Source organism: Fundulus heteroclitus, chromosome 8, assembly GCF_011125445.2.
Source record: "Fundulus heteroclitus isolate FHET01 chromosome 8, MU-UCD_Fhet_4.1, whole genome shotgun sequence".
NCBI classification, from domain to species: Eukaryota; Metazoa; Chordata; class Actinopteri; order Cyprinodontiformes; family Fundulidae; genus Fundulus; species Fundulus heteroclitus.
Window position 1 is genome coordinate 15,295,606 of NC_046368.1, and position 144,179 is coordinate 15,439,784.

Consider the following 144,179-nt stretch of genomic DNA (forward strand, 5'->3'; position numbering starts at 1 on the left):
CAAAGAAAAATAAGCGCCAGAGGGGTGTAATATGAGGCATGTTTGAAACAGGCCGGGGATCCCTCTGTTTAAGCGAAACCTAAACACCGAATCTGAGATTATCTTTATGCTTGGTTACAGATGGTGGTTATCAGCTTTTTTTTTGCTACATGCTTTGTTGAAATCTCAGGGGGAGGCCTCCAAAGGGGAGCTTTCATGCATCATTTGATGCTGCGCCTGCACAAAATATGTATTACTGTTAATGCTCGCTTCAGCCTGTGGAAACAGTTTTCACTTCAAGTTTGTAAGGAGCAAATAATAAACACAGTGGCTGCTGCATATTAATAAGAAAGACAGACGGAGGTAGAAAAACCGACGTTATTTACAGCACTTTCCCAAAGTATTTTGCATTACAATGGCAAACTTTTAAATAGTTTGACAGGATGTTATTACCTAGCAAAACACTTAGCAGAGCATAATTCTGAAGCGGATGTGAAAGAGATTTTTTTTTTTTGTTTCTATTTTTTTTTTAAGAATAACAAACAAAAAGTTATGTGTTTTATTGAAATATATTTAACCTTAGATATAACTTTGTATTTTGGGGGGTATTTCTCCAGCAGGTTTACACACCTAGATGTTAATTTATTGCCCATTCTTTTTTGTAACAAATACTTAAAGCTTAGTCAGATAAAATAGAGAGCATCTGTGAAGGCCAGTTTCAGTTCTGGTCATAGATTCTCGTTTGGATTTAAGTCTGGACTTTGACTGGACCACTCCAACACAAATATGTTCTGATCTTAATCCTTTTATTGTAACTCCTGCAATATGTTTAGGCTCCTGTCCTTTAAATCTTCCTCCCCAGTATCAAGTCTTTTTTCTGCCTTTAACAGATGTTACTTATTGTAATACCATGTATTTAGCTCCATCCATCAACTTCTGATCATCTTTCCAGAAGAAAAGCCTCAAAGCATCATAATGCTGCCACTACAAAGTTTCACTGTCAGGATAATGTTTTAACTGCGATGTGCAGTGTTCATTGTTTTTGCTACACACAAGGTTTCACATGTGGAATGTTTGAATTTGCCACAGAAAAAAAAAACATTGTTTTGTTTCTCTCGAGGATCTTCTTCCACATGTTGGCTGTGTCCCTAACATCTGGCAAACTGAAAACAGGATCTCTTACATTGTTTTAAACAATGACTTTCTTCTGCCTCCATGAAGTCCTGATTTGTGAAGTTCCTGGCTAATAATAGTTGTTCGATTAACATATTTTCCTAAAGTTTTTTTTTAAAAATCTCTGCAACTCCTCCAGAGTCATCATGGCACTGATTAGTAATCATCTTGACTGGCCTGTGAGCATAGGTGAAAGACTATTTTATGGTAAGTTTGCAGTTGTGCTGTACCTCTTCCATGGATGGATGAAGGATGGATTGAACAGTACTCTTGGACGTGTTAACAGTTTGAATTTCCGATACAATCCCATATGATAAAACTGCTCTATTACAACTTTATTTATGTTATGGAATTGGTCGCGCTACATTTCATTTAGGGGTATCAGGGAAAAGGAGGTGAAACACAAATGCCCTTTCAACTTGTCAGATTTTCATTGACGAGATGAACTGAAAACCATCATTCATGTTCTTTTCTTTTCAAAACGATGTACACCTTTACGTCGATTATTCATGTAAAATCTGAATCGGAATGCATTGAAATTTGCACTTGTGACATGGAGAAATGTATAACAGTTAAAAAGGGGTGTGCATACTTTTGCAAGGCAGTTGAGAACAGTAATATTTAGCAAGTGGTAGATTTACATTGTTGACGCATTTGTTCCAGCCGGTGCTATAATGAAGGAGAAATAGTAAGATATGGGCCATGTGGGCAGATTCCGAGGGCAGCATTGGAGAGATGAAAACCAGAAAAGAAAAACATAATTTGTCTTTCAGTTATGTCTTTAATAGATTTCTATTGCTTTTACCTATTTGCACACAACGGGGAGTTGTTGATAGGCAGTCACTGCTTGCTGGTGAGATTAGGGAGATTATTTTAAGTGATTTTTGCCAGACTGCACTGCATTTTATCCTAGATTCCCAGATAATTTGTCGTGTTTCAGCCGATTGGAGGCGATGTAACGAGCAGCACTTGCAGGGCTTCATTTCTACAAGAACTGCCTGGAAATCAGTTCTTGGCCAAATTAGTGAGCTTCACCAAATAATTTGCTCGTGTTGTTTTTAAACAAACATACCTCTTTTTTCCCCTGGTGTCTGCTGGGTCATTGCAGTGCTGTTAACTTAGCTGCATATCAGAGATAAGCTCATGCCCTCTGGAAATGAGATCCTGAATTGCAAATGTGTCCAGTTTAAAAAAATTCTTCCTATCTCCAAAAAAAAAGTGTTAAGCCATTTTAGGCTAGCTGCAGTTGGTGGCTTTTATATAAATGCATTTTTTACATAATTTTTTAAAGCTGTGACTATGTCCTGACGGTACAATATGAGACTGATAATCTGTGAAGAAAAATGAACTCATCTGGCTCCTCCCAGTGGTCCTACTGCCATTTGCAGAAATACACCGCTACTGTTTCTATTTGTATGGCAATAAAAATACTGTACTTTACATTCTACTGTCATATATGCGAGTCTTAGGAATTGTGCCAAAATGTGCAGCCGCAGCATGGCGATAACGTTTAGACTCTCAGCAAACAGTAATCACAAGCACCAACAGCTAACCAGCTGCTTGTGCTCAGTAACCTAGCATTAGCCATCATGCTCCTAACTACTCAACTCCTAACTATTCTGTAAAATGTCATTACGTCAGTTTGACCTCAAATGTCAACAACCGGCTGTAGTTATACAGCTATGATGAAAGTGAGCCAAGTGGACCTTCCCAATCCCATGGCTTCCCACTCAGTCAGCGTTGTGGACAGACATTCAAGCACTGCAGAGACTTGCCTCTCATTCACTTACGCTCCTCTCCCGGTGACGCTGTTTCAGCACTTCCCCCCACAATTTGTGAATTTGTGTCCTAAGCAGTGAAGATGCTCTAGTCTCAGAAATTAGAGCTGTAATCACTGCTAGTACTGCTGAAGCCATTTCAATTGTTTACATAAATCGCTGCTGCATCTTTATCCTGAAACTTGCTGCAATTAACAGATTTTTTTTCAAGCTGTATGCCAACAAAATTTCATTCTGCACACACTTTGTGCATACAAAATGACAATAAAGTTGTCTAAGTCTAAGACTAATACTTTGGGATCACAGCTTTGACATTCATACTCACATAAAGACAATCCTAACCTGCACAATTTCTCAGACTCCCGTATATGACAGCAGAATTTCATGTACAGTATTTTTACTGATATGCAAACATGAACAGGAATTGTTAGAATCGAGATCACATCGACAGTATTTGACAGCCGTCTTACTCCATAAGAAACAACCTACTTTACAGCAAAACTGCCAATTTCTTGAGTGACACCTAGTCAGAAAACGAAGGCAGGTCAACATCGGAGCAGCACGGCAGGCTCCGCTGTGGCGTAGGAGCTGTGGAGGGTAGGCTGTGGTGCACTAGAGAGCAAGGAGGAAGGACCTGGAAGGTGTGCTTGTTCCAATTTTTAGGCTAAATCCATGCTTTTCTCAAAACTCCTACTGCAGCTTTAAGGTTTGGGGCTTTGTGAAGCAGTCCAGAGTGTTAAAATTGTATACACAATACGTGTTATACAGGGGGAGTGGTGGCATGGTGGTTAGAGAGTAGGGGGATTGTGCGCTAGAGAGGCTGGAAGGTTTTGGGTTCTAAGGCCTCAGACTGCTACGCTGGGTCCCTGAGCAGGACCCTTGGCCCCAGAACGGTCCCTGGGTGCTGCTCAGTGGCAACCCAGTGCTCACTTAGGGATGGTTTAAATGCAGAGGACAGGTTTCATCGGAATAATACAGTTTATTATTGTGATGTTTCAGGCTCATATGTGGAGCGATGTGAGTTGAGATTGATGTTAAACATTGAGGCGACCATTTTCGGTTTCTCTGTTGAACGTCTGCTGTGACGCAAAAGCATGAAGAAGTTCAGCGTTGACTCAAAAAGCAATTTTCCTCTGTAGACTGCACAGTATGTTTTTGTTTTGTTCTGTAAAAACCGATAATGTACATTGTGCATGATTGATGATTGAATAAATTTGGAAGTCGCCTGACAAAATTACCCAGATGCAGTTGATGCTTCCGTGATTGCATGACTTGGCTGGCGAGGGAGCTTTTGCGTACCTTGTCATGGTCCGAGAAGGAACGACCCAACTTCACTCGGCACAAAAGCCGTGCATGTCTATCATTGAGGGTGGGCTGCTGCATCACTCATTAGAGAGTCAACATGTGGATATTAGCATGGTTTATAATTGGTGGATTTATTCAGTAAATGTCTGACTGCGTGTGCCCTGAATCCACTTGCATGTTTACTGGCGTGTGTCTGTCTGTGCTTGTGGTGAGTCCTCCTTCTAATCTGCCAGGCAGTGGTTGTATATGACGTGCCGCTGATGTCTGAGACTATTAGGTCTTTGTGGGGAGAGTTGGCTGTCCTCTTCTGTTCCACGCAGCTCATTTAGATCTCCATCCTACTGGGGGGATTAAACGTCCTCTCTTTGGGAAGGATTCTGTGGCTCCACTTGGGCTTCTATTTAAGAAAGTCCAATGAGTGAAGAGCATGTAAAGAACCCATTTAGTAGAAGAAAACAGAGAACCGCAGTGGGTTTGCATGTGCAAAATATGTATCAGGCCTCACACGGCACACAGTACCACATATGTGGTCCGCACCCCCACCCCCAATCCATCTGGTAATCTACTTTTAGAGTTTACAGATGTCAGGTATGCACATATCTGAAAAATAGTCTCCCAAGTTATCACAATCACTGAACGATTTTTCAAAGTCACAACAGTGTGGTAATACTTCATTCGTGGTAATGACTTCAATATTGTGGAGTTTATTGGAAGTAAGCCATTTGGAGACAGTATTTGGATTCACTGGAGGTTTTTCAGTTTTTTTTGTAAAATGCCTGTGAAACCTCCTCAGGAGAGAAAATTGTCAAGGAGTTAAGATGTTATGTCGGTACATGCAACCTTTGGGTTTAGGGGTTTGGATTAACACACAATTTTACTGAAACGAAAGCTAAATGTTTCCTTCATAATGCTAAACAAAACATTGCCTTCATTTGAGATTTCATTTGTTTTTTTTTGTTTTTTTTGCTTTTTGTCTCAAATATTTCAGTTCAACAGACAAATATAAATATAAGACAAAAATGAGCCGAGAAAATGGAAGGGAATACAGCCCATTCACTGCCTTCCTGAAGTACTAAAAGACTTGCTGAGGATTAGTATTTTTACTACAAAACGGTGATCCTACATCGCCTCTCTTATCGTGGATTTGGTCAAGTTTAATTGAGTGGCCGTTGCCTTGCAGCCATTTCCTGACTGATGAAGATCCACGCACATCTGCTTTATTTGAATGCTATGTTCTTATATGCTTTCACCTCTCATTGCCAAGATATATTTATTCCCCATTTGGTAATGTCATGTTTTAAAAAATTAGGAAGAATTTTTATTTTCTAATACAGCTAAGCAGATGCAAGATATTGACTATGGATTCTATTTTCAATAATAGTCCATACAGCACGGTGTTACCAATTCCTGCCTGTATAAAACTAGAAATTTGAGCATGGACGCTGAATACCACACAGTTATTTGGAGCTAACATGCAGACCTCAAAATGCTGCAAGCAGATGGTGAGAAGGTGGGTACTGGTGAGTAGGGGATGATACAGATCTCCCCAAATACACAAAAATGACTCATACTGTGAAAAAAAAAAAACTAATAACAAACAGAGCTGCCCTGGAGCTCTAAAACCCTCTGAGACCCCTAAAATGGTTCTGAGAAATTAATTCAGATATGCAAACAAAGGCATTACAGATCCCCGTCTATAAGGTGAAGAAATCTGACCACAAACTGTACCACTCTCATGCTCTGCAGCAAGCCGTAACACACCCCAGCAGCTTCAGGGCAGCGTACTGTGACAGGTTAGAGGGGCTGTGGCTGACAGTAACAGAACTGAAGGCTTTCACTGAGTGAAAAGCAGGTATGCTGGTTGGCTACAAATGCCTCAGAGCAAAGTAACTCTATCTTCAGAGGTGATATCTTGATCTGATCCTCTTCAAATTCAAACTGTGTAGGCTTGTTCCTTCGCACCAAACATTCACACTTGCAAAACTTCAAGGTTTCATTCCAGGACTTCCTTTTTTATATAAATATATATATATTTTATCTATATTTGTTCATTTTTCTTAATGTGACAATCTTATTTTTTTTAAATATTATATTTTTCAGTCTATACTCTATCCTATCTTTTAAACTATATGCAGAGTTTTGAAATATATACACATGCTAAGTTTTCCTCAAACTTTGTGGTCAGTGACTACGCAAATGATGGCTTACCATTCAACTTTTTTAAACTGACAGGCCAGGCAAGGGGATTTTTAATCAGTGAAGTAGCCAAGAGGCCATTGATAGCTCTAGAGGAGCTGCAGAGATCCAGAGCTCAGGTGGGTGAATCTGATAAAAGGATGGCCATTATTTGTGCACTTAACAAATCTGAGTGGCAGAAAGAAAAACAGCGTTCAGTATTATATTAAGATGGGATCAAAATAAAACAGTTTGGCCTGTCTCTATAAAGCTATGCATGTCAGGAAACTAACTGTTCTCATTACCCTTAAAGGGGGACATATCATGTTTTTAATGCCTTCCTATTCACAATGAAATTGTTCAGTTGCTGTCTATATAAAGGGGAACTGCAATGCTTTGGTCTGAATTTCTCATTATTGTTGCCCCACAGTTCCTCTTCTGCCTCTGTTCTGAGGTGTGTCTGAGAACAACCCGTTTTGGTGCTGTCTCTTTAAATCTAAAGGTGGCACTTCACACCCTCCCCCTCCAGGTCCCAGAGGATGCCACTCCACCCTGTTCGGCCATTTTTACAGTATGATGTGGGCTTGGACAACAAAATTATGGTGGAAAAAATAAAAATGGCGGATTCGCTAAATTGGTCAGCTGGAAGTCCACAATCTCATTTAGCAACGTGAATACTGAGACATTATTATTCAAAAAACATAACAGAATAAAAAAAAACTGAATGGATTGAAAAATGTTACCTAAACAGAATATAAAGTACACATAGACACAAAATTTTAAATTTCTGCACTCCTTGAGACTCCAAGTATGCAACAAAATGTATTTAAGGGCTAAAAAAAAGGATTTTGCATAATGTGTCCCCTTTAACATACCATCACCACATCAAAACATGGTGGTGGTGGCATCATGCTGCGGGAATAGTTTTCATTAGCAAGGATAGGGAAGCTGGTCAGAGGTAATTGGGAAGCTGGATAGAACTAAACATATGGCATTCTTGAAAGAAAATGTATTCGAGGCTGCAGAGGATTTAACACTAGGATTGGGTTTTAAATCTCCTCCTGCAGGAGACTGATCACAACATACAACCCGGGCTACACTCGAATGGTTTAGAGAAAACCCCATCATTGTGTTACAATGGCCCAGTCAAAATCCAGACATAAATCCAGTTCATAAACTATGGCAAGACATAGTTTAAAACGAAAAAGTCAAAATAAAAATAACATTCAGACTAGTTTGAGCTATTATGCAAAGTTGAAAGTGCAAAATCTCCTGTTTCCGAATGTGTCGACTGACACACCCCAAAAGACTTGTGGCTGTGTTTGCAGTGATATGATTATCCATGAATTACTGAATTTTAAGGTTGGACTACAAATGCATGCTATACTTGTGCTTGCAAAGTAAAAACATATGAAAAAGTAAAAGAAATGTAATAACTTTTCATGGCACTATACTGTCTTAAGCAGGAAATGGAGATTATCGAAGCGTCAGGGAAGTCAGTGGCATTCAGAACCATCTGCTCTGGAGAAAGGACTCCAGTAGATTCCAGAAATAATATCCGGGAAAGTACAATCCTATGAACATTTAAGAGACCCTGTATAACTCTTTTGCTCTAGGATCTCTGGTAGAGAACCAGAGCTTAAAGGGAGAGCGCTCAGACTACGCTTTGAGCGTGGACTTTTTAAAAAGCAAAAATAAATTTTTATGTTCATGACCAAAAATAAGACCTATTTTGAACTGGCAACCACTCCATTCACCCATTGACTAAGCTTTACTTTCTGTTGGTAACAGGTTGAAGACTGGCATGATCCTACAAAATAGCATTAAAATCTTTTTTTGAAACTGCAATTGTAATGTATGTTGGTTTTGGGCTAAGTTTGAATCTCTGCTAGCGTAAGACTTAAATGCAAACCTACTTCTAGCCCCTGTCCCCAAATCACTGATTACCCAAAGGACAAAGACAGTGAGTGTGGTTCAAGTCGACCCGTCATGGTTATGCCTCAATTCAATTCAATCCAATTTTATTTATATACCGCCAATTCATGATACACGTCATCTCAAGGCACTTTACAAAGTCAAACTCATTCAAATTATACAGACTGGACAAAAAGTTTCCTATCTAAGGAAATCCAGTAGATTGCATCAAGTTTTGACAAGCAGGATTCACTCCTCCTGAAAGAGCGTAGAGCCACAGTGGACAGTCGTCTGCATTGTCCATGGCTTTGCAGCAATCACTCATACTGAGCAAGCATGAAGCGACAGTGGAGAGGAAAACTCCCCTTTAACGGGAAGGAAAAACCTCCAGCAAAACCAGAATCAGGCTCAGTATGAACGGTCATCTGCCTCGACCGACTGGGGGTTAGAGAAGACAGAGCAGAGACACAACAAGAGAGACAAAAAAGCACAGAAGCACACATTGATCCAGGAATCCTTTCTACGTTGTATGGTAATAGCGGATGATCTGTCTCCCCTGGATGATGTCACACAGCTAACAGAACGCCAGACCAGTTGTACCTACTATAAAGGAAAAAAAAAATGACAGAGAACAAAAAGGTAAAATTAAATAACAAGCAATGCAAATTGGAGAACAGTAGGAGAACTCAACAGAGTGAGAAAAATAGACCCTGATGTCCTCCAGCAGCCTACGACTATAGCAACATAACTATAGAGATAGCTCTGCGTGAGCTTAGCCACTCTAACTATAAGCTTTGTCAAAATGGACACCTACCTTGCATTTGAGCCATGATGCAAGGTAGGTGCCATAAATGTGAATTTATGGACAACACTATGTGTCATTTGATATGCATTTGATAAATCAGCTTAAATTACAAGGGAAAAGAACAATCATTGGGGTTCGGTTAACGATAGTGTACAGACAAATGTCTCTAGCAAGAGGTTTTAAAACAAAAATAGCTCTGTTTTTTTTAAGGCGTGTCACATGCCTCCGATATGCTGAATTCTTTCAAACAGTCAACGTCTGACACATTTCCTGCCCTCAGAATTAGCCTAGCTGAAATTCAATGTCATGCATTCATGACACCCAACACTGGCACAGGACGTGGCCAACATTATGGGTGATTGATGTCTGAACTGTTACAGAAAAAGGCCTGTTTTTTCCAAGCTGAGTTAAATTAGATATCATGATCCTAGCTTGTTTCGTTGCTTGACTGTGTTCCCTCTCTCTTACTCCTCCCATCTGTGTAGCATCTCTGATACCTGTTACCTGTTTATTGCGTAGTTCTAACAAACGGCCTAAGCTTTTACGTCAGAGCTTTTTAAAGGTAACGCCTTCGGGTAACAATCAGAACAGGGACCTTAACAAATACTACACGCTACCAAAAAGGTTATGATGCAAGTATAGAGAATATCTGTCAAGGTCATATTTAACATCAGGTGGTTAAAACATGTTTAAAACATTCCTGATGAAGGGAGCAGCCTTTAAATGTTGTTGGCGATGAGCTGAATATGAGCAGAAAAATAGCATATCCTTGCTAGGGTCAGTACTTCTTTGAGGCTTATTCCTCACAAATGACTCATCATTACATCCTCAGGTAATCAATTCAGCCCTAAAAACCTTGCAACCAAGGCTTCAAGCTGAGCTTCAACATTTTTGTAGTAAAAGCCTGAGTAGATTTTTCAGGAAAAGTGTGAGCAGAGATTCATCATTTTTACATCTACAGGATTTGTTGAGGATAAAAACTTGAGGCCTTCTAAACTTTTGCAGCACACCGTGTTGTAATTTCATACAGTCTCATTTCTCTGCCAGTATTAAATTAGAGTCTTTGGTCTGCAAACACAAATTATTTGGTTTGGCAAATTTAGACTTAGAGCTATTTTCATTCAACCAAAAAGTTTGTCCCTGAAAGGAAATAAAGCAGACATCTCTCAAAGGAGAATAAAATGACATAAAGGATGATTTTTGAAAAACAAAATATCTATTTTATCAAAAGATAGTATTTATAAATGTATCTATACCCTCTTTTATAATCTGTGGTGACTCTTTATTGGCCTTTCAGCAATCAATTCCTTACTATAATTGCTGACCAGAGTTTTGCATGTTTCCACTGGCATTTTGACAATTATCTTCGGTGATGAGCACCAGGTCTTTGAGGTTGGTGGGCCTCTTTGCCATCACCCTAATCCTTAGCTCCCTCCACAGATTATCTATCAGATTCAAATCGGGACTCTGGCTGGACCACTCCAACATGTTAATTTTACCACAAGTGTAATATTGCAGTGAGTAAAATGGTTTTATCCTCTACTGTATTTACTTTCAAACAATAGATGACATTAAAAATTCCTAGCTTGCATAACTGGTATTTGTAACATAGTTATTTAATCTGAAAGTGCAGAAATAACATTCTGCACTTTTATTCTGCTTCTCAGCAGAAGCAAAGTAAATTTGTATATGAAAAGTGCTTTATACATAAAGTTGCCTTGTCTTGACTTAACAACAAACTGGTAACTAGGGTTTTTTTAATAGCTGGATGACAGTTTAAGCGTACCACCTCACATTCCACATTTACTGTAGCAAAGTATTTTCCCTCCCCTGTGATGGATGCTTCCTGTATGTCAATCTAAGCTTAACCTGGTAATTATTTTCATTATAAATAATCTTTATCCATTAGTCCGAATCCTCCTATGGTAAACCAGATTTTATCAGAAATTTTCCCAAACATCACATTCTCTGAAATGCTGAAAGCACAAATAAAAGTTATTTTTAAAAAAACTATAAAAATTATTAAAACAAAACTCTAAAAATTTCTTTCAGCATTTTAAGTACTTTTTTTAAAACTGTTTTAAACGGTCTCTAATTTGAACTAAAAACCTCTGGCATTTGCATTTGTATTGTGCGTTCAAACTCTATTTTCTTTTTTCCTAAACATCCCTTTCCTAATGGTCTTTTACAATATTGTAACATTCTGGATGTATACAGAAAATGTTGTGTATCTATGCTCACAGGACTTAAGGAAACATTACAGTACTGGACAGAATATAATAATAATAATAATAATAATAATAATAATAATAATAATAATAATAATAATAATAATAATAATAATAATAATAATAACTATTATTATTATTATTATAAATAACTTTTATGATAATTATTTCAGTGAAAATGTTAACTTTAAGTACGTAGATGTGATTTTTTTTACTTGATTTGTTTATTTCATTTATCTGAGAAAAACAGCTTCTCCTGACCTTAATTGTTGAGCGTTCGTAAGGGAGATTATTTACCCGCGCCCAACCGGAAATGTAGTGATGTTTATTGGACACTAGAGTGCGCTACAGGCACGTTAAAGTGTACACTGGCTTGCAGCACACAAAGCTGCAGAACAGACAGAAGGAAGAAAAAGCACTGATGCAACCACTTGTTGGAAGGAATCTATTATTGGTGCTTCTGATTATTTATTTTTTATTTATTCAATAGTCTGCTCAGATCTCTGAGCTCCTCCCATTTATCATCTGTGTTGTGATGCTGCAAAACATAGATTGCACTAATTGAGTTCATGCTTCTCATTTAATCCCTGATATGAAAATGTAAGTTCCACACCCTATTCAGACTGAAATCCATTAACCTGAGGATTTAACTATTTTTTTAAATAAAACTACACATTTTGTTCAATGTATTTTATTAAACATGAAACACATTTTAAATATGTACGAGGAAGACATCTCATCTTGTTCTACATATGATCAAATGAATTTGTGCATCATACTTGTCATACAAGACTTATTTAAACTCACAATTATGACCATTATTTTTAATGAGAGCGAGGGAATCCTTTTAATGTTTTATTTTTTGAATCAAAGGCGGTGCCGGCATAAACAGAAGCAAACCCCATTCCTTTCTTGTGTGCGCTTTGTAAGGTGAAAATTGTCCCCTGGCATTATGATGAACTTACTTTTCCTGTTGGACGACAGCAAGATATAAGAGCAGCTCATGCCTGAGTGGCAGCTGAACAAACATCATTCAAGTGCTTGTAACCAAATGAAGATGAAAAAAATGAACTCTAGTCACACTTTGAATCCTTTTTTTAAACTTGTTTGTATAACCACAGCAACGATAGTTAACCCAAGTGTTGCGAAAAGCATAAAATCATCCCGGACTACAGGGGTAAACCCGGACCACATTATTACAATTGAAGATCACCACATAAAATCCCCATTGAACATAAAAATAAATATGAGCTTGCACAACAAAAAGCCAAAAAAACTGCATTAATAAAAGAGACCCAGATTGATCAACAATCAGTGCAACTTTTATGTGCTGAGGTAAGTTATTCCGGAAGCTGGGGGGGGTCACCGAAGAGACTCGTCATTTCTTTTGACACAATTATGTCTGAACGTCATGAGGATATGGCGATGATGACATCATCACCATGCTCCCTCTGCATCTTGGTCACCCAACTGCATCAGGGGGAGGGCATCAAGGACAGTCAAAGTCCTTCCGGTAGGCCGAGTGTTATGGAGAGCTGCAGAAAGTGAAAGCAAACCACTTGAAACCAAATAGATGGAAAATGTGATAGTCAAAGCAGCCGTTTGTGACATCAGCATTGCACACGTTGCTAATGCAAGGACATTGATTCGGCATAATTTGCTGCTATACACACTGTCATACTACTAACCCCATTCAATGAGTTCAGTCTGCACACTGGTGCAACATGCACGCTGCTTATTTGTAGCATATGACTTTCCTGTAATGTTAATTATAAGTGTAATAAATTATTCTAAAAAAAAAACCATCCATACTGATTGTTAATGGGCATTCAATAAAAGGTTTGAAGAGGGGGAAACGGTTCTGTTTGAGGACTACCTTCCCCAAACCATGAAGATGCCTCTCTGCTTAAGTCACTGCAACTGGATAAAGTAGGAACTCACACGCAACCTAAAATAATACATTTAACAATTTTTGAGGAGCAGTTAGGAAGTCAAGCAATTTTTTTTTTTTCCTCTGCTTAAAGTTGCAGCTCAGTGTTTCAAAAACTGAGGTATTGAAGCATTTTTTGGAAGGCCTCTTATTTTAGAAAAAGCTAATGTCCCATTTTATTAGCTGAAAATGTCCTACTTTCAGGTAGTGAGGAACTGGGCATTTAATGTTAGTGACAACTTTAGTGTGTTCATGTCGCACAGATTCTGTCAGACCTAACTATCTGATTTTGAATCTCAGGGGGTAATACGATGATCACTGAGGTGACCACGTTTAGGATAGAACTCCATTTGGTCTTTAATGTTATACAAATCTGCTGGAATAGATAAAAAAAAGAGAGGTGTGTCCAAAATAAGGTCCAGGGTCCATGTGCTAACCTGGACTGATTTTATGTGGCGGCTAAGGACAATTAAAGAATTGCTGCATATTTGGCCTCCCACCACAGACAATTCACGCAGGTGTAGACTTTTTTTTCTTTTTCAAATTAAAGCGAAATTGTTTCTGGTATTGTAATCTTAAAGGGGAAAATGTTAGGAAGCATCACAAAGTATTTGTTTTTTTCATTAATGCTTTTTGCTTTCTTTTTAATTTCATATTTAAGATGGCATCATAACATCAGGCACGTTTCACTCAAAAGCAGACCTGGGTGCATCCAAGTCTGCATCAAACTGATTTATTTACTTGGCTAAACATAGCAAATGTTTTCAAAGACAGATTGACCCAAGTCCCAATATTTTCTCTAAAAGGTAAGAAAATGGAGCTCAGTCAATAGAAGGTTGCAATTAACGTTTGAGCAGTTAGAAAAATACAGTTTTCCGGCTTTTTAACTTGCCAAAAAAATTACTTTTTTTTATTGTGGCCTAGCAAGTATTTGAAGATGGGTGATTTGGATCCATGTGGCAAAAAGCGGTTCTACTTTAAGGCAAAATCGACCAGTTACAGATTACAGTGGGCTGGTTTTAAGCAAGTGACAAAAACAAACAGAATGGATGGATCCTAGACGTTTTTAAATTCCATTCAGCAGAGTGATGGATGGACACATAAGTAGGTGACAGACATTTGGAAGTCTGGAAATGCCAGATCTTCCCTAATACCGTATGTCCAGACCTGGAAAATTCACAAATCAGAATTCCTACTTTCCCAGATTTTCTTTTCTAGACCACGTGAGAACCCTGAGAAGAGGAGCAGGTTCGTTACCTTTTTCTTTTTTTTTTTTTTGTTTTGTTATACTGCCACTAGGTATTGCAGCTGCCCCTTCACACTAACGCAACATTTCGAAAAGGATGGCCACTTCAACAAAATAAATCAACAAATGAAGCCACTCCAGCAGACGCTGTCCTCCACAACAGGAGCTGTTATAATCTCGAGGAGGAAAAGCTTTATTTAAAAAATAAATTATAATTTGAGACAGATCCAGCCTTGATAAGCACTATAGTAACTTATGTTTGTTCGTTTATTTATGCACACAGAAAGGGGGAAAATGGAATGTTTTATTTTTATTTATTATTAAAGTCCTTGTTTTAAATCCTAAGTGCCTGTGATCCAAAATGTATGATTAGGCCATTGAACTCACATACACGATAAGCAGCCACATTAACTTTATTCCAATGTGTTTGCGGGCCGTTTCAGAGTCATTTAAGCGTTTCTTTATTAGTCATTAACAAACATAATAGAGGCTGCAATAGACCTGTGACCGAGTCAAATATCCTTATCACCCGGTCCTTGCCTCCTCAGCGAGCTCTCATCCTTGTCCTTTGGTCTGCTGAGCTCTGTCCGCCGCGGCGGCCGCTAGGGGGCGTCGCGATTTACAGACGCATTGTCGCCTTCCGTGCAATAAAATGGAAGATACGCTCAAGCAAGGCGCCAGGTGAGCAATAAGACGGACCAATTCAGACGGTTCGTATCGCGTTTACACCTACCCATCCGCGCCAGACCCACTACACATTAACCAGCCGATACACAAATAAAGATATGCTGTTGATAAACTCATGACTGGAAGGTGCAATAGAAGAAGAGCAATCAGGGATAGTCTTTTTTTTTTTTTTTACTGCTGTCATAATGTAATAGCTTCTCCAGAATAAGATGACACCTTCTCAGTAGAGCCTTTTTTTATGCTGTCGTTTTCCGGCAAAAGCAGCATTGATTTTTAATTTCATTACATTTCAAGAGAGGAAAAAAAATCCGATTCCATCTTGGACAGCATTTCCACCCTCATTGCATCGTGTTCGATGGAGTTGCAGCGTTTCCCCGCAGTGATAATAAGTGCCATCTTTAATTTTCATATCTAATGTCCTGCCTTAAGAAACGCCAAAACAAAACACTGATGCGTTAAGTTAGGGTAGGTTAGATTTTTTTCAAGGATTTTAAAAGACATCTCAAAACGATCCTTTAAAATCAACCCTGGTGTTGGTTTAAAATTAGTTTACACTTTTTTAACGCCAAAAGCAGCAACACCATATAGCGTTTGGTGGTTCAAACAGGATCGCGTTGTGCGTTTTAACTAATAAATAGCTGCCATTTAAGTCCGTTGTTTCTTTCTTTAGAGAAAAGCGGGGTGCACGCACTGACAACAGCATTTCAATATTTTTTTTTATTGAAACTTTCAAGAACACAATGTCGATGATGTAAACTAGACATAACTCCGATACAACGAAACCCACAGACAACGTAAGTAACACAAAAAAGACAGAGAGAAAAACCTTCATATTTTTCCGATTACGCGGCACTTAAAAAAAAAGAGATCAGATTTTTTTTAAACAAAACAGGAAAAAAAAAATAAATTCACTTTTGTCACACTTCAACGACACTTCTCGAAAAGCAAAAAAAGAGAGGAAAAAAATAAAGAAGAAAATGTGTATTTTTTTTCTTTCATTTTCAAGCCATTGGGTGCAGTGCGTTGTCGCTTTTTCCATTCGCTTAAAACAGTAGCACTTCACACACAAGGACAGGTGAAAATACAATGGCACATGAGTGTGAATAACTATCTCTCTGTGTGGATGTTGCTTTATGGGGATTGGGGCATGAAGTCCGTGTTTTAAAGGGAAATATAAATGCAGATGGGGTAATAGTCCACAAACCATCTTTACACAGGTATATCAACAATAAATTAAGAACAGATCCCTAGAAATGAACTACTCCGTTGTATTTACACGCAATAACAATATCAAATAATTACATAAATATTTTTATATATCCCTATTTACATCAATGATCAATACTACCATTCGTCTTTTTTTTTTTTCCAATATTTCCTTTAAATTTCTGCTTCCCTTAATTCCGCATGCTTGCGCCTTAGTTTTGTCCCGGAGCACCATTCTTTCAGTAGACCTTTCCCAAAAACAATATTCGGAAAAACTCATTTTTAATTCTTAATCTAATTAAAATATGGAAAGGTAAGGGAAAATGTTATTTATTAATAATAACAATAATAATAATAAAAAAACAACCAAAACAAAAAAAACTCGGACTAATTTTCGAGGGCATGCAACAATTGCTCAATCCATGAATTCATAGCGTACGAGAAAATACAGCAGTTTTTTTTAATTATTATTTAAAAAATAAAAACAAAAACAAAAAGGTAGGTCAAAACGGTAGTGAATAAAGTCAGTTCAATTCAGAGTGCATATGTTTAGAGTTACAGGAGAAAGGACACAGCAGCAACTTCTCCGTAACCTGTCTAATTCACACCCATGCCAGCGTTTCAGTTTCAATACTTGTACGGTATTCAAATGACAGGAAACATAAGTGTGATTTAAATTAATAAAAAAAATAAAAAAAAACTGGGAGGAAAAAAGCCGAGGAGGAGATAGAAATATACATTTTAGATGTGTAATAAACAAAGTGCATTTCAGAAACTAAAAGTTTTTAGTCTTGTTTTTTTATTTTTATTTATTTTTTATTAAAAACCTGCATGAGTCTTCATCCCCGTTCAATTTTCCTGACACCAGGTGTTTTAGGGCGGGCAGCGGGGCGGGGGGGTGCGTTAAGGGGATCCGCTCCTGGGCCCGGAGTCCTGACTGGACTCCAGTCCGCTCACCAAGCGCTGGATGCTCTGCAGCTCGTTGGCCGCTTCCTTCTCCGCGCACGTCTTCGGGGACGCCGAGGTTATCCCCGAGGAGTGGCTGGTCACCTCCGAGGTGGAGTCCAGGGTGATCGCGGGGCTGGCCGGGACCAGCCCGTCCGCTTTCAGCTCGGAGCCCCCGCCGCCGCCGCCGCCGCCGCCGCTGGGCATGGGGGGCATGGCGGTGGTGAGCAGCGTGCTGTCCGGCACCGTCATGGGGAGGGAGTAGGGGCTGTACCTGAGGCGGGGGCGCACCGCGTTCAGAAACGGGTGTCGGTGCACCGAGGAAGAGGCGGCGGAGGAGGCGGCGGCCGCTGCGGCCATGTAGGTGTAGGGGTACGGGAACAAACTGCCGAACGGAGACATGGCGAGGCCCTGCGGATAAACAGAGAAACCAGGTGTCAAAGCAGGAATGGGGGAAACCCAAAGAGAATCATCCGAACCAACGAGAATATTAATTATTCAAAGTTGCCGAGAACGAAACAGAACCCTGCAGCGAATCTTTACTTTCGCCTGTTTGCTTCTGGGATTTAAAACGCAAAAGGTAACGACGAAAACTCTCGACCTCCCGTGGCGTGAATCCCGCGGAGTTGCAGCTATCGCGATTGTTTTGACAAGGAATCGGAGGAAGACACATTTATTACCCTTTAAAACATGATGTTGTTTCAGGTCATTTGACAGCTCTAAAATGCTGACTTAATCGGCACGTAGTAAAAAAAAAAAAAAAAAAAAAAAACTGTTTCAGTATTTTTTTCAAAAACAAATTGTTTCTATAATACAAAATAAAAATAGAGAATTCAGAAGAATACTGTCAAAAGAAATCAGCCGGTCAAGCAGTAAGAGTCTCAAACTAAGTTACCCCTATATATATATATATATATATATATATATATATATATATATATATATATATATATATATATATATATATATATATATATATATATAGTATAGGCACATAGTATGGTGGATCTGGTTGCCTTGCAGAGGGATTGGCAAAATTGCTAGCTGAGCCATGAGATTTTCCACCTGTTGCACGGCTGACTTTATTCAAATGAGTAATTTAACAATAAATCAGTACAATAGAATTCATGTAATCAAGTTCTGAAATTATTTGTACAAATGTTGGGGAAAATTATCAAAGTTTATAATAATAATAATAATAATAATAATCCTTCTCAGCCAAAGAAAGTCGTTTTTACCTGCGATGCCAAGACGTGCTGCTGCAAATGAAAGGGCAGGCCCGGTGCGCCCGTCAAGCTCTGCGGAGGCGATGCCATGCTGGTCGTGTCCATGGTGCTCACCCCTCCCGAGGACACCGCTGCTAGTAAGGGTCCCATTCCAGCGGCCATGTTCGAGAACGCGCCCCCCATGTTGAACTGACCGGGGTGCAAGAGGAACGGATGCGCGCTCCCAAGGTGATTGAAAAACTGCTGTCCTGTCAGGCCCGGCGGAAATCCAAAGTTATGCAAGTGGTTGTGGCCCATGTGCGCGCTGTCAGTTTGAACAGTCAAAGGCATGAAGCTGTCCTTGCTTATTGACCTACATTCGTCCGTTTTGGACTGGTCCAGGTTCGGGCTCTTGAGATCTTCCGCCGAACGCGTGGTGCTGGAGATGACGGTGATGGGACTCTGCCGGGAGTCCGCCTGGCTTTTCTCAGTCCTCCTGCCTGTGGAGTCGCTGCTACTGAAGGGGTGTCCCTTAGCCGGACTGGCCTCGTGATCCTTCCCGTCCCCCGTGGTGGTGGAGATCTTGCTGGAGTCCGGACCATCTTTGTGGTTGCCATCCTTGCTCTCGTCATCGCTGTCCTCCTCGCTGTCACAGAAATCTGCCGGAGAAGGAGCAGAATGTTACACTGCTGCTGACCCTGCAAAGGGCAACGCGGACGAGGACACTTCCTGGATGTTTATGAAGGATGACCACTGATCATCATCGGGGTAGCACGCCAAAGTCAAAGGCCAGCACAGAATTTCAGGAGTTCTATTGGGTATGTTATGCCCTTCTACAGCAAAACGTGGAAGTTTGGGTACGACGATAAAAAGGTTTTATCATCGCCATCCGTCGAGTTTCTGTAAACAATCTACTTTAGTTCATGCAGTTGTCTTGAGCACTGTTAGTTAATGTTTAACATCCTTATAAAGCAAAAAAAAGCTGATGATTTGATGTCAGCAAGTGCCTTTTATTAAATTAGAATTTTAAATGTAATTTTAGTAATTTCAAAACACAAACAATCCCCTTATTATTTTTTTTATTTTTACCTTCAGACGCAACATCCTTGCAATTATTTCACCATTTAATATAGGCTCTTTCAATCAACCTAAACTGTTTAATCGCAAAATTTTGTAAAAGAAATTTCGCCAACATACCTAGTTTTTCTAAGCCGACGTTACACACAAGAGAGTGATTCATACTGAATGACATGCAATGACAAATACAATAACACTAAATAAAGAAACAAATAAATAGACATTGGGACTAGAAATGTATCATTAAGTCCATTACAGATTTCAGGTTTCTTTTAAAAAACTGACCTCCGGACCCGCTGATCCTGATGTAGACTAGCTATTCTCCAAAGGACCAAAACACGTAAAGGAGCAGCCTCTCAGATAAAGGTAGAAGTTTTCGAACCGTAAAACAAAGCGATAACAGGAATTTCCCCCCTTTTTAAGCATCGAAGCGTATGTCCCTAAGCTTTATCAGATTTTGTTAATAAACTCAACACATCAAAGTACATTCTGTTTGTTGGCTGATACGGTTTTAGAGGAGAAAATGGTGGGAGTCCCCAGTTTTGATGCGTTTAATGGTAAGCGGGGAAACATTTTCTCTATTTGAGATGTAATTTGTTGATCAGATTATGATCTATGGACAAATGATCAGAAATTCCTCTCCTTACTTTATTCCGTCATCGTCCCACTATGGGGAAATTCAGGCATATGTAATTGCAACTTACGATTCCTCTCTTTAAGCCGTAGTCATAAAAAACACTGTACACACTTAGGATTGTCTGACCCCCCCCCCCCCCCCCCGCCCCCCCAAGAAAAAGAAAGTCCTATAAGAGTTACTCATTATCAAGCACACACCAATATTATACGCTAAGTTAAGTGTTGTTTCTAACAACGTTACATAGGGGTCTTAATGGATTTTTTGCAGATTAGTCTAAAGCCAATTGAAGCACGCTGGTGTCTGAACGCATTACTGTCATCATTCACTGTGGATTTAATTTTTTTCTAATGATCATTGCAAATTTCCATTAAACAGACAGAATCTTATCAATTTTCCAAGCACAAACCAGCTAAATGGGAATTATGATCAGCTGATGGTGACTAATTAAGGACATTCATAAGGACTTTGTTGCCAGTATAAATCTTTCCCATACTGCTAATTTTATGACTTGCGATGAGAGCTGTGAGTAACGGTGGGGCCTACCTTTCAGGTGTGGGGGGCCCACTGTGGACACGGCGGGGGACGAGGCCTGGCCGAAGCACTTAAAGGAAGCCTGCTCGCCGGAGGAGTCGTCTGAAGCGCCGTTTTCCTTTTTCTGCTGCTCCTCGTAGGATCGCATGGACTGCAGAGCCAGCTGTTTCCTGCACACGAGTGTCCAGGTTATTACAGGTGGCGCCGGTCACATGGCTCCCAGAAAACAGCATCAGGATAAGCCCAACAGATCCAGAGGAAACGTGTTCGGGCAAATATTACTTTCCCGGTGTTACAAAGGTTAAGACTTTCAGAGTTGGTGTTTAAAATGAAAGTGAGACAAGACGGGGGCTCCCCGGGGGGTTAATATGGAAGCTTAGACGCACGGTTTAATCCACCATGATCCCCCTCTCTCTTTCCATGTAAGACATCCTCTACTTTTTTCCTCTCTTTTTGATTAATGCACATTTGCCATCCTGCCTTACCTCTTTTCCCGTCTCCCATTGCCGGTATCACGGAATCCTTTGGCAAACGGGTTATGGTCGATCTTTAGCTGGGTGATCTGAAAGAAGCAAAGTTGTGTCTTCGTGTTAACATAGGAACCAAAATGATCCCTTTCAGAACAAAACCTGACAAATACCCACGGTTGGCCCAGGCACAAGTGAGCTGCTCGGAGTCCCCTATTTGCATGGGCTCCCCACCCCCTTCCCCAGGACAAACTGAATTCACACATGACTTGTTGACAAATGGACCATTTACTCCGAAAAACCTTTGTGGCTTTAGTTGTATTAGGAGAGTCATCATTTACAGATACTTTCACAGTGTCTGCTGATTGTGTCGGAGCTGGGAAAACATTTTATGCACAATTTAACAGCTTGTAAATAGATCAGCGAGATAAAAGGCTTGCTTTTTTTTCCCCCGCGAGTTTTTCAAACGTTGCCTCCTAAGATGCAATGTGGAATCCAAAAATATTGAATAAATAAATAAGTGATCAAACGTGATTAATATCGGTGCGTGGTGTCCCACACAAATATCACAGTGCTTATAGGGCCTCATACAACCTTTACCCGCCTCTGCAAAAACCCAAAGCATTTGGGGGCAAACCTGCGTAAAGACGCACAGAAACGCACGGGTTTGTATTCTTTCTCAACCCTTTCCGTGTGTTTGTAAATCTTGTGGAGGAAAAAAAAATTATCCCCTTACAGCTTTTGCATAGAATAGATCATACATGCGGCGCCAAAAGGGGTTTCCAGCGATTTCACAATACTTCTGAAATCATCTGTTTGTATTTTTGTTTTGCGCGTATTTTTGAGAATACAATGTAACCAGTGCAGCACGTTCTGTCCAAAGAGCCTCTCCCTTTTCTTCTCCTCCACAGACGTCTCTCCCCTCTCTTCTTTTCGTCATTTTCAACCCCCTGCCCTGTTAGCTCTGCACACACACACACATACACCCACACACACACACACACACTCGCTTAAATACGCCAACAGAGCGAGAAAAAGCCTGAGCCAGTGCCAAATCCTTTCCACGTGATTAAATAAATGAAAGGTAACCTGCATATTACATTCCTCAGAATTATTACTCTTCTACCACGGGCTGCAGCATCACCCCCCCTCCCTTCTTTCTACGACAACTAAAGCCCAGCCTCAAACAAATATGACGTCTTTCATATTTTATGACAACAAAGCGACGCAGAGCGTGAAAGCAAGCGCGCCTGACAAGACAGGATAAAGGAGGGGGGGACACACACTGGTCATGCTTTAAGAGTCTGATCGAGAGGGGGGAGAGCCCTTCTGATTTTACCTTGTCATTTTGATAAGCAGTCACGGCTATGAAGTCCGTTTCGGGGAAAACGTAGGTCCTGAAGGTGCTGTACGGGAGCTTGAGGATGTCGTTGGCCCTCACGATGTGAAAGCGAGGCTGGTATTTGTGCATGGAATTAAGAATGGTCTGCAAAACCAAAAAACAGCGTGCAAACACACACACACACACACACACACCCACACACACACACACACATACACACATACACACACAGTCAAGAAAAACTGCGCACAATATTCAAACTGACAAAAATCTCAATTTTGCAAAAGAAAAGCATCAACGCAGTCGGCTTTTTTTTTAGAAGCTTGACATAATCAGAGAAATTCCATATGTATTTTACAAAAAAAAAAAAAAAAAAAAAATCAACCAAATTATTTAAAACATGGAGGATATATTTGAAAAATCAGTTTATTGCTCAAAAGGCGTAAAACTAAAATAGTTGAATCAAATACAAATTCTCTAACATGCGCGCGTTCGCTAAAAGAGAAAATTGATAAATAGTAAAAAAAATTTGACATACATTAGTTGAACTTACAAATCCATGCTTGTCGGAGATGTTGTTTGTCAGCTTGAGCTTGTGGAAATTCACCACTTTCGACATCCACTGTTCACCCGTGGCGGGGCTGTCCGGGTGAATGTACATCCTCTTTGGCATCTCGGGGTCGGCCTTCCCCGCCACCATCCAGCGGGAGTTGTGGAACTTGTACCTGCAGTCGTCGGCGGCGACGATGTCCATCAGGAGAATATACTTGGCTTTCTTGTCTAGACCGGTGCACCTCACTTTGAAGGGAGGAAACATCCGCCTGGAAATAAATAAAACGTGAAGAGAAATTTTAGGATAAAAAATATCCAATTATAGAAGCGAGTGGTTTTGTTTACAGCATTAAAGCACTGACGTTGGCGCGACTTCTCTTGATTTTCAAATTTTTTGTGCAAGCCTGATTTAAAATTTGTTTTTATCTGCGTAAAAAAGTCATTTGCTGCCCTAACTTCTAACAAAGGCATCCTTTATGCACAGACGACAACGTACCCACAACAAGAAGACATGCTGAAGGAACGCTGCTTTGATTTTTATTGCCTCCTAAGGCCTACACACACACACGTAAAAACACAGACCTTGGCGTGCTGTCACGCCACGATGACGAAGAAAATTCTGCCAGGGTTTGACGCACAAAAAAATAAATAAATAAAAGGCATTTAATATTAGAAGCATGCCAGAAACGTTGCAGGCAAGACGTTTATATTATTTTATTTTTTTTTCAGAAATGCAAGCTGAAAGTTTGCTCCTTTTAGTAAGACATTTAGGGTGCTAACTAAAAAAAAAAAAGGCAAAAATAAAAAACCAAAACACTTCATTCATCAATTCTATGACTGTTTCATTGGAGAGCAACGCAAATGTTAAAGGTTATCGCCTGGAAACTTAATTGCTTGACTTTATAGTGAAAACATAATCTAAAGGTCGTGATTGCATGTCATTTGCGGTGTAAGTTGACGAGTTTGAGTGCTGCAATTTAGATTTAAGATTATAGAGCGCTGCGTTGGGGGAATTAGAGATAACATATGAGCTATCATGGGAAAAACAAAACAAGAAGAATAGTTCACCTTCCGGATTTCGTGATCACCATCTCCGTGCCTTTTTTGTGGAAGAGTTCCCAGAGCTCCTTGGCTTCCAGGTGAACTTTGGGGTCGTCCTCCACCTCCTCCTCGGGTTCCAGAGTTTTCAGAGGCCTCAGGTGCGCGGCAGCAGCCTGGTGCCCGAGCGAGGAGAAATGCAGGCCGGTGTCCGCGGCTCCCATCAGCTGGTCCATAATCGGCTTCCCCAGAGCGCCCGGCAGAGACAGGGAGCCGCTGGGAGGGAGCGCCAGGGCCGGGAAGAAAGGTGGCTGGTGACCCAGCATTGCGCTCATGGCAAATTCCGGACCCCGGTGAGGTATAAACGGATGATATGCCATACTTGATCCTTGTATGACTGGATCTCTCATCAGGAAGTTCATCCAAGTGCAGGCAACAGATGTAGGGTTGGGAACGGTGATATTTCTGGAAATATTGGACTCTGCGTCAAAGGGGCAGCAAGTTGAGTCAAAATATAAAGACAAAAAAAAAAAAAAAGAGAGCAAAGAAAACAAGTAAGAAATCAGAACTCCTCCTTCAGCGCGACACCAACAAAACATCCACTATTTGTGACGAGTTTCGGGCAAATCTCTGCTGTCCTTTGTTAAGTTTTGATCAGAAGTCCGACAAGCAAAACAGCAAAAATGATCTCCATTAATCTTCAGGAGCGCTGCGACGCCGATTTTCACTGGGGGCTGACGCGCATCGGCACACCTCTCTGCTCCTTTTCGGACATTAAGTTCGAATCAAACCAACAGGGGCGAGTCTCTTAATTGACCGCGGCGCATTCTTTCTCCTTTCTCCCTCCGCTGCTGTTTACAATATCGGCATTCCTGTTAAAACGGGCTCCTTCTTATTGGCTTCAGTCCTGCAGCGAGAGCGCGACGTGTTGAAATATTTCGATAGCGCCGAATAATCCCCCCCTCTCTGCCTTCACTCGCTCCGGACATGCAGCCTTACGCACACACGCACGCAAACACACACGCTTTATTCCTGCGCTCTCCTTTGACGCGCACACACTTTTCAGGAGGGGGAAAGACGTGTGCAGAGAGACAAGGAGTCCGACGGAGAGAGAGAGAGAGAGAGCGAGAGAGAGAGGAGGTAAGGTCCCAGCTCCGTGATTTTCCTAGCGCCTCTGTGGCCCATAGGGCTTCATACGGCGTGGATGTGTTGCGCCTTACAACCAGCAGCGCTCCGTTTGATTGGCTCTTTGACGCTTTCGGACCAATTGGGTGGCTGCGTGGGCGTGGTTTTGACAGGTCGGGTGGAGGGGACAGACTTTCAGACTTATAAGAGGTGTTTGGAAACTCGGGGGAAAAAAAGAGGGGCTTCGCCGTGAAAACGCCAACCCCCCGGCTCGGCTCGGGTGTTGTGTGAAGCTGTCAACATCGTTAGCTGCAGGAGCTGCGCGATCGGCCGGTCTTGTGAGAGCCAAGCCCGGGAGAGCGGCTCTCTGAGGCGGGGAGATGTTACCGATCTGCTGGCGTCCCAGACTCCCGTTCTCCGTCCCGTTCCCTTGCGCTTTAAACAACAAGAAAACGGCTCAGTCTTTATTTTTGCGAGCTTTGGTGGTCTACGTGAAAATCTCCAGCAGTGTCATCCTCCTGAAATCAGACACGAATGCGCCATTTGTGTTTAGTTTATAAATAAAATATCAGAAAGACGCGTCTTGCACTTATCGCAGTGGTTTGTTCTCGTTTATTTTCAATGTGCGCACTTTAGTATTTTTATTTAAATATCCTCTGCTTGATTGATCCCCCCCTCCTATTTAAATGCTTCATGAATAATTTTGCAATTTATTTGCCTATATGAAGATCTGATGAATTCCCCAAGTTTTTATTTTCATTTTCTAACGTTAAAGTACAATATTTTTTGTTCCTTTTGCAGAATTTGTTAAAGTACGCACGTAATCCTCAATCGGAGCGGAGTTCAGCACGGATTATGTGTTTACTTGTGTCTCCAGATCATCAGTTATTCTATAAAAAACGTAATTTTTCCTGATTTGCTCCAATATATCGAGTGGTTAAATGTAGCCTCGCTTTCTGGTTAGTTAGGACTGTCTTTCAGGCGCACAATTTCAGGGTCTTTGTGTGACACTCGGATGGGGGATTTTTTTCCATTTCTGTTCAGAAGTATCTGTCATAATCTGTTTTTCATCCACTATAATGTTTAATCCTATCACCATCTGGATTGCAGTCAGTCCTTTTTTTTTGGCCATGGATACGGACTAAGCGGACATAATCACTATAATAAGAAGGACGCATCTTATTGCTATCATTAGTCCATGAAAAAATATTGCCCCTCACTGCACGGCAGCTATCTCCCAGTGCTTTCCTAAAATGCAATTTTACCACAAAATCACAGGCAAACTAGAATGCAGCAGCCGGAGAGCCACCGCGGATAAACATTGACCATCAATTCTCAGTCTGTTGTCTGTCTCCGTGGGTCCAGGCGTGGGTCTCAAAGTCCTCAGCGGGTGTTGAAGGTGGGTGAGAGTGGGTCTTCAGGAGAGAGAAAAAAAAACTGCAAATGAATAACGAGAGCCTCCTTCTGTGTTGCGCATCCCTTCTCACATTCCTGCTAATAAAACGTGCAAGCAACTTGTTGCACATAAAAACGAAGCCCGTATTGTTTTCAAGTTTAGGGTTTGAACATGTCAGTTGGAGCCTCGGGGCTTATTTGGCGCGGCAATTAAAATATAACTTCAGCCGATGTATACTCGAGTTCTGCAGGTTTGCGTCAATTCAAGTTCAGCCTGAGTCTGTTGAAATGAAGTGTTACCGTGCCTTATTTGGCGCAGACGCGGTGCGTGCGTGCGTGCGTGCGCATGTGCGTGGGAAGCGGAGCGCCTTGCACGCACGTACAGTATCCCCCAAGGCGGACCAGGGTGGGGTGGCAAGGGGATCCGCCATGTGCTGCGTGCTATTGATTTGTTACGCAAAAACAAACGCAACACTGTTGAAAAGCTGCAGCAGCATCACACTAAATGAAAAAATCTCCCCCCGAGGTGCAGCAGCCAGAGAGCCAGTAAACCTTCACATGGCACCAGCCCCAACCCTAACCCTTCCCTTTAGGTGAGTGGGGTCAGGGTTGTGTCAAATAGTGGGCTTCGCTCTTCTTTAAACACTCGGCCCCATTAGAAGCACATTTCAATTTAGTGGAAGGTGTCATCAAATAGGAAGCTGTGTTGACACTCGGGCTCTCCGAGCGTCCAAGCCGGCTTCATTAGCTAAGCAAGTAGGAGATGGTCAATACACTATATAAACTTTTACAAGGGTTAGGGCTCCCAGGGACTTTGGAGAGGCTATTAAAAGGTCCTAGCTGACATGACTGATTGATGAAGCCGACTTTGTCAGCGCTTCCCTTTTTTATACATCCACTCCGATCATGCAAATCAAAATCAAAGAGGACGGGAGTGGATTTGACTGGACAAGCTCGGAAATTTTCTCACTCCGTGTGCGTGGGTGATTTCTGGAGGTACGGAATTGGCAGCTTGTATTTCAAATCTGCCCCGTCCGGACAACTTATCTTTGGTTGTGCGTTGATATGCTGCATGTTACAGGAACTTAGGCGGGAAAAGCAACAATATTTTCTAGTTCAAACAACCTATGTGTGTTTGTGTTACTGTGGTATTGTTTCAGCATATAACAGAGCTAGAAATTAAGAAAGAAAACTGCATTGAGGTCTTTGGCTGTGCGACTTTCATGCCCTGCCTGCACACAACAGCCACACTGTGTAGGTTCATTAAGCAAAGCTTCAAAGACATTCCTGGAATTGATCATGGAGCTGCAAGTGATGTAATGTATGCTGTCCTGTTTATTTGCAGATTGTTAATGATAAGCAAGGACAGACTTGGTGGCACCACTCCTGAATGGAGGAGATTGTCTGGTGAAACTCGTCAGCCCTAACGGGACGTGATAGGGAAAGGAAACATCACCAGATTAGTATATTCAGTGACTGTAATGACTCCAAACTTCGTTATGCACATCCCGACGCGCAGCGCGGGTGAGGGGAGGATGTCCAATTGACAGCGTAATGACTTTCTAAACGCAAACCGTTTGCCTCAAAGATGTAGGTGGACCAGCGGTTGATGTGCCGAGACAACGCAGCCCCAAAACAATATGTAACATAAACTGCACTTTGCAGAATCAGGCCCATTTCAGTCAATCGGCTTCAGGAAGAATCAACTCCTTACCTGTCTGTGAAACGTCTCCGTCAGGCCTTTGTAAGTCAATTCAACCCTTGCGCCCATCAATTCCTGCACTGGCCAGTTATGGCTATTGACGGAATACTATTTTAGTTAATTAGGGGATGTGCCTTATTGACGGCAGTGGATTGAATGGAGACGGACAGGGAAAATGGAGCCGTGCTCGAGAGACGTTGGCTCCGCTGGTCACAGTTGTTGAGGCATGATTTTAGTTTTGTCTTTGACCATATCAACAAGAACAGAAAATTAGGATGAAGACATGATCGTCTATCTAAAATGACTCAGAAGTATTAATATTAAACATATATTTGCATTCACAACGCCTTGAGAAAGTATTCAAGCCCATTTAATTTTCAATAAAAAGTTTTTTGTAGTCACGTTATAATTTTTTAGACCACATTTTGTTGGTAATTTATAAGAACGAGCAGCTCACACCAATAAAAACCTAAAAACTCTGGCATGTGTTTGTAGACAGCTCCTCTGAGTGAATATGTTGTAGGACCAGCTTTTGCTGCAAGCAGAGCTGAAAAGCTTTTTGGGCTACGTTCTGAGCAGCTTTGCACATCTAGAGACTGAAATACGGGCTAATTCTCTCTTGCAAATAACCTGAGGCTCAGTCACGCTGGATTTAGGCTTTCTGTGAACATCACTTTTATTCTAACACGTGAATATGCTCTGATCCAAACCATTCCACCACAGCTCTGGCTTTTTTTTGCTCAGGGTTGCTATCCCGCTGCAAGGTGAACCTCCACCTCAGTCTCAACTCTTTTGCAGCCGCTAGAATATTTTTTTTTTCCTGGAATGTATGTGCAATTGGCTCAATGTAGCTTTCAAAAAGCTCTTGCTGCACTATCCTTGCTGTAGAAAAGAACCCCCACAGCATGATGCTGCCACCACCATGTTTCACAGTGGGGATGGTGTTTTAAGGTTGTTGTGTAGTGTTCGTTTTCCACCACATGCAGCCTTTTGTATGTGCACCAAAATCGTCCGTTTCTGTTTCACCAGACCAGAGCACATCCTTTTATGTCCCCAATGGTTTTCGGAAAACGGGATTCCCCGTTGTTTTCGTTAAGCCATGTCCGTCTTCTTGCTGCTCGTCCACAAAGGCCAGATTTTTGGAGCGCAAGACTTCTCCAACCCAGAGTATTATTCTTTTTGCTTTTTGGTTGAAGGCAGCTGTTTGGACTAGATTTAATTTAGGGATATCAGAGAAAAGGTGCCACTCTTTTAAGGTTTTCAATCGGTAATACATTTTAGAAAACCATTCGTTTCCTTCCACTGTTAATTTATGCCGCCCGTCAAACAAGAGAACGCCGATGAAATTCATTGATGTTTTTGGTCGCGACGTCACAAAAATGGAATCGCCCCTTTTGCGAGGCAACGCGGATATTTCAGACAATCACGGTTAGTCATAAATTCCAAGTTTAGGTTAGAAAGAATAACCGGTTGTCATTGCTCACTTCTGCAGCGGATAGCTCCAACAGCTGCACTGTTTTAACAAACCAGTCCAGTGGCATGCATCACCTGTAGAGCATAATGCGAGGGATTTGCCTGCTCAATCCAATAAACAGCCGTTAGGCTTTCTCTGCAGCTATACAAGCAGTGCGATCAAGATACTCATGACAAAAGCCTCAGATGTGGACCATGTGTCAGAAGCTTTCTGCTTGCCTTACGTGCCCCTGCTCGCCAACATGGGAGATAACAATCTCCCCCCACCACCCCCCTCACCCCCCCACCCTCCTTGTATTCGCAGAGCCGATGAATCGGACTGGAACTAGTTTTGCATGCTAAAAAGCAAACAATAGCAAATGGGAACCAGAAGAATCCTCGGGTTATTTGTCATCAAGTTAGCGCAGCATAAATACGTCCCTGCAATGTTCTTGAGAGGCATCTGTGAGGGGACTATTTTGAGTTTGAATCAAAAGTGTTTTGGTTTGCACTGTGCAGCGAGCAGAGAGGTGCCCTGATGTGGGTTTCTGCTGTCCCCCACCATTGGCATCAGCTCCTTTTGCGCCGCTCCAGCTTCGCAACCGCACAAAGTTCTAAGGTTTTGCCACTAAGTCCGACCTCACGATGCAGAGCTTTTAAGAGCGGAGCAGCCGAAAAGCAGCGCATTCCTTCAATGAGAGGAATCTTGGACTAAAGGGGTTAGGGTGGCTTCTCTCTGGAGGTTAAGTGGGATAAGTGTGTGGCTCATGTCAACCTCGCTACCCCCCAATAGTTTCTGGAAAATTTGCAATGGGGTCAGATTGGATTACTGTGTTTTGGTCTTTACATGGAGACACAGGGCTTTGAAATGGAAAACCATAGGCGGAAAAGCAAGTGCCACGCAGTCTGGACAGTTTGGTAAAAGAAATCAGCGCTCATTTCCACTGACAGGATGGTGGAATATGCGTCTTTTATGTGTGTCGTGCAGCACAACCAGGCACTCTGTGTCACGGGATGATGATTGAGGTAAACGGATCAAGTGCAATGCATACCCTTAAATTAAATCCATGGCAAGAACTGCGATAGACATTTAATAGGAAATGAGGAGGTTTCAGGCAACGTGCTCACAGATCGACCACATCATAGCTCTGTCTTTAGCTTTCAGCTCCTTAAGCGCACACTTAAGGAATTTTGCACCACAGCTATACTACACACATGACAGTACACCACATCCCTAGATGACCTTGCGAAAGCTAAAGGTGTCAGCTTCCCGCCAGGTAAAGCCAGGTCTACCTGGATCTGTGCCTCAGGTGGTGTGTCATTTTTCCTGTTGGACCTCATTGCAGATCTGCTGGGATAAGTTTTCAGGGTTATTTGGGGAAAGATTTTCTGCCGACCACTCCCTGCAGGTGCTGTGTGCAGGCTTGAGCCCATAATCCACCTTTTCAGTTTAGATTTGGCTTCACTCCAGCAAAGTTGATCTTTCATTTGTTTTACCCCATGTAGGCAGTCAGTGAGAAGAATACACAGAATTGTTTTTTTTGGAGGCAGTATTTAGGGTCGTTTAATGTTCTTTTTAAGTGTACATCAAACTAGACGCCTACCTAAAATAAACTGGATGGCTATTTTTCAGTCTACTTTCTTAAAACAGAATACAAATATGGAAAACTTCTTTGGGATTTTATCAGTAATGTTTCATCTGCCTTTCAATTCTTAAAGAAATGACAAAAACATGTATAATGTTTATACATTTAAAAAAGCTCATTTCACACTGACAGAGCTTGCTCAAATTTTATGAGGCCCAAAGAGCTGCCATAGCACCAATAATATCTGAAATAAATGATCCAAACCTGAGTTTCTGGATGCACATTGAACATATTTCAGAATCTGTTTGGCTTGGCCTTCGAATTATTCACTCCAAATTGTTCATTGAATGACAGCAAATACATGTAGGAGTAAATAGGATTTCCCCAACACAATGATTTGATCTTGAAGTAGTTTCTGGAGTAACGTGTTTCAGTGCAGACTGAAGTCAAGGAGGTCCAGGCCAGCTCAGTTTGTAGCGTTAATGAGCATGCCTGGCAAAACGTTACTTGTTGATTAATTTGCCATTATTCCGTGCATTAAAAATGTGACTACTGCGTTAATCTGATAAGTAGAAACGATTAAACCAGAGAAACTAAATCTTCTGACTGCTAAACTGTAAAACAAAATCCTTTTGTTTTACAGTTTTTAAAACTAGTTAATTTGTCAGTGAAAAGAACCCAGCTAAAATAAATGTGCATTTAAATTTCTAAAAACAGTCCCAAATTCAGTCATTTGGAAGCAAATTTAAAACTAGAGTTGTTCTTGATAAACACAACTGCAGCTTTAAAATTTGGGTATCTAGATTCTTTGTGGCAAGTCAAAACCCTCTTGGGGGCCCCCTGCTGGCCCGGGGGGGCCTGCACAAAGCAGTTTTCTTCACTTATGTCTTGGTGCCTTGGCTCTGCGTTATTGACGGAGGTTCTCTTTCTCATCTCAGCCGCCTCGCCCGTCCCACGTTCCTCAACTGTTTTTTTTTCTTTTCTTTTTATCCACCCCGTTTTCCTTTCTTCATCTTTGCTGGAAGTTGACCTTCCCGTTTCCGGGTGAATTCACGGTTTTGTCAGGAGCGAGAACAACAATTTTAAGAGTTACGGTGCGAGCCAGAGCGGCGGCAAAGTTGAGTGCGGTCAATTGAGCCCCCCCCCCCTCCCTCCCTCCCCCCTCCTCCTCCTCCTCCTCCTCCTCCTCCCACCACCACCTCGCCACCCCTCTCTCCCCCACATGCGTCTCCGTAAGCGGTGGACTCAGTCCGTCACAAATCTTTGCAAAAATATGTAATTACACGTTTGTTTGCGTTTGAGAAATACCTGTCAACAGTTACAATATTTTTTAAATGACGCCCATGTCGTCATATGCACATTTCTCATATTTAATAGATTTTTTTTTTTTAAGATCTGGAATCAGAACAAGAAAATCTCAAAAATCGCAGCAAAAACTCAATCTGATATCCAATAGTGAACAGCATTTTTTTTTTTTTGCAGGGACATTAAGCCTATCTGCCAATTGTTTGGTTAAGGTGAATACAGATAAGGTTGAGCTTTTTGCTTTGTGGCGCTGTAGCCGCCGGTGTTATGCGTCATCAGGCTTAAACACACGGTCCTCGGATTTAAATGTCCTAATCGGGTTTATTTACCAGTTATTCTAAGCGTGTGTAAGGACATATATTTACCCTTTCAACCTAAGGAAATAAACTAGGATTAAAGGGAAACTTTCTCTTTTTCTATTAAGTGTTTTAAATGTGACCCGACTCAGACAGCTTCAGAGCCACTTTTCTCCACTTTTGTGTCTCCCTCTTTTTTTCTCCTCTTTTTTTTTTTTTTTTACAATCTATTTGCCCTTGCTGCTTTTTATCATGTTCAGATTGCAAGGGTATACTTGTGACATTTGAAATACGAGACTGCCCGTATTTAAAGTCAAACAATACACCAGAAGCCACATCAGAATCAAAATGAGTAGGATGCGGTTTGGAGCCGCGCTTTTCATTTATTGAACTCCCTACAGATGTTTTGCATAAAGACGTTTTTTTGGGGGGGTAATGAGGGGGAGTATTTGAACGCAAGATGAACCTGGGCGGCTTTAACTTATAGGATAGCCTCTATTAAGTTCGGAGGAGACTGGATTCTTGCGACTGTTGCGAAGAGGGGAAATAAATATATATTTGCGGGGTAGAAAATATGGCTTTTTGCTTCTCTTTAGTGGGTCTGAATGCTAGATTGATGATCCTTTGTGGTTATGTCCGCTTTCAGATATATTTTGCACTATTGTACATTACAGGTTAAAAGAAATAAAATGGTTACAGATGTATGCATGCTCACAGTGGTAATTTACTGATAAAACAAATAGTCAGAATTTAAGTAATAGCACGTTTCTGACAATTTCCGCACATTTTACTTGGCCAGATTTTAATCCATGTTTCCCAGTATAGACAGTAGTTTAACAGCTGGAAAACAGTTTTTCTTCACTAAATTTGTTAGTCTTTATGACTTTACTGAGCTGATTTGTACTAATATTAAAAAGAAAAGAATATAAGATGTTGCTGAAATTAAACTCTGAACTAACAGCATTGCATGTTAAACTATTCATCAACCAAACTGACCTTAGCACTTGGCCCAGAAGAAATTCACCCTTGTAAGACACAGAATTATATCTTATATTTTGGGCTCTTTGCAACAATTTCCTCAGAGTGATCAAGTTTATCTTGCTAGATAGTTTGACTTGAGTATTAGCATTGCCATTTAAACCCTTTGCCTGCACAAGCTGCAGCTAAGGCAATTCTTTCTGGGAGCAACGGCCTCAGAATTAGGACATTTAGGGTCCTAGCAAGCTTGACTGTAGCATTAGACAAATTAATTAAAGCAGGATGCAAACAAGATTCCATATAAGTCTTTTACCTAACAGCCAAGACGTGCCGTTCACTGAAAACATCCTCCTCCGAGTAAGGAGGTTTAGCTCGCTGGCAAGTGCGACTTTAGCATTAACGTTGTTGCCAAGCTAGACGCTAGATGCTAATTTTTCAACAATGTGGCATGTTAAACTTTTCTAAAACAACCACGGCTAAGATTTGCAGCTCAAATTAGCACTTTAGATTGCTAGCAAGGCTGACTTTAGCGTCAGCGCTGTCGCTAAGCTAGTTAATAACTCGGAACATGACAAATCAAGCAGACATTTTCTTGTGATGCTTTTTACATTTTATAAAGTTGATATTTATTCATTCTACTTCCCTTATACATCAGCCTTCCCTTCGCTTCATATGACCAATGAGATTAACGGGTGACTAAACCAAAATTTTCTGCTAAACCACAATTAAAAATGGTTTTCGATCGGAATTGTTACCAGCATGAAGTGGGTAATGCTGTGACCATATTTGCAAGCTAAAATACTCTGTAACTTTTAATGGGCTAACATCATATAAGTTATTTTTCATAGCGTACCTATAAAAACACTTAACGGCACTGTTTGAGTTTTCTGCTTTCTGTAAAGTCATCCTTTCCTAGCATGTGCACGCTTTTCATTTTTGCAAATCCACGCTGAAACACAAACACCAGATTCATCCCACTGGGTGCCCATGAGGACACCGGCCAGCCAAGCAACCAACCAATTAAAATCCGATTAGAAAACATCTTAGTTTTCCAAGGGAGGGCAGTGAAAAAGCCTGTGACCTTTCCTCGCTGGGGTTATTCACCTAATAAGATCCATTGCCTATAGTAAAGCCGCAGACCTTCACAAATGTTCCTGGCGACCGAGTCTGGCCCCAGAGACCCCTGGCATACATGGGGGTTTAATTGGTCACTGTATTTACGAATGAGGTGGGATTCCAGTTAATTAGTGGCGAAGTGAATACAGCCGAACATTATATGATTCGCTCCTGCTCCCCCGGTTTGTTAGCACGGATTTGGGGTGGATCAGCTTTTGTGTTCGACAAATGAGAAGTGAGTAGCGTGGTGCCGATGCACAGTGTCGTTTTGTGGACTGGCGACAGTCTCCTTTCATGGGAAAAACTTAAAGGAGGCCCGCGCTATCACAGGACCTCATTATCTCATGTCTGCCACCATCTTTTGGGAACAAGCCCTAATCAAGAATGGCACAGACCTACTTTGGGGAACTTTGGGATATAATAGCCCCCCCTTTGCTACCCCTATCTCTCTCTCGTTCTTTCCCCCGGAAACACGCACACACTCATGCAAACACCTATGCTCACACTTTGCGTGAGTTACGTTGAAAGACAATGTGGCAATGTGACCCTGACATTCAGAGATCACCTTTGGGTATCAGAGCATGTAGAATAACTGGGCACAGGAGTAGCCTACATATAACTCAAAAAAAGCTATTGAATGTAGCCAAAAATACAACTTGTTTAACTGTGACATTAACAGGAATATTTAACCTTTAAATGCACTAAGTCATTTATTAGGTAAAGTTGGACTGAAGCGAATCGGCAACAGATGTACTCACAAAAAGTTTATTAAATGGTGAACACTTCTCAACTGCTAGAAATGTCTTCTTCGATGTAGAAAATATAATCAAGATGTTATAGGAGCTATACCAGGCCTGTATCTATCAATACATACATAAATAAACAAAGTTGTAACTCATTAATATATGTCCTGGTAAATTAGGATTCCTAAAAAAAACTCATCTGCATGCAACACTGTGTGGCTAGCAAATGAGTTTTTATTTAATTTAATTTAATTTCTTTTGAAAATGTGTGATGTGGCTCACCGACCAGAGGGCCATGGTCCCCTGTGGTGCCTAACACAACCAAAAAGATGAAAAAACATTACGTGCTCCAAACTATTTTTTATTTCTAATTTGTATATTCAGTCATGGAAAAAGGGTGCTAGCCTTACACAATGTAAGGATTGTAAACAATGATGATTACATAAGACAACCAAAAGGCAAAAGTTGGTATCTCAGTCAGTTTAATGTACTTTTTTATTAGAAAATATGTTCATTTTTCACATTTTTAATTTTTGTCTGAGGGGTGGTGGGGCTTTCAGATGGAAGGGCACATGCCCAGGGTAACATTCATGCCACTACTGGCTCCTGGAGCCCAGCGAAAATATCCCCCATTTTGGTCAACCTGTTATGCCATTGTTTGGCATGCAGGGGAGTTGAATGCAATTGCTCTCAATTCTTATTTGGGGAAAAGTTGCCTTCATGTTAATTATATAAAAAAAAATTAGAAAGAAATAATGGTGAAACATCCTGCAAAATATTGCAATTATGTGGACTCTAAGGAGCTTTTAATTGCCTCTGAGCATCGCAGGCAGCATTGGCCAACCTCTCCGCACACCTTAGTGCATGACAATGCTGACATATCCTCCCCGGGGCTGTTCTCTCTCTGTATTTGCACAAGCCCGCAAAACGAGAGAGGGGGGTGGTTCATTCACTTGGTCATAAACCATTTATTTACCTCCAGGTGAGTGTCGCGCAGAGTGCAGAGTAAAGATCGCAAGAGAGATTTACACCTGCCTCCGTGCTCAAATAGAGAAGCATGTAGCCTACAGAGATGGCCGCTGGAGCCAGCTTGTCTGGGGTTGTGCTAGACAACCCCCCCTCACCTCCTCTCCTCTCCTCTCCCCACCCCTCCCTTTCTTTTTTTCCTCCCTCTGTGGATTAAACAACATCATAAAAAATGACCATCAGCGCGCACACTGCAAACAGATTACCCTCTCCTCGGCGCCCGGCGCGCAAGCTGCACGCTTTAAAAAGGCGGAGACGCGTTCGGCGGGGCGACCCGTGCGCTGCTCTGGCTGGAGCGCTTGGGCGTCATTCCGCACGTCGTTTCCCCGCACTTTTCCGGAACCTTTCCGGTCATGTAAATACTGATCAGCATTTGATGTCGCTCGGCTGCGGGCTGGAGAGACTCCTTGGAGGCTGCTGATGGACATTAGTAACCAGATAAGGAGCCGTTTCGCCACGACGCGAGAGCTTTTTTTTTTTTTTTGAATATAAGACAATATGTTTTAAGCTGGTATTTGCAAATATTTATTGCAGGACGCGCTCGTTGTAAGGGAGGTAAGGTGGAAAACAGGACTGGAGATGAGATGACAGACTAATGCATACACACCCAGTTGTTATTAACCTTTTTTTTTATTACCTGTTGCTGCGTTCCTCATCTTAACTGATGAGGGACGTCACCATACATACCGAGAAAAGTGAACCAAGACAGTTTTCAACTTTATGTAATATATAATTTCCAGTTAACACATCAAAAAGATGTTTGGTGGGTTAAATTATATACATTTTTTGTAAATATTACACAGTTGTTTGCTGTGAATCCAACAAACACCTGTTTGACGTGTTAACTACAAATTAAATGCTGACAAAGAGTGGTGAACAACTGCCCCCAGTTCACTTTTTAAAATCAGATAGTCACCGCCTTCAGTAAAACTACTTTAAATTAGCTTTGAAGATTTTTAAGTAAAAGTTCATTCTAAAACTGAAATGTATGTTAAGTTTTATAAATATGTATTTAATACCAAAACGTAGGGTACACAAATAATATTATAAAAACATCCATGTAATCAGAATGTTGTACATTTACACAGGAAAGCATTCACAATGATAATCGTGAATTCCATGGAATATCAGTTTACTTACAACCCACCCAGATACACACTTGCAAGCGTATTCATATCTTGAACTTCATCACATTTTGCCACCACAATCTTCAATGTATTGGGATTTTATGGGATACACCAACACGAAGCAGTCCATAACTGTGAAGTGAAAGAAAAAGGATACATGGTTTTTAAAATGTCATTCGAATAAAAGGAAAGAAGAAGATGTCTTTTTGAGCTTTGCTCATCTAGAAGCTAAAATGCTTTCTCCACTTCTTTGCAAAATAGCTCAAGCGCCATTGAATTGATGGATTCTGTCTGTGAAGATCAGTTTTCAATACTTGCCACGATTCTCAAATTAATTTATTACATGGCTTTGGTTTCAGTATTTTAACAAATTAACATGCTTTGATTTAAATCTTTTTATTATAACTTTGGCTGCACTGCTCAGTGTTTCCCAGCTGGTCAAACTCTGTCCCACTCTCAAGTCCTTTGCAGTCTCTGACAGGATTTCACTCATAATCAACCTGTCTTTTGCTCCATCCATCCTCCCAATACCTCTGACCGGCTTCCCCTTGAAGAAAACCTTCCCCTCAGCATGATGCTGCCAGCACCGTGTTTTGGAGTTTTCCATTTTCCGCTAATGGATTGAGCAAATCTCTATTAAAGGTCCAAAGCTTTGGAAATTGTTTTATAGCCTAACCCTGCTGTATACTTCTTCCAAACATCCAAATTTTCTAATTTCTTAAAGGTAAAACTGTTGCCAAGCATCATTTACCTTACAACTTTATGTTGATCTGTCAAATTAAATCCCAGTAAAACAATTTGAAGTTTGACACTGTATTGTGAGCTAAATTTTAAAGGTTGAAAAGGTGAATACTTTTACAAGGGCCCATGTCTCTGAAGTTAAATGTGGTAAAGTAAGAACAAGACTACTCTGCTGCAACCAGTGGAGTTTAAGTAAATAAACTAGTGTACAAAAGTATGTACTTAGTTGCATTCCACCAAAGGATGGGCCGAGACTCTGCTTGTCTGCTCCTATACGTCCCTATAGGTTTATTTTCATTATCTGAAGGTGCGTCAGTAGGTTTTCTTGTAACCCTTTGAACTTGGTGAAACACATTTATCACCTCCAAGCCAAATATGTGTCATCGTTAGTGTCATTAGTTCATCACTCTGCTTTAATCAGATCTACAGTTTTCTCATCCCTTTTCTAGGCTTTTTACTCAGTGCTTTGAGTTACATTATAACGTTAACGGCCAGCGCGTATGTCCTGCAAATCAAAATCCCAGATAACATCAGTTAAGCTTTGCAGGAGGTCATTTACAGAGTGAGAGATTGTGTAATCGCAAGGTCCTAAACTTCGATTCAAAAGAGAAAGGGGTTTAGTCACATATTTTGACCATAAAAAAAGAAAAGAAAACATAACCATTCATCTTTCATTTCAAATAAACGAATATATGCCAAGCGGTCACCCTGTTTGTGTTTTCTTTGACCTTTTTGAGCTGGAAAAGAATTTTGCTCTGGGCGCGATCAGCAGTCATAAACATTGTTAAGCCACCTGCTGGCAGTACCGCACACCTATCAAAATGCGACCATGGACACAGCTACTGTAAGAGCCAGTAGACCGACCAGCAATGCCTCGCAGTTAGGTGACAGCTCGGTGTGGTTAAAGACCAACCCGATTTACAAGGTTAGGGTTGCTTAACCTCTTTCTTTTCACTCCCCTGCTGAACGTTGCTGACTTGCTCTGCTCCTATTGCTTCTCCTTGTTTACTCATTGCACGTATATGCAATATCGTATGTCTGGTCACGTGGTCTTGTTATGATAAATATACACAAAAGTGATTAGTTGACTAACAAATACAGCAAAATAGTGTAAAACGCAGAAACAAAATATAATAAGCCAACAAGGAGTGATCATTTCATCGAAAAACCTTTGTATGCAACCAGAGGGAGCTACTGGCGTAGAAATTCGTAGTCATAGTACGTGACTAGGCCCCTTTAAACAAGACATTTGAATATTGTTTGTAGTATGAAACTACACAATTTTAACATTAAGTAACTGTCCCATAAAGGAAATTTCCATCTAGTGCTGGCCCAAGGCATGAGTTAACAACATGGCTGCTATGTACCTCCACACCAGCAGGGGCCTCAAAGAGTGCTTACCTTTTTACAGAAGTCATGCTTACAAATGCACCAGTAATACATTAGTGTCACTCACACAATAGAAACATATTTTTTTGTTCATAATTTCCATCCTTTGCCTTGTCAGGTTTAAAGGTGTTGTCTCTTTGGAACAGAAAGTCAGAATTTGCAATTAATGTCAATTAAAGGAACAATAAGTAATAATGACACCTAGTGGTTAAAACTAAAACAACACATACACAATGCCTGTCAGGGAGACCCGCCATTTACCCAACGGTCCCGCGGATGTGAAGCTCCACTGAATTTGTACTTACACGGGACAGGTATATAATGTTGTATTCTTTTCTATTTCTGGTCTGCTTCTCTTACTTGCTTCCATGTTTGCAGGCTGCTGCTGTTTTGCCAGGATAAAATACCAAATGCTGCGCTCTGTTTCAGGAAGCCCGCAAAATCTCATATGATTTGGGAAGTGAACACGGGCTAAACACTGTACTGAAGTAGTTCTGCACCGTACCTCTAGGTTTGAAATGAGAAAACATGACCAAGACATTGTTGATGGAGAGGACCCATTGTTTATAGGGAATGTTACTTCCATCCCAGGTGACAAATGAGAATAATTCAGATTGATTTTACCGTAAATATCTTACTTATATCTCATTTAATGTGCTAAATAGTTTGGTAATTCTATCTTTTTATTTACTTTTGTAAAACATAATATTCATACATGTAGCTGTATAATGCGCAAACATTTAAAAATGGATGAAAGAAAAGAGACGAGATTTGGAGCTTTGGTTGAAATAGCTGGAAAGTCCCCAAAACAAATAGCAAATGTTTTGGGCCCCCTGTGATGTATATGTTTAGAATGTGACCGATTCTGCAGGCATCAGTATAAATGTAAATGTCAGCCTCTGCTTTTCAAGCCCAGGCACAGTGATCTTTCTTCCCCCTTTTCTTTCTCTCTTTCCCCTTACACATAATTTGCAAACATACCCGAAGACACAGGCACTTTCCTTCTCAGGTCACTTTGCTGACCGCAGCACTGGGGAGGCTGTCTGGCCACGGTAACGCCTGTGAATTTCATGCCCCACCGGTGGGAATATTCTCCTTCAACGTGACACATCGGCACTCTCGTACTTAGCTCTTCCAAAATTAACTTGATTATTATTCCCTTTTTTTGAATGTATTTTATTTTTTATTACAAGACACTGAATCTTTTATACTTTTTGCCAGAAACAAACGACTTTCAGTGATTACAACCTTATATACTTGCTTTTTTTTTCTCCCCCAACGGGAAAAGATACAAAATGACTAATTGGGGTTTGGTGGCTATGAGATATTTCCGATCAGCCTGTGGGTCACGAGTCAGGGAGCAATATATTCAAATTACATCTGAAGTTTACAAAACCCCTAATGACATGTTAACTGGAATTACATCTTGCAGAACAGTTGATTTCAAACGAGGTTAGCCGAGCAGAAGAGCCGCTCTCAAATTATACCCTGCATGGGTTGTCATGTATTTTTTTCCCCAAATTCTGAGGAAAAGTTCAAGTTCAAAGGCAACAAACGAACATAAGAGGCAGAGATCACTAAATGTTTATCAGTCCTTTTAGATGTAATTGATGGGGATCTTTAGGAGCAACTATCCAAAAGAAATGGTGTCTGTTGTTAAATTATAAATAAGGATTAATCGTTTTTTTTTTATCATGAGGGTAAATTTTACTTCTCCCCCGTTTAGCTAGCATGTCATTCAATCGCTGACCCATTTGGTCGTTCTTCGGCTGAGACGCCGTGGAATTGGCTGCTGTAAAAACCTGGAAATTATAAAAGGAAGTCTTCCATTCAGCTAAACCCATGAGGGAATACAGAGAGAGAGAGAGAGAGGGGTGGGGGGTGGGGGTGGGACAGCAAGAGCAAACAGAAAGCGGTGATTTCCAAAATGGTTTGGCCATTGAATGACAATAGCCAGGCCTCTCCGCCTGTCTCTCTTTCTCTATCACTGACGACCAAAAACATATAAAAAAAAAACCCTAACGCAATAATGGAGGCAAAGAAAATTACCAAATGTGATTTATTTGAGTTTGAACAAATCATTTGTGATTTAAATTTGGCAGAGGAGATATGGAACGATAACTGGATTTCCTGTCCAACTGGGTGAGACTTGTGTCTCCTTTTTGTTCATATTTGACTTTATCTTGGACAAAAGATAGTGCTAGTGGCTCCAATAACGTTTTTATAAGCAGACAGTCTACCAGTTTTATTTCTGCTTCTCCTGTAAGCAAAGCATGGCCTTCAAACATCGGACATTCATCAAAAAAAAATGTAATGACTAATTTAGGCTGAAAAGTCACTGTCTTTATTGAGCCCACATAAATACATTACAGAAATCAGACTTTTTAGCACAGGGGTGGAGGACAATGGCCACTCCAATAATTTTGCCTGAGGACATGATTCATGAGTTGTGTTGTTTATTCATCTGTTCATTTATTTATTTTGCCTGTCATAGTGGCCCCTTTTAATTGTTTGCTACTCACTTCTGGTCTTACCCTCAAATTCTAATTGAATCTCATATTTAGGTATAAACGGCACCTCTGACATATCCTCACTGGCTACATTTTTCTGGGACTAAAGAAGTTTGTGCCACCATATCAATCAGCAGATTTGTGGTAAATAGGTACTCAACAGACAGAATTACAGTCAACTAGTTAGTCTAAAAAATTCTGAGAAGGATCAAGTTTTTTTTAAAAATCATAGCTCCGCCATAACAAAATACATAATTAAAACAATGACCTCCTGGTATGGCTTTTGATTTTGTTGCCCCATTCCAACATCATTATTGCCCCCTCTGGCCCATTTGAACAATGCAAATACATTTGTAACCACATTTTAAGATCAAAAGAAGTCCTTTTCTAAAACAAGTGTCTTCAGACACTTTTTTTTTTAACATTAGCAGTAGTGTGTGCCTGTGTGTGTGTGTTTTTTTTATGAATTAATGCTGGGCACTGCATCATATAAGACGTCTTTTCTCTTAAAAATGTTACATCTGTGTCACTGTTATTATTGTTGCTAGTATTATAATTAATATAATTATAATTTCCTTTATAATTATAACTTTTTTTTTGTTTTTCATCTGTTTGGGTGTTTTTGTTGCTGTCTTATTTATCTCAAGCTCTCTCACCTTTTCTGTTTCTTTATAATTGACCTGCCCTGTCCAATGTGCTGCCATGACATTCATTTAATATAAAAACTGTACAACAGTACAATGGCAACTGTCTTCCATATTTCATCAACTACTTTCTTTTTTTGTTTTTAGAGAAACATACATTTTTTGCATTTCTCTTGAGATTCAATATACTACTCATATAGAAGAGTCGGAAAGCAGTCCTGCTTACTTTCTCAGCCCTCAAGGACTGGAGGATTTTTTTCAATAAATAATTCACCTCTGATAGCCAGACCTAATGCCTACATGAACAAATCTCTCAGTTACAGCCATCTTGGGAGTAAGCCAGCCCGAGAGCGTACTTAATAAACACATCCAGCGGCCTACGATGGCTCCGGTTTCAACGATGTCTTTCTGAAGGAGTGTATTCAAAGAGAGTTGGTGAAACGGCATCCTTTCTGCGGGTGAAGGTTTAAGGGTCAGGTGTGGGGTTTTGCTGTAAGAGAGCGGGAGACATCTTTTTGCGTTGTTAGCACTGATGCTAGGGATTGATTTACTGTCTGCTTTAACAGGGTCTCCCAAGTTTAAGGGTTGTTTTTGGACATGTTTGTGTTAGAACCTTTTATGATCTGGCATGACGGCATCTGATACAGTAAGTTGACACATCTAATAACCCAAATGAACAAATGAGTTCATGTACAAACAGAGGCATTTTCTTCATGTTCTTGCATGTTTATCTCCTGTGTCCCCTCCAAACGTTTGATTTTGCTCTTTCCGGCTGTAAAGTGCGACCCACTCAGGAATTTCACGTCCTTTTTTATCACGACTTCCACGTTTCTGTCCGAAAGCAAACAAAACCCGGCTGTACACTATCTGTCTAGCTGGACGGGGTTGTTGTTATTTATCATATCTGCGTGCCTGCTACAAGACTCCTCTGCATGAAATATTCAGAGTCCTGTGAAAATGGATCTGCTGATCTGAAATCTGTTTCTCTACCTCTCCCCGACAGGATCCCAGTGGAGCAGATGTCAAAGAAGGACCCCAGTATCACATATCTGTTAGCTGACCGTGGCAGGGCCCACATTACATGACAGCTAAAGCTCGGATCGCGAGGATATTGCTGCGGGATTCAGCGGACCACACCTGTGCATTGATTTTTAATATATATATATTTTTTACCCACTACGACTTGACCACCTATTTGGAGTTCATGCAAATTGAGTAAGGTAACTGAAGCGTCTTACGTAAAAGCTCATTTGGATTTTAAAGCGTTTTTCAGATGCACGTTTGCCTCTGTTTATTGTTTTCTAGACGTTTTTATGTGCACTCAAATGTAAGTAACTTTTTTTGTAGCTAAAATAAATTCAGTTGGATTAAAGGTCAGCAGTCAGCATCACCCTCCCAATGCTGGGGCCTGCATTAGGTCCAGTCTGTGCTTTGGGACAGGAAACAACGCAGAGATGTCACACAAACCCACGCTTAAACCCAGAACACCGAAACAAGTCGAAAAAAACACACCATTTTCTTCACCTACCCAGACCGTGGCTGCTACGTGCTCCCCTAAATGCCTGCGCCACTCCACCTCATTCTCCGCCGAGCAGCACAGCGCTGCACCCGGACTAAATGAAAAACAATTTGAGGAAGCAGGGAACAATCCTCGGCAGGCTCCAGCGGGCTGCCATAAAACGAGGGGCTGCCTCTCCAGCTTTCCCTCTAATGCCTTCAGCTTTAACTCTATGGGCTGATGAAAGATCAATGGGCCGGCTGGGCAGCCGCTGTCGTGGCTGCTGTCTGCCACTGCACCAGGAAGCGAGCCAATTACAAAACACAAGGGGGGGGGAGAGGAGGAATGAAAAAAAACCCCAAAAAAAAAACCTCTTGAGTCTTTGTGAATGCTAACTGAATGATCAGGGAGATTGTTTTGCATCTGTGTGTGAGTGAATGCGTGTTTTCCTGCCCTACAATTTTTTTTTTTTTCCCCAAGCGCTACCTTCCATGCCTCACCCTCTTTAACACCCCCTTAACCCTGGCTTGCTCTCCTGGCCTCCAGCAGCCTTGATCCAGACCTGCACCGGCTAACCAGCTCAGAAGCAAAAGAGCAGAGGGGGGGGGGGGGGGGGGGGGGGGGGGTGCTAGTGCAAATACGCAGCGGCAGACAAACAAATCATGCTAAATCTCCGCTGCCTTGCCTGGAAGCTCGCTCAAAGCCGAACTGGTGCCCTGCATGGGAGGAGGCTGCACCCATTTTCCCAGGGAAGGGGGTGAGGGCCGAACGCGAGCGTCAGGGAGAAGGTCTGGTCCTTATCCGGATCACAGACACCTCCGCCCCTCCTGGCAGGAATGCACACAGCTCCGGTGGGAGGAGAGAGGCAGAAGAAAGGAGGAGGAGGAAACATGCAGACATGAAGAGGGGTGGGGGGGGAAAGTAAGAAGGTAGAGAAGAGGGAGAGGGACGGGGAAAAGTGAGCGAGTGACTGAAGGACGTGGACAGAAGCGGAGGGAAAAGGCCTGCTTGATGTGAGAGAGGGAGTGTTCCTACACATGCAAAACACACCAATCACAACACTCTCGCTAGCCGGGCTGAGAGCACCTCCAAGAGCGCACGTAAGAAAATAAACAAGGCATCAAAGCTTCTTAGGCTCTTTAATTCCTATTCTTACCACACAACTGGTTGTCATTACCTCCAGTCAGCACCAGACTAATGTGACATGCCACCGATGACAGATGATGAGAGATCAGAAAACCAACAGTGGTCGCACAACATACAGACGCTAAAGTCGCAGATGAGAAAAAAACTTAATGAATGTCTTTCTTTTTTTTTGTCTCTTTGCATCTTTTGATTTGAAAATTAAAACGTTTCATGATTCTACAGCGTAGTAACTATCCGTATTTAGTCCTAAAAGAATGGAGAGACAGAGAAAAATAGATTTACTAAAGAAGATCAACACCCAGTTACTGGTTAGCATAATTTGCCTTGCAAAGGTTTTCACAGCACTTAAACCCTTTTATATGTTGTCGCAGTTCAACAACAATATTCAGTGTCTTTTATTTGAAATTTCCTGACCAACACAAAGTAGTTTACGGTTTTCTAAGTGGAATAAATATGATACGTGGTAAGATTATTTACAAAAAAAAATCTAAAAAATTTGGATCAGTCAATGCTTTTCCGCCTTTCACCGAAGCCACAGTTGCAAGACTTTTAGGGTACGTCCCTCCCAGCTTTGCAAGTCTAGAGACGGGTCCGCTGTCCTCTGCGTAAAACATCTCAAACTTAGTCAGATTGAAAGGAGAGTGTCTGTGAACATCAGATTTCAAGTCTTGCCACAGATTCTCATCTGGGTTTAGATTTGCACTTTGGCGGGGTTATTCCAACACGTAACTATGCACAGATCTACACCCCGATGTAACTGTGTGTGTACTGTATGTACAGGGTTGTGGTGCTGTGGTGCTGTTGATAGGCGAACCTCCATCCCAGTCACAAGGCTTTTGCAGCCTCTAAAAATATTCTGTCTCAGGATTGTCCTGTCCAGCTTCATCAAGCTTCCCATCAACAGTGGCCAGCTTCCCTGCTCGCGCTGAAGAAAAACCTCGACCATAGCAGAACGCAGCCACCCCACATGTTTCGCTGTGGGGTGGCTGCGTTCAGGGGAACATGCGGCGTTGGTCTGCTGTCATACATTATGTGTTGGTTGAAGACCAAAACCTTCAATTTGGGTTTCATCCGTCTAGCGCAGCTTCTTCCACATGTTTTCTGCGTGTCCCTGCACGGCCTATAACAAACTGTGACACTTTTTATAGTTTTCTTTTGGCATTGGCTTTTTTTTCCCATGCCACACCTCCATTCAGGCCAGATTTCTAAGGGCACCACTGAGTTTTTCTGTCAGTGGATTCAACCTGAGCCGTGGATCTCTTGGCTTATTCCAAATAAGGCTCCTCTTGACAAGCCTTCAGTTTTTGGGACGGCCATTTCTCAAGTGGGTTTGCTGTTGTGCCATATTTTTTTTTCCCCATTATCAGATATTCAGAGCTGGGCCCTGTGAGATGCTCAAAGCTTGAGCTATTGTTTCATAACTTAAATCTGCTGTTAAACGTCTGGTGTATTCCTTGGTCTTGATGAGGCCGTTTGTTCAACTAAAGCTCTCCAACAAACCGCTGAGGCCTTCGCAGAACAGCTGGAAATATGCTACGGCTAAAATAAGTTAAGTTGAAGGGTTAAGAACGCGTTTGCAAGGCGCTGCATTTCAGTAACACTACCTGTGGGAAAGAAATATCCATTTTCGTTGCTTGTAAAGATCTTAATGTGACATTCCTGCTCTAAGGGCTGCAAGTGTTTTGTGGTCGTGTCAGGGTGAAGGAACAGAGTTTAGCAGCTGGGGGGATTTGGGGTTTTGGAGGTTCATTTACAGTTCACACGGGAGCATTCCATGCGATCTTTACATTTTCATTCACCCCCTGATCCTCTCTGTCCTCCTTCGCCCACTTTACGGCTCTTCCGGCCCTCTTTTTGAAATACAATCCTACTGTATAAGTTAACGCAATTTGCCTTTCAGTTAAAAATGCGACGATCTTTGACGTACAATATATTCTACTCAATGCCCGAGAGAGATTCAGTTATGGGAGATGAGAGTCATATTGTATTGAAAATATTATATCTTTTTTATACTGAATGTTAATTTTCCTAAGGTGTTCTTTTAATGTATTACTAAGAACTGATATATAATTAAATCTAACTGAGTCTTACGGCAAGAATACACAACCATTTTTTTTTTCAGCTACCGCAACGATACAGCAGCTTGCTAATCCCTCTCTCGGTAATTCTACGATGGGACACAAAGAAGGAAGCAGTTCAGCTTGACAGGTGGACCAGGGCGTGCACAGTAGTGCTTTGTTGTCAGAGAAGTGTGCAGTGCTGTCTCATGTTGTAATAGATACAAATAGAGATAATGGAAATGTTGAAAATTGCTGAGTAAATTGTTGCCGCACGAGTCTCTCTTTCACATATGGCCGTTCTGATTACACAGCACCCCCCCACATTTCCTTGGACCTCTGTTTAAGATCTGGGAAAGTCTTACAACAAATCAGTCTTTTGTTCCGGTAGAATAATTTCACTCAAAAGAAAACTTGATTTCTAATATACATTATTCAGTCGGTAAAAAACTTCCTTCTGATTAAACAATGTTTTTACCCCAAAACTCACCAGAGCTAGAATTAGTGCCACTCTATACAAGTCCTATAAAAGAAATGCAACTGAAGCCTCTTTGTCTTTTGTATATAGCTATATATTATTTTTTTTAGTTGATTTTTTTTTAATCAGCGATTCACTACTTTCTGTATTCTTGAGGTATAAACTTGACATAGCACACATTTCTATTTCTCTAAGCTACTCTTCAAAACAAGAAAGACATTCAAGGTGAATGCATTGATCTCCATGAGCCAGAAAATGGCCACAGGAAAAAAGCCACTTATCTACACTTAAAACAAATACAGCATGAGAGCAACAATTAAAAAGGATGGAAAAAAAGATGATTTTTATTAAGGCATTTTACACATTTTTTGCATTGACGCAAAAAAAAAAAAAAATGAAGTCCACTGTATTTGTCACCCTTCTGATGAGATATAAACAAAGAGACTAAGGCAGAAAGAAATAATAATAATATAAAAACTTGTGAATTATCTTATCATCACCATCAATTAGAGATAAGAAGATTAGAAATACCTTTATTGTTGCACAATGGGGACATTCGGTTGTGACAGAAGAAATAAATAAATAAGAATAAACATAATCTAAGTTACATACTAGATACAATGATTATTGTTCAGCAAAAAAAGTTAAAGTTCAGGCAAAAGACTTTGATTTTCCATTGTTGTAATATTCAAGTAGGTCAAAATTCATGAAAAATTTTGGGGTATAAGTAAAGTAAATAAATAAAAATGTGTTTACACTATTGTTGTTTAGCCAGATTAGAAGTTTTTAATGCCAAAGAAATATTACATTCACCCAGTGTGGTTTCCATTTATATTTTCCTGTGGACATTTCTAAAAACTTTTAAGAATGTTTTTACTCCACCCCCCCCCTTCCCCCCAACTGTGCTGAAGTCCTCCGCTTCGTAAATATAATTTGCTGAATTTTGACACTGTGCAGAGTTTTGCCGTAACTCTGCCTTCCACCCAAGTTCTCAGTTTTTCCCACAACAGCGAAAAGGTCCTCAGCCTGGCTCCGTGTTTTTGGCTGACCGAAACGGCAGCATGGAGAAGTTATTGCAAACACATGTCACCTGGCGAGTGTGTGCGTACTCCACAGCCTATCAAACTGCATCCCACTTCCTATCAGCACCCCCAGATGGATCTGCACCTTCATTAATGCAGGCCCACGGCTAGAGCCTGCCTCCACATGTTAGCATGGGATGCAAACATCTGGTTGATCTGGAATGCTGTAAGTCTCCTTACTCCTTACTCCTGAACTTTTCGGGTGTCCTAAAGAAAAAGGGTAACCTAGCTCACATTTTGCCCTCCCGTAGCAAAAGGAAGTGAAGCTGACGTTGTTGTGGCGAGGGACATCAAAGAGTTTGGGACGTCAGTCATGAGCTTGCAGAGGGCAGACTCTGGTCAATGGCGAGGATTTGTCATCTAATAGCCCCTCTGGGGGGAATTTAGGTCTAATTTCAGAGGTGCTGAAAGTAGGATTTTGTGGAGTTTGCCTTGTCCACAGGTCCTATTTGTTTCATGTATTTTTTTTTACGAGAGAGAGAGAGAGGCTGAAGGCATTAATCACGTGCAAGAAAATAAATGGTTCTTTTAAGATTTGGAACTTTCCACAGACCTTGGGATATAAATGCTTGTCGGACACCCCTTTTCTCTAATTCAGAATTTATAGTTCTCAAACTGAGGCACGAGGTTGCTTTTACTTGGAGTCAGAAAAAATGTAGTCATCAATATTTGCAAGGTAAATACAAACAAATTGACTGTGATGCAGAGCAAATAGTCATTAGCAGGCAAATAGATGAGTCATTCTTTGTGTTGATCTTTGCTTCATCAAAAACTTCCCCTGCAAAAAAAAAAAAAAAAAAAAAAAGTGGAGAAAATTTAAAGAAATCCCATGTGGGAACTTAAAAGGATAACAGTGGAATTTTAGCAATTCCTGGTAGCTCCTCATGCCGTGTTACATTTATGTTCTGAGTTTGAACTTGTAACTTGGAAGGACCCAGACCTCAGACACAGCTGACGTTCAGGTTCAAACTCTGAAGCCAGTGGGATTTGCTAACTGATGCGGTCGGTGATAAGGCTAACTAGCAGTGCAAGCTACAGTGATAACGAACGTCATCCCACTGCAACCACAAACCTCAATGTAATTATCTAAATGGCTTCTGGATTTTATCTAGAGGTATCTGAGGGGTGTGTAAAAGAAACCTCTTACTGTGCTAGTCAGAACTCAAACTTCTAGGGACCTTCCGGTTCATCTGTCAGACTTCAAACTCGGAAATTTCAAGTCGAACATATTTCAGCATGTTCATTAGCAATGCTAATGAATATGCTGTTTTCTTTCACTTTTACAACACAGGAAAAGTTAAAGTTCAACCATTTCAAAATGTCTCTAAAGGTGATGCTTCTCAGAGAACTTGGTGATTATTATGAACCGTTTGAGGAGGATGGAGAAGATTCCAGGAGACAGGTAGTTACTCTAGGAGAGCCAGAAAGGGCTGTCGGCGGTCCTCAATCCATCAGGACTTCTGATCCTTTGTGCAAGGAGGTACAAGTTGAGTACTGCCAAGTCCTACAACGTGACCTCCACAGGGCCACTGGTGGGAGTGTCTCTGACCAAACCATTAGAAACAAACTTGATAAGGGGGGCCTGAAGGCCCAACATCCTCTAGTAGGCTCTATGCTCACCTCCCAGTAACATGGCGCTCGACTGGTATTTGCCAGAGAACACCAGAAATGGCAGGTTTGGCGCTGGCAGCCTGTTCTTTTCACAGATGACAACAGGTTCACTCTGAGTTTGTGTGACAAACATGAACGGGTCTGGAGAAGCTGCAGCAACATTGTTCCGCATGATTGGTCAGGTGGTGGGTAAGTGTTGGTCTAAGGAGGCCACAGATTCAATTCAATTTAATTTTATTCATATAGCGCCAATTCATGGAACAAGTCATGGATGCACAGACCTGTACATATTAAAAAGCGGCACCCTGACTGCCATTAAGTATCGGTATGAAGACCCATTCATTGCTAGGCTCTTCCCTGGTGCAATGGGTCCTGGATTCCTCCTGGTGTATGATAATGCCCAGTCTCATGTGGCAAGAGTATGCAGGCAGTTCCTGGAGGATAAGTTGATACCATTGACTGGCCTCTGTGCGTTCTAGACCTAAACGCAATAGAAAATTTGTGGGAAATCATGTATAGGTCCATCGAACGCCACCTGGTTGCACCTCAGACTGTCCTGCAGCTCAGCGATGGACTGGTCAGCATCTGGGTGGAGATACAACAGAACACCATCCGTCATCTCATGAGGAACATGCCCTGGCCATACCAATACAAACATGTAGGGGCCATCAAAACTATTGAGTACCATTTTGAGTTGCTGCAATTACATTTCAGCAAACTGGACTAGCTGAAAGCAAACAGCAGTTTTTTAGTTTCACTTTCTTGGTGAATATGGATTAAGCCCTTTGTGGGTTTATCATTTTCATCTTCCTCAAAAAAAAATAAAAAAATGTTGCAGGCTTTTGTTACCAACACATTACCCGTTCCATATCAGCAGTGCCAGAGATCCGCCCACGCGCATCACGCACTCTACGTAAGGCCCAGGGGGGCATCCTACAACGTCATGAGTTGATGAATAAAAAACAGCTTGGTAATATTAACATTGAAAAAAAAAACATTCCTTTTAATGCTGTTATTTTTTTTAAAATGTCTTTTCAACGCACGTGCTTCCGTACTTTCTGGACCTCGTGTGCACTGTAGTTTGTTATTTCATTTTCTGTTTTCGCTGTTTCTCCCTTTTCTTAAAAAGTCAGGGAGACAGCTCCACTCCGTCCTGCCTCTCGTCCACCACTCCTACCCGGCGCGCTCAGAGCGGCGCCGCCCCTCAGTAGCCGCTGACAGGGAGAGAAACATAAAGAGCCTTTGGAGTTTTTTTTTTTTTTTTACTGCTGTAGACAGAAAAATGTAGCCAAGCATCGTTTCACGTGCAGTTATTCACAACTGAAGCAACATTACACTGTGAAAAAGCTGAAAAATGTTAAGCGCAAAAGCCACAAACATATGGTAAATGATCCCATGTTCAGCCTCTTACATCGGTCCTTATTCAAAAAAAAAAAAGATTTACTCTGAACAGCAGTGTGAAAGTCTGTTGATCTATAATAATATGTAAAAGTTCTGCAGACTTTTAGGACTTTTGATAAGCTCCTCCTATTGAATCTTTCCCAGGAAAACAAAACTTGTCGTGATCTTATGGATCAGTTTCCTCTGTACAATCAGACATTTTGTAATGTTTTTTTTATGGGGATTGCATAAAATGTGAAACACATGAAAGCAGCACAGAAAATTTGTCTTATAACAGCAGTTTTTAGGATGAGTTCTAGTTCTGTATTGCACTCCCCACTGTTACATTTAATTTATTGTACTTTATTTGTTTCCTCGTTTTAACGGGACCTTAAGCGCATAAAGCATATCAGTATGCATATCCAGCAGGATGTCTCCCCCCAATTCAGGTCTGATGTGTTTTCCAAGTGTTCCTTTAATTTCTTTGAGCAGTGTAAAATATCCTGTTCAATGTGCACCACGCCATCCAGATGAATGCATGTAAAAGCCCTCTTGCAGATAACCTCTTCCGATCCGGATTTAACCTCACATACGCTGTATCTAACCCGCCGCTGACGTTCATCAGGGATATCCAGTTAAGTCCCACAGATGGCTGTAACTCAGGTTCATTTTAATATGGATGTTTCTCCGTTGTTGTCTCTCCATCAGCAATACGTTTAATGGTCGCATTCGGCGCTTATTCAGCACCAGTAAAAAGGGAGAGAAACGGGAAACAGGCCGAGGCACTAGCGCTTTGTTTCTGAAGCAACTGTTTCTGAATGAGATGCAAGTTGAGTTTTGAATAATGTGCTGAATTAACTGACAGACAGTGAACTTCTTAGACGTTGGGAGTGCAAAGTGCTCCATTGAACATCGATATAAGGCCATGATGTGTAGTTCCTGTCAGCCAGGAGATTGTTTGGAAACAAAATGCACATTTAATGGCTTGATCCATTGTGATTGGAGTGGCTAACTGATGATCTGGTTGTAAATTTCTGTCTCATGGCTGTCACTATCTCTCCTCCCCTCCTTTAAGCTTCTCTGTTCACCCTCCCTACACTCTCTTCACTTTGCCCAGCTCCTCCTGTTTCTGACTTGGCTCCCTGTGCTCCGGCAATCTATCCCCTTTCCTCATGCATGTTGCTGAAAATGTTCAGGGCTGAAGTTCGTCTAATCGCTTGGCTGAAAACCGTTTCATAGTAGAAATTGTTTGCATTGGCTGTCAACCAACGCAGAGCTCAAAGAACGCCAGATTTAGAGGATTAAGGTGCGGAGGGTTGGGTACTGGTGCAGATGTGCAGCCTAATTGTGGATTCCACCATGCGGAAACTATTCTTCTCAACCATTTCCAACCATCTGCAATAGGTGTCACTGCAAGGTTAAGCCAACTTCAAAATGCAAATCCTGTTTCCATTCCTCGCCGCTCAATTGACTGCAGGGCTCCGTGCCCTCAGAAAAAAAAAAGGGAGGAAAGAGAAAAAAGAAGAGTTGCAATCATGGGCATGGTTTACATTAGTTTGTAAGTGCCTTTGATATGAAAGTGAAAGGATGAAGTTCCGTGGAAAATACTAGATTGCGTTCGAAATAGAGGCGTTACTTTGTTTCTGATGTGTTTTAACTGGTCCTTTCAGTGTGACACATTTTTATTGGTTTAATAAAAGAAGGAAATGGTAGTATTATGTACTCTTCTTACATTGTTTATCTAAATTTCAGAAGCAAAAGACAGAATAATGCATTTTCTTTCATTCTCAGACCTCCTATGAACTTCATTAGTTAATAGTAAATAGTTAACTTTAGAGGGTAACAAAAAATGAGCCATTCCATTTATAAGAATGGAAATGAAGGGTATTAGTTTTTAAATGTAATGCATGACAATGGATAAACAAATAAAATCATTAGCTGCTTTATATAGCATCAACTATGTCAAAGTCTCAATTAAATTTTTTTTTAACTGGTTGAGTCAACTGTTGTGAGCATCCCACATGTGCGGAGTGAATTGCAAGGTTAATATATATATATATTTTTTTTGGGGGGGGGGGGGGTATGAATTAATTTATTGACTTAGTAACATTTTAAACTCTCATAATAATTGTGGTTGAGAAAGTTTCTGTTTTGAAGCGAGAACCTTACTACGAGTTAGCTTTTGCTAGATTGGGTGGAGTCCTAATGCTTGGGCCAAACTAGCAAGCCATATTAGTAAAGTAGTAAAGTCTCTATTATTAATAGGTTTGGAACAAATGCAAAGGAAACAAATAAGAGCTCTAGAGACCTGATTGACAGGATTGTTGTTTTAGGGTTGAGGCTTTGGTTTATTCCAAACTGCGCATAAATTTGTGCAACTTTCAGTCTTCTTTACCTCAATATTTTCGACTCCATACAAATGGATTTTTGGTATGAGTTTTGGTATAAATTGGAGATGCAAAATCCCAATAAAAAAAATTCCAAGCATATTCTGGTACATTCTGTTTTTGTTGGATTATTTGCATGTTTTTTGCTATTTATGTAAGGAATAAAATGTTAATTAGATGAACAATGGTTATGATTTAAACACAAAGAAACAAAAGCAAAAAAGCCTTTTTCTGACTGCAAAATCAAACAAAGTACATAACTTCAAACGGTCATAGGATAAATTGCAGAGGCCTTCTGAGACCACATTGCCTTTTTCCATAAATGTGTGTATATGTGTTTCTGTGCAGTGCTGCAAAGCAATGTGCGCCACAAGATATCCTGCGGTTTTGTGAGCATGAGCTCATATTTAATTTTCATATCGCAAATAAAAATCCATTGTTGCAAATTGGACATGCTGTTGTTGCTGTTGTGTGTCACATTACAGCATTTGATCAAAGCAAAAAGCATCTGCAGCTCTTGTGGGTTTTTTTTTCAGTGAGGCTGCAAGTTAGCCCATAATGTAAATATTCAGAATTATTTATCCTGTTGCAACCAGAACCTTCAAGATATCTTATTTGGGTTTTATGCTACAACAAAGTGGCACATATTTGTAAAGCTGAAATAAAAATGAATCATCTTTTCCAATGTTTCATTTATTTATTTTACAAATGCAAATATGTAAAATAGGGTTATCCCGCGTATTCAGGGCCATTTACTTTGATACTCCTAAATGAAATCCATTGCAAACTATTCCCTTCAGAACTCGGCTAATTAGTTAATGGAGTCCTGCCTTGTGTCATTTAATCTCACTGAAGGCCTCAGAGATTTGTCAGGGAACATTACTAAGCAAACAACCTCATGAAGACCAAGGAGACCCTCAGACAGGTCAGGTTGTGGTCAAGTTTAAAGCAGTTTAGGCTATACAATGATACCCCAAGCGTTCATGACGGGGCGCTCTGCAAATTTGTAAAAGATATATTTGAAGGAGTGACAAGAAGAAAGCGATTGTTGAAAGAAAGTCATATCAACTTAACAAACCCAGCAAAACTGTGAAACAAGTTCTGGCCAGATGAGATCAAACCTAAACTTTTGTGGAGGACCTTGAACACACCATCCCCAAAGTAAATCGCAGTAGTGGCATGATCATGGTTTAGGGATACTCATCGTTAACAGTAACGGGGAAGCTGGTCAGAGTTGACGAGAAAACGGTTGGAGCTAAATAGTATGTACGAATCAATCCTGGAAGAGAATATATTAGAGGCTGCAAAAGCCTTAAGACTGGGGCAAAGTCTCATCAGGACAATGACCCTGAATATGCAGTCAGAGCTACAATGGCACGGTTTAGATCAAAACATATTCTTGTGTCAGAAGGGCCTAGTCAAAGTCCAAACCTAAATCCACTCGAGAGTCTGTGGCAAAGCTTGAAAACTGCTGTTCATAGAGATTTCCATCCTGTCTGACAGAGCTTGAGATGTTTGCTTTTGCATTTTGTGTCAAACAGAGGTGGATGAATCCGGCTTCATCCTGTTCACTTAACCAGGTGATTTTAGTCCCTGTCTAAGCTGCAGAGCTGGATATGCAAATGGTTGGAACTCATTTCTGGACTTTTCCCTTTCTGAACCTGAAGTCCCCACCTCCGGTGTCCAATTGTAAAAAAGTTAAAAGGAGGTAAATTCTTTCAGCACCACCGGATCCATTTTGCTTCATATCTAGAATATAAATAAGTAACTTTTTCCTTTTCTAATTGATCCGTATTTATCTTTGAAACACTGAAAAAGGCAAAGGGCACGCTGTTTTTTGTAAATATGCGGATGCACACGGATGAGTGTCGCTGTGCAGTCCCGGGCCCGGCCAGCCACGGCCACATCTGTTTGTCATGTTAGCACTTAAGCGCCTGCAGGAGCCACAGTACTAAGTGGAGACAGAGTCTTCTCTCCCACTCTCTCCATCCACCCTTTCTCCTAATTACATTTGTTCATTAATCCATTTTCTGTCCACTTCTCTTTCTTGTTTATGTTCTTGCTTCAGTGGGCTTTTGCCTCATCGGACGAGCAGACAGTGACCTTTAAAGAGATGCCAGAAGACTCTGTGAGACAATGTTACCCCTTCACCCTTTCACCAAATGTAGGCACATGCCTACGTACACACACACACACACACACACACGCACACACACAGCCCGAGCCAGGCCTGTCTTGGCCCCTCTGTTTCCCCCCCAGGCCATCTCCTTCAGAGGCTAATAGAGTTAGCCTAATGTCTGCACAGCGCCAGTCATAAAACTGATTTGAGGCTAAAGGCTTGGTGCCGAGACCACCACTCTGCCTACAAAAAGAGATGTGAGTGAGATGTTAAGAGAGAGCAAGTGTATCTTTAAAGGAAAAGAGGTTGGGGGGGGGTGGGGGTGGCTGCAGCCTGGCGTAACTACAGCAACTGCAGACAATCTAATTGGTATTGACATCCTTGTCTTGGAGGAAATTTGACATCTAAGGGCAAATCTTTCAATTTAGTCGCCTGAATAGTCTCCAAGGCGGGGCCTGAGGAGCACAATCATGCCGGAGCGTTGTTCTGCTCCTCATGTCTGGGCCAGCTCTGCCATGCAGCAATCGATCCTAATCCGATCGGGAGAGGGGAGGAGGGTAAGAGCCAATGGGAAAGGGGGGGGAAAAAAAATGAAAATAAAATCAAAAGCTCTGTTGGGGTAATATTTAACAAGAGGGAGTACAATTGGGCTCTGTTGGGGCGGCAGCCTGTAATGCACTTGTGCTGCTGTGGCATGGCTAATGTATAGAAAAGCCCGAGAGTAATGGCTCTTCAGCGAAGGTGGCCGGGCTTCAAAGAAATCTGCTTGCTTTAGCTAAAAGACAGCCGGCTCAGGCCGCCAAAGACCTTCATTCTGTTAGAGCATCAAATATTGTCCCCTCTCAGGACACACAGACACCCTGATTTTATTATCCTCACTCCCCTGAGAAACTCATCTCATCCCTCTTTTTGTTTGTGTGACTGACCATCAACGTGAGAGAGGGAAGTGGGGCTGTCCATCAAAACACACAGACTGCGGTTTCTTGCAGTCTGGAGGAGGAGTGAAGACCATCTGCGTGGCCAGAGCCCTGACAGAAGCGACAGTTTGGCTTCTTGAAGTTCTTGAAACGTTGATACGTCATTTTTAGGGGACGGGTTTTACTTTAGCCTCCAGGATGTTTCATTCGGAGACGCAGAACGTGCTTCTCTATTTTTTTTGTTTTGTTTTGTTTTGCAGTGGCTGCAGCAACAAATGATTTACAGTTTAATCACAAGGTCCCAGCTTCGTACTTTTTTTTGGAGGAGTTTTAAACATAACTCAGTCAACTTTGTTTTTATGATTGGAAATTGAAGCCATTCTCGTTAAAACCGCCATTGTGGAAGACGGATCTGTCCTCCCAATCTCCCAGTCGTCAATTTTACATACCAGCTTTATTCTCACAGGGTCGTAGGGGAGCTGGTGCCGATCCGCGTCTGTCCGGCAGTGGGCGAGAGGCAGGGTGTGTCGTGGGAAATCAGATTTGGAGTTTTGCTAAAAACCATGTAAGAAACACAGCGAATCAGTGGAGGCAGGAGCGCTGGTCAGATGAGATAAAAAAAAAAAAAGTTATGTGCGTGGGAAAACCAACGCTGGACATTCCCCTTCAAACTCCATCCCCACGCTGAATGATGGTGGTGGCAGCATGGAGACACGGACATGGTTAAAAACCAGGTCTAATTTTGCTTATCACAACACGAGAGACCCTGTGTTGGTCTGTGACGTTAAACACAATGAAGTCTGTGATCGTTGCATGACGTGAGAAAAAGGTTCAAGGGATGACAATATTTTCGCCAGGCGCCGTCATGTCAGATTTACTTTGTAGATGCATTCCAGCTGTAACTTTTTACAGGCAGGTTAAACTTGATGATCTATAGCAGCTAATAAAAAAAGGCTTCTCTTAATGTTCTCAAGCATGTGTTTTATTTCGCTGACTGTGCATGTTGCTGTATAAAAAGCGAGGGGGAACCAAAGTAAAATCGGTTATTTGCACAACAACGGCTTGACTTTGAGCTCAAACCTCCGTGTTTTACAATGGATTTTTGGTTAAATGGCTTTGGTTGTGGCTTTCTAATCACTTTCAAATGTATTCTGGAGGTTTTATTTAATTTCCGGGTAAGCAGAGATCTTTGATCCCCACATTTGTTCTTTGTCAGTGCTGGTAAACCCAGAAGGTTTAAATATAAGCTTAATAAAGGTGGAGCCAAACTTCATCCCTGGCATTTTTAATTTCCATCCCCATGATTATACATTGTCTTCAAGCTTTTTCAAAACCACACAGGGATCGCAATACCAAAGCCAACAGCGGGAAAACATTTTTCATCTATTATAACTCAAACTTTGTTTTCTAAAGGAGTAAAAACATTTCAAATCCTATGTTGGACCCACAAACACTATTACTCCTATTGGAGTTTCCATGCAATATAAAAAAAGGCTTTATTAATGGAACCAAAGCCATCCCAGGTCTTTTGTCAATAGCTGACGTGATTAAAAGCTTTTTTTTAAATCAGATGTTTTAATAAGCATGGAAGAACATTTAAAGTTCAAACTTGGAATTGGCTGCAAAAATGCATTGCATACTTTTTTCAAATGTCTTTACCTTTTGCCCGTCTTTGATGCCAGAGTCACCACTGAACTAAAGAATGTAACACAAAGGTTTAAAGGAGTGTCCTGTTATTTGAGCGCTACATTACGTTCATTGTTGTCGTGTGAAATTTACAATTTTCTGAAAGTCAGACTCAGGCAGCCTGTTATATACAGCCTGTTCTAATTCTGAGAGGATACTCAACTACAATCATTTAGTTTTATTTGTTGCAATTTCTACAGAAAATCCAATATTTTTAGTGTTTCAGATTCAAGCTCAGTTATTGATCAGTGCCAAAATTCAATAAATGGGATCTTTATTAAATAAATCTTTATATTTGTGATGATTTACACATAATTTAAAATATATACATGAAGTAATTAAATTTATGTATACCAGTTCAAATGTATTAGTAATCTACAATAAAATAATCACACGGTAAAGTTACTATTCAGAATTTCAATGAATTATGTTAGAAGCATACACAATTTTTTCAATGTTTGATTTTTTTTTTTTTTAGTTCTGCATTGCAGCAAAAATGCATAAATGATACATTTATTTGTCCTGACCAATTGAAGTCTGTGGGTGAGGGTAATGCTGCTGTAGTTAAGCTAACTGGTCCAAAGCTGACTGGCTGCGCTCGTTAACCAATCAGGCCATTTGACAAATCATAGTGACGGCTGAACTTTTTTTTATGGTGCTCGGCAGCAAAAGCATTATGAAACATCTGAATAGATATCAAAATAAATCCAGATTATTTTCAACATGTAATGATGTCAAGTTTCAATTGAAGAATTTCACATTTAAATATTTGGTGATATTTTGAATGGTGATATTTATTATCAACACAGTTAATTAGTTATGGGTCATGTATTCCTTTATAGTTTTATTTAATTATATCACATCAATGACTGTGTCTTTATTTACTTGTTTTATTTAGTTGTTCAAGCACTGTTGGTCCTGCTTTGGGATTAGATTGATGGTTAAACCAGGAACAATAAATTGGGGTTATAAGGTCATATAATTTAGGCCATTTGGGAGCAAATAAATCAAAAACTGATTCATGAACAGCACAAACACACCTAGGTGAGTTCAGGAGTGTGCAAACTTTATTCCAGGGCGAATAAATAATCTGAGGCATTGTTCATATTTCTTTGGAGGCTGTGTGCAGGCGTGCATCTGTAAAATGAAGAAGAGTGTGTCAGCACCAACGTAAGTGTGTGATGCGGGTACATTGAGCTGATGGCTGCAGATAATCCCTCCAAGATACTTAAGTCATAAAAGTGGATCTTGGAGCCCTGCAGCTCTGCTGGTGCCTGATGTTATCACAGTTAAACAGTCTCCGGTCTCTATCAGGAGGGAAGAGTACAGAGACATTCCTGTATTTCTTGCTGGTGTCAGATCTATGACTACAACGGGGGGCCACGGCAGACTTCTGTCGTTTGGTTAGAGCTTGGGAGTGATGTGGATGGTTGATGCACGGGGATTTACAGTAGATTGTTTTTAGAACCGTACAATTTTTCCTTGTTAGGTATTTACCCTGGGCGACACAGTGCTGCAGTTGCTTTGCATCAAATAGGTTACTGGGTTCCAATCCCATCCTGGGGTCTTTCTGCATAGAGTTTGCCTGTTCTCTCTTTGCATGTGTGGATTCTCTCTTGGTACTCCAGCTTCCTCCCACAGTGCAAATATACTTAATAATATCATCACAAGCAAGGCCAGGAGTTGTTGGGGGAAATGCTTAAAGACAAAGTAGTTGCAATGCAGTAGAAAATGTCTGACAAGCCTGAGGAAGACCTGAGGAGGTTGTATGGCGTGTTTATGAATAGGCAGTATCTGACTTTCAAATTCAATTAAATTTTATTTTATTTATATAGCGCCAATTCATGAAACATGTCATCTCAAGGCACTTTCCAAAGTCTAATTTAATCAGATTATACAGATTGGATCAGATTATACAGATTGGTCAAAAGAATTTCCTATCTAAGGAAACCCAGTAGATTGCATCAAGTCTTGACAAGCAGCATTCACTCCTCCTGAAGAAGCGTAGAGCCACAGGGAGAGTCTTCTCAGTATGTTACAGAGTTCTCACCAAAATATGATCGTTCTAGATACATACCCACCATCCGTGGGAAGGGAGAGGTCAGATTTATTAAATTAAAATCACTGTCAAATTCGCTATTCTCAATAGCTGTCAAATTCGGGAAAAGTTTCCCCCAACAATGCATGTGCACCATCTGTCCGTCCGTCTATCTATTTTCTGTGGGTGAGATTTGTTCACCTTCAGCTTTGACTTTTCTATTGTTTTCAAAGTGTTTTCTCCCTGACTTTATCTTAAAATAAAAACTAACAAGTTTTTATTTTAAGATCAAGTTAAAAAAATAAAATCCTGTTAACATACAGTATATTTCTAAAATCTCTGTAGGGCAGGTTACTCACCACGAAGGACACCCCCAAGCTGGAACTGTTAGACTATTAGATAAGTAGAATGGATGCACTTTAAAATATTTCAAGATTCTGCAGCTTAACATCATTTTCCCCTATTATTATGTGTTGCAACAAAGTATTTATTTTGGCTAAAGCACAATAATTATTTGAAACAATGCAATTATCATTTCTGGATTTAGATTTATTCTTCCTTTGGCATTTTTTATAAGACTATAAATTGTTTGCAGAACTTTGAAGCTAATTGATAGTTTGAGAATTTTCTAAAAAAAAACATTTGTTCGCATTTTACCTAATTTCTAACAACTATGGAAGTGGGAAAAATAAATAGAAATTGTAAGTAAAATAGTAATTGAAAACCACTCTATTTCTATCCTCACGATGTCTCCATTAAACGTAACAGAGTGTGTAGGAGAAGTATTCAGAAACACAGATGGCCGCTCCAAGAGTGAAGCTGACCTGACAGGTTACGTCGTCATCATTCCTCGTGTCTTCACTCGCTCTCCCAGGGCTTTTGTCTCTGACCAGTAGCATCTAGCAGAACCCGGTCCAGAAGTCAAAGGTCTCATGACAGAGGCAACAAATTGTTCGAGGGGGTATCGGCACCTCCAGGGCCTCCGTTTGCGAGCAATTGTCTCTGGCCTGGATTAGTTTTTGGTATCTTGTTACAGACTTTTATTCCCGTGGAGTCAAGTTCAGCATGGCAATGAGGGCCAGTGGTGTCGCCAAGAGCCCAGTGATTTATGTGTTGCTGAGTGAGAGCAGCAGGTTCAAGTCAGAGGTCTCTGGGCAGGGTAGCGTGCCATATATGTTTGTCTGTGTGTTTGGATGTGCATATGAGCGGGTACCAGTCACTTCTCCTTATACACATAAATATGTGTTTGCACGGCCGAGGAGCTGGCGAGCTCTCGCCAGGAAGCCTCGGTCTGTTTGGTTTGGAGAGGCTCCATTTCTTTGACTGTGAACATGCCTGGAGGGTTTTTTGGTGATGTAAAAATAATGACCGACTCTGCAGGGAGGTGGGTCAACCGAGCCTGAGCCGAGCTGATTGGTCAAGTGGAGATGGTGAAGGATTGATGAATGAGTTCTGATGAGAAAATAACTTTGGGAAGTATGGAGAAAAATTATCTCATAATGGGTACATTTGTTTTGGCTGGTTAAAGGCAACAAACTGGACAACTTCCCAACGCCATTAATCAAACCGGTTTGGCTATTATTTGCCATATGCATGCAATATGCCCTCATATGGAGAAATGCCTAATATGCCCTCAAAGATTATGATATTTAATTACTCAGGCACACGAGTGGCGTCACTTCCTCCTGTTCAGACCCCCTGCACGTTATCTTTGCTTAAAACAGTATGTAAATAACTAGCAACATTTGGTCAATAAATGGCCTCGATCTACATGCATTACAGTGTTTTTAAGAACCAATCATATGCCATATGCCTTTTTCATATTTTTGGCACATTACAATTAAAAGTATTTATGTCTTTAATGGGATTTTATATGACAAAACGCCATAGTAATTCATAATAGAGAAGAGTTAGGAAGAGAGTACATGGTTTGTAATTTTCTCTTCAAATTTTTCTCTTTAAATGCAACAAGACAGTTCAGAGTTCAGGTTGTGGAGATGTTTTAAGCAGGGTTAGGTAAAACAAAAAACAATATCCTGGCCTCTTCATCCTCGAAAGAGAAGATTTCATACTTACCAAGACATGAGCATCCACCTAATTTTAAAGGCCAGGTAAAGAGAGAGTGTTAACCAATGGAGCAGATGGTAACTCTGGAGGAGCTGCAGAGCTGCTTTCCACAAAGTGGCAGAAATGTTTAAAGACAGTTTGCCATAAATCATGTTGGGGACACAACAAACATGTAAAAGATGGCACTCTGATCTGACGTGACAGACTTTTTAACATAAATGCAAAATGCCATGTGTTGGGTGGATACTAATACCACATAGCCTTCCCACAGTAAAACATGATGTTGTCTGCATCACTTTCTTTAGCAATGAAAGGGAAGCTAGTTAGAGTTCAATTCACATCAATTCAGTTTATTTATAAAGTGCCAATTCACAAGGATTCCAAGATAACCTGAGTTATCAAACAATGCAGTTAATTATTATTTAAATTGGTTAGTTTTCTATCTAAGGAATCTGGCAGATTACATCGAGTCACTGACTTGTTGAAGTTTTAGAAAACCATGTGCACCTTATTAATGCTCTGTCATTCAAATTAAATCAATGATTACTTTCCTGAAAATGAAGAAAAGTCTGAAGGTTTTAAGACAGCAAGCAGAAAAAAAAAATCTGTTCTAACCATATGAAGAATCAATGAAGGCATGGTTAACACAGTCTGGCTTCATGCACCCTACATCCACCCCACTTGGTATCCATAGTCCTTTGAAATATGATTACCCAAAAATGGAGGCATATTTATTCTCGATGGTCCGTTTTTGGATCCCTCAGATATTTTGAAAATGGAGCATCTGTCCCGTGGCCTGGTCAGCCATCTGGATAAGATGGGACAAGGAGAAGATGTTAATGCACTTCATGATGAGAAAGGAGGATGACACCTTTGACCTTCTCTAGCCTTTGACCTCAGCCGCCAATAAGGAGCCACTGATGCTATGGGTTTCCTATAGCAAGCATATGCTGGTCACGTCAATTCCCTAAAAGAAATTTTTCATTTCCACACACTGTTTATTGTAGCCACACCCACTTTTGTTAGCAGCCAGGCTGCAAGAATATAGATATTTTGTTCACTTACTTATTTGATTACAGGCAGAGAAATTGACATGGATGTCACAGCACTTTCTCACCAACGCCGCCAAAAGCTTGCAGAGAGCCGTTTGCAGATAGAGTGAGAATTGGGATTACAGAAATTCTCACCATTTTACAATTTTTTTGTGTGCCGACAAAACTCAGCTGAGATTTTGTGCTCTCATTTTATCATCCTTTCAGAATTTACATTTCCGTATCATGGAGGCTGCGAAACAGGATTGCACCCGCGATCGTTGGCAGCATTCCCCGTGAACCACCGCTAGAGCGATGGAAAGAAAATCCCCTCTGTACTTTGTGTGCCTTCCCTTTGACAGCTGTGACAGTTTCAGCAGTCAGTGCACTGACATTTATATAGCGTTTCCCTTGGGGTAGAGCTCATGAGCTCAAGGTGGTGTTTGGGAGAAATTTGAACGCGGAGAGTTTATCCGCTTACATGTGTAGCTGTGGTCTCGTCAAAAGGGGTTATTTTGGCAATGACAGATCATTGTTCCGCGGTGAGATCCAATTCAAGAATTAGAGCGCATCACCTCTGACCTTAAATCCTTTTCTGGTGTTGTCATGGCCAGAAAGAAAGCATATTGATTTGTACAGTAGCCTACTGTGACAAAGTGTTTGCCCCCTTAGTCTCGCATTGTCTTTCTGCTTTGTCACACTGAAATGTTTCCGATCTTTAAACAAATGTTACCATTGGACAATGACTACCAGAGTAAATACAGACACATAGACATTATTCAAAGAATTTCGTCCATTCAAGGGAAAAGGATACCCACACCCACTGGGCCCTTTGTAAGAAAAAGTAGCTGCTCTCCTTGGTAGATCATAGTTTAATTATGATTCATGACTTTTTTTGAACAGCAGAGTCCAATTTGAGTACTCTAAGTCTGTTAAGTATAGAACTGACTTCAATAGAACCTGTCTAACAACATGAAGTAGGCTCGTTGAACTCAAAAAGCAAAATAGCATGCCCCAATCCAGAGAAATCCAAGAATACACGAGAGCACACAACCATTGAAACGTTTCAGTCTGGAAAGGTGGTAATGATGATTTCTGAGGCTATCGGACTCCAGCAAACCACAGCAAGAGTCGTTAACTACTAGAGAAGACAATACAAAACAGTTGTGAACTTTCCCAGGACTGGTCAGCCAAAAAATAATACTCCAGTAATACATCAAAGACTCATTAAATAAGTCACAGTAGAACACAGAAAAAAAACATCTAAAGCAGAACTAACCTCACTTGCATCAGTCAAGGTCAGTATTCACAAATCAACAACATGAAAGAGAGATTGGGCAAAAAAGTGGCAGCCATGGTAGACTTCCATGGCCAAAATTACTAGTTACTGAAAATAACACAAAAGTCTGTCTCACATTTGCAGAATAAAACAACAACATAATCTGTTGATCCTCAAGACTTTTGGGCAAATATTCCATGGGCTGATGGAAGGTGATCATCCTTTTAGATTTGGCATAAAACCCAACAATCCATCCATTTTCCAACACGTTTATCCCTATTGGGGTCGTGAGGGGTGCTGGTGCCTATTTCCAGCACCCAATGGGCGAGGCTTGGTACACCTTGGACAGGTCGCTAGTCCATCGCAGGGCAACACAGAGACAAACAGGACAAACAAACATTCACATGAACTTAGAGAGGCCAATTAACCAAGTCATGTTTTTGGACTGTAGGAGTAAGTCTTAGTACCCGGAGAGAACCCATGCATGCACAGGGAGAACATGCAAACTCCATGCAGAAAGACCCAGGGTAGGACTCAAACCCAGAGTCAGGTTAGTTTAGATGCCTCTTTTCCCATAATAAATAAAATCATTTAAAAACTTTATTTTGTTATCTCTGGCTGATCATTTGATGATCTAAAGCATTTAAGGTGGCAAAAAAGCTAAAATGTACACAGTAATGATCCAACAACAACAAAACTACTTAGATTAATTTCAAAAACAAGAATTGGCTGCACAACACTCATTTTATAGATTTTTCTAACGCATTCTTCAAACTTTTACACAAAGGCTGAAATTCATGCTCACTTTTCCACAAATATATTTGATCGGAAGTTATTTAGTGAAAGCTGTACCCGAGCCGCCTGCTTTTTCCTGCATCTCTGGGTTTTTGACATAATTCTGGCTGAATTTTTGATCACCCATTTTAAGTGGAGCTTCCTTACACAAAATATGAAAAGGAAGCAAGAAACTAAAAAAATAGTCAGGATTAATTATTAAAAACTACAATTAACATTTGCACTGGTTACACCACGTCAAAAGTCATGTTCTAAAAGTTTAAATATAATAGAAATCGAATAGAAATTGGCTGCTTGAGCTTGATGTTTGCACTCTTATGTCTCCTGACATATTTTGATAGATATGACAGAAGGAAGTCTCAGTCAACCAACAACAGAAGTGTCTTCATTTCCTTCACACATCCAGTCCCAGAACTGATACCTGGCCGTCCAGCATCTACTTCCAGTCATCCGGTCAGTCCTCTGTGCTAAACATTGACCTTGTGACCTCTGCTCATGACCCCTGACCTGTGATGTTGACCCCTTGTACAGGGGGATAGGTTTCATGTATATCTCGACCGGCCGTCTCCATTGACTACCTGCCAGGCACCTGCTCTGAGAAATGAAGCCAAGGCGAATGCCTCTCTTGGGAGCCTTTCGGACTCAGCAGACAAGAAGGCCTGGCCTCAGCCCTGCATTTGAAAAGGCTTTGAGTGGTCCTGGTAAACCAATCTCCCTAATTATCTATTGAAAGAACATTTTTTTTCCTTGCCCAGTCATTACCTTGATTTCAATTGCTGAAAAGTAACATGGAGAAACTAAAAAAAAAAGAGGGGAGGGAGAGGATGTGGGAATAAATACATGCGTCCATACACGCGCACACTCCCTTGCACGCCCGAAAGGCTAGAACGGCTCTGCATCGTCCTGCTTTCATTAAGGTTAATTGTAGGTCGGAGGGAGCAGCTTTTACACATAAATCCAGGATGTGGGAGCAGGTCAAGGCTATCAGGAGGAATAAAACATGAATAAATGGCCTTTAGCTGCATTTTGCTGCATCGGAATTGCTGTTAAAACAGGCGATGGTTTGCCCCCAAATCATCACTCTTGTCAAGTGGGGGCTCAGTTAGAATGTGAATAACTTAGTTTTTACTTATGCTGGATGTTAGGTTGTTGCACATGTTGTTTCAAACATTTTGAAAAGAAGTAGAAGGAGATGTTTTGATACAAGAAGTACCATATGTGGCATTTAAATTCATTGTTGCATGTGCTAATCTTAATCTTGGGCGTTGTGATGCTGTATAGAGATGCTTCATACTCCTAAAGTAATCTTATTTTTTTTTACATTTCGTTATATAAAAACCTCAACATCTATTGTATTTATTTGAATTTCAAATGAAAGACCAACACAAAGTAGAAGATCATTTGAGAAATCCACTGGACTCAACTGACTGTTGAAGTCACCAAATACACAGGAGTACAACTGTGTGTAATTTAATCTCAGTAGAAGTACAGCAGGTCTGTGAGGGCCTCAGATGTTTGTTAGAGAATGTTAGTGAAGAAACAGTATCATGAAGACCGAGGACCATATAACTCCGGGGATCTCCCACCTGAGATCCACAGCTCAGGTGGGAGAATCTGTTCACAGGACTGCTATGAATCAGTTGTGGACTCCACAAATTTGGCCTTTTATTAGGCATAATAGGAAGTAAACCATTGTGAAAAGAAAGCCAGAAACTGTGGTTGGATCAGAAAATAATGTAACTTTTCAGCCTACCTGCAGAACGCTATGAGTGTTGGAAAACTAACAATGTACTCCATTCCCCCCCGTAGAGCATGGTGGTGGTAGCGGGATGCTCTGGATATATTTTTCTTCAGCAGGGACAGGGCAACCTGCCAGAGTTGATGGAGGCAAATACAAGGTGATTCTGGAAGAAACCACGTAAGCGGCAGCAAAATAATTCAGACTGCGGCGGAGGTTCGCCTGCTCCTCTAAATAAAATCTCAGAACAGGTCAATATTCCCGTTTGTAACTTGACGGAAAATGAACAGAGGGACAAACGTTCAAGAGGCACCAAGCCCCTGAAACCCTGACAAACCGCTGAGGTTGCAAGTCCCATGTACAAGCTGCTGATGCTAAATAACGTTGTGTGCTACTTCTGCGCTGAAGTTGTTTGCTGATTTAGTATATTAGTTTGTAGGAAAGATTTATCTTGAACTCAATGTAAACTTGTTTTTTTGTTAACCGCACTTCCATTACCTTATCTGATCGCCCAAAGAAGCCCCTTGAACAACAAAACTTTTTTCACTCAAAGAAGTTTTATCAAGAGTTCTTTGGGGGGGGGAAAGAAAAAGAATATTGTTCCTGGGCTTCAGCCACCCTAATTAAAGCTATCTAGATGCTGTACCGCTGGGTCAAGAGCTTGGAGGGACTCACTCAAGAGCGTGCTCTCGGGGGCTCTAGGGCTGTTCTCAGAAAGCTCTCAGGGCTTGCATGCAGTCGCCGTGTTGTGAACGAGATAAGAGGGGACAGAACTATCCTTCGAGACTAAATATAAGTTCTAACAAGCAGCATTTGATTAGCCTCTTTTTCCTCTTAATATCTCAGTTGTTGTGCGCAGGAGCCGTTGAATGTCGATAGTCTAACGAGTTCGTTTTCACATTAAGACAAACCCAAAAAGGGTACAACAGCATTGTGCACATGTTAGAGCTTATAGAAGCGGAGCAAATATTACATTTATTACATGGTAGATACTCCCCCCCCCCCAGACCTCAAATTTTTATAATGTGACTGAAACAAAAAGTTACAAACAATAAAAGCATAAGCCTGATAATTGATAAAAAAAAGTTATGTGTGCTCTAAGTGCAGCAGTGGTAGGGGCTTTATTATTCCTGTCTTTGAACTTCTCTGAATGACCGTCTATCTTAAGTTCTTTAATCTCCTCCAGGCTGTCTGCTTCCACAGCAGCGCCTTTAAATCTTCTCCCACCTTTGGACTCTGACTGGAACTTTAACTGTCTCAACTCTCTGATCTCGGAGCCCGCCCGCCCGCACGCACACACACAGGTCTGCTTATATTCCCACAACATTCTACTTCATGAATGCAAATGGAAAACTTTTTTTTTTAAAAGCTCAATTATACTCCAGTCTGACTATATAAATAAAAATTTAAAATATATAACAATAGTTCTCATACAGAGGCTGCCAAAAGGGCACAAGCTCTTGTCGCAATGCAAGTTTTTACAGTTATCAATCCTTTTATCATTTTTATCCCTTCAAAGTTAAATATGTGCTGTAGAAAAAAAACCACACTCAATTTATTAGAGCAAAAATATAAGAATTCAACAAAAGTATTTGTAATTACCCAGTTTCACACGTATGCACCCTCTCAAACTAATACTTTGACTAAGCATCTTTTTTTTCATTGCTCTTGAGGACCCCTTTGCTGGCCATTATTGTGCATCTGATGAACACTGTAAACATCTTAACCTTGGGCTTTGTGACGCCATATAGAGTACCTTCATACTCCTAAAATAATCTTTTTCTTTTTTTACATTTTGTTGTAATTATTTCAATTTCAAATGACAGACCAATACAAAGTAGAACTTCATTTTATAAGGACTTGAATGCATCTTTTCCCCTTTTTTTTTAAAATAAAATGTAAAAAAGTACAGCATCTGATGAACCTGAAATAAAGTTTGACAGCCATAAGCTTTTCTTGACCTTTGCTAATTTGCATCTTTTTAGCTAATGCCAGGTTAAAAGGATTAAAATCATCTCTCTTTTACAAAGTCCTCAGTCAGGGGAAAGAAGCAAAATTATTCACAAGATTATTTATATAGCATGGCTGAGTGAAGAGAGCAATGAATTTTTGGAGGTAATATTGGACAGCAGTGGTATCATATAAAGCTAGAAATTGCTCCAAATCTGATAAAAAAGATAAGAAATTCATCAGAAAGGCCTGCGGTAGCAGTTACGGAGGCGCAGGAATTAGCTGTTCTACATGTGTAAACCAGCACCTTATATCTGGATTTCTGGATTAAAGAGCAACGTTATGAAACTGAAGCTTATTTATTTATTTTTTAAGTAAACTTCCACGCCTGGTTAAAATCTCCATATATTCTTTGTGCACATGTGCTAAAGTGTGATGACGCCAAACTTGAACATTGGGCCAAAATGTCACAATCTGACACAAAAATAACACTGAGCATCACCAAAATAATACTGAAACATGGTGGTGGCAGCATTTTGCTCTGGGCATACTTCACAGCACATAGAGATTCGGGGTTTTTTTTCAAGGTGAAAGAAATTATGTACAGTTTCAAAAACTATTTTATTTTAACCCAACATAGTCAAGTGTTTGCTCAAAAGCAGACAATGAAGAGGGTCAAGTGGACAATAATGCTCTTACAGCCTGAATGATGGAGATTTGCAAGGTGACATGATGATAGACTGTAATCAAAGACCGAAAGCTTTAACAAAATATTGGTTTAAGGGCAGCGTGCGTTTGTGGAGCCAGGCTATTGGTTCTTTTACTTTTGTATATTATAATATTAAGAGGGTTTGTTTTTCAGTTGAACTGTGTAGCAATAACGTCACATCCAAGGTGGAAACAGTTTTGAAATGATATATAATGGTCTAAATATTTTGATTCTAAAAACAAAAACAAACAAAAAAAACAAACAAACATAATTTTGTTGTAATTTAAAGTAATAATTTTTTTTAAATTTTGCCGAAAAATGATTTCCATGTATTTTAGCCGCTTCCTCATTCATATGACTGCGAATGCTTTACGAGCGCCTACAACCACAGTTGATCTGAAATTACCTCTGACCTGCAGGGTCGAGACCCATGACTCCCAGTAGAGTAAGGCTGCCAGGCCCCACTAGCTGGTTACAATGGTCAGAACAATAAAGCCGTGTCAGGATGTGGTGTGGTTCTCAGTAGCTGTGACTGTATTCACAGCCCCAGTGTGGCTTCTGTCAGGAATAATAAGCACTTTGTAGCTCAGCTCCTTCTCCTCACATAGAAAGTTTGGACCCTCCGGCCTCCTGTCTTCTGCACATGCACCACACAGCGAAGCTCTGCCAATGACATCAAACATCTTAGCCTAAGTGGACTGTGCACATCCATTCCCCACTTATAGGCTTGGTTAACAAACATGTACTTTATCCCTCTTATTTGTTCATACATGAAATGTTCGCATACTCAGACATTTGAACACAGGAAGGATCGAGTCATCTCAGGATTAGATGCTTTACATCAGCGTTCAGAAGTACTCCAATAAGCTTTCTGCAGACAGCAGCTCCTCAGACACTTCATTTATCTTGCAGACCAGGGACCACTTCAAGGGCCCTCAGAGGTGCCTGGCGCTGAGGTCATTGTTGGGTGTGGGTCTCTCCAAAGATTTAGGGCCATAAGAGAAGGATTAGGAAGCAGTGTATCTATTATCATATTGGAGAGTAACAAAAGTCAAGTTTGTGGTACTTTTGTTTTATTCATTTATGTTTTTCAGACCTTTAAGCACCACTAAAATTGGGTTAATTAAAGTGTCTTAGGTTTATTAAATCTAAATGCCTCCACAAATCCTGGGCCCATACTTCACATTTCAGACAAGTAACAAGAATTAGTTTAGATGGGGATTTTCTTTCCTATATTTAAAGACATACTGGTAGGAAGAGTTATTAAGGAAAGAAAATGACATTATGCTTAAGATAAATAAGTGTATTTGTATAGCACCATTGATGAACAAAGTAATACAGTTAAATAAAAGAAAATACATAACATACATAAAGAATTTGATTAAAACTATGAAATGCATGGAAACTAAAATGGTAATGAAGAATCAAATAAAGACTAAGCGCGTTAAATCCAAACGTTAAACAAATAGAAAGCTCAGACATGATAAAGGTGAACTGCTGAAACAGTCTTCTGACCTTTGTGGGTCGATTGCAGTAAACAGTAAGTATTTCAGTCCCCATTTAACAGAGTCAAGAGTTTCTGCCAATCTCAGGTTTACAGGAAGTTTCTTCCAGTGCTGAGGAGCATAAAAATTAAATATCGCTTGCCTTTGTTTAGTTCTGGTCCTGCAAACACCGAGAGATTAGGTCTCAGATAATGGCTTATATCTGAGCAGTGACTCTGAAATCTATTTAGGCTGAAGACCGTTCAGTGCCTTATAGACCATCAACAAGATTTTTAAATTCTAGATTTTCACAGTGAGCCAGTACGGGGTTTTTAAAGACGCGTGTAATGCGATGCATATTTCTGGTTTTCATTAGGACTCAGGCAACAACATTCTGGATGAACTGCAGCTGCCTGGTTTATTTTTACAGAGACTGTTAAAGTTACCATTACAATAATCTAGCTCACTAAAAATATAAGCATGCATGCATATATTTTTTTGGGTCCAATTTGGACAGGAAACCCCTGATTTAGGTTGTGTTTTGAAGATGGTAGCAGACAGGTTAAGCAATCAGCTTTACATGGCTGTTAAAATTCAATCCATCATCCAGATCCACTCATGGATATTTGGACTAAACGACTCAGTGACTAGTGGACCTTTGCCAAGTGGTGACACACACATAAAGTTAGATGTCATGATAATATACATTGCAAGAGATGCTGTAATAGTCAATAGTCTGATCTAGGGGAAGCAATAAGATGTTAAATAAAAGTGGTCAGAGAATGGAGCCTTGAGGAACCTCACATGTATTTGCTTGAATATATTAGTAACTACTGAACAGCATAAAGCCCTCCTGGTCATCAAAATAAGCTTAGATAATAGATACACTGCTTCCTAATCCTTCTCTTATGGCCCTAAATCTTTGGAGAGACCCACACCCAACAATGACCTCAGCGCCAGAAAAGTTTTAATCTAACAACGAGGAAATTATCAACAGTTTTGAATGCAGCACTGAGATCCAGTAAAACCAAAACTGCATCATTGTTAAGACATATGCAATTAAAACTTTTTACCAATGCAAGATAAAAAAAAGCACCGGTCTTGACCACGTGACTATTTTATGACGGGGTTGGAAATGTAGGCACAGTTTGAGTTTTTTTCTTTTCAGAAACACATATTTAACAACTGTAGTGTCTCATTTGAAAGCTTTGAAACTGAGAGCTTCTACTTACATACAAAAGAGAAAAGCCGATATTGAGCAACTGACCAGAGAGACAGCTGGTAGGGCACTTTCTGTGTCACAAGTGTTCCTAGGGCCAGTCAAATACAAGATAAAGCACACTGTAGTCGTCTCGTATTACTTAGAGTCTCTTCAATTAGATAAACATTTTAACACATGGTGCTATTCAAATTGTGATGTACGTAAGAGATAATTTGATGCCCTTGTGGACTTTCTCTTAACTTGTTACTCTTCTTTAGTCATTATTGCTGTTTTGGTGTTCGGACCAGTGATGTGCTCATGAAACAAACGTATATTGCTTAGTTTAGAGAGAAACCTGTTGGTTGGTTGCATCCTGTCATTCACAAATTGTATCATGACAGTTTTTGGGTTGGAGAATAAAATGCTTTGGTCATTAAATTTTCTTTGGTCACGTCGATTCCCAGCATCTGTAATTATTTCAAGCTTTCTCAGCGTAGTAACCAGTTTCCATTATTCCTTGCAAATCCACACTGAAAGAAAAAAATAAATCCATCCGTTTGTCAGTCAATTCATTCAGGATGGAGGTACCGTATTTTTTGAACTATAAGGTGCACTTAAAATCCTTAAATTTTCTCAAAAATTTATGGTACGCCTTATAATCTGGTGCGCCTTATAAATGATTACAATTGTGCTTACTGACCAATTTTATGTGGTACAATGCGCTCAAAAATCTGTTAAAATGTGTACGTACGACTTTGGTAAGCAACAAAGCTGCTCCGCTCAATGGATATTCAAACATTATGGTACACTGTGTTACTACCTGATAGGACCCCTGAGCTGTCTACAAGACTGCCTGAGTGTAATGTCGAAACTAGAAGTGCATTTGTGTAAAGGCCCTCACATGTACCTCAAACATGTGTTCCTCAAACTTTTCAATACTATCCAAGTTTTGTTTTGTGATGGGGCACATTGAGATGCTTTGTGGATTTTGACAGCTTTTTATGGAACAACAATTCACTTCGTTATAAATTTCATTTACAGTATTTTTTCTTTTGGATTATTATACATGAGCCAGCCCTTCTCTCCCCAACGTGTATGAATAAGGCTACATTCCTGCTGCAGGTATTAATGTTCTATTCCGATTTTCTCTGAAATCTGATTTTTTTATTTTGTAAGGTCGTTCACGTTTGAAATGGTTCCTATATGTGACTCCAATGTGAACTATTTGCGGCACCAAACGGACACATATGCACAAAAGAACAATAAAAATTAATTCATAGCCAGAACGCTTTGGTCCAGAAAACATGTAAGAAATAGGTTTTACTGTTTAACGTGCCCATCCGACAGCATTTACTGTTACGGTGGGTCCTGAGGGGGAGACGCACAAATAAAAATAGAGTGAAACTCTGTGTTCTGGCATTTTATGGAGCTTTGGCTGCACAGAGGTCTGTTTGGATGTGGAGGTGCAGTCAGGAATGGTGGGGCAAGGATTTTAACAACTTCACAGAGACCGAGTTCATTTACAACTTTAGGAAGTTTAAAAACAACTTCTCTGCCTTCCTCTCCATTCCTAAGGCAGGACACTTGTTACAATTCTTTGAATCTCTTTGCAATGGAAGCAGATCACGACGAGTTGCCCCCGTTGAAATGCAGTACAATGGATTGCAACAAGTGGAAAACTCTTCAGCATTGCAAAGTTCTGCATGTGTAGGATTGTACACAAATTTTGCAAGGCAGTGCGACACATCACCCATCCAAACGGTTCCTACACGAGCAGTCCAACTTGGCTTTAATAAAAGTTTTACTCCACAATGAGGTCTAACATCTTGCTGTCTCCCCACTGTGCAGTGCTCGGGTTGGCAACTGCCATCTAATTTGCTAATGCCAGCAAGTCAGATGGCGTCAAATGTTGATGGAGAGTGACGTCAAAGTTGCATGAAATCCGTCTTGGTCGTTTTCACGGGAGTCATGATCAGCTATGAGTCGGCTTTAAGACCATATATCGAAGTGGGTTGAATCTGACTTGAAAAAACATCAGATTTGGGCCAGATCTGAGTGTTCACCCAGGAGGTTTTTCCTTCTTGTTAAAGGGGAGTTTTCCTCTCCACTGTCGCTTCATGCATGCTCTGCATGAGGGATTGCTGCAAAGCCATCGGCGATGCAGTCGACTGTCCACCGTGGCCCTACGCTGTTTCAGGAGGAGTGAATGCTGCTTGTCAAGACTTGATGCAATCTGCTAGGAAACTTTTTGACCAATCTGTATGATTTGATTGAATTTGACTTTGTAAAGTGCCTTGAGATGATGTGTTGTGAATTGGTGCTATATACATAAAATTTAGTTGAATTGAATTATTCGATACATTCCAAAAAAAAGAGATAAAAACAAAACAACTGGACTTTTTTTCCGAAGTTTGAAGACGTTTCTCTTCCCACCCAGAGAGCTTTCTCAGTACAAAAGTCTGGCGTAGTGTGGAGTTCCAAGCTTTATATTATTGCCCAAAAAGGCGTTGTTATGGCTTAGATAACATGCAAATTAAACCGAAACTGGTCCACCCCTTTGCAATGGGGAGTCGTTAGGGTCATTGTTGGCCTGGCTTACAGGGGAGATGTTGTGATCACCTGCATGAAGGTGAGTATTATAGTGAAAATTGGGAGGAATCAAACCTATTTCTGTGTAAGTTTTTGAAAGTTGAAACCTGAGTCATCCTCCTCTATTTAAAGTTGTTTTTTCTCTTTTAACGTAAATGACTTCCTTCACCCCCCTTTTGAACCATCTGTCTTCTTTGTCCTAAATGTGAACATTTTGGTCCTCAAAAGAGTGTCCTTTGTCCTTTAGGTGTAAGTGGACAGCAGAGTCTTGACCTGAGGAGGTAGCTCTCCTGTGTTGAGCCATGTGTCTGTGGAGAGGTTGTTTGGTTTCTCCAATATAAAGATCAGAACATTCCTCACTGCACTGAACTGCATACACCACTCCGCTTATCTTAGGTTTGGGGGTTTTGTCCTTAGGATGCACCAGCCTCTGTCTGAGGGTCCTGTTTGGTTTGAAATGTACTGGGATTTTGTGTTTGGAGAAAATCCCCTGAGTTTTTCAGAGACTCCAGCAACAAATGGGATGACGATGTTTTTGCATTTATTCTTCTCACCATTATGTTCTGCAGCGGGTCTTTTGGATTTTCTTGCTGATTTGACAAAAGCCCAGTTAGGGTACCCAAAGGTTTGGAGGGCATCTCTGATGTGTTTCTGTTCCTTGTGCTTCCCTTCTATTTTAGTAGGAACATGCTGTAGGGTTCTGATGACAGAAAGTTTGTGCTCCAGTGGGTGGTGTGAGTCAAAAAGAAGATATTGGTCTGTGTGTGTGGGTTTCCTATACACTTCAATGTTGAGGTTTCCATCTCCTTCCATGTTCACCAAACAGTCGAGAAAAGGTAGCTTGATGTCGTTGGCATCCTCTCCGGTAAACTTTATGTTCTTGTCCACCGAGATGATGTGTCTTGTGAAAGCTTCCACTTCTTTTAACTGGATTTTGACAAATGTGTCATCCACATATCTAAACCAGTGGCTTGGTGGTGTTCCTCTGAAGGTGCCCAAAGCTCTCTTTTCCATTTCTTCCATGTAAAGATTGGCTACTATTGGTGACACTGGAGATTCCATGGCACAACCATGCTTCTGTCTGTAAAAATGATAATTGAACTTGAAATAGGTTGTGGGAAGACAAAGGTCCAGTCGGGTACAGATCTGTTCCGGAGTGAAATTCTTCGATACATGTTCAAGTCCCCCCCACCCCCCACCCCCCATAATATAATTTAGCTTAAGTTTTGCAGTCCTTACTGAGTAGCTACAACGATGGCTTGACATGGCACTAAACTTTTCATACCCTTGTCTTCTGTATGTCAGTCTTATTATGTGTATGGATGGAGATGGAGCTGTGGAGTGAGTGATGACACTGGTGGTGCAATCCAACCAACATCTGCTTCTAATCTGCAACATGAAAAAGACACTCTAATGACCCCATACCTGCCCCTGACCATCGTCTGCCCCTGCCTGATGCCGCTCGCTCTCATTTCAACCCAAATCAAACGGTATATCAGGTTACGCAAGATTTCTGCTGCAACTTTGCAATCAGACCGACATGAGAGGGAGTTTGTGTTTGATTTATCCGCTCTCATGCACTCACAGATCCCAGGCTATGTCATGATGCAGAGCTTTACGTTTGCTGTGGCTGCCTCTGTTTTGCTTACAGGACGCTGGTAGTTAGGTGTAAAGTTTTAATATCGATAGATAGCCTACATTTCCATTTCACGCCCCTCCAGGTCCAAGACAAAAAAATGACATAAGCTGAGAGAGAAGCAAGCAGAGGGTGTAGCCTATGTGGGGCTGGAAAGGTTGTGGTAGAGGTAGGGACTTTTCCAGATGAAAATTATCTCACTTGAGGAAAGCATATGTTTAAGAGAAATTAAGAAAGAAACTACTCTGCAGCCAAAAGCCCGACCTCAAACAGATGAGCGAAGTGAGGATGTGGGTGATTGAAACATGGCTGCAATTTGTTTTAACTGGCAGTAGAAGTAAGCATGGCAGAGCTCTCAGGACTCAGATGTAAATCTTGCTCCTTGCAGGAGAACCGTTGGTTCATAACCTTTCGGTCTAGCCTCTCGGTCCCTCCCTCATGCCTCCCATGGGTACGTTTAACTAGGGAAAAAGAGCTTTTCTCTCCTTTATTTCACTTCCATGTCGCTGGCAAACTCTTTTTCTCTCTTTTTCTGCTGAAGTCATACACACACATACACACACATACACACACGCAGACTGGCAGACGCATTTGATTTGACCCTCATTTTCCAGGACCCCCTAAATTTGTCTGTGCAGGCCAGCTGCGCAAGGACAAGGACACAACACAGAGATACATTAGAGAAAATCACTTCCCCCTTTCAGCAACAATGGCTCTAGGAAGCTGTGCAATTCCTCCGATATCTGTGCTCCCTCTGTCTGACCATAAATGCATTTTTAATTGCATTATGCTATGGCCGGTCCGCATGTCTAGATCGCAGTATCGGGATGTGTGTTTCCGCTTCCACTGGTGTTAAAAATTTCAAAGAATGTCGCGAATATCACAAAAAATATTTTTTATATAATTTTTTTTAAATAAAAACAATTTACAGATAGTTTGACTCTATTGTAAGCTTTTAGTCATTCAGTTTGTATTTTATCTGCTTATTTGTGAAGGAATGTAGCTGACGTGTCCAGAACTGTTGAAACATAAACACTTTCAAAAATTATTTTCTGGATCCTTATAGTAGGCTGATGGAGGAAAATGGTTAACTCAGTCATCATTTCAGAGGATCAAACTAAATATGCAAATGTTAAAAGAAAGCAGGTACCTCTGAACTGACATGTATTTTTTACTATTTTGGAAATGTGTGTTCCAAAGTTTTTTTTGTTTGATTTATTCACAATCTGAATAAAGGTGCCAGGTGCCCTTTACCCTAGGAAATGGGATTCAGCCTGAGGGAGGCCTCGACAAAGTTAAAAATCAGAAATTACCAGCAGACTGAATGTGTGAGCCGATATCATTGTTCACACAGCTAGGTCCAGGCCTGCTGACATTTTTTTTCTCCGCTCATATCCTGGATGCATAAAAAAAAGAAATCACAACGTTTTTATATACAGTTTTTTTTTTTTTTTGCTTCACATTCAATATTCCCTTTTACTGATTCTTTGCTCAGTGGAGCATCGACTGTAAAGTGTTGGTTCATGCTGTTATATTTGCACTCAGGCCTAAGAGTTGCACGCTGCTGCGTCACAAAGAGCTGAGTGCCTCTCTCTCTCTTGTGTGGGTCAGTACTCGGGGTTTACACAGGGGGCAAGGGTGTTAATGCTACATGCTTTAAAGAACTACAAGATGTCCTCACTTCAGCCCTAGCAGACACCCTGGGTAAAAGCTGGAAATAATCTGAGGTGCATGTGTGCGGGCGTGTTGTGTGAGGCCAGTGTAAGAGAGAGCATCAGAATGTGTGTTTAAAAAAAAAAACACGGGAAAAGAACCAAAAAAAAAAAAAAAACCCCGCACAGCATTTCTAAGGAAGTAAAGTTCAGAGGTCATTTTGTCACTCTCCAGGAAGGAGAGGTGAGCGATTAACTTGTTATTCACTTTTTAAATTCAAATTATTGCCTGTATTTTTTTTGTTACCTTGTTTATTTTTTCATTCTGCTCTGATGATGCTTGTCAGTTCAGTAAGCAGGTAGTCTCACTGCATGTTTCATGCATGTTGAATAATCCCATTTCTGTCTGATGATGTCCAAATGATCCACTGCTTTAATTAAATATATGAAACGAGAAGAAGAGTTAATCTGATTTTTTTTTATATATATCTTAAGAAAAGGATTATTTAGGATAGTTTAACATAGCTTATCAACGCTAGATGTGTTCACATGCTGGAGTTTTAGCATAAAAGGAGCTGACCAAAGTCAGCTACATCTAGTTCAGGAAAACTTGGCTTAGGTCACTGCGTCGGTAATGAATGAAAACACATTTGTGAGCAGATCAATTTTTATAACCTTTGTGTGTTTATTAGATATTCTGAAGCAAATGCAATAAAGTGGCCAAAGCCAATATAGTATGCCATGAGGGGTGGTGGAACAGCTCCAAACAGTAATGTCACCTCCATGAACCGAGCACTAATATTATACACAGGCTGAGGTTTGGAATCAAAGTGCTGCTTTTATGAGTGAATATGTTTGATTAAACCCTCACAAGACTGGAAATTACAAAATGTGCAGTTTTTTTTCTTTCCTAGGGTGCATACTGTGCATGGTGGTTTTCCCTCTTTCTATTTGCCGGATCGTGAGCAGATACGCACACTTCTAACCGCTTACTCCGACCAAACACGCACACAAATGCAGTCACACACTCCCTCATGCAGCCAAGGGAAGTAATGAAAACAAATGGCAGAGTTCTTTTCCCACTGGGACCCGAGGAGGAACTTAGTCATCAAGCTAATTTTATTCTTGTCTGGCCTAGAGACTCCATTTCCTCTGGGTGTTTTTACAAACGCTGGGCTGCACCACGCCATCGGCCAGTGATGGATATGAGGGCCTGATGGCCGGATGGCAGATGCTGGCCCTGTAACTCAAGCTCCAAACACTTGCCTCTGCACCCCATGTTCCTCACTCAACGCAATGTTGGAGCTCGAGTTTGCATGCAAACAACCCGTGCTTTCCCAAGAAGTGAAACTTTTCTTTCTCAGGCCAAAATAATATTATAGATAAACACGAGTGCACAGTAGGCGTTTATCTATAATGCCCCCACAAGTGTTGGGTGAGGAGTTTCAAGTAATAAAAAAAAAATACCATGCCTACATGAAAACTCAGCTAATATTTCAAGAAAATAATGATGTATGAAAAAAATTGTAAACTGGCTGCAAATTTTTAGTGTTGGATGCTGGGACAGACCTTCACAGCAGGTAGATTAAAGTGAGCTCTAAATATGTCAAACAACCATCAATGCATTCTGAAAATAATAACACTGCCATCTGATTCAGGAATCATGTTACAGTGGCATGTTGGTGAGAAGCAGCTTCGTCTCTGAGAGCTCCTGTTTCTCATGAGCAAACATATCAAAGAGTGCATTAGGCCAGCCAGAAACCGATCATCGCGTTGCTTTTGTTTGGTAGACGTTTTAACTGAATACTGACCTAAATATATCAGAGTCACTACTCTATTGCAACACCTCCACACCTCTTGGCATTTTTTTTTACCATTTCGACACGTTACAAACACAAACCTCAATGAGTTATGCCAGGGTTTTATGTGAACAATGTAACACATGATTGTGGTTTCCCTCAATTACAACTACACGTCTGTTTGGGTGTCTACCAGCTCTACTCTTCTAGGCTAAAGTCTTTGCCCATTCTTCTTTGCAAAACAGTGTCAAGTCTTTGCAGCAGCAGGTTTTCTTCCTGTATCGTCTCATATCAGCTCCACCTTCCCTATCACTTCTGCAGAGAAGCCTGCTACCCCCCCCCCCCCCCCCCACCCAACATGGCGCTGCCGCAAGCATCATTTAATGTAGGGATGACGTTTTTCATAGGTGTTATGGGCGGTTTTAGTCCTCTGCGACACATAAAGGCAAATGTTAGTTGCACGTTACCAAAAATCTTTTTGCACATTAGTTCCTCTGCTGCATTGCAACTGCAATGAGATGTCTTAGTTTTCTCTCAGTGATGACTTGACTCCACAGAGTTTTCCTTGACCTGTCTGCTGCGTTCCTTGCTCCTTATGATGCTGTTTGTTGATAAGTTTCACACAGTTGGACACTATTTTGTAATTAAGTGACTTGTCAATGTAATGGCTTGAACATGATTTTATTTAGGGGTATCAGAGCAAATGGGACACAAATGCATACCACACCTTCCAGGTAGTGCCCCCCCCCCCCCCCCACACACACACACATTATGTTTTGTCAGTCTAATGTCCCAATACACTGACTTTTTGGAAAATGTATTGATATTAACATGACAAAATATGGAACGGGCACTTTATATCAATGGGGTGCACCATTGGTGTTGAGAAACAAAAAGGTATTTACAATATATTTTGTTTCTTTAAAGAAATAGTCAAATGAAAATATGTATTTAATAAATACATCTAAAAAAATCTAAATATCTGAGAACATGAAAGCAGTTAAAGGGTTCATGACAAATGAGTGAGTATTCTTTTTTGCTTCTTTAAAATATAATGTTTACTTGCATATGGTACAATATGTTTTCCTGAGTTTCAAGCATAATAGATTGTTCCACTTTCTCTAAAAAGCTATCCCAACCGTTCCCCAGATTAATAATGAATGCTAAAGACTAATTTTTCCTGAAGTTGTGGCTCAAGAGGGATGGGGAGTGTCACAATGGCTCATTGGGTTTGCTGGATTTGTTGGATCAGCGTTACATCTTTCCATCCTTGCTCGCACCATAATCCCATTTTGTGACATGCCCACAGCTGGAACCAGAAGACACTTGGGACGAAGCAAAAAAGAAAGCCAAATGGCCTCCTGTTTCAGCTCCTCTTTTACCAGCTTGAAGCCATCATTCCAATGCACCCTACATGGATTATTCAGTGACTGGATACCCTTTTAGTCCTGGCTGGGGCCAACGGCAGCAAAAAGAACCTTATTGTTGTTGATTTGTTGGTATGCAACAACCTTCAGGAGAGAAGGGAAACATTAAAAAGCAATTAATACACTGGAATGCATTGGAAGAAGGGGAGCCGCCTTAACCTCCAGTGGGACGAGTGATATCTGCCGCACAGCCTCAAATTGCGGAAAACATGAAAAAGAGAGCTTTTAGTGTGACTTCTGCTCGTCCCGGTGGACAAATGACTGATGGGAGAGAGCGGGGGACAAACAAAGGCAGTTTATGATCAGCATAATCAATGTGACATCAGCACAGCGGCATAATGTGCGGGGGTTGGAGTGGAGTGAACGCAGCGTAGTCTTTTTTTAATAAAAATGACAACTCCCAGCACTGCGATTACATCTTTGCCTGGAAGAAGTTTTTCTCAGGCTTTTACCACCTGTCAAAGAAGTCTTAACATCATGGCAGCATATCAGCGGCACCCAATTTAAAAGCAATCAAGTATGCATTTAAATTTTAACTTGACAGGTTCTGTACATTCTGCTGTGTTTGCTGTAAAAAAAACAAAAAAAAAAAACAAGTCCTCATTCTTCTTGTTTGCCTCACAAACGCGAACCTAATTTGGAAACATGAAAAGTAAGTTTGAAGTCAAATTTATCTGCAAATATTGGAAGAATGACGGAGAGAATCTGTTCTAAGCTGTCATGACTGTTTAGTTAGAGATGTAACAGATGCACCATAAGTATAGCAGATGACCAGAGTTCCTACACATTTTTCATTTCAGAAAGGTCAGCTACAGAAAGAGTCATGCACTACGCGTTTATGCCACATATTTCTGTAGTGGGGAAGATTTCAACATGGCACCTATTAACAGATGGACTAAGGAAGTATGGATGGATGATGAGCGGGCTAAAGAATCGCATGATAGATGGACAAATGGACAGATAGAAATGTAGATCGATAGATGGGCAGACAGCTGGAACAGCGGATGGATGGTCAAACGGATGGACGGATGGAGGGTTGGATGGATTGAGCAGTCAGATTAGAGTGACTTAATCGCAAAATTCAGACATATATGGTGCAACCAATAAGATGATCCTGAAATACAAATTTTATTCCATTCTTACTCAGAATGCAAAATCATTCAGTGAAATGCCATACATTTTCTGGCTTTTAAAGAGTTTGTGAGGACCCTGTATTTATAGACAATACATTAGAGATATATAGCCGTTCCAGTTTAAAAAGTGACTCTCTTGCCTGTATTAAAGCTACAATGGTCTACTTAAACCCTCCTACATTCGTCTTCCGAAAATGCCGAACAAAAGACTACACTGTTTATTTATTTAGATGCAGACTATGCAGAAAAATTAAAAATGAAAATAAAAAAAAGGTTTAGACTGATTACATGCAAAGAAACAGCATGTTTCCACATCATGACAGACAACAGACAAGCTCATTAACTTCACATTTGTATTTATTTATTTATTTATTTATTTATTTATTGTTGCACATAAGTAGATAACTAGATATTGACCAATAGATTTCTCTTACAGACATTTGTTTCTGCTTAAAATGGTCTGTGACAGCCATCGCCCCTTCTGACATGCAGACAGAGCGAGGTATTTATGGGGCACGTTTTTGTTCAACCCTTTCACTTTTCCACCATTTACAGAGCCCAAGGATAAGAAGAGGAGAAGGGCATCACTTGTAGTGGGAGCCATGCAACCGTGCATGCTTCTGCCAAGACAAAAAAGGAAGAGGATTCAGTTTTGGCTGTAATTGTCAGCGCTCATTTCAGTACAACCAAGGTAAATGTGTGACGCGACAACTCTGCTATGAAAACACACGCACACTCACACAGTATAGGTAAAATACAATGGCTACCCTTGGTCAGAACACCATGGCAACTGGACGCTTTGAGCTAAAAGTGAAATTTTAACCGAAAATGAAAAACACCTGCAAATCCATAATTACAAAAGCTGCAAAAAAAGAAAAAAAGAAAACTGAGCGATGGTCACCACTCCTTTGTTATTACTGAATGAAAGGAATGTACAAATACCGACCCAAGGAATACGATACAAAGCGGCGCTTCAAAATACTTCAGTACTTTCAGAGAAGCCTCGCCCCCCCCTTCATTTCCTATATGTTCCCTCTCGGTTACGGGATGCAACATGTGTTAGGCCTGCGCTTTGGGGCCTGGGTGTCATGGAAGCGACATCATGGATATTTACTTCTGAAAAAACCCCGTTCATCATGTAAGAGGCCTGTTGGGGCTTTATCTTTGCCTGGCTCACTTTGAAGCACTCGATCCTCCATCATGTCCGCCATTTGGAGGCTCACTATATCACGAGGGAGGTCACAGGAGGGCAACATCGCCGGCTGCTCTTCCTCCTCCTATGTGCTCACTTTTGCCTGCCTCCTCCTCACGTCCCTCGTACCGGCAGATGAATTGAGAAATGTAATGGTAGATTGTCAGAAAACTGCAGTGAGTGAGAGGGGGCAGACAGACAGACGGGGACAGGCAGAGCCGAATCAATTAAGGCACATCAAATCAAGAATTCATGCACGCTGAATGTGACAAATATTGGCTGAGGCGGTTAAATCTGTCAGGTCCCTGACATAGCTCACTCCCCCATCATCCTCTGCGGGATCATCGTCATCATTACTATGTTTTTATCTCTTCTGCTCATCCTCTATTATCCGTGAAAGGACATATAATATCTGTTGTTGTTAAAAGTATAACCATGCGTAATAAATTTCATATATGCTCTCTTTTGTGTATAAATATTGTGTAAAGTGTGTAGAACCATGTATAAACAAGACGTTCCCTTGATCTGATGTCTTTAAAAGGTACCTTAATAAATCACTGTTTGTACAGCTATGTTACAGGACTAAACCTAAACATGCACATTTGCTTCCTGTCACCAAGTACCAATTAAGATCATAATAATTCAGGACAATTTGTTTTTAATATGTATGTGTAGACAAGTGAAGAAAAATAATTTTTAGCAATTTATCATAAATGTGGTATATTATATTAGCAGATATTAAATGTTTACACTGTTTCTAACCTGGCCGGCAAGATTGATAACGTATAGCACTCTGCGTTCTGCACATTATCAATCTGGGACTGCTCCCATTCAATCCGTTTAGGGAAAGGAGTGACATTCAGAAGAACTCTCGGAGCTGATTGGACGAAGCAACACCTAGTGTCCGCCTACCAAAGGTTGGTTTTAGCCAATCAAATTAAAACGTGTGCAGCAGCTGCTGTGAGAAACCAAAGCAAGGTAAGCTAGGCGCTTCTTGCTGTTCTACTATCAAAGAAGAAATCATGGATTCTTGCAAAATAGAGCTGAGGTACGTCCTCCTGTGCTGCCATGTTTGTTTTGGTTTCAACTGCTCTTGCTTTCATCACATAGGTATGTCCCACCTTAAACCACAATACTGCAACGTGATTGGCCCAAACCGTCTTTGTGCAAACACAAACGGTTGAAGATGGAGTGTCGTGTCTTTGTGAACTCAGCTTGCACGCAAAGTTACGCTTTTACGAGACACTGCTGCAATTTTGTCACTTTTTTCTCTGCCAAATAACGTAGATGCTATAGCGCTGTACTAATTTATCCAGGTCTATTGAAAGAGATTTTAACAAGATTTTTAAGAACACACACGTTTTTTTGTTTGTTTTCTGATCAGTGTAGAATATTCCTGCCCAGAGTTGACTAATCCATATTGTTGTGTTTATCATTGTCTATCATATGCTAAAATGTCCAGGATTTCAGATTTAGTCTACCCTGCATCTACTAAATATAAATATTTAAGTCATTGTTATATTATTGTATTTAACTTTAGCTAGGTAAAATCCCACTGAGATTAAGAAAATATTTGTTGTGATATGAATATAGCCAATGCATAATAGTCACTTAGTAACTTTGAACAGATGGAATAGATTTTTAATTTATTATTATTTTTTTTTACAAAGGTGGTAAGGAAAGAAGTGTCAATTCAGTGAACAGCAGTAGTGCTGCAAGAGCTCCTGCTGGCATGGAGATGGTAAACAGCAGCAATAAGGAGTCAGAGCAGGAACCTTCAGAGACAATATAAGAGCACAAAGCATACCTGCAGGTGATGTTGTGCTGGTGGTGGAGCCTGGGATGATATGAAATTCCTGGCCTGAATTGTTTCGCCAGTCTGCCCCTGCTCCTAATAACAGTTTGTATTTCTTTGCCGGTCAAGCCCATGCAAGTAGCAAATAGGCGGCACTTCAGAAGATTGACTTCACTTTGACATAAGATATAGTTGCGATTTAATATTACAAGATCTTGGGCAACAATGGTCTGGCACCCTGCCAAGTTCACCAAGAGTGGAACAAACTTTTATATTTTGCAACAGACTGTCAATCTTGCAAAGACATCAAATATGGTATGTTCCAAGACTTTTCCAGGTGTTGTAGTACAGTGGTTCTCAATCTTGTACCTCTGGGCCCAGTGTCCTTCATATTTTAGTCTCAGCTCCAGCATACCTGGTTAAAACGATTGCATTACCTCCTCTTCATGACACCGGTTGCTGCCGAAGTCTGGCAATCCTCAGTTCATTTCAGTCAGGTGTGCAGCAGCAGGAAAACAAGAAGCAAGACACTGTGCCTTGAGGAGTCAGCATTGAAAACCAGTGTTGTACTGTAGAGGCATGAGAATTATACAAGCAGACCTTGCTGGGATGTACAGCACTGGAATAAAAGCATGTAACAGGAAAATATCTCTGTGAAAACGTTGGATCCGATAAATCAGTCCAGGTGCTTAGATCCCAGGAAACTGCTGTAATGGTTTCGGCCATTCCAACAAGCCTCCTTCTCTCTTTCCTTCTCCCAAACCCCCCGCCGTTTCCGCAACTGTTAGTGTCGCTTGTGTCGCCGGCTGCCCACGTAAACACTTATAGACCACTTGATGTGTTTGTCCGGGAGATTTTAAGGGGTTATCGTTACCATGTTTTGAGCGAGGAACATCTGGAGAGGGGAAAAGGTTACAGTATAAGGATAGCACCAGAGCCAGAGCGCTGCGCAGAATTCCTTCCACCAGATAAATCAAGCCAGGCAGTCACGGTAAAAAAGGAGGAGCAGCGAAGGGATGAGAGGATTGGAGGGAGGAGAGGGACATTAACTCAATCCTGCCTGAAAGAACTGGAGTGCTTTCTGAAAAATGTACTTCTTTGTAAGGGCCATCACTAAACCGGTCTCACTCAACCTCTCTTTAAAAATCACAAAAAAATGCCCTTTTTTTTGCCATGCAATCTCTATAAACGCACTTTGCATGTCAGAATCCGGAATGGTTAAGCAAGAGACAAGATCTTTGGAATTAAACTTATTCTGCAGTCAGTTTGCATTTAGACTGTCAATCAAAACAGTTATGGCAGCTTTAGTTTTCTGCAACTTCGCATGTCATTTGAAACACAAAATACGGAGCGCGTTGGCCTGGAAAGAAAAAGATGCCACAGTCATCCAAAATGATAATCAGCTTTTTATTTATCTTTCTGTCAATCTGCACCCAGTGATAGTTGCAAAATGTATTCAGCTGGTGCCTTCTCAGGCATACGAACAGTTTCTGCTGCGTATAGTCATTCAGGGATTTTCAAGCACAAACAACAACTTGTCAACCTAGAAATTTGCAAAGACTATGGTCAAACAGGTCCATTACTAGTAACGTTTCACGGGAAACAGAAATTTGTATGATCAATAAGCATTCCCAGCAAAAGAAGCTGTCTGACCGTCGTATTGACTTTCAAACTTCTATAAACTTACCGGCTAGTATTTGGGAAGGTATGGTGTAACATAATTTGTTTTTCAATAGAATTCTCAATTAGAATGTTATAGATAACCTGCCAACTACTCGGTCTAAATTCCTGAAAATTTCCTGAAAGCATGTCTTTGAACAGTTATGGCCTCCTTGAAAATCAGAGCTGATCTGGAAACTGCTCTGAGTAATCATTTAAATATACTAATGACATACTTTACTTGAGATTTTTCAAAAGGAGTTAAAAGTTGACTATCCTTTAAATATTTGGTAAACCAGCACTGAGGCGCACATAAATTGGTGCATACTTGACAACCAGACAAAAACCTTTTCCATTTGGGTAAAATATTGAAACAAAATTGCATTTCTCTTGTCAAGAGGTTGTTGCTGTATTACAATCTTCTTTCAGATGTAGAGCACTTAGGAGGAGAGAACTCCTTATGGTCAAGCAGCTGGAAGACTTGCCTAAAAACAGTATAGCTTTGCCAACAATGTCTTCCCACCAGCCTCTGTCCAAAGTCTCCATGATGGCCAACTGCTGCACTTGGTCATGGCACTAGTCCACACCGCATCCTTTAGCACCTCAGATCTTATCTCAGAGAAGTGCCACAGATGGAGGAGAGGCCTCTTAGGCAGGATGGCCATCAATTCTTTACCCCCATAGAAGAATTTTTGCTCTTTAGTAGATCCAGCCATTTCTGTACATTGCTGTCTTCTGCCTACATGTGTGCATACACTTTGTGTAGAAGGAGCAGTAAAGAACTCATCCTGTCCCCCAAAAGAAAAGCGTCTCCAAGGACACTGGATTTTGTGCATCTTCACTCGGTCAGCTGGCGGCCTCCTCAGCAGCAGGCCATGCAGCTCTTGCTCTATACTTGGCCCTCTATTATCCTCCATACATGATCAAAGTTTATCCTAAAACACGTCAAAAATAATGTCAATAAGGACCTGGAGGCAAAAATAAGTGTATTTTTCCTGGAGTAAAATACACATAGCATCACTGGGAGATGACAACATACGTGTTCTTGTGGCGTAATTGACCCAGTTGATTCAAGGACTATTTAAACAAACCCACTGACATAAGTGACACTCTCCATAATTTACATAAAGCTTGCTCTATAGCAATTTAAATTCTGTACGCAAAGGTAAAAAGGTTAAGTTTGGACACACTCGCCACTTTGAGGAGTTTGAAGACACACAAAAGCAAATTGTGAGAAGGATTTTTTTATTGTTAGATGTATACTAACCAATGTGTATAGGTAGCCATAATGAGTTTAGTAGCAACAGCTCAGAGAGATCAAATAAATATTTTTGCCCCATCAGAAGAATATAATATGTTGGTTCACATGTCCGTATTGTTATTATTGTATTCTGGTTTTTGTGCACTCCAGATTTACTTATCCTTGTTCTAAAACCCAAAAATCAGATATCAGAACTCTGTAAACCAATAAATTATGGTCACATATTCCTTTTTTTTTTTCTCTTAACCTTTATTACAAGCCACCACTGGCCGTCATAATATCTTTGCATCCAAACTCGATCTCTCCTCCTTTTCAGCCCTTCTTTCTCGTCATGTTGAGGCAACATAGAATCATGGCAGGGATGAGTAAACCACATGTCAGGAGACGTAAGGGCTTCTGTGGTGGCCGACGAGATGAGGCTGTCAGAGGAAATGCTGTCAACGCGACACTCTGGTATCAAGGGCATCTTTGTGTCTTCTCCCCCCTTTGCATCTGTCCTCTGTTGCCGGGCTTAATTACGGTGCCTGCATGCTACTACCACTATTGTCAGTGGGCTTGACATGGCTACACTGTTGGCAAGCGTTGAGCCAATTTTTGACACGGTGCCCCGGAGACTCAGCTGTGGTGTTGTGAAGTCCCATTGAAGTGCTCGTGTGCAGCGGCGAGTGAATTATGCTCAAGAAAGGGGACAAAGAGAATCACTTCAAAATAGCTTTGTGCGTTATGTACATGTATCATATCGGCACAATTCTAACTATGAAATGCCAACACAAGTGGTATGTGAAGTCTGGCAGTGGATGCAGGGTACTGCACAGCCCTAGATTGACTAGGAAGTAGTTGACAGCTCTCAGTGCCCTGGCCTGCTGCTAATTTCTCCACTTCCTTCCTGCTAGCCTAACTTAGCATCAATCACTTCGCTCTACTCAAAGAGCTAGTGCAAACCAATTTCCTTAATGCTGATTGCACTGTAAACCAACTCTCCTCGCCTGCTCTGGCTCATGTTCCATTTCTCCCGATTATTCTTCCTTATTTTCCTCCCAAAGCTTCGTCCTCACTTCACAAAGCAATGATTCAACCCCTAAAGCTTGAAAAAGGCTCAACGTGTCACGATTGCTGCCGCAGCCCAGTCTGTAGTGGTCGCTCCTCCCTTGTCCACCTAAGTTTGGGACTGGCCAGAATAGAACTGTTTCTATTGAGTTTTTTTCCACACACTTCATGAATGCTTGGTTTCCAGACTCCAAATTTTGCCAGACTTACATTTCTCACAAAAATGCTCTTTTTGGTGAAGTAAGTCTGTCATATTATTACGCCTTAGGCCAAGTTCTGTCTCCTTATTCCTGTGTGCCCCAATCTTCAGAGACATGTTGCTACTTTTCATCACGTTTTAAGAAACTTTCAACTTTTCAACTACCCTGTTGTTTTGACAAGCCACCTAAAACCTAATTTTCTTCCTGAATCTTCATTTGGTCTTACGGCTTTGATAGGGATTAATTAAACTATTGCATTTTGGTGAATTATAAATAGGAATCCCAAAGAATTTCACTGGAATTTTAAAAAACAAAACAAAAAAATAACTGCATAATTGTGAAGTGGAAGGAAAATTAACATGGCTCCACAGAAGACACTCATCTGCCTCCAATTACCTTAAAGGAGCGATAAGCGGAATTTCATTATTTTAGACAGAAAGAACTAAAAAAATAGTTTTGCAAAGAACTAAAGGTATCTTTTTAGATGGTAAGAGAAGCCAACCAAGATGCCCATGGTAAATTTGGAGGGGCTGCAGAGATCCACAGCTCAGGTGAGAGAATAATAAACATGGGTTGATCATGGAAGAAAACCTGTTAGAGGCTGTAAAAAACGTGGGTATAATTAATAATGCATGCCACATTTCAGAGTTTTATCTGTAATAAATGTTGAAAACCATGTTCAGTCAACTTTACGGTTGCACACCACTTTGTGTTGCCATGTGTATCTTGTGGCTATAATGTGAAAAAAATGACTTAAAACACCAAGAAATATAAACACTTTTAAAAGGTGTTTTAAACCATGTGTCAATATCATGAAAGCTGCATCTGGTACATACAATGTGACGTTTTTTCTTTTTCTGAGTAAAAAATTGTCATCCAACTTTCTTTTACTCAATTCGCACAGCCAAGCTGCATACTGCAACATTAGCAAGGTTCTGAGCGGCATGCCTTCTGAATTTATCTGTGCAAAGAGTGAGAAGAGATCCCTGCTTCCTGCTGAGGCATGAGAAATTCCCTACATGCCTCTCACGCTTTGGAGTCACCATCCACACAAGAGAAGGCTAGGTATTTCTCACCTTCACTGAATCTGTACCCGTGGCCTGCATCTGAGCCCAGGAACTGTGCCAGACCAAATGCTCTGACATGTGCCCATGTGCTTGTGACCCTTTTAACTCTGTCTCTGAGGCAAAAATCGGCTCGGTGTTCCCTCTGACGGGATTCCTCCCTGCTTTAGTGACACGAGCGATTACAAGCGATCAGCATTTCATTAATCTCTCTTTAATGTTTTCTTCAACAAGACTTTGCTAGCGGCACAAATAGGGTAGCACCTACCCGTGCTGGGAAGTACCGTGTTAACAATTTAATCCGAACAAACTGTATGATCCACAGATTTTGCCGCTATGTACTGATATCAACATAGTCTGATAATCATCTTCAAACGATAGAAACTTGTACCCAGTGGATTCTGTGTAATTTTCACTTATGTTGAAATTATAGGTATGCCTGAAATAGTGTAAGATATTTTCTGAAAGGAACACCGTTGTTTGGGTTCAGTTTGTGTCTTTTCTGGGTTTTCCTCACTCTTGGCTTCTGTGTAAGCTCAGTCACGTCTTGCGATCCAGTGGCGGACCTCTCTCACTGGAGAGACTGATGAAGTGCAGTGGCCTGCAGGCCAAGGGAGAAATAGTCCCCTACTGGGACTTGCCTCTGGTCCTCTGTACACGCCATCGCCACACAGGATACATCACTCAATCTGCTGCTAGCAGACGCGTACAGGCCCTGCACTGGGCAACATAAGGGCCGTGCGGCTGGAGAGAAACCATAGCTGCTTTAACTCTTGTCCTAATGGCTGGTACAGAGTGGGTCATGTTTCAGACTTGCTCCAGGGCCCACCGCTGACATGCTGCTACATTATGTTAGCCCGTGTTTTATTTGGCTCTGTTTGCTATAGCGTAGTGGGATAGCAAGTGAGTAGGGGGCTAGGGGGGTGGGGGTTCAACTAAAGCCCAGCAGGAGGGCTGCTCCAACACAAACAGTCAGAGGCTGCTGCTTAGGGCATGTCGCTGCACACAAACTGTTTCAGTCCAAGCCACAGCAGGGGCAACCTTGCCACTGTGTTTGTGGGTTTTAAGTGTGTGTTGGGATACCGGGGGAGTAAATGTCAACAGGTTTGGCTTTCGAAATCGTCCGCGCCGCGTGTAAGATTTATGTGTTCAACAGAGGCGGGCTAAAACGCTGCACGGTGTTGGATGGCATGCATTTCACAGAAGGCTGATAAATGGCTTGGTTCGACGTGACCGGGATGCCCGGGCTCGCGGTTTCATGACTGCCGGCATGGTCACTGCTTGCACAGCCGCTGACGCTGAGCAGTCTGGGATCGCCTGGACTGGCGACACGGTCTGAGAGATTGCCAGAGAAAGCCGCCGGTGCACGCTCGACCGTTGACACAGAGACACATCCGCATATAAGCATGAACGGCGGGGATTGGGTTCCCCCTGACAAATTACCTACATCCCCGGCCCTTCTGGTGTCTCAGCAGAGGAGAAACCTGATGGCCCCCGTAGGAGGTGGGTGGTTAAGTGGAAGGTCAGAAAACTGAGTGAGAGGGCACCTTAAGCCCACACTTTCTCTGCTCAAGGCAAATAGTAGGGTGACGATGTGGACGCATGAGGGCTACGTTTGTTTTAGGCGCCGCATATTCAGGAGGTGTGTGTGTGTGTGTTTTTGTTCATGTGGGGATGGATGTGTTGAACGGTGAAGGCCAGCGTTCCAGACAGCAGGGAAAGGATTAAGGGTCTGGAATGCAAGACACTCCTTGACCCCGGTGTGACCTTTGAGGCTAAATCCCTTGCCCATATCTGTCCCTCATGGGTCATGATCCAATTGGTCGCCCCTCTAGAATGCTGACCTCTTATGCACCTTGTCACTCAGTGCGCTTTAAACATCTCCATTCACCAACTGTGGGGCCTCAGCCGGCCTAGTTGGATAACAACTGGCTAAGTTCAGTTGCAGACTAGGTTATGAAAGCAAAAAAAAAAAAAAGTTTTTAAAGCACCATTTCAGAGAGTTGATGCAAACCTACTTGTACGCAAAGGAATATCACTCTTGTTCAGTCTTTTAAGCCTCCCCGTGCACCCGAAACATAAATGAAGCTTCCCCCCTTTTCCCTCCAGTTTGAGGTCTTGTATTGGTTTCCATTTACAAGCATGTCGGAATACAGTGACATTAATGGTGGTGGAGGGGAACGAACACATCAGGACGGCGGGTGAGTGGCAGTGACACTGAGCAGCAGCAAAGAGCTGCGTTGCAGGCAGTCAGAGGCTCTCTTTCTCTTTCACTTCAGTCACACATGCCACGGCTGACTAGACAGATGAGAGACATATGGGTGCCCCGTTCGCCACGGAGGCCGCCTGAATAAAATATTACACCTCTGATTAATTTATAGTTCATCTGCGTGGAGAAAAAGCATTACCGTTTCTTTATGTTAAATGCTGTCTATCTATGATTAAGTTCTGTTTTCATTTTTTTATTTGGTGGAAATTCCACGGATTTTCTCAATTGGGCTTGGAGGTCAAAGTTGTAAAATGCATTCTCTGATTTGGACTTCAAAATAATGATAGATAAAAAAGTGTATTCATGGCTGCTTTGTTGCATCGCAGGGGAAGAACCTGTGCTCTGATTTTTCCTGGGGTCCTTCATACGAGGTTGCGTGTTGTCCTCCCATCCAGGTCGCCCATGGAAAACCTTCGGATTCTGTGGTTGATCTACCAGTCAATACATTTTTGGGAAAAACAACAAAAACATTTGGGTGACTGACGGCTATCGGCATAACATGGCTAAGACTTGTAGTACTTGTACTTGGTGAGTGTCAGTGGCCATTGGTTTTAATGTTTTTTTTTATTACATTTAAATCTGGACCTTGCCTGGGCCCTTCTAACGCATAAAGTCTTTTTCAACATATTAGAATATTGTCCAAAATTGTATTTATTTCAGCACCTCAATTTACTAAGTGAAACATGTTATATAGATCAGTTACACACTGAAAATTGTTTTTAAGCCTTCGTTTCCGTTAATTATGCTGATTTTCCAATAACAGCTAATGAAAATGTGACACTTAAGAATGAAATATTACTTCAGCCATATAAAAAATGTAATACAAAAATGTGGGCTCAATGAAAAGTATGTTTAATACCTGCTGTTTTCAAATGATACTGATTTAAAACTATTCCGCTGTTGCTCTTGCTGTATGTTTCTGGTTGTTGACCTGATTGAAGGTGAACCTCCATCCACTTCTCAAGTCTTTTGCGGCCCCTCACAGTTTCCCTATCCCTGCTAAAGAAAAGAAACCCCACAGCATTAAGCTGCCACCTCTTCCTGATGCCTTTTAAATTTTGTGACTGGTGATTATTTTCCTCCACACATGGCATTTTACGTGTTGGCTGAAAAGTAACTTTCAGGTCACGTAAGACCAGATCACCTAAGCATGATTTCTGATGGATATCTATAAACAAGGACTTTTTAACATTTATTAATCCTCTCCTTGCCCAGCTGTCAGTTTAGGTGCACGGCCATTTTGGTGGATTTGCTGATGTCCCATGCATTTTGGATGTTTGGATGATAGATTGACCTGTGCTCCATCGACACAATACAGCTGTTTCATTACAGAGGTTAAATTACACAGAGGGGGACTCCATTCACTGATTTGGTGACTTCTGAAGGCAACTGCTTACACTGGATTTTATTTAGGAGTGTCACAGTAATCAAGGGGCTGTGTTACAGATTCATGACTTGCAGCTGTGGTGTAAGTTGGTTCTAGAAAGTATTGTCTTAAGGGGCTGAATGCAAAAGCACACCACACTATTTGGATTAGGATTTCTAAAAGATTTTGAAACCAGTGTAGCGTTTTCGTTCCATTTCAGAAATCGATTAAAATTTGTTTTTGAAATATGACAGAAAACGAGGAGTCTTGCATCATTCTTTTATTGGCAAATGTTAAAAATGCTAATACAAAGGAAATTTGAAAAATGAAAATATATTTTACAATGGCTGTTTTATACCTTTTGCTCAAGATCTAACAATTTGTCATGATTTCTACACCTTTGCCCTTAAACAACAAACAAACAAACAAAAAAAAAACAAATAAATAAAATAATCAGAAATCTGCAGCTATAATTGCTTAACTCATCTTAACCATATTGTTGCATCTTAATGGAGATAACCCTGTTTATTATTTACATTTATAGACCCCCAGTTAATATTTTCCACACTTACTGATCTTTTCATTATTCAATTCAATTTTTATTTATATAGCGCCAAATCATGAAACATGTCATCTCAAGGCACTTTACAAAATCAAGTTCAATCATATTATACAGATTGGGTCAGATTATACAGATTGGTCAAAAATATCCTATATAAGGAAACCAGTTGATTGCATCAAAGTCCCGACAAGCAGCATTATAATAGTGGTTATGGCATAACTGGGATCCAAAGGTTTCTGACACAACTACAAGTCAAAGTCTAAAGAGAGGAACAAAGAGCTCATAATGTAAGGACTCTAGCAACACAGACAAAAACCAACTTTTGTCTGTAAAAAATGTATTTTGCTGGAATCTCCTTATTCTGCCATGACTGCCAGACAAAACATAAACTCACTAAATCTGCAGTTAAAACTTTGCTGCAACTGCACAAAGTACAGCTTTTCACCTCAACATAGTGCAAGGAAAAAAAAGAGTCTATAAAACATCCACAACACAACAAAGACACATGTTGTAAAGCCAGAAGACACTTTGACCATACTGGTCATTTCAAGGTCAACTGTAGAAATTTGTGTTGGCTCCACATTAGCTGATTCTACAGAAGGGTGTTAGGGTCAGCTATAGAGAAACTAGCACATAATCCAATTAAAATGTGTTTAAAAGGAGGAAAAAATATATATCTATAAGTTGGGAGAAGATAATCACATGCTCAGAAATTACATCAGGAACCTACTATGGAGTTGTGGGAGGAGGACAAGAACGTTAAAAGAGGTAAAATAGAAAATAGATGAAACACTGCTGAACTCAATGCAACAAGTAATTGTGACTTCAGGCAACCAAAGCCAGTTTTTTACAGTGCTATCTGTAAGGTATAGTATAGCTTCATCTATTTTTTGACTTGCACAGCCGCACAAAAAGCTTAAACTGTAATTTTGCTACGTGTATATGTATCACACAAATTTGAACAAATCTCCTTGGATAAAAAAAAAAAAAAAAATCAACAACAACAAAGAATTACATTTGCTCAGTCTCCTTTCATGTGAAACTGTGTGACAGGGGCAAAGCAGCAACTGTGAAGAGCCTGGAAGGTCCCCTCTTCACTTCGCCTCTCACCTGTGTCACAGCTGCCCACCGGCGCCATCAAAGGTGCATCAGACGTCTACTTTGGCACCTCATCACCTGTGGCGTTGCGCTGCTCCTTGCTGGCTAACGCACTTCCATCGTTACTCCCCCCCTCAACCCTCCAGCTCCTCGAGGCATCTGTCACTCACCTGTCATTTTTTTTCATCAGCTCCTGTTTTCCCATCTGCTTTCTCAGGGAAGGTGGGAAAGTAACCATCGGAGCGAAAACGGTGACCATAATGTCCCCGTTCCAGGTTTAGCAGCTGCCATAGGTGACACATCACTGCCACCTCCCACTGAAACGGGTTATTTTTTTTGGAAGTAGTCAAAATGCTGGGAAACAATAAGCTTTTCACCCGCGACAGAAGCATGTGTTGCATGTTTATATGTTGTATCGACAATAGGGCACTCATAACGTTAACAGAATAGTTTGTTGTTTTTTAAGTTTAGCTGTCTGTGGAGATCTTGTCAGCTGTCAGGTTTCCAAAGCGTTTTTTTTTTTTTTACTATGTTTAAGTCACTTTCATTTTTTAACATTAGGTTTGGTTCAATCAAGTAACATTTTATTATTCTTTATAATACAACAACCTTTTCATTAGACAGCTATTTACCATGACCAGTCATTAACGACTGTGTCCATCCACAGATTATTAGAAATTACATTTTATTGCAGCTGTTTTATTTATTTGTTTTTACAATCAAATAAATAGCTTTTGCTTAAACTGATGTGATGGTTTTTTTTTCAACTTTTTTGGTCTATTACTCTTCCAGTTTGCACTCACACTTATCGTGTCACGGCATATATTTCATCTGAAATGTCTTATGTAACAGACTAGTCACCAGCACCATTTTTAATGTTGAAAACCAAAGATTTTGCTATAAGGAACTATCTAATGAATAAGATACGGTGGTATAAATGATTTTCAGATAACAATTTGGTGAACCACTTTGATTTTATTTTTTTTTTTTATATGAAGGAGCCTATTCAGAACTGGCCTCTTTTACACTTGTCATTTGCTTGACTCTCCGGTCAAAATTAATCTAGTTTGTCTTTGCTGAACAACTCACTCAGACGGCTGTTTGCTGCAGGTAAAATACCTGGCTGATACTGCAGAACCCCACCTTAGAAAATGTATAAGTTAACACATGGGGAGTCATGATAAAAAGAAATCACGACTCTAATTCTAGGTTTTTGCCTACTTTTGCTGAAATTTAATGGTTTTTGGGGCCGTACTTCTTCTTCTATCAGTAAATAATTATGTGGTGAAATCTGTGCTGTGTCGTTGTGCAGACTTGAAGATAGATTTGAGTTATTATCTTTTTGAGAAACAGTGCCAACAACTGTTCGTCAGTGCAGTCAGAAAATGATTTATATCTTAAAGTTTCAGCTCTGGAACTGAGATCCAAATTTATTTTGTTCTTCTCACGGGTACTTTAATCAAGCTGCTAGCGAGGACCATCTCTCCTGTCATTGTTAAATAACCAGTAGAAGTGTTGGCTATGTGTTGCACAGTTTGATGAAAACACTATAAATTTGTAAAATGTTTTGGGTTTACTGGAGGTGTACAAGACTCCTCAAATTATGCAGCGACTGGACCAGACAAAACAAGTGAGGATAACATAAAATCTTGACATTGCGAGGGTCCATTAGTACATAAAGCTCAGGCCTGGTATTCAAGTCTTACTAAAGCTACACAAAACACTGAAAACTTAACCAACATGGAAGTAAAACTTAACCTCATGTACAAGTATATCAAACCACAGTAAGTGGGGCTTTTTTGTTTGTTGCTTCATATTGTTTGATAAAGTAAAAAACAACAATATTATCCAGACATTTCAAGTTTGCAAATAGTTTTAAACAACTATGTTTAAGTTTTTTTAATTAATTTTAGAAGGTTCTTTCTCTAGTTTCTAAAGGAAAATTATCAGTTCGATATTAGCTGTCTTTTTTTAATTCTAGACGATACTCGTCCATACACCTTCCTCCTCCTTGCTTTTTTATTTATGTAGAAATGCTCTTTATAGCTTGTTTTCTAGGCACAGAGGATATCTCATTCGGTTTCCCATAACTGCTATCCAAATACTCTAAACGCATCCTCCCTAACATGCACTCGTCACTCCCATCGCAGGTATAAGCAAACACCTAATTTTCTGACATTTGTGGGTAGCCTCCGGGTCTGTGACCTTTCTCTCTTTCTGTTTGTGTGGAAAGGGATCAAAGCTGCGCTAACTTAGGGGTTAAAAACATCATCAGCAACAAATTTGCTTTCAGTAAGCCAAAACTGCACAAGTCAATTTTAAACGCTCGACAACATTGCTCAAATTCCACCCCTGGCCCTGTGCAAGAAAAGACCCAACAGGTAAATTGATGACCGAGAGCCTCTGCTGAAAACTAATATTTCTTCAGGCAAAGGGGAGGAGGGGATTTAACTAAGCTCGTTTTTTTTTTTTCTTCAAAGTATGAATTCTTTTTGTGCAGTGCTTGTGAGCAGGGCAATTTAAGTAAAGGTTCAGATGTTGCTACTATACGTAAACTGTTTGCGAAATAACAGGCTAAAGAGGTCTCCCGACTTGCCAGGCCGAGGCAGTAAATCCACCCCGCTGACAGCACACTGTGATTATATTTAACATTTCCACTCAAGATGCACGCACATGCAAGGAAGAAGAAAATAAAATAGATAGAATAAAAGGAGCCCTTGGCTGTGACCCAAACTCTGGCCATATCAGTTAGGCATTGCTGCTACGTGGCATATGGTACAAGACAAACTGTCAGCTTTTTTCCCTCCTGTCCGTGCTTGCTAAGAGATGACAGGAGCAAGAGCACGTTTGTGTCCCGGCAGCAGGCATCAGGCAGGCTTAGCGGTGATTTGGGGGGAAAAGGGGAGAAAGGCAGCGCATCTTGCTGTGGCGACTACGCGATGTGTCTGCATGGATGGGCGTTGGGGAGAGGAGGGGAGGGGAGGGAGGGGGGGTCAGAGTAGCTGCGGGGGACAGCACGGTGCCTGCGATTGTGAGGAAACTGCAAATTGATCAAATTGTGGAGGCAAGACTTTGGGCCTATTATCTGGGTCATGTCAATGTCTCTCTGGTCTCCGGTTGGTCACAGAGGCTAGTAAAATGTGCCTGTTTTCTTTTTTTTTTTCTTTTTTTTTTTAAAAAGAAGCTAAGCTTTAAGACTTGTTACAGATTTTTTTCTTTTTTTTTGCGTCGTCGTCTAGTCAAACCTACATGGACATGTTGTGTACACAATGCCTCTGCAACAAATAGCTCCAACAAACACCAAACAGAGCCTCCATTAACACCTGAGCGATACTTTCCCGGAATGTGTTTTCAAGTTGAATTTAAGGTCAAATCCCGTGGATCATCATTGTTTTTAGTCATCACCTAACATTATTCTAACTTGTAGATATTTTGGAAACCACTTCCAGTGCTATTTTCCAACATGCAATCCGACGTCCACGAGTCAAGCCGTTCCCCTATCAGCAGTGATCATGCCGCCAAGCCTCTATCCAAACTGACTTCAACGGAGCATATTGTGGCTATTAGCCTAGCATGGTGCATGATCTCCATCTTGTCTTGTTGCTGAGGGTGCTGTCCTGTGCAGTTTAGGAACACAAGCATGAGGGAGGGTGCCGTCATCACTTGTCACCACGCTTCTGTCATAGTCCCCGGAGTTTCAGTGGGTCCCTGCGGTCCCTGTCACTCTTTCTGGCTGCAAACAGCTGGTTACTATAACCAATTGCCATTCTTCCTAGCATAGAAATGGGTCCAGTGTTCATGCTGGTTAGGAATCAAATACTGGAATTAGTTTATTTCTGTTTCTTTTTGTTATCACGGTGCAATATATATGTATGTGTTCCTTGATACAATCTACATTTGTTTTGAATAAGTGAAATAAAATATTACTTATACTAGAAGGATTGAGGTCATGAATTCTATAGTAAGGGTGACATATTTACGTGTCCTCTCAGCTTTGCCTTAAGCAGCTCCTGGGTAAAGGAACAGAAAAACCCGATTCCTTGTAAATCAGCAGTGCTGATATTAGCTGTTGAAGGCTAAATGGCCATTATGAATCCTCGACACTCTAACATGTTGTGACCTGCCTCCTCTGGTGAGGTATGTGGCGCTGTGTGTGGGAAACACATACACACATATAGATTTGTCGATGCTCGCTACTCTGTGTGTGGGCCGTGTTTGCCACCACTTAGTGACAGGTCAGACTCCCATAGTGTGATCAAACAGCAGCCACAAGTCTCCAGAGTTCCCACAACACTCCGCCTGGTGGAGACTGGACAATAAAAACAAGAGTGGTGGGCTTTCATCACAGGCTTTACCGGAGCCTGGCCAAGTCTGACTCACTTGCGTGGCTCAACTTCGTAAAGGTTGGCTGAAAAATGTAAACTCAATCTAACAATGTCTTGGGGATGTCTCTGAATAGCATACACACTGGACTCATACATGTTTTATGCTGTCTTGCACCCTTACTGCACGAGTGCAGATATTTTTTAAACTGATAGTAGTGTTCTTAAACATCTGTCTACATTTTGGGATTCCAGGCAATAGCATAAACAATAACTGCATCAAAATTCAAAAGAAGAAGATTCAGAGCATTGATCAACCAATGCTAGCCTAACACTGAAGAGATTTTGCCAAAAATAATTGTAGCGCCCTCTTTATTTGAACACATTTGACTATTTCCTCTCATATAACTTTTGAGCTTACATTGGAACCTTAATAGGATCTGTCAGGATGTGGAAAAAGAACATATAAAGGGCTTCACTGTTGTTGAATTTATAGCACAGACACTTCATGGATGAAGTGAGCCCCTATGTTTGTAAAACTTGCCACTTAGAAAGGTATTTTTTTTTAAATGTATAACTTTTGGATCCAAAACTTCAGCTTGCCTTTAAAAAAAATCTAATGTTTGCTAAGTATCTATGATGGTGGCAACACTGTCTCACCTAACAAGTAATTAAAAATGTATTGTTTTTATCTAAGGGTTAAGCTTTGACTGTTATTGCCCTTATACCTTGTCATAACCTCTGCTAAGACAATAAATAAATGAAAATCTATCACTTTTCCAAAGCAAGGAAGTTAACAATTTTTATTTTCAGTGCTACTCATACGTAGCAAAAATGTACCAAAATAGCATTATTAATGTAATGCTAAGCTATGCAAACTCTCTGTATACTCTGAAGAAGATTATATCATCTCCACATTCTGAATCCTAGGAGCTGCAATTCATGGCAGATCAACCTAATTCCCAATTGGCTTGTCTAACAATTATTTAACCACTTAAGGGGCACTTATAGAGCCTTGAACATTTATCCCAAGTTGTTTCTTTGATACGGGAAAAAAGACAAAAAAATGTTGTTTATCCTGATACTTTTTAACATGTGGGCTTATTCATCTTTCATCCCAATACACATGCGCTATGCAAACAAGAGCCAGATAACAAGCAACAGACGTACTTCAAAGACTGCGCAACAAATCGTGACACGTTTTTTTGATACACCAACATGCAAGTAAAGTTGGGGAAAAGTGGGTCAGTAGCTAAACTTCGATTCAGAGGCTGTTTGCAGTATCATACTGTATTTTATTTTGTAAGCACAAGATGTATTCTGAGTTGCACAATGCCCTCAAAAAACTTCAGGATGAAGGAGGTATAATGCCAGCGAGCCAAGGGGAACCAGGGGAAGGAGGTGGGGTCCTATCTGTAGCACTATCAGCCCTAGTCACTGTCCTCCACTAATGGAATTGTCCTCCACCCCGGGCTGTATATTACCATAGATCTGCGGGATAGTCTCAATCCAACAGGAGAGCCCACTGATTAAATTAAGGGCCCCCTTTCTGACTCACTTACAACACAACAACCTCAAGACGGACAAGTTCAGACATATAGCAAATAAAGAAACAGGGGCCAACGCTGGCAGTGAGATGTGTGTCTCAATCAGTGTGTGTGGCTGTCTATGACCAGACTGATTATTCAAATAGGACGTACCTTTTGGTCCACTCCAATCAAACCAGAAAAGACAAGTAGTTGATGGCATTCAAGCCCAGTCAGGCTTTACTTTGGAATGAATGTTCACTTATGTTTTCAACCAAACATCCATGAGAACATTAATGTTCTGCATTGAATTTTATATTGAGACACATAATTTATGTTTTAATTTCAGATACCTATTCGATAGCTGTAAAAATAATTTGATCCCCCTGTAAACGATAACGTTTCAAAACGTTTTCAAAAGCAGTTATACCAAAAAGTCTTTATACATACAAGATTCAGCACCATTTAGTGGCCGTATAAAAAGATCTTGAATGAGATCTCCAAAAATTAAAAGTCCACAATATTCCAAGGTAAAGTGAAGTCTGTCTCACAGTTGCTGTTAGCATGTGACTTAAATATTTCTAATGACTCCTAAACACGGAAGAGTGTGGTAAAAGTAGAACACTCTGCTGAGCCTTATATGTGTTTGAGACTCTTATTTTGAGGGAAAAATGCTTTTTAATCATTGGTGCTGCAGCATTTTGGGGGCTCGGTTGAAAAAAACCTCAAGGGTGAGGATATCGTGATTGACAAAGCGTTGGCCTCTAAGAAGTTGAAGTTGGAATCTGCTTGAAACTTCATATCACGGCTAAACTAAACAGTTTTCAACTAGCCTAAACAACATTTTTTCTGTCTTGTGCAAAATCTATAATACTTCATTAGGAAAGAAGACAGAAAAGATTCCTAAAAACAATAGCTCCAAACATCTTTTACAACAAGCTCCCTGTTAGAACAGACAAAAAAAGTCTAATCAGCCCCCTACATTAATGCTTAAGTACATATTTGTACACATATGGACTCGCAAACACCTAAAAGATTTTAGAGTTATTTCATTTTAATAATATTTATTTTATTGTTAATAAACCTTTTCAACAAAATGACAAAGCACCTTTTTGATACCTTTCTAAGAGGACTAGATTATGGGCCTCAAAAAAATAGACATTATAAAGAGTAGACCCTGCATGGACTGCTATTGCCTATGGGTGCTCATGAGATTTGGGGTCTATCTATCTATCTATCTGTCTATCTATCTATCTATCTATCTATCTATCTATCTATCTATCTATCTATCTATCTATCTATCTATCTATCTATCTATCTATCTATCTATCTATCTATCTATCTATCTATCTATCTATCTATCTATCTATCTATCTATCTATCTATCTATCTATCTATCTATCTATCTATCTATCTATCTATCTATCTATCTATCTATCTATCTATCTATCTATCTATCTATCTATATATATATATATTATTACATGGACACTCTCTCCATCTATATTTAATATCTATCTCTTTATGGCTATATTCTTATATCACTATTTCTAAATCTCTATATACAATATTGTTAAAGGACCCCATTAATTCCCTGTCACAAAAAAGGCACTTAACAGCCTATATGACTTGAAATCAGTTGAAGAAATTAAAAATGAAAGATTGGTCTTGGTTTTGTGGACTTTGTCTTTGCTGTTTAACATTTGTTAGGTGACATATTTGCGTGTCCTCTCAGAAAGGCACATAGGTCTCTGTAATATACAGCAAATGTGTGCAAATTCACAGAAGTTATGATGAGAGGAATATACACAGTAAAATTCCTTGCTAGATTAATTTGTTCCCATGTTTTGAGAGGGGAACAGGACATTTCAGACAGCTGAAATATTAGGTTCTCCATTGATAGTTCCAAAAAGCCTTTTCCTCTTTTTTAAAAGAGATATGTTCTCATACTTAAGCAACACTTTGATAGAGTGTCCAAAATGTTCACGGACAAAGCAGCTTTGAGTGGGTCCAGGATCTCTGAATCTTTCATCTCAAAGAGAAAACGGCATTTCAGAGGTACGTAAACGACACACCTTCACCTCACAGCGCTTCTCCTGCGCTCCGGTGTCTGCCGGACAAGTATATTAAAAGTTATATTAACCCTGGCATTCACTCTGCATTTATGTTGAAAATATTTAGGGGCTCATCAGTTCATTTATTTATGGAATATTCACAAAGGATCTCCTTTACTTTCAATTTGTCTGCTGCCCTCAGCAGGCTAGGTTAGCGCTAGCTGGCTTGGCTTGGTCGTCTCATGGCTGCTATGCAGAGTCCATTTCAATTCAATTTACAATTCAATCTTATTTATATAGCGTCTATTCATGAAACATGTCATCTCAAGGCACTTTACAAAGTCAAATACAATCATATTATACAGATTGGTCAAAAATGTCCTATATAAGGCAACCAGTTGATTGCTTCAAAGTCTATTTGGCATCTATTTGTTAACAGAGATTTGTTCAGAGATCCGAGCTCTTGCGCTTTGATTCCATGCTGGTAAATTTAAAAATCTCAAACCATCGTTGTTTTTCCCGAAGCTGTCATGTGAACGAGTGTTACAATTAATGACACAGCACATTTGCCCCATGTTTTTTTTTTTTACTTTTTAAAACCAGAAAACCAACAGAAGCCGGTTTCCCTATGGCCAGGTATCCCACAATGCAGTGCTGCTGTTACGTCACTCTTTCAAGCCCCATTCACAAGCCTTAAGCAACATAGTGACCACACCAACCTGGACTGGAATTTTCTACACTGATTACAGATTCTTTAAAATATTTTGTACAACTAGCCAATACTTTAATATAATATCGTTCTAGAGAACCTATCTTTTCACATCTCGTCTCATGAACTGTATGCTCATCATTCATCACATCCCTACTTTCTGTATATTCTACCCTGTAACTACTATAAATACAAGCCCAAAGCCCTAAAGAAACTCTTTGTTTTCAACTGGCTGACTGCCATGGGTGAGTGACAGCCTACAAAACAATGCGTTATAATATGGACAATGTGATAGGGCAATCTAATCTTTACAACTGTGAATCGATTGTTACACCTCAGAGTGCAACGTTTTAAGATTAAGTTCCTTTAAACCGAGAGCTTAATATATTATTTTTGAAGAAGCAGCACATTTTTTTTGCTCATCCTTTCATTCACTCCAACAAAGGAGAAACCTCAATCTGCCTGTCAGCAGAATTTAGACTGTGTTTATTGCATCAGTGGTGTGAACTGTATGGATTGTCAAGAGTTTAGAATCAATTATTTCCATCTGTCTATACTCGGTCCAAGTCTTTATTCAGACACATACAGTGCATGTCTTGTTTTGTAGCCCGACGTGTAGTAAGAATTAATCCACTTATTTCATTGTCTTGTTGCTCAAAATGTCATTATACTTTCAATTTCACGCACGATGTGACGCATTCTGTCCATGCAACTAAAGATTTGACACATGCATCCCAGAGCAATATCTGTGCGGGTGGGGTGGGGGTTGTAGGGTTGCTGGTGGGCCACCGATGGGCCTCTGGTTCTACATTATGAGCTCCTGGACTTCAGTGCCATTACCTACACCTAATGAAGTTATAGCAGGGCTCTAAGGCCACAGGGCAACAACTCCCTGTAGATTGCCGGGTCTGGGTCTTCCAGACACACACACACACACACACACACACACACACACAAACATGCACAGAAGTCTAAACACGGGTGATCTAACAAACTTCCATACTTTCTCACAGGATTGTTGCTTTTTATGTGTTCACAAAGTGCACAAGCATGCTAGAACATGCAAGCATTGCCCTTTCCCCCATCATTCTCCTTTCCTCATGTGCATACATAGTTGAGAAATGGTTGATGTCTTATCTGCTCTCTGCTCTATGGTTACTTATAGTCTCAATGTCATTGTAAATACACATTTAGGTCTTCTAGCCCACCCTGGAGGACTCGTTGGCTAAACCTTAAAAAGCCCAGGCAATGCAATTATCTTTTACGACCTGTCAGAAAACACTGGCTGTCGGGCAGCAATGGAGGTCCACATTTGGGCCATACGATGTGATAAAAAAGTTGTCACTTGAATTCTTTTCAGTTCCTATAGCAAGCCAGGAAGCCTTGTCCCTAGATTAAAACACTGGCATTAACAGATGTTTATAAATGTATACATTTAAACTTTTTCTTGTAGTAAAGGAGTGTCATTTTTGATTTTTGTGTTTTTTTGGTAGTGGACACCTTGAAAATCTCAGTATAGGGAATGTTGTAAAACATATGTATCCCATTTCCTTAAGTACAGAATCTTGTGCTGGCACATACTGTATGAGTCATACGTTTTTGTTATTTATTCAATGAGAAAAAATATCTTACATGTAGGGAAAAAATGCTTTTACAAAATTAGAGGTTCCATATTTATTTGCCTAAACTTTCCTGTAAAAGAAATGGAACTAAAATATTTAGAAAATGTATAATCAATCTTTTCAGGTTCATCACACTGTTGCGGAATATTTAATCGACCCTTGGGTATAAATCTAATAGAGGCTAGTCCTGTTTATGGCCGAATAACAAAAATTTAATTTCAATTCTGTGACCAATAGAAATCAACAGAGCTGTTATGATGTTGATCAATAAAATTGTCAAAATGGTAGAGATGATAATAGCTAATTAGTTTGTATACTAGCTTAAGTTTACTTCCTGCTATAAATGAGTGAGTACCACAAAAAAAAAAAAAAAAAAAAAGACAAACAATGGCAGACGATTTGTGAGAAAAGGTTGTCCTGCAGAAACATTGTTATTGCACACATCCACTGGGAAATATTCAACTCTCTCCGGAATACGGGTGTGCTGAGGATCAGAGCTGTAAATCAGTAAATCAAACCCTTTTGTCATTATGTACAGCCTTTTTCCTCCCCTAACTGGTGTACAGAGGACGGAGCAGGAGGAAACCTACAAGAATGACAACTATCAATTCCTGAATACCTCCTTCCTGCTCATCTCATTAGAGGGCAGATGGATGACCGTCCTGGCTCCAGCATGATCATCAGTGACTGGCGCATGATGAAGCAGCAACAATAAAGATAAGTCATTGAGTACGCCGAGGCAGATGCGTCATATCTAACAGATTGTAAACAGAAACAGGTCAGAGCTGAATGCTCTTTAGCATACTCAGTTTTTTTTGTTTAGTTTATTTTTTTATTTCTTTTCCTTGAAGCAATCTAATTGATCTTTATGGCTTTCCTGTTGTCCAACCCTCATCTTAAGTTATGTCTCCTTACCCTCATGTGGTTCATCTGCCTTCCATTTCCTGGACCTTAAGATTGATTATTAGACTAAATGATGGTTCTCTCTAATTAACAGAGTTTGTGACCCAGAATTACAATATGAGAAAATTAAGAATAACCAGTTGATGTAATAAATAATATCTATTTATCTTATATTATACAATTATGTATTCAATTCCTTTAATTAGAGCAAACCTGCCCATCTCTGCGTGGCAGCTCACTATACTGCTTTTCTACACTGCCAGATAACGGAACAGAAAAAAGATTGTAAATAGAATTTATAGCTAAATTTAATTGGATTCCTTATGAAGTTGCAAATTGGTTCTAATTGGTAATCAATTTTAACAGTACGTTGTTATTTTAGCTGCTAACGGTGATATATATCATTCGCTTTTTATTGTGTTTTCTGAAACCTCATAACAAGGAAGCCTTTTTACAAACTTGTTGTACATTGCTGAATAAATAGTGTATTTTCTCTTTATTCTGCGTCAGATTCCATTTGTTTTCATTGAACATCTTTTCAAAGGTTGAGGCACTTAATTAAGTTTAACTAGTTTCAGTATGTGCGTTATATCACAGTTCAGCTCTCAGTGCACAATTGCTACTTGCAGCTTGTATTGTGTTTATCATGGTCATGATCAGTGAATGCTTCTCTGACCTTTTGCTGCTATCCACGGGCAACAATCTTTTCAGATAATATCTCTAAAATCCTGAAAGCTGGGGCCTTCACCGAAGGACACTCATTGTAGTGATGTGTGCATATGGAGGCCGTACGACTGCAGGGGAAGAGCCGGGTGCCCGTGTTGGTACATCTCACAGGACAGGCGGTGTCAAACCAGGGCCAAAACAGGGATAGTGATCATCCCTGTGGAGGAGAACGATAAGAGGAAGGTCTGACTCCGACGTGGCCTAGGGCCGTCGTGTACGACTGGAGTGCCTGCCCACAGAAGCTGGTGTGCCTGTTTACCATCCCACCAGGGGTCCCCACTGTCGACCGAAGCCCTTCGTCTGCGCGGTCTAGAAATGTCTTGTGAGTACGGGCAAACACGCTGTGAAGACAAGAATATGGAAGCTGACAGAAATAAACGCGGGTTGGGGGAAAGGCGAGAGGCAGAGAGGGAAAAGGAGATGCACGAGCAACGGGGGTCCCAACGTGCTGAAGAGATTGTGCTGGCATGGTGGCCAGAGGCCTTTCAGCTGAGTAGGCACCACTACCTCTCCCTTCTCCCTCTGAGGAGCTGCATGCTGGTCCTAAGATGTGTGTGTGTAGATGTGTGTGCATGTGTGTGTGTTGAAAACCCTTTTATCCATCTATCTATCTATCTATCTATCTATCTATCTATCTATCTATCTATCTATCTATCTATCTATCTATCTATCTATCTATCTATCTATCTATCTATCTATCTCTCTCTCTCTCTCTCTCTCTCTCTCTCTCTCTCTCTCTCTCTCTCTCTCTATATATATATATATATATATATATATATATATATATATATATATATATATATATATATATATATATATATATATATATATATATATATATATATATATACATAGTAGATTCACACACACATTTCTATGTATATGTCAGTAGATGACATTTAGGCCCCAGCCATTATTCAGTCTTTTGGAGACTTTCCTCCTTTCTTTGCCTGTCTGTGGAAACACATGGATCTTTATATTTGCACAGACATGTAATTTTGTGTTACCTTGTTTCAAAATCAATAATCGAATATCAATATTTGAAACCAACAGAGATCGTTTAATGTCCATTGTCAGACTCCATCATTTGAAACACACAATGACAGTCTGTACGCTACTCGGGAGTAGCTTGGTGCAGTGGCTGGGTACTGGACTCCAACACTTCTGCAACATATTAGTAGTCATTGTTTTGTTGCAAAAGCACATACACACTACAAGCTGAGATGGAGTCATGCTGACTAACACAGTCTCCCAAATGTTGACACTCAACAACTGGACCATCCCAATGTGCCTTCAACTTATAGAGGGAATCTTTCTGTGAGATATTCCAACCTGGCTTTCTTTCGGCTCACAGCATGGAAACATCTCTGGTCAGGGGGACACATGACCTTCTGATGACTGCTGATGTTGGCTCTTCCTCCTTTTTAATCCTCCTGGACCTGAGCGTAGTTCTTGCATCTCTGCCTGATCTGAGTATGTCTCCGTTGGGGAAGCAAGATCCCAGAGTCATGAAATTTCTTCTCATTTTTATGCAGATGACGAGTAGCTCTTCATCAAAACAGACCCCTCCCTCTTTGCTGGTTCATCACCATCTCTCTTCATCTTCACCACTGGTCGTGTAATTTTCTCCAACACTGTTTAAACAAAGAAGCTACTCTAGTTAGCATCCTGGATCAGACACACTTATCATCTATTTCCACCCCAATCTTCTCTAGACAGAGCACTCGCATTTCTTGTACAGTGAGTAATCTTGGTCTAAGTTTTGACCCTCATCTTACATTTGAAACTTAACATCAAAGACCTCTGCAAGACCTCCTTCTATCATCTCAAGAGCATATATACAAACTCTGTTCATTATTCTCTTTTTCCAGTGAAGAAAAACGTGATCATGCTTTCATCTCAGCAAGACTCCACTACTGCAACAGTACTCCAGAACTCATTCAAACACATCCAAAAACGTCAATACATACAGAACTTTGCGGCCCTGTTCCTGGTGAAGCAAAAGAGGGCAGGAACAGCTCACCCCAATACTTAAATCCGTATATAAGCTTCCCATCTCACTCTGTGTATATAGCAAGGTTTTCTTACTCAACCAACCAATCCATCTACTCCAATGCTCCATACTATCCCAGAAAACTGCTCTATTCTCAAACATCAACGTGGTGCTTCATCCTACTACTTGCTCTTTATCCCCCAAACAAGGCCCTCTGCTCTCGGGCAATTCATCTATTAACCCCCCACCCCACACCCCGCCTCCCATTGATAGTACCACAGACTACAGAGTTCTAATAAAGGAGTTGTTGAAAGATTCTACAGTGTTTAAATGTATTTTTAATTTTGCTGATTATACTCCTTGCTCAATTTTTGCGTTTTTTTTTTATATTGTAGCACTTTTGACATTGAAAAACGTGCAGTACAAATTCAATAACGTATTATTACAATCAAATTCTTCATTTAGAAATCATTTAAGTTGTATGTCACGTAATCCACACAGTACCCAAAAATAATTTTATGGGATGCACGCCAATGATACTTAGTATGTCATTCTTAAAAAAATAACATCAAATGTTTAAATTAAGTAAGTATTTTATTTTAAAACATTTTATTTTATTTTAAAATTTTGTAATTTTCTGAAAAGTTTACATGGACACAGGACTCAGGAACAACTGTAACGCTGCAAAGCAATGGGGCTCCTCCAAGGAGCGACAGACAGCCTATGTCATTGCCATCATTACAGTCAACACCATTGAGAAGAAGTTAGAAAAAAATCTAGACTAATCTGCTGCAAGAAGGAGATAATTTATTTGTAAAAGTATTTTTGCCCATTTTATATACAAAATTGAATGTGTATCTATTCCAAATGTGCATGCAATTCCACTATACTGACACCTATAATCCAAAGAGCTTAATAATTATTTCAATTTTAGAAAAGAATTTTTAGACCATTATTCTAGATAATGCAATGCATTTCAGGAGACTGTGTTTTTTTTTATTTATGCTGTCAACCCCACAAGAAACAAAACAAAAAGCAAAGAAATGTGTTCAAGATAAAAAATAAATAGCTTAACCCCCATTTCTATCTTTTTTCCCCTTTTCTTTGTCCCTCAGTGGCAACATTTGACTTGTTTTTCACTGACTTTGTTCTACCAACCCATTTATCTATCTGGTCTTAGTACCTGCTTCTCACTTTCGGGTTCAGATGATTGAGGCACAAGGCACAGGTTTGGTACCAGGGTTAGGGAGAGCGTAGCTGCGTCCAGGCGCTGCCGATGCGGTAAAGCAATTCTGATTTGTGCCCACAGCCATCAGTGTCACTCTGCGTGGCTTGTCAGTGTATGGGAGCATCAAAGCTTGCTTCCTGGGACTGCTGTCACTAACAGTAATAGATATCATCTCAAAATCCGTCATCTTGCCCATTGTGTCTGGCTCGAGCATAGTGGCTGGGACCCACCTTCTCCATGGTTGAATAGGCCAACTCTGTGTCCAGCACATGGAGGGCCCGGCGCCGGGCTTAACTGTTGGGTCACGGTCTGATATCTAGAAATTCATAGATGGTTAACTCGGTGAATGTGTTATTAAGGCCAGGGAGTTGGAGTGAGAGGATGCTTGAAAGTGCGCACATACATAACCCCTGTCATCTTAGGTATGTATCTGAAATTTTGAATAAATGCGCTGATATTTTCTGTGTCTGGTCTGGGAAGATTACACATAAAGGTGCCACGGATGCACACATGCACGCTTATACAGTTTGTCACATTGTCCTTTCATACCAATCAGAACCCCGACATAGCCTCTGATCACCATTAACCACCCGGCCGGTAGTGCAAAGAATGTGACATCACAAGTGTCACTCCGCATTATCCCCACATTACGTCAGGAATCGCTCCAAGATAATGAGGCTTTCTGGTAATGTGTTGAAGTGTGCCTGTACTTAAGATTGCATGTGTTTACATGCTATTATGTACCACTGCTAAGGCATGTTTTAGCAACATCATTGTAATTATGCTTGCATTACCATTTCTGAATTTTGACAGCATTTTTTTTTGCATGCAATGCAAAATGGGCAAATATAAAGGACACACATTATTATTATTTTTTTTTTTTACCATTTTACAAGACTGTTTTGTCAAGCCTTGGCCAGGCAACAGAGGCATCCAAACATAGTCCATGGAAAGGATCAGAACTTACTTAGAACAATTCACTCCTTTGTTTTGATTTGTGCTATTTGGTACTTATATAAACATATTTGTATTTGCAAGTGTAGATTTCACTTCACAAATTTTAGGATATAGCACTGTTATTGTTATTTGGCTTGGTTAGCTTCTATCCATCCATCCATCCATCCATCCATCCATCCATCCATCCATCCATCCATCCATCCATCCATCCACCCATCCATCCATCCATCCATCCATCCATCCATCCATCCATCCATCCATCCATCCATCCATCCATCCATCCATCCATCCATCCATTTTCCTACACGTCTCTCCCTTGTGGGTTCACGATGGGTGCTGGTGCCTATCTCCTGCTGTCAATGGGCGAGAAGCGTTGTACACCCTGGACAGGTCGCCAGTCTGGCTTGGTTAGCTTGATAACTTAAAGATGCCATAACAGAGCTAATTTTATTTGAAATAAAGAAAATGTGTATTTTATATAAAACCAGCAATAAACACAAACAAAACAATAAGGTAGTAATTTAAACAATATAGTTTTAATTGCATCATTGTAATAATTTTCAGTGCAGTCTAGAAGTGGCTTAATGCATTTTTCATTTCTCCACAATTAAACTTTTATTAAAATGTTCTTTAGGTCTTCTGTCTAAATGTCTGTGGTTAAAAATGTTCAAGTAAAAAGTGATCTTTTACACAGTATAGCATTATTTGCAGTGTGAAAGCAAGATGTCAATCAGTGTCGGAATGTGGTTGAAAAACAAAAGCTATATTTTTCGCAGCTGAGATAAAACAGCTCAATTACGATCGGGTTAAGCAATATGCAAAAGAAATATGAATCAGGATGCCTACGTGTGGTTTTAAACAAAGAATCTAAAGTTTAAGTTATGCAGATTTGCCACAACTTTGCCATAAGGACGCTCCTGACTGTCACCCTCGGATGAAGGCAAACTGGTTTGGATGTTCAGCATTAGCCCAGGAACCACCAAGGAATAAGCCTACCGTGAAGTGGAAATTGCTGGAGCACCAGTGTCACTGTCTATATTGAGGCGAGTTTTCATCCCCTCTACCTAAGATCAATGTCTTTGTTTCAGCTAAACCCGATCAGAACTTATGGGCTAAACAGGTCCTAATTTTAACATGCATTTCTCGGCTCCATAAGAAAAACTAGAACAAGCGAGATAAAAGATTTCCAAAGTGTGAATATAATCTGCGCGAGGCAAAGTGAAATATAAAAAAACAGACAGACAGATATAAAAATTGTTGCACGGATGAGAGACAGCAAGACCGAATAGAGATCAACATTAAGTTGACAGAAAGTGCTTACGACGCACTGCCACTTCGCCTCAGCAGACCCCCCCCCTCCCTCCCCTCGCCCCCTTACATGCTCTCGTCAGCTAATTATCCAGAATTAGAATCTTCTTTCACACCAGTGGTGTCAGGGTTCCTTAGCTTGATCTGTCAGGGCCCTTCATGACTGGGTGCTAAACTCGCGACAGTTGATGAGTGCGAAGCCCGCCACAGCTAATTGTAAGTGAAAAGCTAGACAGGAGTGACAGAGCAAGGGACAGGGAGGGCAGAGAGGGGATGGCGGGGCTCTTTGTCTGAGGACAGATGAAGGAAGCAGGTTTTTGTTTTGTGTTTTTTTTTTTTTTTGTTGTTGTTGTTCTGCAGGTGGCGTACGGGATGGCATCGTGGGCTGATGCCCATGTGTGATGACCGGATGAAGGGCGGGGGAGACATGGCTCCGAAGGGTCCCGCAGCGGTGAAATATGTGCTCAGCAAGGTGAAAAAAAAAAATATATATATATACATATGTAAGAGGGAGGGACAGAAAAGAGTGAAAGAAGCCAAGTGTGAAAAAAACAGGTAGGTGTGATGAGGACGACAACAAATCATTTCTTCCAGGGCATGTCAGCCAGCATCTTGCTCATCAGTCTTCATGGCCTGTGACCACCATCACTCTGACAACACATGGGCAATGTGAGTATGTTCATACATATTTATACACTTTTAAGTTGTTATTTGTGTAACCCTATGTAGTTGTTTTTTCTTTTTCTTTCTTTTACAGCAGTACATTGGTGTAACATCAGATGCTTGGAGTATATGGACATATGGCAACATTGTCTATTTTATTGAATTAAATAAAAAAAAAAATTAAAAGTAATATTTTAAGATGTATTTCTTTCAATTATATTTCAAAGTATACTGTGGTTTCTGTATGCCAATGCAGCACGAGAAGGTATGCGAGTCCATCTGCAGTGCGCGTCTTTGTGCCAGTTGGCCTAGAATGTCAGCTAATATATTCTTGGGTCAAATGCTTTCTGTACTTGCCAGGCCAAATTAAATGTGTCACCAGCAATAAGTGGGCACGATGTGGCTTGATGGGAGGTTGTCACCTATCTCTTCAGGGCATTGAGGAGATGAGGATAGCAGAACATCTCATTTTAAAAGGCACTGTTTAAGAGACAAATCAGGATCATCTTAAAAAAAAAACAACCTGTTAATACTAAAACATAAACCAGCATTCAGAATTAGTTCATGTTTCATGCCATGCTTTCAAGATTCAACTAGCCAAAATGTCTGATGTTTGTTGACTCTAGAGCAGGCAACATTTATAGACTTCAGAATAGCAGTTAGACAGGTTTATCAAAAAATGGATAGAGAACTGGTTGGTTGTGTGGATTGCTGGTGGGGGTTTGACTTGGCACCAAGAAGGAGAGGTAACTGATTATTATTTGAAGATCTGAGATCTGAGATCAAAAGTGGGAAACTCCCCAGACATTCAGAGCCTTTGCAAGAACTGACCTCCTGCCAGTATCAGAACTAGCGTTTTTTTTTTTCAGTGACCCAGCCATCCAATAAGAAAAGACACATTAGTGTGAGAAACAAACATCCAGAAATCAAAGCCAACTCCAAAAGAGAGGTTAAAAAACTATCTTGCTGGACCAAATTTTAGATGGTACATGGCCTGTACGTATAGTGCTTGTTAAGTCCGGAAGACTATAAAAACTATACATTACATTCAGTCATTCACCATTCACCTCATACATTCACATGCTGGGCCAGACGGGCAGAAGCAATGGCTGCCATACAATCGGCGCCACTGAACCCTCTGACCATGATAAGCAGGCAAAGAGGGTGAAGCATCTTGCCCAAGGGTACGACAACTGAGACGGTCAGAGCAGTGTTCAAACCAGCTGGTTATGTGAAAAACTACCTAGCTCCAGCGTCACTGTCGCCCTAAAAAAAGCACTGTCATTTATTTCTCTATTTGAGGTTCCTGTGCTAAAAGCGTATGCATCAGGATGTGTTCTGAACCCTGGTTTTTAATACTTTCTTGCAGTTTTTTGTAGAAAAAGGGCATGTTAGAACTCAGAATGAGGACGTTTATTCTCATTTTTTAGGCTTCCGAGAGATTAAATGAGTTTATTTTGGCCTACCCTAGAAGCTCATGTTCATTTACAGATTCTAATCAGTTTAATCAAAGTTTTGTTCAATCCCTAATCTTAAAACACACCTGATTTTCCAGATTTATTATGGTGATGCTCATGAATACCTAAAGGACCTCATCACGCACCCATCATCCACCCACTGCCTGCTCTCAAAACACGGCAACGTAATCTAACTTTGTTCCAGACAATAGGTGACCAGGCCTTGTGTTCAGCTGCCCCTCGCCTATTGAACTCCCTCCCCGTCCACCTGAGAAAAAGCTTTAAAGATGTCCCTTTCCTCTCCAGCAGGCTTTTCCTGCTGATTACTGAGTTTTTAGCTTATTTAGTTGTTTTCATCATTTTATAGAAATTGCTTTATTAATTAAATGCATTCTAATTAATACCTAGTAGAACGGAGTTAATCACTGAGGAGTTGATAAATAAATGTATTCTTCATTCCATTTCTCGTTACTTGAAGCTTAATTGTTTTTGGGAATGAAGTTTAATAATGAGAAATATATAGAAACCTTCTGATTCTTCTTTAAAAGTGTAAAAGAAATCACTTCACATAAAGGTAGCATTTATTCTACTATAATGATGTTTCCAAACATTAATGTAATTTTTGCACATGACAGTGAGTCTAGCAAATATATTTACTCCTTATTTTTCACACCTGCAGACCTGTTCTTTCTTACATTTTCTTAATCCAGGAAAGAAACAACTCTCCACCTTTTTTAAGAAAAGATTCATATTCCTTTATTTTTGTTTGTTTTTAACTTTATAATCAGCTACCTACCATCAGGGCTGTGGCATTGCTCGTCCATGCTAATTCATTGGTTTGTTAACGATTGTCCCCATTATCTTATACATGCAGAGGAGCCATTGACCTTCCGTTTATGCATTTGCTGGAAAGCTACGGACGGAGCCACCATGACTCAGCCGTGAGCCAACAGGCTCCACTCAAACAGCACTTCCACCCACTTGAAGACTGGAAACAGCTTTTCTCGGGCCAGTGTAGATTTGTGTGGATTAGGTCTCGGTCCTACGGCTGAGGGCTTGGAGAGATTCTCAGCAGAATAGGCCCGGAATCTGTTTGGAAATGAATGTTGTTCCTCCCCTCATCATTACCCTGAACCCTTCACAAAAGACCCAAATCTCTCAGTGGCTTTGAACCTGTGTTTCAAAATGAAAGACTTGTCTCTTGAAAGGAGTGGAGAGGAAAAAAAAGAAATACAAAATAAAATAAAAAAAAAACCCTTTAGGGCCTCATTTTACCTCCTGTTATACCGCCTCGGTTTTCTTCCGGCCTTGAGCCACTTGTTGAAGGAAAAGGCAAATTTCTGGAAAAAATTCCTAAAGGTTATTCCCCCAATCAGCTAGTGAACACTAATTCCCTACTTTTTGGCAGCAATGGAGAGAGCAAAAGGGAGAGGAGGGACAAAACCCCCCAGGGTACACAAGGCTGAAGTAGAGGACACAAAAAGAGGGGACCCTGGAGACAGCTGTTGGAGAGGTTAGTTAGAGATTTCCAGCCATTAGCTTCAGTCTGAGCCAACTCGCCCACTTGAAGCAGACAAGAGCCGGGCCAGGCCGGAGCTCCTATATGAAAAGGTACGGGACCCAGCTTGATCTTGTGGGGAAATTGTTTACAAGTGGGACCCCTCATTTCTACAATTGTTGGGAGGGCAAGGAAGAGAGACGACACAAGAATGAGTAAGAAAGGATGGAGGGATGAAGAAAATAGTCCATTGAAGGACGGAGACAAATCCGTCAAAGGTTCGGAGCAAAAGTGAAAGAGCATAAAGCGAGGGCGATTGATGAACAACCAATGAGTGATTTAGTGGAGTGCTGTCGGCTGGGGTAGCTGGGAGGGGGGGGGGGGGAGTCAGGTGGGGGTGATGACACAATAGGTGGAGCGGCTGTGTAGGTGGAGGGCAGCAGGGTCTTTCTTTCTCTTTTCAAAGGCAGGATAAACAAGGAAATGAGTCTGTAATCATTTCCAGAAATTGCCTTCCTCTCCCTGGGCTGTGAGCTCGCCCCCATTCATTAGTAGGCCATGGTCAGATTAAAGATGGTCACTGTCCCTGCAAGAGACAGATTAGGAACCCTCTGTCCACTCCTGTCCATGTCGCTGATACGTCTGTTAGGGTTTAGGTTTTTAAGACCATCTTCACTCTTCAAGGCCGGTCTAACTTTAAAGCAGACGGCACCAACAGCTCATACATTCATATTACAGTGGCAGGACTTTGGTAAACTCAACTTTTTTTTTTTTGCTGTTCTCAAACATGTTGCTTAAGATGTAGGTTTTCCTACATGAAATTGCATAAATGTCATGTGGGTAAACAGATGAATTAGCTGGCTGTAGCTTAATAGCACGAGACTTTTTGCTTGTGTCTAAATACAACTTTGATGTCAATACTATATCAAACTCTCTTCTAAATTATGATTTAATTGGTCACAAGTCTTTCCTCCATGTTTCTTTTCAGGGAAAAGCATTTCTTTAGCAACATTCTTCAATGAACAAATGACCACCTACTGTAAGTGCTTCTTTAGAATAAAACCCCTTCTTGATGTGTCCAGTCTACAGTTTAGTCTGTGCCAAAGGAGAATTACACAGGCTTCATGTTAAACAGAACGACAGTGCATGCAAAAGTATTCACATCCCTATAAACTTTTTTTAGATTGCAACTCTATACTTATTTTATTAGCATTTTATGTAATTGACAAACAAGTGTGTATATTTTTTAAATGGAAGGAGAAGCTAACATGATTCTTTTTTTTTTTTTTTTTACAATTAAAACACTTAAAAAGCACATTTGCAAATTTGTTCAGGGTCCGCCAAGCTCAGTTAGACTTGAAAGCATATGCATCAATTTTTAACTTATGCCTCAGATTCCTAATAGACTTTAGGTCTTGACTTTGACTGGGCCATTCTAAAATGCGTATGCTTGGGTATATACCATTCCATTGTAGCTCTGGCTGTGCATTTAGGGCCCTTGTCTTACTCCGGAAGCTCTGTCCCAGTCTTAAGTGTTTTGCGGATTCTAAGATGCTTTCTTTCAGGACTGCCATGTTCTTAGCGCCGCCCGGTTTTGTCATTAACTCTGCCCAGATTTCCTCTCCCGGCAAACGTAAAGCATCTCCATAACATAATGCTGCCACCATGAGATCTTTTTGCCAGGAAAATTAGCTGCTTTTCTGTTTATTGTTTAGCCTATCTGTTCAGTTTAGTGGTAGTATTTTGGTAGATTTGCAAAGATTTGCCAAGCATTGGATCATTTAAAAAAAAAAAAATACATTTCTTCCATTTACATTCTCAGCCCATCTACCCTGCTACAAACAGACCTGTGAAGGGCATGGAAAGGTGTTAAGAACAGAATGCACAGCTAATGGCATTCAGAGGGCAATGAAAGAGCACAGGGGGTTACATAAATAAAGCCACGATGAGAAACTCCATAAAAACGAAACTAAAAGAAGCTTAAAACAAAATAAAGGTAACAAGAGTGTCTGGCAGATTAGCAAAAGCAGAGCTGTGCTAGGTTAAGGCTTCTTCTCTCTGCCAGAGAGGAAGTATTTGGGTTTTTATTGGTTTCATATGACACGACAGAAACTTTTAAAGATGTTGTAGACGCGCTGGTAAAAAGGCAGTCTGCCCACCCCTGTATAAACCGCCCCTGTGATCTCGGCCATATTTATAGGCACTGTCTTGTGTCACATGGTTTCCATTTCTTCCCTTGTTGGGACCCCCTGTGGCTTCTTTTACAAGCACAGGTATGAAGAGGTCAAAAACACCTTTGTCTGGGGCTTTGTCATATTACTCTGTCCTTTATTCATACGATAAAAAGAAAATCTCGAACAAGCTTTCTCATAGGAGGTTTGGTATGGAAAGAAAAAAGCAAATTTATTTCCCTGCTTGTTATTTCCCAACTCTTTCTAAAGAAAAGCTACGGCTGCAGAAATAAGCACACTGTATGTAGCAAAACCCTGTGACTGCATTTGTTTTTTTTTTTAAAGAGATCAGTATCTTAATCACACTGAGCGACTACATTTGCAGAGATCTTATATACTGTAAGTACATTTGTATGTTTTTTGGGAGTCTGCCACTGTGCGCCATTTACCAATATTTTGTTCCATCAATTTTCACTGTCTTCTGTTAGACTAACCACATTTATGTCCTGTTTCATTATCTTCAGGAACCTTTTCTGCTGTCTTCGTATTTTCCTTGTCCCCTGGTGAGTTGATCAACAGAATCATTTATCTAATATTTCAACTATCCTGCATCTGTGCATGTCCAAACCATTTTAACCCTGCCACTTATAAGCTGTCTTCAAACTTTCAGCTGACCTGTGTATCCTCTGCATTTCCTTCTAACCATCAGTCGTGCTCAATGGATGTGATGATTTGTGATAATAATCAACTTTTAAACTTCAGTGCCTTTTTTGATCTTTATGACATTATTCCTCCTTGTTGCAGAAAACTTGGTAGAGTAATAAAAGTGTGAAGGTTTTTTTTGCTATATTTATATAAAACAATAGAAATTCCGCTATTCATCAACTGAAAAGATGTTATTGGTGTGCCACAATCATCTGGATGGGGGAAATTTAGTGCCTATTTATAAAACAAGTGCTACAAGTTTAAAACCGTTCCGTACCTGCCCTGTTCATTTGTGTACAAATTTGTCTGTCAAACATAATGGATAACAGAAATTGTATTATACATATAGGAGCAAGTAAGTTGAGTTTGTTTGTTCTCTAACAAATTCATTTGTTAATACCACCAACATTTTACAGTTGACAGTAGTTCAGCCCAGCTTTTCTAAACTTAACAACTTTAAGCCTATGAAAACAAACATGTCATGTTGAAGGAGCTCTGCAATATGGCCCACAGTCAGAAACAAACCAAGAACTCTAAGATAAATGGGTAATAAGGTTTATTGTAGCACTTTTTGCTTGTCGTGTATGAATATCCAGAAAAAGACGCTTTTTTTGACAGTTTGGCCTACCATGTCAAATTTCTCTATTTATTGATCAGTGCTGCTCTATCGAAAATTACTTCCACAACAATTAAAAGCAGAAGAGACGGCATTGAATACCTTGATTGTGATACATCTCTTACAGGTAAAATGTTGCAATTTTCTGCTTTGATTTTACACAACGACTACTAATCACAGAGCTGACAGACAAAGCTGCTTGAGTCTTGATGCAAATTGTCTGCCTTCAAATAAAACTGGTAACTCCAACACTTGCAGAGCAGTGACTGCATGATGCATATGATTCAAAGAGTGTTATTTTTTTTGTATGAGATCTATTTGAAGGATTAGCCATCTAGCCCATCTAGGACCCCAGTGGTTTTCCGCTGGTAGTTACCAATGTATAGAAATGAGCAGATCATAACAAGGTGGCTGAAGCAGGTAGGTTGAAGTAATTGGTTTCTCTGAATCTCTACTTTCAGGCCTGCTGATCTCAAAAGCAGATAAATGATTGTAGAGCAGATTGATTTCCCAGGTAACTATTTCAGTGGTGATCTGACTCAAGACAGAAGCTGACTACATTGGAAGCTTGAGCTGAAGTCCAGGTAGGTTTATCCTTGGGCTGGACGATAATTCAATAACGATATATATCGATCCATAGACGTATATCGATGATAGTAAAAAAAGGGTCAATAAAAAGTTCAATAGAATAACAGTTTTCTTTCCTTATGTATTCTATCCATGCAGATTAATATTACAGTTGCTACATTCTAGTAGCTACACCAGGTTGGACAACCATGCACCAGTGGAGATTCTTACAGATTCTTCTAAGCTTTGACTTGATGAAGGGAGACAGGTGCATCTGAAACGCAGCAGGGGCAGCTCCGCCTTTGTGGAAAATCAGTAGCAAAGGAACGAGAGAAGCACACACAGGAAAAGTAAATAATACTGAGATTATGACATTAAGGAACAAATGATTTTTTCCAGCACACATTGAGCAAATTCAAAGAAATGTTTCTCAATTTATAGGATGTTTTCTTAAAGAAGCTGGCACATTATACCACATGCAATGATAAACCAAGGTAATGGTCATTTCATAAGATAATAAGGTAATAGTGTGTGAGTACTAAATGTAAGAAACCCTAATGTCACTGTTGAGGCGTCTGGGATTTTGCATCCTTACGGAAATAAGATATGAGTTTGAAGAAACACTCAGTTTGTTCTAGAGATACACTGTTGGTCATTTGTTGAAACCTAGATTTCTGTAGAAAATGCAAATATGAATGTTTGCTATCCGTCACTGATATCATTGTGACAGTTTGTTTTTCAAATGTGTTCCAATTTAGGAGGCAGATGTTATTAATTGTTCAACTAAAGAACTGCATGAATACGATCAATGCATGCTCTTCCGAAGCGGGTACACGAGCCTCTGTCTCTCACTTCACCTCTTTCCCTCTGTAGGATGCTCTATCTCTCCTTCATGGCCATGTGGCGTGGTGTGCTGGTTTTAGTGGGCACTAAAAACACATTGTTAAACAGTTTTAAAAGTTCCTAAAAGCATTTTTCCTTTTAGGGGATTGGCACTTTAATCTACTCTCAGGTTTCACATGCTGTACAGGCACACCTGTGGGGAGAGGAATAAAATAAGATGGATCCAACATACCAAAATGGCCCCCGCATTTGGTGGACTCCTTGTAAAGACGAAGGCAGGGTCTAATCCAATTTATTGTTTTAATCATTGATTGGGTGTCTTTCGGAAGGGTGATGATATTCTCTGGGGTGAAAATTTTTGCATCCAGCAGAGAAAAAGAAACTTAGCGGATCACAATTAACTAGTTTCGTTAACAGTATAAAATTGTTCAAAAATAATTTAGATAAACTTATTTTGGAGACCGTCTTCTTATTTCTAGTATAATGGCCTAGCTGCTGTGCGTCACTGCTGACACCCTCCCCTCCTCACAGACCCTGGGGAGGGAGGAACATTATCGTCAAATCCGAACTAAGCGAGGCTCAAAGCGAAGGGGGGTTATTCCCTCTTTACTATCTCATAAAATGATTTTTATTTGCACTTTTCCCACTTTAACAGTCCTCTCCGTGCGTGCAGGCAGACATTTGATCACAGGGGAGGGGGTACATGATGCCCCGTCTTGCCATGTGCGGGGGTTAGGGATGAGTGTTTCCAAGAGGAAGAGGTGGTGAGTCAGTGTTCGGAGGTAGTTCTGGGTCTACCCAAAAGGTTAAAGTTCAGGTTCAGAGTGGAGAGAGCTTAGCTATTAGCGCTTCCTTTATCTGGTCTGAAACAGAGGTACCTGTGAAGTGTCAGCTGGGGTTGAAGTTATTCCAACAATGCTTCCGCAAGAGGTTGAACAATCACCTCCCCCTCAGTCTCACTCCAGAAACTGGAATCCAGAGTCAAAAGTAAAGATTCCATACTGATATTTAAGTCAGTATTCTGAGCATAAACAGCTCCAGGTGATAATTAAAATTAAATCTAAAAGAAATACTTAAAGGTCTTTCATGTTAAGGTCCATTTAGAATACGTATTGTCAGACATAGTGAGGGAAAATGCTTTCCAGTTGAGCCAATTTGTCCTTAACTTATGCTCAAAATTGCTAATACTCCTGGCAGAAGTAGGATTAAAATAGTTTTCATTAAATAAAGATGTTTCAGTTCTGTGAGGAATAAGACAAGAATCTAAAAAAAAAAAAAAACATGTAAAAAAAAATAAAGAAAATGTACATTTTAGTAAAAGGTGATGTGTCAAAAATTATTTAGACCATTTCGCAAAAAGTTGTGGAAAAAAAATCTTCATTGATTTTTGAGCAATTTCACCCCCTCTCACAATCGCTGAACAGGTTTTTGAAGATGTCCAGTTATAGTTGATGATTTATCTTTGGTCAAGAGCTCCAGGTCTTTGAGGCCAGAAGGCCTGCCTGCCATCACCCCAATCTATAGCTCAAGTCAGAGTCTGACTTAAGTTGGGACTCTGGCTGAGACACTCCAAACCCTCAATGTAGTTCCAATCAAAAGAAACATATTTGTAAAATTAAAAGAATCATTTAAACCTAAAGCTATTAGGGGTATGAATAAGATAAGATAAAAAAGATAAGATAAATTCCTTTATTGTCCTTTATTGTCCCACAATGGGTAAATTCAGAGAAACACACAATTTGTATTAATGAAAAAAATAGCTAATCTAATCTAAAGTTAGTTCTAAAGCAACAGAGGACAAGCTTACCAGAAAGGCCAAAAATAAAAATAAAAATAAATAACAGAGTAAATATTACACAATTATTGATATGGCATACTCAGATTATACCAAGCACCTTTGGTATGAACTATGGTTTTTCCATACAACTCTTCATTTTAAAGTCAATTTGCTTCCTCCCACAGTCCAAAAACATGACTGTTAGGTTAATTGGCTTCTCTAAATTGTCCTTAGGTGTGAGTGTGTGCGTGAATGGTTGTTTGTCTCTGTGTTGCCCTGCGACAGACTGGCGACCTGTCCAGGGTGTACCCCGCATCTCGTCCATTGACTGCTAGAGATAGGCACCAGCAACCCTCCCAACCCCAGCTCGGATAAGCGTGTCGGAAAATGGATGGAGTATTTCACTGTGTGCATAGGTGTATCAAACAACAGAGTGTTCGTTCCTCTATAAAGGGACTGCAATAGGACTTTTTCACTTTTTCAAGATATTCATGTTACCTGACGCCATAGACCCAGAGACACGCCAATTTAAACAGTATATACACCTACAGCAAAAGCAGTTTAGTTACATTTTCAGCAATATACAGTAGTTTGTGGAAGGATGAGTCAAAAACTACTTCCTTGTTTGGCATCACGCTTTTCCTTTCAATTGTTTGCTGGTTTATTCTGAACCATAAAAAAAGCATTTTTTACCTGGGTTACCTGAAATTTAAAGTGTGACGATGACTGACTTAAATGCATTTAATTTTTTTTTCATTAACCATCAGTTCACAAAAAATAAAGTCTAAAAAAAAAATAATCTAAAATCACTTTAAAATACAGCTAGGTTTATTCTATATTCAATTATAGAATCCAGTTTGGTTTAAATTCTTTTCATTTCAGTCCGATTAATTTTAATGCAGTCTAATTATAAAGTCTGATTCACACCAACTAAAACACAGTCCAATTCAATCCAATTACTTACTTTAATTGGAAAAAACCTGCCCGGTCTGTTTGAACGTCCAGCCAGCTTGTGGTTAATACGACAGGAAGGAGCCGCTCCAAACAACCGTCAACCTGACTAAGTCGGTACAGAGAAAGTATGAATGAACAACAATTGGTTTGTCTTCAAACAACCAGTTCACAATTCAAACAGGAAGGATAGCAAAATAGAGCTCTGATTATTGAAATGGGTAAAATGCTCAAGTAAAAAGGTTTCTTTGTAACTACAGTTCTGTATTGCAGTTACATTATAATTATGATAGAGCAGACTGAAAACACACACAAAGTACTCTTTTTTTTTTTAAATGTCCAAGAGGCAGTCACCTTGGTGACTCATTCTTTTCCAGACAAAAAGGATGATCATGTCACGGCCTGCACAGTTTTTGGTTTTTGTCCTGTTTTAGCATTTCAGTGTCTTTCGGTTATGTGTTATTTTTTGTTTGATATCTCAGTCTTTTCTTAGTTATTCTAGTTATTTTCCTTACATTGAGGTTTTCCCTGGTCATCCTGTGTTTCTTATATTTGTTAGATCAGCCTTGTTTCAGGTCCCTTCTGTATTCTGTACAGTCTTTCGTTTATCCCCTGTGTCTAGTTATCCTCAGTTACGTTTATTCTCTTCCTTGTTCCCCTGTTGCGATCTCTCACCCCCTGTTGCCTCTCACTGTCTCTCCTCTGTTTTTCCTCCTGCTCCTTCTTCCTACCTGCCATCAATTAATTAATCAACCCCTGACTTTGTTCCAGCTCCCATCTTCCCAGTATTTAAGATCCTCTCATTTTCCACTTGCCTGCTGGTTTCTACTGTTTGCTTCCTCACACATTGCCCGATCTCTTCCTCATCTGCTTCCCAGATCTACGTTTTGTTTTTGCTCTGGTTCCTGCATCCTCCAGTGTTTTTGTGAGTTTGGATTTTTCATTAAATTCACCCGTAACTGCTCCCCGCCTCTGCCTCTCTGCATTTGGGTTCTACAACAACCACTACAAATCATGACAGATTATTACCTTTATTTATTTATTTTTTTATTTATTTTCATCTAGAAGCGGAATTAATGGATTTGCTATTTACAAAAGAATAACTTCCAAAATGAAGGTCAGAGAATGAGATGTATTTGTCTTTAAGTGCACACTTTTTTGTGATGATTTCACCAGGCCTTTTTCTCTTCATTTTTTAGTTAATTTGCAGGCAGTATATCTAGAACATAACACAGCTGAACTTACTTTAAAACACAAAGACGCAAAATGTCAAACAGCTTCAGCTAAACATTTGAAAAACTAGTGGCCTTTAAAAATCCCAAAAAAGGGAACAAAGTCGATGCAAAATCCCTGAAGATGTTAACCTTCATCAGACAAATCTGCAGACAATCTTGACGGGATTATGAGTTGATCAATCCTGCAGTCTAGTAGCTACATCTGTCTGATGAATCTCATAAATGCAAAACCTACATGATTGGATTTGGACATTTCAAGCTATGGGTTCTTTAGCAGTCAGGCAGTGACAGATGAAGGTAGCAGAGGGAACAATGAATAATCATGAAAAATCCTGATTTAAACTATCTTGGATTAGTGCAAAGAAGTTTGAAAACTGTCATTTTGCAAAACTGTGTGACACTGACTCCTAAGAGAGGGGTGATTTCTGATCTGTCTGCTATTGTATAATTCAGCAAAAAAGTTAACCCAAATTGTGAAGAATGTGCATCTAAAAATGTTTAAGTATGATTTGAACCTATCTAGGCTGCATACTACAAATAAAACAAAGAAAAGGTTCTTCTTACTCCTGAAGCAGTTTGGAGGGATTGGAGGTTTAGCCTGTGTGGAGTGATCTGAGTGATCGCTGTGGATGGGATTAGATTAGGCTAAATCAGATTAGAGATTGTATGGAAATAAACAATCAGTATTACTCAGAAACCAATCCCTGTGCAAAAATCCAAGGTTTGTGATGTGCATTACAGGGGATTTGTCTCTGATCTGACACAGAGTGAAACCTGTGCTGGGTATTCTTCCGTCTGCATCATTACCAATATTTTCTGTGCTGAAAATGTTAGCATGGTCGGTTTAAGATAGCAAAATTGAAGTTGTATAACTATTGCAAGCCATATTGAAAAGACTATAGTGGTAGCAAATCCATCTACCAGGAATGCACAAAATAATAGTATACTTTAATAAAAATACCTGTGCAAATTCTCAGTTATCTGGATCATTGCAACAGCAAACAGTCTTAAATCGGAGCCAACCGGACGTTCACGCAGTTCTTTCTGAAAATGTTTCGACGCATATCCAGGAGTCAATTCTGGTGACTCACACTTGACCAACCTGCAGTTGGTGCACTGCTATTTTTAAACTATTTAATTAAATCTTATTTATATGTCGCCAATTCATGATACATGTCATCTCAATGTGCTATACAAAAGCAAATTCAATCAAATCATCCAGACAGATTGGTCAAAAAGTTTCTTATATAAGGAATTCCTGTAGAGTGCATCAAGTGTTGACAAGCAGCATTCACTCCTCCTGAAAGAGCGTAGAGCCACACGAACAGTCGTCTGCATTGTCGATGTCAATGACCCACCAGTCACTGTCCTGGGTCATTAGAAGCTATCGCTTGGTCTGAGCGGAGTACTTGGTCACCTGAATCATGACGAGACTGCTGATGTAATCTCACACATTTATTTGGCTAATTTGTAATAATCATTTCTAATTTCTTAAAATTATCAGACATCGGTGAAAAACTCAATTGGCCAAGAAACATAATTTGCTTCAACAGATATGACATATCAAAATGTGTTTCATTAAATAAAAAAAAAAAAACGATTGGGTGTGAAACGATATAAAATAACTGATAAATAGCCAATTGATTTCACAAGGATGTTACATTGATTTATAGTATTCACACCTATATAACTTGTACATATTTTGTAACAACAAACTGCATTTGTTTTTGTCAAACACCCTTATAGGACATAATTGTGACTTTTAGGTGAAAAGAGAAAGGGTCTTAAAGACAAAAGCCCTGATCAGAAAGGTCAGGGATAATGTTTTGGAGAAGCTTGGAGCTTGTTGGGTTATAAAACAATATATTGCAGACTTTACTTAGCTAACTACTTGCTGCTGGTCCTATATTGTAAAAACAAAATAAAATACAGTGAAGTTTGTGGTTTAACATGACAAAACGTAAAGGGCAATGAGTCATGTGGTAAGGGAGAGTAAGAGGCCTCTACTCTGTAAACTGTCACGGTCTGTTATCAACATATTTGTGAAATTTAGCGCTACATTTTTTTTCCATGAGTAAAGTTATGTACTATTTATTTCTTTTACTCTATGTGGGTTAAGCTCTCTTCATTCATTTCATAGTATATAGCTTGTAGTATTCTTTCTTTCCTGTTTGCTCATTTGGTTGTTTTAGACTTATCTTTTGCTTTTTTTTTATGAAATACAAAGCAAGAGATATGCAAACAAATGCAAAGTGATCACTGTGTAAACACACTGATCTGGTCCACGTAAACCATTTATCGTCCTTCTTTTGCATTACTTACCTTGTGCGTTCTTTTCAGCTGCAGTGCTGGAAACATGATAATTGTGGAGGCGAGATGAATTGTCCAGCTCACATTTTAAAACTGCTGTCACAAGCATGAACGCAAAATGTTCACACACACTCCTTTGAATCAATTTTCTTCTCCGCTATCAATCCATATCTGGATCGTTGCAACCCCTGATGTGAGTAAACTGGCCTTAAGGCCTCACAGCAACCCAATACTTTATATATTTTACTGATGTCAAAGTGTCAGAGTGAAGTGCTGCCTGCTGGCTCTTGGCAAATCTTCCCACTCCTCCTCTGACCAACTGTAGCTCAAGTTTCATTTGCCTGTCAATAAACAAACGTGTGAGGACGGAAACTTTTCCGAACTGTCACGATACGCTATTTTCGAGCAGCACGGTGATTATGAGTTTAGTTCAGTATCAAATCGCACTGATTAGTTGCACAATCGAAATCATTTGTTTCTATCTCCGAAAAACGTTTGCTAATCCTTCTTAATGACGGCATTGTGGCAAGTCAGTCAGTCTATGGGAAAAAAGGGGGGAGCATGACTCTTGTTCAGCATGCAACAGTAACGGGGAAAGACTCAGGTAACTGGCAAGTGTAATTACGAGTATGCTGATCCCTGTTAAAGCTCTTCCTGGCCACTTTCTCCTCTGTATCGAAGGCTTTGGCACGGGTGGTGGAGAGGGTCACTGTTTAATAATGAACAGGTCGAGCCAGCTGAAACGGATACATGCACCTGCTTTATACATCAGTCAATTACCTAATTAGAACTCTCCCTCCGGGGAAAGCCAATACCTCATCCTGGAGCATGGAGGACAACCCCTTCCATGTGAACGGAGGCACAAGTCAAATGGATACCTGTGCGCTTGTGTGTGGGGCCAGTGTGTGTCGTCGTAGTGCAATCGTACGTGAAGAACAAAAGAAAAGGGGGACCAGTATTTCTTTGCACGGATCAGGTACCCAAGCACTCACATGGGAAATTGTAGTCAATGCGATTGTGATCCTATACAGTCCTTCCTCTGCCCATCTCCCTGCATATGTTACCCTCGGTCCCTCGCCATTCATCCTTCCATGAGAAAACGATATGATGGGATTTTACTATTCCCACTCAGAGGGCACAGATTAAATGGTGTTTAAATGGTCAATTGTTCTTTTAAGTTTTTTTTTTTTTTCATCTGTCGAAAGTGGATCAAATAACAACTTAAAAAAAAAACTTTTTACTATTTAAGTATGTTTTTCTACGGAAATGTTATGGACTGGATAAAGTAGATCTCAAAAATATCCATAGTGCTCTTTTTGATTTAAAAAAAAAAAACCAATCATGATAAAATAGATTTTTTTTTTTTGTTTTTTTTGTTTTTAGGTGTGTGGTTGTTGTCATGATCTTTAAGTGTTAGGTTTTGGGTCTCCTCTTTGCTGCCTTAGAGCCTACTCCTTGCCACCTGAGAGATCCAGAGCCTGTTTTTTTGTCTTGCCAGTTCTCTCCAGTGCTTCCTGCTGCCCCTTTAGAATCAGTCAGCAGCACACAGCATACAGCAGTTTCCACATTTACCTCTGCCGTTGCAGCAGCTTCTATCATCAACATCTTCATCGCCATCTGCACCTCTGGCTCCCTCATCATTTTCAAGGCCACGTGTACCACTGGCTCAGTCATCATCACCTCCCATTGCCCTATCGACCCTCCTCGTGTTTGTGCTCCAGAGCTCGCCAAGTACGAACTGCCTCATGTTGCCTCCTTGAGGGGTTCGAGGACGAACTGGCTGATGTTTCTGATTTTGAGTCCTCTAATGAGCGCGTCCAGGTAACGACTATAGTGGGTGGGGGGAACGGTATAAATGCATAGTTTTTGTTTCTAGATGAATTGCAGATTTGTAATGCCCAGACAGGCATATAAACTTATATTCCAGCTGGACACGGGGCTCCATTTTAAAATGTTTATTGATAATGAAACATGGTGCAGGCAGAGAAAACCTCTGCTGAAGTGAGCGCGAGTCCAGTGAGGCTGAGACTGGGCTGCTCACAGTGCGAGGTGAGCAGCAGGGAAGGCAGAGGATGAAGACAGGTACGTGAATCAGGCCAGGGTCATTCAATTCAATTCAATTCAATTTTATTTATATAGCGCCAAATCATGAAACATGTCATCTCAAGGCACTTTACAAAATCAAGTTCAATCATATTATACAGATTGGGTCAGATTATACAGATTGGTCAAAAATGTCCTATATAAGGAAACCAGTTGATTGCATCAAAGTCCCGACAAGCAGCATTCACTCCTGGGGAACCATAGAGCCACAGGGAGAGTCGTCTGCATTGTACATGGCTTTGCTGCAATCCCTCATACTGAGCAAGCATGAAGCGACAGTGAGAAGAAAAACTCCCCATTAACGGGAAGGAAAACCTCCGGCAGAACCGGGCTCAGTATGAACGGTCATCTGCCTCGACCGACTGGGGTTACACAAGACAGAACAGAGACACAATAAGAGAAACAAAAAAGCACAGAAGCACACATTGATCCAGTAATCTGTTCTACATTAGATGGTAGTAGCGGGTGAGCCGTCTTCTCTGGATGATGTCACAGTTAACAGAACGCCAGACCAGGTGTACCTACTATGAAGAAAAAGAGAGAGAGCAAAAAGTTAAAAGCTGAAATGACGACGGTCATTTCAATGTAATACAATGCAAAACTGGAGAACAGTAGACTGAAGAACAGTAAAAATCAGTAGAATGAGAAAATTAGACCAGCAGACCTGCAGTCTGAGAGCGAAGTGCTCTGTTAGGAACATACGGGGTAATCAGAGCTCTGATATATGATGGAGCTTGATTATTAAGGGCTTTATACGTTAGAAGGAGAATTTTAAATTCTATTCTTGATTTAACAGGAAGCCAATGAAAGGAAGCTAAAATTGGAGAAATATGATCCCTCTTGTTGATTTTCATCAGAACTCTTGCCGCAGCATTTTGGATCAGCCGAAGACTTCGAACTGCATTTTGTGGACTTCCTGATAGTAAAGAATTACAATAGTCCAGCCTTGAAGTAACAAATGCATGGACTAGTTTTTTAGCATCACACCTGGACAGAATGTTTCTAATTTTGGCGATATTCCGGAGGTGAAAAATATAAATATAAAGTGAGGCAGGCTGAAGACAGCTGACAGGTTTGATGGGCTTGGCAAATATCGTGGTCAGGACACAGTCCAGGTTGGTGTTCAGAAAACAGAAAGCCAATGAGAAGTCAGACAGGGGCAAGGTGAGGCAAGGAAATCCAGAAAACAAGAACTTGATTAAAACTTGGCAGGACTGGCAGGGAACACTGGACATTTACTCCTTCATTGGTTTAAAATAAAAAATAAAAAATCATATCCAATTTTGCATATGTCGCTAGCTAGCTAACTAGCGAAGAGAAAAAAAAAATAAAATAAAAAAATCTGGTGACAAGTTTCTGTGAGGCTTCTGATTATAAAGGAGCCAGAGCATTGTGATAGGAATGAGGCCTACTGTATTGACGCAAAGGAGACACAGATAAAATAAGAAGAATATAAATATACTTCTTACTTGCTACTGTACACCACTGGATCCTTCTTTTGTCATGCAATGATGCTTCTCCATCATCAGTTTTTGCCTTTGTTATCATTAAACATTGTTTACCTCTTCACCTCTGGTTCTGTCTGCTTTTGGGTCCAATTGCAAGCCTAACATGAAAAAAGTAAAAGATGCAACAACCTGGTGGCATAAATTTGCACACACTTAAACTTATGTTTTCTTAAATCACATTTTAAGTCATCTTGAGTTCACACTTGCCACCAATTGGATCTAATTTATCTGTAATAATTTTCAGCTGTCCCAGTAGGATTTTTTTTTTTTAGCATTTCTTTCTTCATTATATCCTTTAGCTGAGTAATTCTCAAAGTCTATAGTGTCATGGTGGCAGGGATGGGGTGTGATGGTGCAAGAACTTTCCTGTTATTAATTTATCATTATTCTAATTTTCTATATGTAGAACTTATTTATAGTGTTCCAGTGTTGTAAGCCAGATGTATATCTACCTTAAACTTTAATCAAATTCCATGGTGGGAGCATAATGTAACGGACAGACCTTTATCGGGAGGATGTATAAATGTTAAAAACCACCTGAAGGACAGGGACAAAAAGATTGAGAAAGTAGTGGAGATGTGAGTTTAGATACTTTGATACTGAAGCTTCAGTGAAAGGTAAGAGATAAACAGAGTCCTGTTTGTTTGTTATTTCTGAGATCGTGAAGCTTGATAAAACATGTTGAAACTGCTAATGAAAGCCACATTGTTTTAGAAGAAAAGAAAAGGTTGATTCAAAGGCGAAAAAAAAAACCTGCTCCGGAAAAGAAGAGCATTAAGTTACTGATCTGTGATAAAGTCACATCACAAACTCTTCAAAGGAGTTCTTTTAAAGATATGTATTTCTTTAAAAGAACTGCACTAAACTTTGACATTATGGGTTTCTAAAAATACTTATATCGGAGTTAGCTGTTAAATTGTATTGGGGTTCTTTGCCTAAATTAAAGTCATTGAGAACAAGAAAAAGATGAGAAATTCAAAATATACAATTTAGATTTATTTTCTTTTATTGCTTTATTAAAATAAAAATGGTACTGCAATGATGACACAGCAGAGTCATTGCTCTTGTGGTGGTGGTGGTGGTGGGGGGGGGGGGGGGGTTAGTTTTTGACGATCCGTGACACTAAAGGGGTGGGGAAGGCCCCTTTAGTGTCGTGCTGAGATCTTCTACTATGTTGGGACAGCGGCAGGACCGGGTACATCTGGCTGCGTGCAACTTTTTTTCCTCCATCATGATAAACTGAAATCGGGGACTTTTCCAAGACAGATCATCCAAAAAAGGGACGTCTGGTCACCCTAATATATATATATATATATATATATATATATATATATATATATATATATATATATATATATATATATATATATATATATATATATATATAAATATATATATATATAGGCTAACAGCAATGCGGAAGTACTGCAGGAATTTCTGCCCAGTACCAGTTGGGTCTTAATGTCCCTTTTCCACCACTACCAACTCAGAGCATCTTGCTACGAGTTGGCTCACTTTTCCAGGTTTTCCATTAGTCACAGGTGGAACTGTTACTATTTTAAGTACCTGCTTCCTTGCCATTCCCACCGCTCTGTTTCACTGAAAAGACTACATCAGCAGACTGCTGGCCACTGATTGATTAGGGAGTGGCATCACTAGTCAAAGCATTTTTTAATAACTAATATCTTCAATCGTTACATCATTTTACGCTGGAATTATTGCGTATGAGCGATATTATTATAGCAAGCTAGCATTAAGTAGTGTTAGCATTTGATAGTGTTAGATTACCTTCACATGCCTCTTGCTTGTATCCCTCTGTTTGATACCGCATGACTTCTCTGCCTCCCTTTTAAATATCCAGGGTGTTTCATCTAGCTCCCCACAGCCTTCTCTAGTGCTGTTCTGACAACAGCCATAAATGGAGCCTCAGTCAAGGCTGTTGTTGTGTTGGTGTAGCGGACTGTGGGGCCACCTTGCTTTTAAAGATCCCGCCCCCATTGAGATGCAACTCAATTGTAATGGAAAACACATCAAACTGTGTTGAATTGACCAGGCTGTCCTGACCTGAACAGATTAGGTACTAATGGAAAAGGGGCAACACTCTTCTTTATTTTCCAGTTCCCAAATCCTTGTGGAAAATGTTATTGCTGTCTGAGGGAACCAAACTTGGACATCACATTTAAAATGCCAAAAGTTGTGTTAATGTTAAGGATAGACAATCATTGTACCATTTATCACAATTGTGCAAAAGTTATCAGGGTATGGATTATGATTTATCGTGACAACAATAAACTCTAACAAGGTCTACAATATCCAAAAACATTTTTCCCTCATGTTGGTTCCGTAACAGAATCATTTAACTTTATACATTTTAAAATATTATTTGACGCAAAGATTTTGCTCTTTTTGGCTTTGCACTTGACAATGGTGACAGAAATATCTTTCTTTGTACTCAGAGTGGGGAAATGTTTTGTACTAGCATCAAAGTGAAAGTCAAATGGAGCTTACACACAAAGGTAGAAAATATAAAAACAAAAAGTGAGAAGAGGCTGTACAGTAAGGAAAAGTTTACAAAATGTGTATGTATATTTATGCATAAGAAACATCAACATACTATTTACAAGGATGGATAAATTTTGCAAAAAGAGCAGGGATGTAAGCACTTAATGAGTTTTGATGATTGAGCTCATGCTTCTCACTCAGAGGTCCCGGCTCTATGGTGCTGAAAGGACTGGAGAAATCAAACAACATTAACCTTACAGCGCTCCAAGGCTTCTTCAGGTGCGTCAGAGCAAGGAGCAGGAGGTAGATGGTGGCATCATCATCATCTACTCCTAATGCCAGGCAGGTAGGCGAACTGCAATGGATGCAACAAAGACCTCACCTCGGGATGAAGATGGTTGAGAACGGACCTCTTGAGGGTCTTCATTAGATGCAAGGTTAGTACCACCGGTCTGTAACTCTAAGAGGTTCTTGAAAGAAAGGCAGGATGTCATCAAAGATAAGAGGGGTTGGAGCAGGGCAGACTGTGCCAGGGGAGGGCTGAGTATCAAACCTGCTGAAGAACTGGTTCAAGATATTCACCTTTCCTAAATCCTCTACACCCTGTGAATTTGGTTTGTCGCCTGAAATTATTTTCAGGCTCTTCCATACCCCACTAATGTTGTTCTTGTGGTCCTCCATCTTCTTCCTGTAGATACTTTTTTTTATTGCTGAACTTTCTTCTCAATCCTTTGTGCACAGCTCTCAGCTACGCCTTTTTTCCTGATCTAAAGGTTCTGTGAGGAGCTCAGAGCTCTTTCCACACAGTGGAGCTGAAACAGTCCCTCAGAGCTTCTTCAGTCTCCTCAAAACATCTCTTCACTGTGTGTGTGTGTCACACACAATCTGCTCCTCTGCATATACACAGAGTAGAGATGAATCAAGTTTTGATCAGAGACCCATAGGAGACGCAGAAGTGATGAGCTGTATGTCTCCTAGATGTTGCCGCACAATAAGTCCAACGTTTTATTGTCTTTGGTGCAGCAGGTGAAATACTGGGAGAAGGTGGGCAGAGCAGGAAGGGGCCCCGGGAAAGCTGTGTTTGGAGTCTTCTGGTCACAGTGTTGAGGACATTGTATGCTGCTGAAGCACTGGCAGAAGGGGTAGCATTAATTATTACTCCGATACCATGTGTAAAGTTCCATGATACGTTGTGGGCTATGGTCTCATGCCAACAGCTAGCAGTTTATTGTCCTTATTGCAGAGCATCTATTTGCTAGGAGTTTGACCAGCTGTCAATCAAAAGCACATCCAGACCACTCCTTGCTTCCTTGTGCTCTTCTTGATTCTGTCGCCCTGGAGCAATTGAAAACCATCCTTGTTTATGCGTGTGTCCGGAGTTATCCATACCACAGTTAGCATAACCAAGCTGCTCTCCCAGTAGCATCTACATAGCTGGGTTAGCACCACCAAATCATCCACGTTGTAGGGAAGCGATTTCAAATTTCCGGTTGGGATGGTGGGACTGGGCCGTTTTCCCCGGTTGGATCGTCTGATGCCAGCGTATGTCCCGCATCTCCTCCGAAGTGCAGCAGGAGGAGAAGATGTGGGACACAGCGAAGACAGCAGATCTACCAGGAACTCTGGTGTAAATAATGGAAACATTGCCGCTTTTGCTGTCTCTGAACACAAATGCTTTAAAAAATAAAAACAAAGTAGTCCAGAAAGCGGTCATCTCCATAATGTGTGCAAGCAAGGCAAAATTAACAGAGACATACAGACACAGAACGGCTTAAGTGAGACACAAGAAACAAAGATGGTAAAAGCTGACTGTCACTAAGTTAGGTTCTTCAACGTGAATGTTTTATGATGTTTGGGGTCAAAGAATAATGACATGGTCATAAAATCTGATTTCATGGACATTTTTGGTTTTGCAGTTTTAAGGCAATCATGGCCACTCTATCAGTGATTAAATCATATATCATATCCTCTGGAGGATCAGAGAAGTGAGGGACCTGGGGGTCCCTGGGGTTAGCGGAGTGATGAAGCTCTCACTACACCAAGAGGGAGTAGACAGAGGTTGAATGTTAAGGATCGCTAATGTTACTCAATACTGCCTCATCTGTGTTTCCATCAAAACCTCTGCCCCTCCCATTTCCCTTCCATCAGGCAAAGGCTAAAACTCCACCCACTTTTTCAACCAATAACCAAGAGGGTCAAGTCACCTACACCGCCCTGACTGCTCATGTTATGTTTTTACCACACTGGAAAATCAATTTCAGTTTATTAATAACAGCTCTAGTGTAAAGATATGTACTGCAAGGGAGATGGATGGAAATGAAAGAGGAAAAAGCGGACTCAGATTATGTTTGGCGGTGGCCAGGACTTGGGTCATGCAGCAGGCTCCTAAAAATCAATTTTCACACAGGAAGACTATTAGGTTATTGAGAAGTGAGATGACTGATTGGGAGAGCAGGCGAGTGGCTGTATGTTGATGTGTGTGTGTGTGTGTGTGTATTTGGGTGAGTGCACTTACTTTAAATTACCTAGCGACTTTCAATGAAACTTTACTCTCCTGACTTTTAGAGTTTCTCATAGGGACTCTATACTCTAGTGAATCTATATTGCTTAAAATCAAAAAAAATGGTTGTAAATATAAAAGGGGCATTTCAAACAAATGAATAGGACTTCCGTCTTCTCTCCTGAGGAAAAAAGTGAGAGATCATGCCCACTTCAGCCTTGTAAGTAGAAAGGAAAGAAAGGCACGAGGCCTGCCTCAGCGAGAAATCCCAAAGTGCTTGCCGACTCCTAGCTGCTAATACAACTAATGCAGTAATGTAAGGGCCGAGGCGATTAATGAGAGCGCTTTGCCCCTGACATCTCAGACACCCTAATGTTGCTGCAGCGTCTCCCAAGCCGTGCTTTAATCCATCACCGGTCCCTGTAACCCAATTATGGCTTGACGCTTTACTTTTAGCTCCTCTGCTGGGTCCTTCACACACATCCATAAAAGGACAAACAAGCGCGCGTGCACACACACACACACACACACACACACACACACACACACACACACACACACACACACACACTCAAAAGTGACAGGCATGTGTGATTTGAAAAAAAATAAAAAATTGTGCTCAGTCACACTGTCTTGCATGTACACTACGTATAGGAGCCTACCACAAATGTTGTCTGGTGATTTTAAAGAGGACAAAGTTAAATTAATCTTGAGTGGCTATCACAGCATGTTAAGTAATTAATCCATACACCTATCAAATTGGCAGTCATGTTACCAAACAGTAATTGTTCTTCCATGAATGGTGTCTGGGGCAAATCTCTCCATCTGCTGCCCAGTGCACAACCTACATGCCCCCTCTCTCTGCTAAAACTAGGGGGGGGGAGAGAAACCTTTTAGCTTTTACCTTATCAGAAATATGAGCAAGAATTTCAGGTCTGATATTAATGTATCTCGACTCCTCTTTTTTCACAATGTGGATTCATAAATGTCAAATAATGGATATTTCTACACTAATCAGTCTAGATTCATCCATGTGGGATTTGATCTGCATAAATATGTGACATTTTAAGGCAGAGATGGTCAAACATGCTGCAGACTCCTTAAAAACACCTAAGCTGACCTTTAATTTAACATTTCACATGGAATTATAATTGCATTATTCCATTATAATTATAATTGCTAAATAAATGAATTGGAAACTGACCTCAGCATTGTTGGTTGCACCCAACCTGCAGTGCCACTCTGGGCAGAAAGCCATATGACCCACATTAAAAACGGCCACCGTTACCAAGTACATTTCAACTGTTAACTTCCAGCTATGCATTTTCTTATTTTCTTCCTTTAGCTCCCTTCAATTACACAGACTTTTTTTTAAATTGAAGGAGCTTCCACTTTTTACAGTGCAATCCCAGAAAAGCTCTCGGTTTTGGCTGTAATCATGCATGATAGTACAGCAACATGCTTCATTCCCAGTGGTACAGCAGTACTCTGTTTTAGCTAAGGTGGCGTATGCATTGCATTTTTCATAAAGTCCTGCATGCAACATTTATTATTCACCCTGAAGGCTTTAGAACAACACTTGGCTGTTTCTCCTGCCAGGATATTGCTAACGTTTTTTAATATACCATGCATGAGAGTGTCCCGATATACTGCAGACCCCAGACCTCCTGAAAAAGCTTCCTCACAGCTTCTTATTTTTCCTCTCTGTCCATCAGTTACGCCACACCGAGAGTAACAGCTCTGTCAATCAAGAAATCTATGCACTTGCTTCCTCTAAATCAGGTGGATTGACTCCTTAAGAGTTACTGGAGGAGCCTACTTCCATTAGCCACTCCCAAAGGCAAATTAACTTAAATGTACCCGCTCAATAAAGTTCAAGACAATCATTTGCATGTCAATGTCCTTATTTTCCCTCCCTCCAAAGGCCTTCCCAGATGTACAACTGAACTGCACAAATTCTGAGATTACTCAAATTATTTTGGCCTTGAACCAATTAACAAAAAGGCCATTTGCTAAAACATAATGAGGTTGAGGTTACTTGGAATTAAATTGTTACACTTTTAAATTAAAACTCTTGAGATTACATATTTCTAAACACAAATTTCTGCTTTGTAGGAACATTGTTATTATACTAAAGGTTACAATATTTGTGTTGTCTACAATATTAATTTTAATATATTCTTTCCAGTATTTTTTTTTTTTATTGTAATCATTTCTCATGTCCTCCAGTTCTCTTAATGGCTGGCTCTGCATAATCCAAACCATAAAATGTTCAATTTTTAGTCTTTTGAACAAGATTCAAATGACCTCTGAGCTTTGGTATGTCATGTTGCATGCTTTTAAAAAGTTAGAATTTATGATGAAAATTAAAATCAATAATAAAGCTGTGTGTATCTAAAGAAGAAGTGGATACGCTGAGAATAAATCTCCTTATTACCATCGATCTGCTTAAAAGTGAATTGCTTGATCTGGTGTTCTTATAAACAAGTAAATAGAAAATTATGTGTGATGCTTTTGAATATGTTCTGCATCTTTTAATCTTGTACCCCTTAATAAAAACTAATGCAACCAGTTGTCTTGACTAGCAAACCGAATCCAACTGTATGTTATGTAAACTGAGCACAAGTTATGTGAAGGTCTCAGAGGTTTGTCAAAGACAATAGTGGACTAACAGCCAAGGAACACCAATGAACATACCAGACAGGTTAAGTTTAAAGCAGGATTATGTCACAGAACAAAATCCCAAACTTTGGACATCTCATGGTATCACTATTCAATTTATCATAGAAAAATGGAAAAAGTATGCAACAACTGCAAACCTACTAAAACATGGCTGTCCCTCTAAACCAGGGATAGTCAACCTCAGTCCACACTTGAGTCAAATGATCAGGTCATTTGCAGGACTCTGGAGAACTTGACTGCATTCTCAGTTGTTAATTCAGCCATTTCATTCAGTTGTGTTGGATCAGTGACACGTCTAAAGATTTCATGAATGGAGTTGACAATCTCTGCTCTAAACTGAAATTAGAAGTTGTGTAGTCTACAAATGTCTTTGATTCAAGAGTGACGAGAAAAAAGTCATAGTTGAAATACTTAATATGTTGAAAAATGTATTGGGGGGATATTATTTTTTAACAGACTGGCGACCTGTCTAAGGTGTACCCTGCCTCTCGCCCATTGACAACTGGAGATAGGCACCAGCACTCCTCGTGACCCCACAAGGGATAGATGTGTTAGAAAATGGATGGATGGATGGATGGATGGATGGATGGATGGATGGATGGATGGATGGATGGATGGATGGATGGATGGATGGATGGATGGATGGATGGATTATCTTTTAACCAGAGCAGCCAGATTGATAATGTTTAGCACTCTGGGACTATTCAATTTGAATCCGTTTTGGGAAAAGAGGGAATTTCAGCAGAACTCTCTGAGCTGATTGGGCAAAACGACACCTAGTGCCCGCCTACCAAAGGTTGGTTTAGGCCAATTACGGTATCAAGTTTAAACGTAAGCAGCAGACGTCATGAGAAAGATAAGCTGGTCAAGGCACTTCTTGCTGTTCTTCTATCAAAGAAGAAATTGCGGATTCCTACAGAACAGATGTGACAGCAGCAGCTATGTGTGCGTATTTCTACACTGCCATGTTTGTGTTGGTTCGGCTGTGGGTTCGGCAGTTCTTGCTTTCGTTGCATCGTTATGTCCCACCTTAAACCTCAATACTTCAACTTCATTGACCTGAACAGTTTTTGGTTCGGATACAAACGGTTGAAGCTGGAGTGATTCAAGATGGATTCTCGTGTGTTTGTGAACACACAAATGACTTCTGCTTATTCCTAAATATGGCATCTCTAATAAGAAAAATGGTGGCAGTAGCATCATACTGTGGGGATGGTCTTCTTCAGTAGTGATGGCAAAGCTGGTCAGAGTTGACAGGAAGACAGAGCTAAATACAGGACAGACCTGTAGGAGCATGTTAGGGAAGCAGAGGAACATACAGCTATAAACATATATACTATATACTATAAACTATATGCTATATACTATAACCATACAGCCAGAGCTACAATAAATCAGTACAGAGCAAACCCTTTTCATATTCTAGAAGGGCCTGGAGAAATGATGATGAGATTAAAAATGTAAAAAACAATTATATGGGAAGTTATATGATTATATGTTCTTTTAGGATTATAAATGTATGCTTATAATCTTTTTTTCAAATGTATAAATCTGCTGCCCTGATGAGGCATTGATTTATTAAAAACAGTCTGGTTTTCTTGTCTCTAAACATCTTTCAAAATTGTATTTTTTTTAAAATGCCTATTTAACATGCAATTTTTAGTTAAATATTTAATGTTCAACATGAACCGACTATGAAACTGAGGCATCCTCTGCGGTTTCAGATCGTGCGCTGTGTATACAGTATTCTATACACTCTCCAGATCTCTGGCATCAGATATCATCCCAACACGGAAATCAGACAAACACGCAGCCCGGACCTCTGAGGAGAACCTTGCCGCATACTCAAGTGTAATAAGTGCCTGGGAGTCGTCTTACAAGAAACACTTATTGCATTTTGTATTGAGCATGATGTTATGAAAAATTAATACAGCGTTGGTGTGGCTCCTTCTCGTTAGCCCTTCTGCTGGAGGGGCTCTATGGCCGTTCAAGTGCATGCAGTTTAACATTTCCGCACTTCATCACTCTCTGTATTTATGTTTACCCGAAACACAAGCAAGTGCTGAGCTGAAAGGACTTCATAAAGGTGTAATTTTAACAGAGATTAGAGTTTAGCAGAGGTACTGTATTTATTGTTGGTGTGTGCCGTTTACTGACAAACTGTAGAGTCAATGCCAGGATTCTCAGCTGCATTCTGTTTACGGTTTCAGTTGATTTCCCCGGGTGAGAGAATATCTGGAATCCACTATTGACAAAACAAAAGAAAAAATGCTGTCAAAAAGAAACTTAATACATTCACAGCAATAAATACTCAACAGTAAAAAAATTGCACAGTACAAAAAAAAGACTACAAAGGAGCAGTTCCCACATGTTATGCCCTATAGTACATCTTACAATAATTTGACCTGTCCTATTTTCAAAGGAGTTGTAGAATTACTCCCTTCTTTGGGCGGAAGATTATCTTTGTAATCTCCCTTTAGTATAGCCCTTTTACCCTTCTTTCTTTTATTTCATTTTAAAAACTGATGCCCTCAACATGTAGTCTTTAAATTGGGATAGAATATTTTGATTAGATTAGGAAAATCTTGTAAAATGTATTGCACAGGACAACAATGCACGGTACTTTGCAAGCTTTCCTAATACAGATATTCCAATCCATGCAGGATTAGAGGTTTTGAAATCCAGTTGTCCACATTTGATTGTTAAAGGAACATTCTGTGCTTAAATATGTCTAGATTTAAATCCAATGAAAAATTAAGCATTTTATTAATTTGCATGCATTCAAGCAAACTTTGAACACTCACATATGGATCATAATCTTACAATTTTGGCCATCTATGGGATAACAACAGAGCTTCTCCTCTTTTTCAGCTTTTTAAAAACTCCTCAAGCCCCTCGGGACAATGACAAATAGACTGTGAACTCCTGACCCGTTGAAATGTAACAAGAGGGGATATTTCAGCACAGCAGGGAGTGTGTCAAAGGT

At 40.4% G+C, this 144,179-nt stretch overlaps 1 protein-coding gene and 1 long non-coding RNA gene across 3 annotated transcripts; one reads left to right on the plus strand and one right to left on the minus strand.

Annotated features, from left to right (window-relative positions):
• Positions 1-15,918: 15,918 nt before the first annotated feature.
• On the minus strand, positions 15,919-25,331 carry tbx3a (T-box transcription factor 3a). Of its 2 annotated transcripts, none has more exons than XM_012869217.3 (7): positions 24,251-25,331; positions 23,184-23,451; positions 22,628-22,774; positions 21,307-21,383; positions 20,834-20,991; positions 18,610-19,235; positions 15,919-17,782 (listed from the first exon to the last, which is right to left on the minus strand). In XM_012869217.3, exons 1-7 carry the CDS (start codon positions 24,817-24,819, stop codon positions 17,330-17,332), a joined length of 2,298 nt encoding a protein of 765 aa, XP_012724671.2. In that variant the 5' UTR covers positions 24,820-25,331; the 3' UTR covers positions 15,919-17,329. The 2 variants fall into 2 exon arrangements, with proteins under 2 accessions (XP_012724671.2, XP_012724670.2); XM_012869216.3 differs by having other exon boundaries at positions 23,169-23,451.
• An 18,484-nt stretch (positions 25,332-43,815) lies between these two features.
• Positions 43,816-98,445, plus strand: LOC110368925. The gene is made up of 4 exons (XR_004931535.1): positions 43,816-44,001; positions 44,359-44,575; positions 84,800-84,935; positions 97,713-98,445. It is a non-coding gene; the product is annotated as an uncharacterized LOC110368925 (long non-coding RNA).
• The last annotated feature ends 45,734 nt before the right edge of the window (positions 98,446-144,179 follow it).

Excerpts from the sequence above, each read along its gene's own strand:
- tbx3a (XM_012869216.3), bottom strand. The coding sequence starts at position 24,819 with ATGTTTTGTTGGTGTCGCGCTGAAGGAGGAGTTCTGATTTCTTACTTG. Across the intron at positions 19,236-20,833 it reads GGGCCCCCCACACCTGAAAG|ATTTCTGTGACAGCGAGGAG; the intron begins GTAGGCCCCACC and ends CTTCTCCGGCAG. Across the intron at positions 17,783-18,609 it reads AGCACGTCTTGGCATCGCAG|GGCCTCGCCATGTCTCCGTT; the intron begins GTAAAAACGACT and ends GTTTATCCGCAG.